This window comes from Diadema setosum, chromosome 17 (assembly GCF_964275005.1).
Source record: "Diadema setosum chromosome 17, eeDiaSeto1, whole genome shotgun sequence".
NCBI classification, from domain to species: domain Eukaryota; kingdom Metazoa; phylum Echinodermata; class Echinoidea; order Diadematoida; family Diadematidae; genus Diadema; species Diadema setosum.
The window spans coordinates 18,035,680-18,179,858 of NC_092701.1; the positions used below are offsets into that span (position 1 = coordinate 18,035,680).

Sequence of the window (144,179 nt, forward strand, 5' to 3'; positions counted from 1 at the left end):
ATCTGTTGATCATAGATCAACTGAAGGGTTACTGGCATGACATAATTATTCTAAAAAAAAAAAAAAAAAAAACCCATTACGATGAAATGTCCATTTGTACAGAGTAGATTGCATGCATTCGATCTCTCAAACACGGAAGTAAAGCAGGGACCGCTTCATGATATCTGCACCAGACAAGTGTAATGTATTCTGAAACTGAGGGAAGGGAAGAGGAGTCTTTCAAATTACAAGTGGTTCTTTGGTTCTCGTATAACGTCTCTGCCAGCAAAGTCAATATGAACCGTTTCCTTTGTTTTGTTAGCAAAGGAAAGAACAACAATCCACTACATGATATTATAATTTTACGGAAATCTTGGATGTATGTGATCTGTAATATCTGATCATGACTTGATGTACAAATGCAAAGAGAAAGTTCGCCTGATTTATTTCTCATGGACGCCACGAATGAACAGCGATACAACTGGCGATAAAGCAAGCAAATTACAGAAAGAAATTACATTTCAATTTGAAAACAGCATAAATATTGCACTTAATTGCTCCGGCTGCTGTTCCTCTGCATGTCAAACAGAAACAAAACATCTCTCGACTTTGCGGGAGCATAGAAGACTCAGTCAGATAAAGTGTAATACAAAAAAAAAAAAAAATCTGAGTACATTAATTAATTGCTGACAGAGTCATTTTAAGAATTTTGTTCAAGAATTGCATGGGAAATTAGATGTAACATTCATTTAGACAGCATATCAAGTGGGGAATCAATGCATGTATTAAAAGGATGATACAGTTTCGGTTTAGACGAGGCTGATCGTTTCCAACTTTGTGTGTGTATGTGTGTGTCTGCATGTGTTCGTAAGATAATGACAAGCCTCTCATGAAATATGAAAGAACATGTAATTCTTAGAGGAATTCTCAGTTTATTTGATGAAAATTGGTCTTCAAATGGCTGAGATATCAAAAAAGCGATCCTAATTGATTTAAAATGTAACAGGCCACAATTTTTATTAGAATCTCTTTGTTTTACATTGTTTTGGATATCTCAGTCATTTCTATAAACCGATTTTCATCAAATAAACTTTTAATTCCTCTTGTATGCTGTTAACTTTTCATGGAGTGGTTTATAAATATCTTGCAAAACGTTAAAAGCTGAATCTTCACCTCAACCAGTACTGTACAGTCCCTTTAAAGGAAACCAAAGCCCATTTACAAAAATGTGGATTAATTGCAAAAAGCAATATTAGTAGAACACATCAGTGAAAGCTTGAGGTAAATCGGACAATCAATAACAAACTTATACATTTTTAAAGTTTCGATGCCGTCATCGCTGGATAAGTAGACTAGTACACTTCATGACGTCATTATAGACAACTTTGTAAAAAAAAAGTATACACTATGGAGAATTCCACAAAATTTCCTTCTTTTTTTTTCTCGAAAAGTACTCATTCCATCGACTTGTTATTAACAGTATATCAAGGGTAATATTGTTCTCTGTGCTTTCTGAAAGAGGTATATTAAGTGCTCTTTCTTTATGCTAGAAAAGTGAATATATGTCAATTTTTCTTTATGTGTATTTTCTTTATCTTGCTGTCCATATTGATGTAAAAACGTGGAGCAGTCTCCTTATCCAGCCATGACGACACCGTATGCACAAATCATACTTTTGCACAGCCTGAATCTCTGATGATCAACTATTGTCATGTTGACAGGGTAACAAGAAATCGTATACGTCGTGTTGAATTTTGAAACCAGGATGTATTGATGACGCATCAGTTTAGTCGTTGTTATACAAGCACACAGGAAACATGGGTTCGTGTGTCAAACTGACATACTTTACAATACCGTGTTACATGATTACCATTGTATCATGACGCAACTACATAAAATAGTTCCACTCAAATGCACATAGAAAGCCCCCAAAGTGAATTCATATGAAAAGGACCGTAGTAAGACGTACTTATATCATCTTGATAATATATCACGTCATGAATAATTTCCGTTGGGTAATTGTTTTGAACTATCAAATAAGTACTACCAATACCAACTGCAAACGCGGAGCAATCTTATGCAGGAATAGTGTGCATTGGTCTAATGGTCTGTAGACACACTGGAAGAAAAACGGACATCGGGAGGTCGAGCTTGCCAGAACTTTCGCATCCTATACCATCGCATAAATTTTTGTTCTGATTGTATCCATCGAATCGGCATTTTTCAGGTTGAAAGTGAGCTTTCGCTCTGTCTTTGATAGTGCATATATCGGTGATAAATTTAGAAATTCAACGAAAGCGAAATTTTAACTATAGCCATTTCGCGAACTGTGTTTACTAGCTTTTAGTTTGAAATGTTTCGGAATAGGCATTATATAACAAAATGTATTTCTTCTAATGTGGTACTACAAGAAAGCAATGGCAATGTTAATACCGTAGTTCAAGCTGTTATCAAAACTGTTGAATAAATGTATTTTCTACTCTTCACCTACAGGTTTCACAGACGTTCTGAGAATGATGGCTGATAGACGAAGATTAATTGTCCTACTTGGAATATTGTCCATCGCCATTCGTTGTGTTGGTATGATATGAACATCAAAACGGCCTAAATTTTTATGATTCTATATGTACATAATGAATTTCACAGCAAAGATCTATGTGGAGTTATGATTCTACTGCCAATCCAAGTGTTCCGGTGTGTTTGACAAACACTTCTCTTCTTCGGGACCTTTTTTTTTTCGGTGGGGAAGTTTGTGTGTCACTATAAAGACCGAAACCAAGGTAAAAAGAAGACATTGTTTCTAAAAATCAAACACAAAAAGTTCATTTAAATGATGATGACTGTGCTTGTGTCATATGTCTGGAGAATGGTTCGGTGTTTTGTTTTTTTTTTTTTTTTTTTTTTTTTTAATGAGGACAATTACAACTATAGTCACTGCAGAAGCTAGGAGCTGGCGGAATGAAAAAAATGAATGAAAGTAATAAGGTGATTGATTTGTTTTTTTATGTCACCAACCCGAATTATTTTCTTCACTTTCTTCTATCATTGTGTTATTTAGGTGGAACCAGCGTGACTCTCGAAGTACCGAGCCCTCTGACACCAAACCAGGAAGTTACAGCTATCTGTACAGCCGATAAAGTCTTTGGCTCAGAACACGTGATCTGGTACTTAAATGGCGTAAAGATTAAAGATGGGGTGCAAACAAACAGTACTGTGGATAGTTTGATCAACTTTGGATATAGAGGGTCTGAAAGAAAATTTGGATATAGTTTCCGGATATCAAAAAATTTGAGATTACATTGCTTTTGAAAAGAGTATGTTGAATTCATAAGATTATTTACCGTAGTTTTGAACATTTTCATGATATTCATGAAAAACTGATTGGATTTCGGCACCATTTTCTGCCAACCATCGCGCCTTCCTCTCCCTGGAACGTTGCCCAGAATGTCGCATGGTCCTCCAAAACCGTGACGTCAGATGTCAATTGGGATTCCCTTTTCAAGGTCTTTCAAGCTAGATGGAATAAAGACTGAATGTGTTCTCGTTCACAAGTCCTGTTGGAGAAGATAAACAAAATATATGTTTACGCGAGAACAACAAATCAATGACATGAATCAACCTGAATCAATGCTGATTTCTTCATGATGTTTGTTAAAATTCCATCTTTCTTTATTTCTTGCATTAGCTAAAATACGGCTATTCTGCGACCACTAAGTTCAAGTAGGAATTTACGCCCCTTTTCAGCTCACTGTCAATAATTATATGCACTAATATATCTGCCTGATTTTCACATACTAAATCAATCTTCTAGTGTCCACTGTATAAGGTGTTCCTTTAAATTTTTGTTTTCAATTCCCTTGTTGTTTTGTATTAATCATTGTGGAACTGTCCTTATCTGCATTTTCCTCTCATTCTGCCAACGACCTTCAATGAAAAATAAAGAAAACCCCTCCCCTCTAAATATAAACAGCCATACGCTTGGACACTCACACACATACAAACAGAAGAAGCAGTGAAATATTTAATCCAAGTTCTCTTAATTTGCCGATGAAAGACAAAATAATGATCCAATTATCCTGTGCTTATTCATGAAAACCACTTTTTACATTGACTTCCTATGTATTTTGACAAATATTAAAATGCAGTTGGTTTGTTAGATAACAATGCGATGCAAAGATCCCGTGATACAAAATGTAGCAAGCAGAATAAGCTCGTATTACCGGTCACATCGTTATACAACAACAAGAACTATTGATTTGTAGTTTACAACAATATGAGCGACATTTTAGCCAGAGAGATACAAATTTAACTTTCCCTACTAGGGGCGGATCTGGCTTTTTGCTAATGGGGTGGGGGAGGGGGAAATTAAGTTTGGGTTAAAAAAAATAAAAAAAAAAAGGTCCTCACATTCTTTGGTGCCGCTTTTCGGCTGACAAGCAGAAAAAAAAGTAAAACAAAAATAAAAACAAAAACAAAATTCTTCATATTAATGTTGCTGCCACTTCTCCGCTTACACTCTAACAAGCAAAAAACAAAAACCAAAAACCAAACAAAGACAAGGAGACGCTCGGAGGGCGGGGGGGGGGGGGGGGCACACACAAAAAAAGAAAATCAAAACATTAAGGAGCCCAAAACATTAAGGAGCCCTAACCTCCTCTGATCCGCCACTGCATAATTAACAGAGAGATTTTAATTCTCTTTCGCTACATTACACTATGCAAAACAAAAAGACACATAGTGTAAAATTTTCAACATTTCATTTTTAATATACAAATATGTACTCCGAAAAAAGGCTGAATTTACATGGGGAAAACCATAGCTTAGATGTCATTGTGGTAACTTATCAGTTACAGCAACAACAATTGATAAAGGCCCACCTGCCTACTGTTGGTGATTTACCAAAAATGTATAAAAGGGAAAGAGAATGTTACGTATTTATGTATATGACTAGAAACTGGAAAATAACATTGCTTGGAAGAATTAGAATTCACTTTTGTTTACCATCAGGATTGCTAGTTTGCTAAATGCTATGTGCATGACTTGCGGTTATGTGCATGGTTTAAGGTAATTAATAATAGCCATTTCAAAAGTAGTCACAATCTACTTGTTGCTTGTATTATAAGAGTTGTAAATGAAGGGTAAAAAAAACCGAGGGAATTCAAGCTTTTAAAATTCTGCAGATGCAGCCAAACAAACTGTATTCAAGAAATGAAAACTTCTTCCTTTGGTTCACTCCACAGATAATATCTGGGATACCCGAATCAAAGGAGATGACTCATAAACATGGAATATCCGCTCCTCATTCGAATCAAAACACCGAATCATCGATACATGATTTTGTGTGCCGGAAGTGAACTTTCACACAGATACATCACCACATTCTTTCAAATCGAATTTACGGTACCGCGATAGAGCAATGCCGTAAGATAAATAAATGAGATCTTTCTGGGATATCCCTGAGAAGATAATGTCTGAATATTGAAACAATGGTTCACGTCGTTTGACCAGAATGTACGAAAATACCAAGCACGTTCCGTCGATTTGATGTAAGGCTCTGAAGGCAGACGTTCTCCACTCCCTCATCGGACTCTCTAGGATATTATAGAGAGGACGATGTCAATTTGAAAATAGGAGTAAAGTCACCAAAGTTCGTGGAACAAATTCTGTTCACAACTAACCTTACATAAATCAGAATGCTTACCTGACATGGAAACCATAAAGTACTTAAAATGCAATCATTTCCGGTACACTAAGGACTGATTTTTCTTCCTCCCATTTTATGTGGTGTCTATGTGTCCATTACTGCACTGCTTAGTTCCCAGCAAAATACGCTTGTTTCATACAGTCAGAGGATGTTTTTACCAACTCGAGATGTGTCCTCATTATTCAATCTTATCTTCTCAACTCGGGCTTCATTCATTCGGAAGCTTGTTGCTTCATTAAGTGTTCAATATATCGAATAAGAGCATTGCCACTAGTTGGTATACGACATCTTAAACACATTCAAAATAACTCTCTCTTCATTAATTCGATAATTTGTGACAGAGAAACAAAATGAAACGGAAGTGAACTTTTACCTCACGCTGGTGGAAGGTGATACAATGTGTCTCCCATTTATGCAACGAATGCGCAAATCCTCCCACAGTGTGAAGAGAGTACGGTACGTTGTGTAAGATGATTATTGTACAATTTAAGTTTTGATATCACAGGTGATTGTTGTGAAATCTTCAGATTTGACACGACATGCGACCAAGGTTTCATCGAGAGTTAGAAGACTGAACAGCTTTGAAGTACATCGGTCTACCTACCTACCTAGGGTGAAACGAAATAATTTTTGTTCATGTCATAATCGCCTCCCGATCATCATCTCATATTCAACATAGGTTCATGAACCAGTACGGTCAATGTCATCGAGACAGGATGTCTGTGTAAGCAATGCACTGGACTTAATCACTTGTTAGAGCTCATAGGTTTTCGTCATTCTCTTACGTTACCGGATGCTGTCCTCACTGTACATGCGCAAATATCGGGTGTGTTTTCGTTAAATATAGTTAAAAATGTAGACATGAGCTGCTAAGTAAGTTCATGAGAATTATTGAAAGTGTCCCTACCAAGAATTTTTAATATGAAAACCCTTTGTGCGGAGCTGAAAAGAACGAAATTTTCGTATTTTTGTCTCTTTTACTCCGCTAAAGCCTCATGCAATGCATCTGGGATAATAATTCAGTAATATTAGGCAGGTTCTCTAACTATCCTTTATGATACCTTGTTAAGTTCGTATAAAGAAACAAAAAAGAATACTATTTTATTTTCTAAAGTGGCATAAGATGATATCGACGTGTTTGAGTTAAATACAAGAGAAGAAAATCCTTTACAAGAAGCATGTCAGTCGAGGACAAACTCACCACACATCCTACACGCAGACAAAGGAAGATAATGCTGTCCTATCAGCGTACTCTCTAATGGTACCTATAATAGCGATACCGGGAAATCTTTTCATCCTAGACTTTTATGTTTGGAAAAAGTGTGACAGAAAGTTAATGACACCTATTTTGTAATCATCACCTTTATAACCCGGTATAGAGTGATGTGACTTATGTTAGAAAGTAAATGTCTTCAAAATAAGGAGGTTTTTTTCCTGCCCTTATGACCCCATAGGCTCACGTGTTAGTCATGTCTCAATTCAAAATCACATCCCTGCTGTTTATGTTGTACTGACAACCATGGCTGGGTATTATGGACCATTTTTCTAATGAAGGCAATATTGCCGATGAATTTCAATCATAATCAGTGTGATCTTGTTAAACGAATTTGACAGACATGTAAAAACGTTAATGTCAAAGTGATGATCTTTTTATCAATCTTGATGGTGATAAGTTGAAGAATGACACACATCATTACATTTCAGAGGCATTTTCTCGACGGCATTAACCTCTGGAGTCTCACGAATTGTGAAATTGTTGACCTGTGAGTTTCATGTTCATCAAATCTCTTATTTCGTTTGTTTTTTCTCTATGAACGACGGAAACGAAAATATTTCATTTTTGTGTTTTTATGTACAATTGTCGCTAATTCTATAGAGATAAGGTGCAAAGCAAAAGCGAGGTTATGATAAGGCACATTATTCTCTGGAAAATAAAGTTAAAGGTTTACGGATAATTTTTGGATCATGTTGTCATAATACTTTGGGCGAAAAGGGATAAAAGAACAAAACATGACAAACACTGTATTCGCAGATGGCCACAGTCTCTCAGCGGCAAGGTTAGTATTTACTATCCTTACGCTTTCCGAGGAAGTCACTGCTCAAGGCCGTGCGATGGTAGAAATGGTGAGTACAGCGAAAATATGGATTCATTCCAAAGGACGCGAACTAACACAAAATGAATGAGTAGATCGTTGACTCTACGTGTTTTGTTGTCTGTGGAAGTTGCGATCACGTGTCAACATGTCTATTGATACAGCTATTCCACCTACAGTCATGCTGCAAAATTGGGGGTAAGTAACAGAAATAAGAAAGGACGACCGATTTTTAAAGTATATTCAACGTTCAAGTCCCACTTAAAAGATCGAATCAGACTTTTCCAAATCGGTACGGCCATTCGCAATGCCATCATTGTATATACACAAGAAATGGTATAGTATTATGCACTTATATTTGCAAGTCTATCAACCTATAGGCAACTATTAAGCCTGAACTATCGATATGTTGTTGTTGTTTTTTTATTCATGAAAGAAATAATGAAATCTTAAATCAAAGTTGAATTAAGCTTGCTTATTTTAGCACAGCAAGTGCTTCAGCCTCAGGTTGCTTTTCATTGGGCCCGTGAACCTTTTCATCGATCTACTTTGATACTTTCTGAAGCCTGATGGCCACATTTTGACAGCAAGTTTGTATCGCATCACATTTCATATAACCGATTGTTTGAAACCGTGAACCTCTTTCCATGTAGAAATATCAATACCAAATCAACCAAGTCACATTGCAATGTGTTTAATGTGTGATCAACCATGATGGTATAATCTTGAAGAAAGTAAACCCATTGCTTTTACTCTAACCTAGTTTATTTAACAAATATCTATCGAATGGTAACCGGTGTTTATTGTTAATTACACTTTGATGTGATTGGCAACATTTCACTAGTCTTGTTAATACGAATAATGAGCAAGAAGTTTCATAATTTCTTGTTCAATATAACGTATGATTCAGAATTATTGATTAGCAAATTTGTTGACTTTTTTGAACAGTGGAAGCAGATCTCAATGCACTAAATTTAACAAACGGTGCAACACTGGATGCGTCTTGAATATTCATTTGTCTGTCCCAGCAGCTCATTGTTTGTGATACCTAACTTTCATTTGCACTAGAATCTCAAATTTCTACTCAGCTTTCAATACCTATTCAGAAATAGCCAACATCATTCATTGTCTTTTCGTGCTTTAGTGACACTTGTCGGAGGGTCTGACGAGCATGAAGGCCGAGTGGAGATACTGTGTGACGGGGTCTGGGGCACGGTGTGTGACTACGGTTGGGATATGAAAGAAGCTCATGCTGTATGTAGACAGCTTGGGTACCCATCGGCCGTCTCGGTCCGTCCAGACGCCCATTTTGGACAAGGATCAGGTCCCATTTGGTTAGACCAAGGAATTGACTGCCCTACATCAGATAAAAATTCCCTGTTAGAGTGCTATCGAGGGCCATGGGGATGCTATTCATCAAGCTACAGCAGGAGGAGTTGTGGGCACATCAATGATGTTGGCGTAGTATGTGCTGGAAAACGTGAGTTTACTTTCATCTATTACAAAGACTTTCCTGTTTTTTGGGGGGGTTTTTTGTTTTGTGTGTTTTTGAATCCATAGTCCTCGTTTTTCATCTTTTGAATCTTTTTGTACATAATCTCATCAACTGCCATCATCCCAATGATTATTACGATACTGCAACTGTAATGCTTATTGTTTGATCATTTGTTTTCAACTGACGAACTATGACTGATCGATGACATGTCCATGCTTCATTTGTTGAAACTTAAAATGTACCTAGTTTTGATACGAGTTATCATTAATTCTGACAAACAGATCAGCATAGATATTCTGTCATGATTGTTTTCAACCTTATACAGTATAGTTCGGATAATCATGAACTCAATCTTGAATGGTGTTAGGTGGAGACAACACATTGTTTCCATGAAATAATAATAATAACTGGAACATCCGATAATCTACATCACTTTAATTCACTAACATGCAAAATACTATGCACTGTTTACATTACCTGCATTTATAACTGTGCTTTATTTGGTGGTTTTCTTCTTTATGAAAGAGTAAAGAAGGGGATCCACGTCAAGTCTCAAACAATGCCTAATTGAGGTATTCATACCATTTTTTGTCTATCGTGACACATTAGGTGTAATGATTACCCATTAACCTTATTGGAGCACTGATTGCAAAAGAGTATCATAATTATAGATATGAAACTTGAAGAGATGCAAGAAATAATAATTGGCACCACCTCTCCCCCCCCCCCCCACCGTTCCTCAACAATATTTTCAATTTGGTCTCAATGTCAACTGCGTCAACTATGATACTTGTAGTTGCCTATCTCCTCCTCCTGATTTTGATTGTGATGTACACCTTTTACTGATAATACTGATGGACCAAAATTGGTGTTATGAGTAGGTTATTTTATTGCACAGGAAATGAGAGCGCTGCGGCCGCAATATTTGCCAACGCAGACTTGAACGAAGGCCTTAGTTACGGCGTTGATCGCTTCACTTATTACGACATGACGAGTGAGCTGACATTTACCCCAACGACAGCAAACAACGGTGATATACTTCAATGTCAAGTGTACGGTGTTGTGCGCTCTGCCACTCTCGAGGTTACAGGTGACTTAATCAAATTTGATTATAGTATTGATAAACACATTTTGATAAACGTTTCAGTATCAGTATGTGATACACATTAGCTCTCTTCATGCTTGTTTGTGGAATGACTCTAAAGTATGGGATCATAAAAAGATTGGTCAATTGCGTCGTTTCAGGTTTTCCATAGAGCACTTTCCTTGTAGAATACTGTGATATCATCATTCTTATTGTTATCATGATGATGATGACGATGACGGTTATTATTATTATTATTATTATTATCATCATCATCATCATCATCATCTTTTTTATCATTAGGTACGTCTTAACAGGACCCATTTCATATCTTTAAAGCCCTATACACACTGTTTACTTTCTAATACCTTTTGAAAAGATGATGCTACTACTTTGAAAGTTCCTATTAGTAATGAATTGTATAAACATATGTATTTGTACAATGTGCAAAATTTCAGCTTAATCAGATTATTCCTTTATTGTGGTTGCTATGAAGCTTTACATCCTGCTGGTTTTATTGTTGTCCCATCCATTGCACAGATGGCAGCTTGGTGGGATTAAGTAGGGCCTACTTGACAAGACCCTAAACTGCAATTCCTCATTTCTCAATTAATATTTTAATACTTTAAATACTTAATACTGTGTACGTTCTTTCTATCACTTAGATAGGTTTGGAAAGTACATGTGTTTTAAGGTATACTTGATTTTTATGCTTGGAGTCTGCTGTTTCAGAATCTGCCCTTAACTAAAAATTCATTGTATGTATGTATGTATGTATGTATGTATTTATCTATCTATTTTTTTTAATTTTATTTATTTATTTATTTATTTATTTTTGCCGGTTGAGGTTTTGTAATGCAGGGTCATAATATAACCATGCAGTGGTAATGTATAGTACGCGGAAGGAAATTGTCTGTTTTGTCTGCTTCTTCTGTTACTCTGCTTTGATCGTGAGGATCTAGAAAACACACTCAAGCTGAAATAAACCCTAGCAGAATTAAGAGGGGTAAAGGTTCAGGTGTGAGTTTCTTCAATTTGCCTCCCTCTCCCTTGTTTCCGACATGTTTGTTAATTTACAGATCAGCAGTTGCGATCTTAACAAATTTAATTTGTAGAGGGAGACTATTTGAAAAAAAAAAACACACACACACCTGAACCTTCACCCCACTTAATGATATCTCTCTTTCATTTAAGAATATCATAGTCATATGTAGACAAAATGAGTGTCAAAACATTTGTTTTCATTAGACTTTGTCGCCTAAAATTTACGCATAGGCCTACATAACTATTGTCCATGTCATTTGCGAAATAGAATGTGAAGCAAACATTTGCATGGGTTAGGGTCTAAATACTCAATACAGAACACTATAAATTATTGATTCATTGTGTTAGAAATGTGCATTTCTAGAGCTGTATTTTATCTTCACAGATTTCCATATATGTTTTGCATTTTAAGGTTTGATTTGTGCCTTTATTATCTATGATTAAACTTATTGAAACGGCTAATCTGTTAAGTTTTAAAAGGACAATGTGCATTTACACTTAAAATGATTTAACAGGTGATGTGCCCCGGTCCGTCACTCCATGTATCACTCCAAGTCCCGGTACCCCTCCAGGAGAAAACATCTTATCCATCGATGCTGTAGAGATCAAAGGCGAGGATAATCTGGTTAATCTGGTCATCTCCTGTCACGTGAACTTCACTGATCAGCCGTCCCCGTACCTCCACACCTACACTATCGGAACTGAAAATACAACTCTATCGTCATCAAGCTCCGGCTCAGCCATCCTCTCACCACGCCCCAACGCCTGCATCGAACTCACGTGCTCCGCGACGAACGGGATTGGAACGACCTCAGCCACGCGCACACACTGTCCTCAAGGTAACTATAGTCATTACACTGTGCTGACTAAAGTTAGTGATCCATGTCAACGGTGCAGTATCCCTTGGGGATCTTTTATTACATACAGTGTACCTTGTCATGTATGTTCTCATCAGTAATGTTCTCCAAGAACTTGGGGTTATGGTTAGGGTTGTGATATAGGGTTTTAGGTTTAGTTTGATGTGAAGATGCAGATATTTCATGGAGAAATTGTCGAGAAAGCAAATGTCGTGGAGCCTCTTGCCCTTCATTCAGTCAGAAGAGCGTGGTGTGTAGGTCGGATTGTTTTGTTTTCTTTTGTGTTCATAACGAGATACCACCTTGGTTTAATCATTTAAATTTTACGAAGAGCGAACTGACTTCACACACATCAATATTCGTATAAGACCAGAGCAATAATTGCAGGAGCAAATGTTGTGCCACCAGGGCAAAGAAACCACGCTGGAGCACCCTGTACCACTTTTCATTGGTGCTTTATTAATAGGGGATCCCATCATGCCCATAGCTGGTCCTCGTCAGGGGGCTCTCCAGAAATCGTCAACCACGTACGTCCTTCTCGTCGTCATTTTCATCCTCTCCGTCATCACTTACGTCACCGTCCTCATGAAGAGAAAGAACGTCTTCTGATTGAGGTGAGTATGTTCACATGGTGTTTTATTTACATTACCCGTACTTTGACAGGGTAACCAGGAAGGATGTTGCATGCATGACAATTACTATTTCTAACCTTTTTACACCAATGAGGCGGTTACTCTATCATACTACCTCGGTTAACGCGGCACTTGATGATAAACTCTGATACTCCCGCGTAGCCTTACTTGATGTCATTACCTAGATAGTGCAATGACAATGACGAGAGTAGTAGACGACGGGTTGAGTTTAATAAAAGCGTCTAAAAACATAAAGAATTCGCTGCATAAAAATATACAATGTATCAACATTCCTCGAAAGAATCATACTTTTTGGCTCGAGATGTTATGCTCATCGAGGCTTGGTTAATACATTGAAACATTGATGATCATTTTGTCCCTTCTTGTGTTGCTACCGGCACATTTATTTTTTCGTCATTGACTTGTTTTCTAGTTGCATTATTAGCTGGGATAGATACATAGATACATTATCATGACTGTGTTCTATTATTCTTATTCATTACATGTTTCTCAATCGCGATGTATATATTTTATGAGTTCCTTGTGCTTCACTATGCCACTTGTCCTTCTGCTTTTCTGGAGAACACGTAGGTCTACCATACCTTTCCTAGCTTGTTTGTGTTTTCCGTTGACACAATATCCTGTTTTCATTTCTTGGCAACCAATACAAGAATCCTTTTATGACATTTTCCTGCAGGTATGCAACACTGCGAAGGTCAACATCAGAAAAGGCGTTCGATGTATGGCAACATAATTTCTTCCGATGGCAAAACCGTAATTTGTTTTGAACATTTTTATGAAATCAGTCATAGTAAATTTTCGAAATTAATTCGAAAAAGTCTTCTTTTTTTTTTTGACATGCAACGATTTTTACATGATCTGAATAGATTCAAAATGAGTTAAAAATCTCAAATACCGCACGCGATTGCAAAGAAGAATGTGAACATCATTATGGACAGTAAAAGAAAATAACTTAATCGTGATTAATATTTTCTATGTAATTATCCGTACAAAATTCCTTTCAGTGACATGATTATTTATACTCGCACCGTGTATATTATAGTTTGCACCATGCACTAATTAATCCACTATGGTTCACACACACGCAGACACACACACGCTGCACATTACAACTTATCGACGCACACGCTCATTGTCAAAGGTCACAGGGCAAGATCAAATTCTACAATTTCACTTTTTCCCCCTATCTGTGCAATGTCTGAAATAAGTGTCATGTGTTACGCAGATAAAGACACTCTCGGGAAAGTTTTGGGACCACGGATCAGTAAAAGGTCAAGTGAAAATGCTAAAATTTGACCTTTTCTCTATATCTCACAAATGGCTCAAGGTAGCTTCATGAAACGTTGCCTGACAATGATTCTATAAAGAAGTTCTGTGTCATTAGGTCAAAGGTCATATTAAGATGCTCGATTTACACTGTTTTCTCCAGGCCTTGGAAATAACTCAATGTATCAACATGGTTAAAGGCATAATTTACCATTTGCAGATGAAACAAAAACCCAGCATTAGTACTTTAAAATAGTTCCGAAATGTGAGTCAGGGATAGAAACAACCACTGTAAAAATCTGCATCCCTATAATCGATGTTAAGCATTGTTAAATACACAAAATGTGAACAATAGTTATAATAAGAATGTTTCCAGACTAAACCGTCTACAGTTATGGTTTATTGAGAGAAATACTGATATCTCCTTATATTTTGGGCTTTATTGCGAAAATGTTATATGGTAGGGTGTTTTGTGATACACCAGACCTACACATATGCATCAAATGTGATATCTTGAAAACTTTTTAAATCACTGCTCCCAAAGGTAAACAGGACCTTTAACTTGGTGTACAATGATTCTATAGGAAGTGGTATGGCCATAATGTGAAAAGTCAAGCGAAAGTGCTAAAAGTTCACTATTTGTTCGATGCTTTGGATATGGCTAGAAGTATTTGACAAATTTGTGTACATAAATCCAGATAGTGACTATTTGTCGATCATGTAAAACTGATGTCCCACACTGGCAAAATGTAGGTCTATAGTAAATACTGCACACCTGCTGGGATTGAGCCAGATGATAATGCGAGTTAGCGGAGACAATATATAGCAATCTCCATAGTCGGCATTAGACTTTGTAGTATAACCACCGGAACCATTTTAATTCATTTTGCTTTTTATGCCTAGGTATGTCATGGAGTGTCGCCGGAGGTATTATGTTTTCGTCCTTTGAGCCAGATGATAATGCGAGTTAGCGGAGACAATAATTATATAGCAATCTCCATAGTCGGCATTAGACTTTTGTAGTATAACCACCGGAACCATTTTAATTCATTTTGCTTTTTATGCCTAGGTATGTCATGGAGTGTCGCCGGAGGCATTATGTTTTCTATCCAAATGAAACTTTGCAAATGTATCACATATTATGTATGGACAATTGTGCCTATCAACTTTTGGGCGCAGACGCTCAAGGTCAAAGTTCAAATGTCAGGGTCAATTAAAAAAAAAACCCACCAGTTTCCAAATATATGTGCAATGCTTGAAGGTGTTTTCACGAAACCATGCTTTTACATGTATTACCACCTAAAGATTCTCTAGGGAAAGTTTTGGACCATGGGTTCAAAGGTCAAAGGTACATAAACATGGTGAGATTTCATTTTTTTCCACATCTTGGAAATGGGTTCTTAAGTTTTCTTCATGAAATATTAGTATATGATGCATGTATTGCCTGACATTGATTCTCTTGACATACATTGTAATATATCTTAGGGTCATGGGGTAAAAGATCATGCAACGGTCAAAGGTCAGATGAAAAACAGAAAATCTGCTGTTTAATGCTGAAATTACACTATTTTCTCTCTACCTGGAAAATTGTTCAGTGGCGTAAGGAAACTCGGTGTATACATGCTTATTGCACACTGATTCTGTTGAGCACATTTTTGACAATGGGGCCAACTTATAAGTTTTAAATGACGATGTTGAAATTTCACTATTTTCCCATATTTTCAAAATTGCTCAAAGTATTGTCATGGAATTGGATATAACCATTTAGTGATTATGTGAAGAAAGATGTGGGCCATGAGGTCAAAGGTCAAGGTTTATAGGTCAAGTGAAAATGCTAAAATTCACGCTACTCACATTTGGTGTTTTGCACTCAACTTTTTTTTTTTACGTGTCACTTCAATTTCTTTACCAATGACGGAGGCATACAGTCGCCTTTGCGACATTCCAGTTTTCTTTTTGCTTTTGTTGTTGTTGTTTTTCTATATTGTATGTGTTCTTATTCCCTTGATATTTCTATCATAAAAAGATATCACGTTTGTTCAGTCAATGTGATATATTTTGCATTACGTTAATTCAAGCAGAACCTGCCGGCGTTGTATGAACACAATACATGATGGTCATGTCAAGAAATAAACAAATATTGTCTCCAAAGAGAAAAGGAAATGAATGTGGTGTCCTGATACAGCGTTCACGTTCATAACTGTCCCACAAACCCCAATGGAAAATTAACGATGAGTGTTGAAAGAAAAACATAGTTGAAACATTATACAGAGCGAAGAGCTTTTAAATATGTTTCAAGGTAGGCCTACATATCAATTTATGATACTAATGTTACATTAACAAACACCACGTATATCTCGCTGTGTGTGGGTGTGTAAATATTAGTAGTTATCAAAAGAATCCACCAAGTACAAGCAACACAGTAGTGTATATGCAAAAAGATATACAATAATAATCACCAAATCATAATTCAGAGAATTTCAAAATATCATAAGGGCCACTTGTTTAGTCATTGTGAACGATCCTCTCGGTCACATTATAGGAAACCCCATTTTGATATTATTTAAACAGAAAATCAGAGAATTAGATCAGTGAATATTGGGAAAATATCAGACATACTAAAATAAAAACAAAATGTAAACTTTTAGAGAGAGAGAGAGAGCGAGAGAGAAAATGGTAACACCGTGTGATGTAGATGTTATACAGCTCTCCATTCGGTCCGTACACAAAAATTCACCAATCTTCATCTTTCTCCCGAGGGAAAAATCTTTAGACCTGTTCAGGGCAAATACTAGTAATAAGAGATTTACGTGTCCTTCTCTGCGTCCACGTAAAGTCTGCATTTGCTCAAAATATTTGAGAAATATGGAAATTAGTGGACATTTTTAGGACAAAACAAATGGACATCTCGTTGACACCTAGATTACACAGCGTTTCCACTTTGTTTGATATATACCCCCAAACCTTATCAATTATTTTCCAAAATTTTCACTGATTTTCTTCTCTGACCTTTTCTGTTCTAAAATGCAAATGATAGCGCCTTCAAGGGATTTTTATTTACGGTCTAATATGGGAAATCATCAAATTTTGTATATTCTTGTACAGATGAATCGAGCTCAGTATGAAATTGATAATTATAGTCGTGATTAGTCTAATAAAAGCTTTGTCTCCTTTCAACATTTTACCCAATGAACATCGTAACATTCATGGACATCTCTGCAATCACTACGGACTTAGTCACAAATTAGGGCCTACATGTAGGCCTACCATTAGATCTGAATACACGGGTACAGGTTTCATTTTCAGGATTGAGAAACAAAACTCAATCCATTTACATTACATTGAGACCTAATATCCATCTGTCCATGTGAAATGATATGCCTGTGCGAAAGAGGGACACGTGTAATAGTGTATGCTGTTATGTATGATGTAGGCCCTATGTATGTGCGAATAGCTGTACATAGGCCCTACCTATGTTGTAAACTACATGTATGTGTCTCCTTTTTCTGTCTGTATTTTGTGTCTCTCAGTATCAATTATCTATTTGGTGATGTTCTTTATTCCGAGGGTTCGTTAATTCGCAGGTTAGTTATTCCGAAACGCATAAATTCTGTATAGCCTAGATGCCCATTGACCCGAAATGAAATACATGTAGGAATCGTTAATGTGAACATTTTGGGACGTTATTCCGTAGGTTCGTCAATCCGAAAATGAAACAACGTTTGTTCTTTTCAAAATGGAAAAGATTCGTCATTCCGAAGGTTCTTATATCCTAAATAACCCAAATAAGATTTGTTAATCCAAAAATGGGGTGGGAGGAAGGTGCGTAGAGACGAACCCTCGGAATTACCAACCATAAGAGTATGTCATTTGCGGACTGACGAACCTTCGGAAAAACGAACATTCCTTTTTTTTCCACATTAACGATACTTCGAAATAACAAAGTTTTTTTTTTTTTTTCCATTTCCGGATTATTGTTAATGAACCATATTTCACTTTCAGAATAACGAACCTTCGGAATAACGAACCTTTTTTTTTTTCGGATTAGCGACCCTTCAGAATAACGAACTTTCTTTCATTTCAGATTAACGATTCTCCGGAATGGGAACCGTTTTTTATTTTTTGATTAACGAACGTTCGGAATGACAAGGTTTTTTCATCCCTTTTGTTTCATAACATTACCCGAGCTTCATTTCATTTTCGGATTAATAAACCTTCGGAATAACGCACCTTCATTCCACGAGTGCTACATATTCGTCTATGTGAGTGATTGTGTCGAATATCAGTTATCATAATTGATTGGCTAAACGTTCGGAACCTACTACTTGAGTAAGGTATTTCCAATATGAAAAATAAACAGAACTGAATGATGAGTGACGAAAAAGGCATCATTTCGCTCTTGATTAAAACAAACCCAATACATGTAATAAGGAAATGACACCAACAGCATTGGACCTTCTGAACCACTTTACCTCAGTACGACCTACTCCCCCTGATTACTTAAAGATATACCGGGATATACTCTGGTGAAACAACTTGTTCAGCATGTTAGAAAATGATGAAAAAAGAAAGATAAAAAAGAAAGAAAAAGCTCATGATAAATTCATGAATTTGTTTCTTTTCCACAAACCTATGCTGTTAAGGACACACACACACACACACACACACACATAAATGATTGATAGTGAGATTGAAAAGGCAATGTAATGGAGCAGCCATTTTAACTGCACATTCATGAACATACTGGCTTCCAGGGGTCCAGATGTTTAAAATAGGGATACAGACTAAATCTACCACACCGATCGTTTCTCACCATTACAATAAAATGACAAAAATTAAACATAAAATGTTGAAATTAATTTATGCATCGTCAGAGACGCAGTGTATGCACGGCTGCTGAAGACAGTCATAATTATCAACCTTTTGATCACCGTGTTTTCATCAGTTTTCATGAAATCTCCAAGAGAAGAACAAATGTTAAGTTCCTTGAGATGAATTGTCACCTCAATTCTACACTTGGCCCCTCCACTGAAGGCACTCGGCTCAGGTGAGCTAAAAAACTGTAGTGTCGACCCTACTTAATATTTGTAGGTCGTTCCTACGAAAGTAAATGGAGCTTTAGATTTTAGACGCGCGGACGTTCAAAGGGAAAAAAATGTTCTGAGCGTGCGCAGAAGCGTGCGTCAACTTGACCCGCGCTTCTGCGCACGCTCAGAACATGTTTTTTTTTTCCCTTTGAACGTCCGCGCGTCTAAAATCTAAAGCTCCCTAATAACAATACCTGAACGGACACTAAACACAAGAAAAAAAAAAAAGACAGTTTGCACAGTCAAACGAATGATATAGCAGATGTCATGAATTTGTATGTTTTTCACCCTCAGTTTATTTGTATTTCCCTCCTAAAGAAATATACTTTGTCCCGGAGTTGTTCAATTTCCACCCTTATATTATCATGTGTGTGTGTGTGTGTGCGTGTGTGTGTGTGTGTGTGTGTGTGTGTGTGTACGTGTGTGCGTGTGTGAGTGTCATTACATCTCGTATGCATGGATACCTGGATTATCAAAACCTGGATTATCGTATGCATGGATACATAGATTATCAACAACAACAACAACAAAAAAACAAACAAACAAACGAACAAAAAAATAAAAAAACCTGAATAGACACTAAACACATGAAAGCAAAAATACTACTTTGCACAATCATCAAGACTAGGTGAAACAAATAATAATAAAAACAGATGCACTGAATTCTTTTTTCCTCAGTGTATTATTCCAAATTCTTGGATAGACAAATATGTACACAAATACTTTCAGAACATATGATGTGACACATACAAAAACATTGACATTTTCTCAACTTCATCAAGTGTAAATCACAGGAAATACCACAAACGACATTCAAGTTTGAATGTACATATATGTTGATATAACTTTGAGTTGAAATAATTTTCTCTTGTCACCATTCCAATTCTACATTGACGGATTGAATTTATATAAGAGCAAAAGATAGAGTTACACAGGATTATTCTAATTTTTTATGCTGTGCAACAAAAGTAATGAATTTGGCTTCTTATAATTGTATAAAAACAAGACATTTACAGGTGCCCCAGTGTAAATAGTTCTGCAAAAAAACAAACAAGCAAGCAAACAAAACAAAACAAAACACTTTGTGCTAACATCTACATAAAACTGACAGCTGACTAATAAAAAAAGATATTCACGTTTTATATAAGAATTTACAAAATAGCAATAAGAAAAGGAGTTACTAAAAGGGACAAATTTGTAATGTATAATGTAAATCAAAAGTGCACAGGCACTAAATGCACGTCACAATATTAAGTACTGTTCGGAAGGGTCATTAAACATCATCTTAATGGGAATTTAAGGATATCTATATTATAAACCAACCCATCAGAGCACGCACATAAATATTTCATAGTCGTACCCTCGGCAGGCTGCTGGTCACCAAAAACAAAGCATATTTTCAGCTTTCATGTAATTCCCTCCGTATGTATAAAAATGCATTGCCCCTAAACAGTGACATTCTTTGAAAATTAACGTGATAATTTTTTCACAAGATGAAACATGTCAAAAAAGTGATCAAACTGTGAACCAAGTTTTAGGACATATAGATGATACCACAAATGTTTCAACCAAAATTTTGCCAACTATTCAATACCCAGGGACTTCCCAATTTTGATGAATTCTTTTTGTTTTGCTTTTTTTTTTCCTTTTTATGTAAAAAATGGGCATTAGGGTGATGTGCAGCAGTCACTTTTCTGGATAGCAATAGTATCAGGCACTACACTACACTACACTCTGATGTTACTATTACATATCGATATGCATATAATATTTCAACTTGAATACAATTTACGTTCAAGACTCATGTTTAAAAAAATGGTGAAAATTGCCGTTTTTGAAGAGGCATTTCGTAACTACCTATACAAACACTCCTCTCACTGCAACAGTGATTTCTGTTTCCTCTACTACAATCTAAAAACTTAAAGGATGAAAATCACCCTCTTCCTGACGATAAGCATGCCTACAACATTTTTGCGAATAATATCACTGATATCATTGCTTGATATAAGTATGTGTGGTTGACACGTATGCGCATTATACATCCCTTGAATGGGAGGAAGACATATGACAGAGCTCTAATGTTGTAGTCCCATTGTCTTTGCCATAAAATAGAGTTGTTCTATAGTGAGGTCATGCCTTTTACACAATAGTGTTCTACGAAATGGAAGGGGAAAACAAAAGAAAAACATGCTGAAAGATCACAATTCTGTGACAGGCACAAAGTTTGGAACATGAATGTGTATACACACAGATTACAGGTAAGTCTCATAGTTTATCTCACGCAGCAAAGTTCATGTTACAGACAACAGATTTCTGTAGTACTCCCACAGCAAGTTTTCTTCTGATGTTTGGTGTTGTCTTTTCAGGAAAAAATGTCTATCCTGTGACCTATACCAGCAAACTGGCAATTCTGACAGCGAAAGTTGTCTTTGAAAAGTTATGATTGAAATCATGCAGAAAAACTACATATGCAGCAGTAAATGGTTTACTCTAGCTTTTCACTGAGTGACTCCAGAGCAAATAAGATTTGCTTCAGTGTCTGTTGAACAGAACTCTTTCAAAAACAGTACACACAAGGATTAATGAATGACCAACATAATTTGTAAAAAATAAGAACTTAAAGAAGCAAAGGTAATACCAATTACAAAAAGAGAATGTGACAAGTGAAATAACATACGTAGAAAGATAATGATAAAAAAACGCACCTGCTCTATTTCTATTATGTACAAACAAGAAATTCTGAAATCAAAAGCCATTAACATCTCTATAGCAATCTGTGAGACTGAGAACTTACTAAGTTGCTCAATACATTGTACCTCTCAGTAGCTGCAGTCACACATGCAAAACTTCGTGACATTTCTTAAAATGTTGACAGTGTGGATGCAACTTCCTGAGAGCTTCTCATGAAACTTCCCACTAAAATTAGAGAAATTTCCTGAACCCCAGCAAATCTTCTCAAAGTTTGTGCAGTCTGGTCACACGCTACTGAAGTCTGTCATGTGACAAGTCCATTACTGTGCCTATAAAGCAAGCGTTCATTGGTATGTACATGTATGCATTGTTACATTGCAATTATTAGCTGTCAGACAGTGCACGCTTTCTTCTATGTTGTGCATGCACACCAGAGCCCCAAACTTCGAGAAGTTTGGTTGCCAGTGTGATCGGATGAGCAAAGTTTATGAAGAGTTCTCGAAGTTAAATTTCGAAAAAATCTGCCAGTGTGACCGCAGCTAGTGATTCAGTTATACTCAACAGCAATCTAACCACAGAATGGCTAGGAAATACACACATTCTCTTTGACAGTTTCAATAATAAAAGTAAATTGTTTCTAGGGCTAACTATTCAAGATGCAACCAAGTGCAAGAAATATTGACACAACTTATTTTCATTTTCTTGTTCACCACGCTTCAGGGAAGAATTTCAGTGTTTTACAAATATAAATACACATGACTTTGTATAATACTTTTATCAACATTACACTAATTGCACAGTAGATACAGTGTTCCACCAATTAAAAAAACAAAAACAAAACATGTGATGCAGATTCATTAGCTCTTTCTCTGAAGGTGGTGGTTCTTTTAAACAGAGAGACCACTTTGTATTTACCCAAGGATTTTTTTAGAGCACCTGGGAGGAACCAACTACCAGTAGCATGGTATTACTTCCTTCACTCTACTCCCCACAAGATCTTACTATCTCAAGTGAATTTGCTCAAAAGCAATCTTGAAATCTTCACGGGCATGATCAATACAGCCAAGAGGAGAAAATCTGAATAATACATACAAACATACATTTTTGGCAAATTCCATCTAAAATTTGACATAGCTACTGCCAAAGCCTACATGTTGGGATTACAGGGAGGGCTCTACAATCTTGAATCACATTCCTGAGTTCACTGATCCAAGATTTGACGAAATTGATCTTGCTGTGGCTAATATAAAGACAATAATGAGTCTCCTGTCATTTCTTACCACTTACTGTAAAACACGATATATTTGCGGCATGAAATTTTGCAAATTGGAGCCAACAGCCTTTCGTGCAGCATGAAATTTTCGTGAATTGCCACTGGCATCCAATGCATATTGTACAGGCAAAAACTTTTGGGTGAATTTCAATTTCGTGAATGTTGGCACTCGCGAAATGTGCGAAATTAAAATGCACGCGAACATTCCTCATTTTACAGTAGCACACATTTACAAGTAGGACAGCAGCAGTAACTCTGAAGTCTGTAATGTACCTTAGTGTCATTGCCAGGCAGCAGACGGACATTTGGTGCAAAAGCATACATATGCCTGAAAAATCATGCATACTCACCAGGATGTGACGAACATGGCAATATTAACGTAAGTGGGCCACCTTGTTACACTGTGTAATGATGACTTAAAAACTGCGACAAATACCTTGTTATATAAGGTTACTTTTCGATTATAAAAGAATAAAGAAAGGGTTGAGATCTGAGAAATCACCATATTACATGAACATGTATAAGAGTGGTTTGCTTTATCCAAACTCTCTGTTATGAGGTTCCACTGTATTACCATTTAATTTAATTGACTATTTGAGGTGGGTTATCTGCAATACCGGTATATTGCTGGCAACTTTTCCACCGAGCAGTATCACAGCTACAAAATGTTGAAGCTTTTTACAAATTTCTGTTCCTTTTTCTTTTCCACAAACTCTCAACAAAACACAATGAAAGCTGCACTCTTGCACTTCCTAAAGTGAAACCTCTCACATCACAAGTGATGGTGTCTGCCACTTGAGGCACATTGACGTTCTGATGCACAGATCTACGCGAGCCAAAAAATCATGACTGCAACTTATAAATACTGCATCAATTTAAGACAGTGCTTCGAAATAAATCTACATTGTTCTACGAGTGGGATTGCAGTGATATAAGTTACATGGCTATGAATCTCTGCACGGCACTACTACAGCAGAACGTGATTCATTACAGGCGAATTGCGACATTAAGAAAGCGCGAGTCCCACACAGCGCTCGGCTCTGCAGCCACTAACAATCAAGAAAATGAGGTCAAGATCTGTAACCACCCTTAAATGCAACCAATTCCATCACTTCCAATTGTTTTTACATGTACACATGTATCAGCACATTTGCACTATACCGTGTCAATACCTACCGCGTGTACATGTACATAATGTATGTGCATTGTAACACAATAACCTTCCAGCAAATCATTTAAATGCTTAAAACACAAGACCAGTTTTCTGCCCAAAAGTACGTGTAAGATTATGTTTATCATGCGTTCATTTACCAAGCTGACCGAGTGTACTGTAAGGCACTTTCAACACCTGTAAATGAGCATATGATTGACTACACTGTATCTACAACTTCTGTAATTATCATTATCATATGTTCCATAAAAGCTATATATCTCTGATTTCTTGAAATGTTCAACATTCAATGGGAATTCACTTGAGACATTTTTGTGTGACAGAAATAATCTCATCCATACAGGGTACAATGGTTTCTGTGGAGCAGGCTAGAGCATCAAAGTCCCATCTGGGACAAATGTTCTGAGAAAATTAAGCCACAGCTAGGTATGTATAAGCTTTGAAACCAATATAAAGAAACATGTATCTTAACCCTAACTAGGCGCGGGGGGGGGGGGGGAGGGCCTCCGAGGCCCCCCCCTCGACGTTCCGCGCAATGTATCGCTAACGCGAAAAGCTATCGCCGCGACGTTTCATGACTTTTTTCTTTCGAGTCTCCCGAATCTTTTGACATCAACTTCGCGATGCCCGGGCGCGCGGTTCTGAAGTTGCGCATAAATATGTACGTGCATGTCAGACCAAAAATTGCTCAAAAACGTGAATTCCTGTACAATTTCAATGCAAACTGTGCTTACAGGCAAATTTCATAAAAGCATGATTATTTTGGGGTTTTATTGATTAAAATCAATTATTAATATATTTTCTTGTTCGGAACAATGTCGCAGACAATTTTCATCGAAAAAACAATGAAAAACATACAGTCGAAAAAACAAAGAAATACATAAGAAATTCAAAAAACAATAAAATACTTCAGAAATTTTTTTTCTGATGGCACAATTTTTTTCTCTTATATTTGCTCAGGACACTAGAAAGAATACTTACTCAAAAAATGTGCCCATTTTGAGCTTTATTTAGTGATTTATACCAAATTGTCTGATTTCATGCATCATCACGCATAAATTAGCATAAATGATCATTTTCTTTTAATATTTAACTTCATGGTACTTTAGATTACATCATAGCCAATGTGTGTGCCAATTTTCGTCGCGATCGCGCGGTCGACGGCCGAGATCTCCCCCCCGGCTCTATGATCTACCTTAATAGCCCGGCCTAGTTAGGGTTAAATACATTCAGTGTCAGAAACCACACATCTGCGGTTTGGAGCTGTTTCTTTTTACTAGAATTCTTAATAGTAATTGTGGGTTCTTCATGAAGTAGACAAAAATTCATGTATACATTATTGTATACTTGTTTCAGTTGCAAAATTCTGAATAGCCTCTTAACTGACAAATCTACAAATGATTCTTAACTTGGTAGCACAATTCAGAAGATTAAAGTTCCTGCTTTCCATCTCAAATTGGCATAAATTCTGAATTTGGCAACACATTTTAGAAATTAAAATTCTTCTTTCTCTCTCAAATTGGCAAATTTCTGTTTGTTTATTTTTGAGGTTGCCCAGACGGAGTGAATTTACCAGTTCCATCTACCCTTTCTCCATTATAGGATCTGAAGCAAAATTCACCAGTGCCAGTTTAAATCTGACAGGATGATTAATTCTGAGGTACAATTTCCCCCAGACTTGATAGGTTAATAATTTTTCCTCGAACGAAGGTACCTCCTTGTCTCTTGCAGACATTCCCAAACTCCCAAAATGTCTTCAAATCAAATGCTTTGCAATCACTCAACCGTCCACATTGCTCACAAGCACTGTACATCACTTCAGAAACAGTTCTGCATATTTGCAGCTCTCATGACATTGCCAACCTGGGCATTTGGTACAAAAATGTTTTTGTTTTTTCTTGCACCAAATTGCTGCAAAGAATCACTTTCAAATCTGCAATTTATCCACACAGTAAAGTATCTTGATAAAATCTGTGTTAAATATTTTCTATGTCAATCTGTGTATAGAATTTCTGTATAGCTGTACGTAAGCAGCTTCTTAAACTCTCAATAAGTTCTAGTGTGGAATATTGTTTTAACTAATTTCTCATTTCAAAATCTCATACGGACTCTTGTCTCACAAACAAGATGCCACCTTCTGATCAGTGCCTACCAAACCAACCCGACAGACAAAACTCACAAAAAACACCAGTTTTCTCAAAACAACAGACACACTGCTGGAACGGCTGATGACAGCTGGCTGCATCCTTCAGAAGTCAAACATACACTCAAGATTGCACTTGTGACTGATATCATCTGGTAAGGGACTCTGCAAAGACCAAAAAAAAAAAAAAGACAATCTAAAACTGTAAATACTCAATACTTCAAAGGGGCTGGCACAAAATCAGCAAATTGCGTGAATTCATCAACTGGCAATGACTTGCTTCCAGTGAAGTTAGCACTTATTGGCACTATTATGAAATATGAGTGCATACCTGAAAATTGTTATTTCATAAAGAAGACACGTATTTCTTGGGTAACTGTACAACTTTGCCGATGTACATATTAGATCAAAAGTTTCTTCAGTCCTGCATTTGCTCATGCACTTGTCAGTTTATGTGGAAAAACCACTGAAACAAAAAAAACAAAAAAAATATGACTGCACACAAAGATGTAGCAGTACACATGATGATGATAATGTTGATTCTGATACAATAACAGTTATGGGGGTAACAATATTTTGCTATTGCTACTCCTGCTAGCAATGAATAGATAACAACAAAAAGCATGATGAAAGAAAAAGAGAAGAAGAAGAGGAGAATGAAAATATCACGCAGCAATAATTTTCTAGCCATTAAAGACCCGGTAGCATGGGGATACCGTGCAATGGGAAGGTTGGCCTGACTCCAGGTTATTCAGGAATCCCTTAATGAATAGTGTACAGCTTTATCACTGATCTCTATGGGAGTATGCACAGAGCCGAAGACTCTTGACTAGAATTGAATATTACCAATGAGTGTACACTTTAATGCACATGGAATATATTCTTATTGTGCATGTTATATATCGGATATTGCTCAACCTATTGATTTGTGTAATGATATTTTCTCACTCATTTTTATCATACGTGTAAATGCTTTATTTCGTAACCGTCTGAATGTTTGAATTTGTCTGCATATATCGTCGGTTGAGAATGATAAGGGCGTTAAGTTGCCACTAAACCCATAGTGTTCAAGACCACTTAACGCCCTTCTCATTCTCAACAGACGATATTATTTGTAATGTCATATGCAATTAAGCCCCTGGGCTACGAAATAGGAATAAATAAACCTTTCTATAAACCTTTCTATGCTATTGGGGAAGTCTATTCTGGTAGGTCTGTGCTTTTTGTGGTTCTTGAAGATGCCATTTTGAGCAGAAAATGACTATCAATTCAATTGGGCCACCCACCTTTCCCCACACTACCAGGGCTTTAACAGCAAATGTCTACATGGCTTCCTCTGTACACTCTCAGGGAGGATAAGATCACATAAGGAGCGGTCACACTATGCGAAACTACTCAGTTTCATGACCTGGTATTTTGCGTTGCAAAGTTTGGGCAGTGTGACCGCAAACTTCTCAAGAAGTTACATGCACCAGAGACTCTTCCTGCAAAACTTCCTTTAAGCACTTAAGAAATGTCTCACTTCTTGCAAAACTATGCATAGTTTTGAGCATTGTGACCATGCGCAGCTGAAACTACAAGAAGCTTGTGGGGCCACATAGATCCACTTATGTTGTTTATGCACATTATGCTGTTGGGCATTTGCTTTTGTTCCTGTGAGAGACCAAAAGTATGGATAGTTTCCTATTACTGAAACTATGCATAGTTTGTCTGTATTGTGACCGTGTGCTCAAACTTCTGGAATTTATCCCAAAGCAAACTATGTGCAGCTGCGCATAGTGTGACCAAAGCTATTAAAAGTCAAGTGTAGGTAATAGGCTCTGTCCTTTTTTTTTTTTTTTTTTTTTTTTTTATTAAATGTAATAGGCTCTGTCCTAATAGACTCACCCTAAAAGGCCTCAAGGTGGACTAGCCGTTACATTCCTGGGATGATAGCCCAGCTGATGTTCACTCTCACTGCTGACAAAGTTGTTTGTCGATGCTGACGTCTCCCCCGCGGCCATGCTGGGGTCATCCGGCCGACCTGACCTGCCGAAGGTGGAGTTGTCCCTGACCACAGGGGGAGGGGCACCGTGGTCTTTCACGTGTACCACCCTGGTGTCGATGACCTCACAGTCGATCTGCATCATGGAGATGTGGTCCTTTGGGGTGTTCCATATAGACTCTGGGATTTAGACAAAGAGGAGAGCAGCTATTACACTATTTACAACACCATGGCTCTATCAACGAGCTAGTGATACTGCAAAAGATGATGGAAGCACCCTGATCAAGCACACAGATCGGAAAATCAGAATGAATTGCATCTGCTAAACAAGGCATATGTGAGAAAAGATTTCCTGTCAATGCATTCTCCACACATGTTACCTGTCACTCTGTTATCAGAATTCAACATATCAAACCTGTTGTCAAACCTGTTGTCATTCAGGGATAACTTGGTAGTAGTGTCGCTGCCTGGAAAGCAGTTGATGATAGGTTCAATTCCAGCCGGTTCCTTTTTCCGACATTTTTGGTAAAAATATACATGTAGGTCTGCCATTGCAATCCAACAAATACTTTAATAATCAGGGAGACAACTAATAAAAATCTGTCAGAACTAACTTCGCCCACAGCACTGTACCTTGCACAGATGGCTGAAGCAAAGTTTTATATCATTGAAAATTCACTTGAATAGATATCTGCTGGCTGGGAATTGCTGTATAGCACATGAGAGTACCACTAGAGACTGCTGGGACACTCACCATTCCCAGATACAGTTGGCATGACGAGGGACATCTTTGGTCTATGGGTGTTGTTGTGAGCCGTAGCTGGAAGGAGCAGGTGATCCTATAAAGACAAAAGGAGTCAAGATTCCAATCTCACATGTTGCCATAAACATATATGCTTACTGGCCTCGGACAACCAGACTTTGCCAGTGGGCAAGTAAAGTATGCATTCCCCTGCCTGAGAGGCAACAACGACCCTGATCATCACTTATGAGGCTAAATGAATATCTAAATGCGTACCATACATTTTCTTATGATTTTTTTTACCTATTTTCTTAAGATTAGCTGGATATGCCTGTAAATATCTTCCAAACCAAGATCGCGTCAATGACATCATCTGTCAATCACTAGTGAAGAACCAAATTGACTATGATTTCTAATGAAAGACATTGAAGAGCACCTTTCCCTAAAATTGAGCATAACTTGTATGTTACCATGTTACTAATACAATTAAAGGTACTGTTTACTATTTGGAGCAGTGATTTAAAAAGTGTTTTAAAGACATCACATTTGATGCATATGTAAAGGTCAGTTGCATCACAAAACATCCTACCATATAGAAATCTCACAATAAAGGATGAAATGTAAGTAGATATCACTATTTTTCTCATTAAACCATAACTGCAGACAGTTTAGTCAAGAAACATTTTTATTGCCACTATTGTTTACATTTTGTACATTCAACAATACATTCAACAATCCCTAACTCACATTAAAAAACTATTTCGAAGCACTACATCTGGGTTTTTGTTTCATCTGCAAATGGTAAATAATGCCTTTAACCCTATTGCCCACCCCCCTCTACGTTTCACGTGATTATTCCTCAACGCGTGATGCTCTCGCTGTGACATTTTATGACTTTATTCTTTCAAGTATCGCGCAACTTTTGAGACCAAATTTGTCACTCCCGGGCATACCATTCTGAAGCCATGCCCCTTTGAAAAAAATTTGTTGACCCCAAAATTGCTCAAAAACATGATTTGGTGTACAAATCCAAATAAATTGTGTTTTTGCAATTAATTAATATAAAAATAAATATTTTTACTTTCAATGGCTGATAATGATTTATCTCAGCCTGATTATGCTTTAAAATGATTCTGCGACAGATTTTGATGAAAAAAAAAACAACGAAAACATAAAGTAAAAAACAAAAAAATACATAAGAAATTCAATCAACAATAAAATACATAAGAAATAATAATGAAGCTGAATTTTTGCTTCAATATTATTGTTGAGGATATTGAAAAGAATATGTTCACCAAAAATCAGGAGTCTCTGCCTTAGTGCAAATTTTCGCGAGGATCGCGGGATACATGACCGAGATCTGAAGGGGGGCCAAAAAGGCCCCCCCTGGTGGTTTCAAGTCCCTCAAAAAACCCGGTGGGATTAGGGTTAAGAAAAGACATTGCATGCATTTGCATGGCATAGGTCCTCTCAGGAAACAAATAAAAATGCCGCCTCCTAGACCTTCCGGGGAATCAGGCATAAAAATAAGGGCGGAATAGTAGTAGTCACCTTCCGGAAGGAAACAACATAGAATGTGTCCTCCCTCCTGTTGAGAGCGTCGAGTAGGTTGTCGTACGACTGCTGGAACAGGTGGTCGTAGAGTTGCAGCGCCCTCTCGTCCGACTCCACCTGCAGGGCGGGGCCCGAGCGGAAGCGTCTGTGATGTGGCGACTGGTGGCGCTTCTTCTTGATCTGAAGGATGGGAAAGAAGAAAAGATTTCACATTGTTTACCAACTGCTTGCCTATACACAGAGGATAAATCAACAACATTTATTGATGTCCAAATAATAACAAACATTGCTGAATCAGTGTCAGGTTAGTGAAATGATTTCAAACTGTTACAAATTGATGTCAGCATCATATGAATATCAGGAGCATTATATGTAATAAGTACAAGCAAATGATGACAGTGTTTCTGCATGGCTGTAATGATCATTCACTTTTAAATCATATTAGAAGACAACACTTTAAATCAATAATCTGATTGTAAGCATCATTCACGCTTACATCATATTGGGGGATGGAACTTAAATTCAGTGTTACATGCTATATCCGGTGACTACCATTAAGTGACACTGAAGAAACCATGAAGTTAAAAGTACACAAAGAGTGAAAACAAGGTAACAACTCACCTTTTTTTGCCGCTGATTTTCTGTTGACTTGGTCTGTTCTACAGCCTGCCTCTTTGCCCAAAACTGCAGAACATCTGTTAACCTGTACATGATTCAGAAAACACATTACAAACTTCTACCATAACAAATCCTTTCAGCTTGAATACTGTTGAACTTCCAAGAACATGCATATACATGAAAAACCCCTCCCCCCCCCCCAAAAAAAAAAAAAAAGAGAAAAGAAAAGAAAACACCTCATCTTATCCAACAAAATACAGTAATTCTTGTGACATTTTGAAAACCACAATTAGGAGGGGTCTTTGGTAGCATACACAGCATTATCACTCTTTACTTCAAGTCCTGGGCCCTGCTGCATTCAAGTCGAGATCAAACATAAGGTGGAAATCAAACATGAGTCTCTGAATACTCAATTCTGATTGGCTGACACCTGACTTATGTTTGATTGCATCAGCTTTTTATGCAACAGGCCCTTAAACCGTAACTTCAGACGTAAACTGCTTACCTTAACAGCAATGCGACATTGTACAAGCTCTACAAACTGATACATTCAAGGCAGTATCATTCACAACAAATAGCCACATCAACATCAATCAAACATGACACACTGCAAGTCAATATTGCTCTATCAACTCTCCTGCATTCTTGCCAATGCACAGGTGCAGCTTTACAATCATTTGCACCCTGTCTGTACCCACGCAGTAGTATGCCTATGCATTACAGGAACATTGCTCAGTGAATATTGACATGATTTTCCAATATTCAAATAAGTCTGGAAAGTTATCATTTGATTTGTATTTTTTCGATTTAAAGACATAGTTGGCAAGAAAGAAACAATGTACCTGATAGTTTCACTGACATTCATCTGGTGCGGGCATGAGAGGTTGTTTTGTGCCAGCAGATACTGTAGGTCTTTCTTGCTTGCCACTGAGAGACCATCCCCCAGTGACGCGGACTGGTTGATGATGGTCCGCAAGATGTGCACCTCCTCTGCCACGTCAAGCGGAGGCGTCTTGCCTGCGTGCGATTGACTGTATGCAGAGGCGTTCTGGACGGCGCTCTGCGAAAACTCCAGGAGTGCACGCCCAGAGTGGTGGATTGTGTCATAGGCTGAGTTGACACTATCAGTCTGACCAAAGAGGCTGTAAAACAATTACATCATGCATAACTTTCTGGTTCACTAGGAATATTTCACTCCCAACATTTGGACTTTACAACTCTTCGTCATCTTCCCCTACTATAAAAGCAGTTATTTTCTTCAGAGTTTAATTTTTGCAAATTTCGCAAATCACTGTTTGGCCATGAATTTAACAACACGCAAAAATATCGCTTACAGACAGGCATGTGTGCACTTGCAATAAGCCTTGGTGTTAAATCGCAAAAACAACATCCTGCGAATATGTCTATGACCTATTCACTGATGACAATATCTGTGTGCGAAAATAACGGCTTTTATGGTATTCAACAAGTCTTTCGGCTCCAATGCATTACATCAGACCACTAAATATGGAAGAATTCTGTGCAAAAATGTTGACTTTCAGCTCAAATGCAATGTAAACCAACATTGGAGCCAACAATAGACAGATGGGAAGGGAGGAAGACTGGATACTAAACGGAATCCTTTGAGGTGGGGTGTAGAATGTTACCACATGAAATGTTGGCACAAATTAACTTGAGCAATATTGGGGATTATCACAATTTCCCTAAACAGAAAGAAGTCAAAGATATGACAAATAGAATAGAATGGTATATTACTTTATCTCGACGGCCAAATTGATCAGAATTCTGCTAGCATCTTGATGGAAATTAATGAAGATTTTATAATAGAAATGCTTAAGTTCATTCAACATGAAATTGATTTCACACACTCTTACAGTCAATCTGCATCATGCGGCATTTTATCAACAACATTACCTGCATTCTCCCATTAATTTGAATTTTGTATGCTTTTTCGAGAAAAAATGCCTTCTGCTCAGGAGAGTGAATTTAACCCGTTGGGGACGAGTCCAGGGTATACATGTACTCGGGCAATTATTTGTGGGAAATGCATGTTGTAGCAAAATCAGCCCATCCTCAATGGGTTAAAAGTCAATTCCAGGAAGTAGATAAATCTGCTCACCTGACTGGGGCAAGATTGAATCCTATGATGAAGACAATGGCTAGGAGGCAGGAGGCCGTCTTGGCGGGAGAGGAAAATACTGAAGACTGCATCTTTTTCAACATTGTATTCTGTGAAAGAACAATTTCATGCAGAGCAATGGATGTGAGAAATGCACATCAACGCATCTTGCTTGAGTGATGGAGAAAGTTAGAGACATTTATGGCAGCTCGCAAGCATAGTTAGCAAAATTTGAATATTACATTAGGGTTCTTCTGAACAAACTGTGATTCAGCTCCCTCATAGATCAGTTAATTTTAATGTGAGCCATGGTTTCCTAAAGTAACTTACAACACAAGAAGCCAATCATTAGTGAAACACACAAACACACACGAGGTCATCACTGTTTTTAAGAAACAAATTAATGACATGCTGACTGTGGAAGTGAGTCAAAGAAATATGTTTCTAAGAATGCTAAACATATATATGAAAAAAAAAAAATGCTGTCTTATATGACAATCACTGTCAAGTATTCAAGTTTCACTCAACTTGAGTCATTCTTTCTTTTTTTTTTCTTTTTTCTTGGGGGGGGGGGGGGGGGGGGAAGGGAGGGGTTGGAAATCACAATAATTCTAAATATCTGTAAAGAATATCAACTCCCTGGTGGGAAATCACAAATGTTGCTTCTTCAAACTACATGTACAATTCCCCCGCTGTGGTTCTTGATTGCAAATTATACCACCAACAAAATTGCGATCAGCAGTTGCGATCTTAACAAATTTAATTTGTAGAGGGAGACAAATTGAAGAAACTCACACCTGAACCTTCACCCCTCTAAATAATATCTTTTTTTCACCCACGAAATTCTTCCACAAATCTCCATTCACAGAATGTTATGCTCGCACTACCAATAAAAGGGAAGACAGTAAATTCTATTCTAAGCACTAGCACAAGAAGGATGAAGACAAATTTACACAACACAAACTGACCTCCTTGACTAACGATTCCACTCGATTCCTCAGGTTGGTGTTCTCTGATTTTAATCTTTCTATTTCCTTCTCCATATCGATTGCTTTGTACTCGAGCTCTTGAAGGTACTGCAAGAAAAAATCAAATTAGTTAACAGCAAATATTCAGGATAAATCAAAGGCAACACAGAAATAGCACATACTTGAAGCACTCAATTTTGGTTGAAAATCTATTTAAATGCAATAAATATCTGGTTTTACTGAAAAATAAACCAGTACATCCCATCTGCACAATTCTATCATTTCATCATCAGTTATTGCACTGCCAGGTTAAAAAATAAATAAATAAAAACCAACAAAACAACACAACATGTTGGAATATTGTGACCGCAGAAGTTGATCAAAACTCTTGATACTATTCAAAATCAAAGTTTAATACAGCACTTAAGTGCAACTTTGCCATGCTTACATGTACAAGAGCATCTGAAGCATCTTTCTGTCAATTTTGCAAAACTATGACCACATGGGGCATCACATATCATATCAATAAAGAATACAATGTACCTAAGAAATTACATCACTGATGATGAAAATTCCCCCATCTCACAGTATTGCCTTGGCAAGGAAACACATGTGACCCGCTACAACAAAAGGATCCGAGAGTCGGGGAAGAACAATTTTCTGAAAATGGCATGACATTATTCCCATACTCTTCTACTTTAATTTCATACATAGCACAACTCATAAAAGTACTCGGTTGCGGAGATATCAATGATTTTATCAGCGCATGTCAAGTGGTTGAGGAAATCAGAGTTTCGAGAAAAACGCCTCCAAAGTTGTCCTTCCTACGCTCTCATGGTCAAGGGGAGGCGAGACAGTTTTCACCGCTTGACAATAGAAGGCACGCTCCTAGCAACCTCCGCCATGTTCATTCAAGCTTAGCGCCAGCGGTCCATGCACGACCAATCAGTAATTAGGATGCCACACACTGACCAATAAGATCATTCCCTCATTGCTAGGAGCAGAGTCTAGCTGCGGAGCTAAATCCAAATCTTCGGACACGTTTCTCTTACATTGAAAGTCGGAAAATCATGACCCAGAAAAACGCTGATTTCTTGCCTTTCCTTTGATCATTTAGCTTCAAAATTTCGGCAGATGATGAACAAAACATTAGACTACAAAATTATGCAAAAAACATAAATCTGATTGTTTTGACCAATTTTGATGATGTGACTTCAAACTCGATTTTCTCGGCTCGGCCATCAGCGACTTTAGGATCCTTTTGTTGTAGCGGGTCACATATGTCAGAAGTTATAAAATATGTTTCCTTGCCAAGGCAATACTGTGTGTATAACCATATTCTATGCCCCTCTTGAAAAATATGTCCTGCTCATCTGCACAGCAGGTTGACATGGAACTGGAATAAAATGAAAATGGATGAAGTACACCGTAGCTCACTCCAAATGCTTTTGTGACAGATGGACATATCACATGCCCAACCAAATGCTGATTACTGTATATCCCTTTTCAAACTTTGTTACGTAGGGTGGTAAACAACTCACCTCTTTTTTCTTTTTTCTGGAAAGACATGCTGACTCCCTGTTTTTTATCATTCTTTGTTGTCTCTTCCATGCTTTAACCTAAAGATAGACAGGGGGAGAGAGAGAAAAAAAAAATGTAGCAAAACACAGTATCTGCCAATGACATTACTTGTTCAATGCATGAGAGCTATCAAGGTCTATGCCATTAGCTATCATTAGGGAGGTTTAGATTTGTGACGCGGATGTTAAGGCAATGATTGCATTGACCATTCTCCTCTCTCCCTGCGTCTTGTTGCAAAGTAGCTTTAGATTTTGTGAAGATGCAGCCAATAGAAAGTAAATGGTGCCCCCATAATTTGTTTGTCATCATTGCATTAAGTAGCTCTCTGCGTCATGAATTTGAGCGGATGCTAAAATGGCCCAGAACAGTCATGAAAACTCATACGATGTGAGATCCACTTTGATACGTGCGCATGCACAAGACAGGTTTTTTTTTTTTTCCTCTCAACGTCGGCGTCGCAAATCTAAAGCTCCATATCACTATCACCAACAAGAGCATAATGATCACTGAATGCCCAAGAATGAAAAGTAAGAGTTGCAAAACAAAAACTAATTGTAATTAATTGAGTGTAAGGGACCATTTCAGAAGTGTCTGTCGAAGTTTCTTGTGGAATATATATGGCCATACACTTAATGCATGCATGCAATACAGCAATGGTACAGTTGCCACTGGATAAATCACTTTCCAGAGTACACTCAAAGGGTGTATCCATATTGGTTTGTATACATGTTTGTTATATACACTTTTCTTAATCAGCAGCATCCATCTTCATCTTGATATAACTATTTCCACCATCATCGTACGTTGTACAACACACAGCATAAAAACCATCATTACAATAATCATGCTGATCATCATGGTTTAAATCATTACCAGCTCCATCTACTGCACTACATTCATCAGCATGCATCTCCATCACAAACACTGCATTATTCACAACAAAACCATCATTATAATCATTCTCTTTCACAATGAAACTAATTTCCCTCATTATTAACTATAACTATACTCGCTATCCTTTACAAAAAAAAAAAAAAATAAATATCATACAGCACTTGGGTCATAACTGGCATGTACATGTATGCATACAATTTCTGATCTTGATTGTTTCAATTCTAATTACTATCTGAGCATCTTACATCCACATCTGGTGGGCAGGGCTGCGTGACAACTGCCACCGGCTGGGGCGGGGAGGGAATGTTGGTCTGAAGAGGCAGTGGGATAACCTTGGCCTGCTTTGCCGGTGGAGGGCTGCAGGAGCCGTTCACTGGTGAGAACACTGATGGTGAGTTCTGTTTTACCACAATGGCTGGTCCTACTGTAGCTGCATATTACAAATTAAATGAGGAAAGAGTGCATTTAAAGGGAATGTATTGATCAATAAACAGTCTGCACAATAGTGTGGTAGTCCCTTATGGGTGACAGTAGATGAAGGGAAACATGGAATACAATACATTCAAGTGAACGGAAAAGCCATTCCTTCAAATTAAACAGCATTGTCACAACTGTAACAATGTTGTAATACAGCATACACTTATCATGTACGTACATGTTTAAACCGTATCCGGGCAATTACCCCCAGAGGGCAATTACCCCCCGGCCAATTTCTGGTTGGTGGTAAGGTAAGAGTAAAGATTAGGGTTAGGGTTAGGTTTAGGGTTAGGAGTTTAGTTTAGTGTTAGGGTTAGGGTCAGGATCAGGATTAGGATAAGGGCCAGGGGAAGGGTGCGAGGTAATTGCCCAGGGGGTAATTGCCCTAGACCCGTTTAAACTGTATTTAAAGTTCAAAATCAGAAAGAGATTTCCTGATCAAAAATGAAAACTAATAAAAACAAAAACAAATATTGTCATACCTGTAGCGACAGACAGTGTAAAATTACTTGACACACTGTCCATGTAACTCTCAGCTTTTTAAAAATCATTATTCAATGACACTGATTAACTAAACTGGTTAAAAATGCATTACCTTTAGAGCGTGAGAGCATTAATACTTTATACACCTTCACATGTAGTACATTCACAGTGCTTGAAACATGGCTGCAATACTTTTTATGCTCATTCTTCAATTCTTTAAATAAATTGGTTTTAATTATTTGGTGGGGGCATATTCTCAGCCTTCATAAGTAATGTGAGGATGTGTCTGCCTCTTAGAAGAGCTTACGCTTACATCGTCTGTAGGCCCATTCTAATTCATTTCGGTGCCCCAACATTACTCTGTCATGAGTGATCGGTAAGAATTTGTTCAGGTAGTTTTTATCAGTAAATTGTACCTTTATACCTGGTGGTTTGATGTATCTTCATATTTCATATGAAATAGAATAAAGTAAATTGAAACATAATACTCATCCTAAGCACATTACAGTGCACTCCATTTATAATCAAGTCCTTAGGACCAGCGGCTTCCTTTCATTATAGCAAAATTTTGTTATAGCCAAACAGTAAAGTGTATAAAGATATAATGTATGACAATTTTGGGACCTGAATTTTTACTTCGTTGTAACAAGAATTCCGTTATAACTGAGTTTATAATAACTGGAGTGCACTGTATAAGAATTTGTAGACATGCAGTACGATACAAAAGTTGAATTCATTATTAAAGAAATTGGGGATGAAAACCTCACAGAAAGTAACGGATGGCAGGAAACTTTCATAGTGTAATGCCTTCAATGGTTTTGCATCACTAAATCAGAAGAATATTAACAACTACACTCCAGTAGGAAAGGTATCCAGAAAGGACAGAAAAAAAAAATGAATTTCAAAAGAAACTTGACATCAACAATGTTTAAAAGCACTATTGATAAATGTTTAGTATTCAAACATTTGCTCACGTAACTATTTCTCTCAGGGTAAAAAAAAAATATTCACAACTATAGATATGAGGTTAGTAAAATATACGCAAGACCAGGTTACATGAAATACTTTAATAATTTTATCACTGGTTTCATACAGCACAAATTGATAAACATTTCCACATCTCACAATATTCTCTGCTTACAGTGAGTTGTACCTGGTATGTGCTTGACAGTGACCGTTGTTGGCGTGGGTGACTGAATGGACATTGCGGTGGTGGCAGGCTCCACCTTGGGCGCAATGGGGCACCTTGGCTTGGGCCTGGGTGCGATGGCCACGCCCTTCTTGGTCCCGTTGATAACCCCGCTGGCAAGGGACTTGGTGGTCAGCCCATTGGGTAGTGTCCCATTGGCAATGGTGATGACTTTTTGCTGGCCCACCCCGAGGGGAACAGAGGATTCCATGGGGGAATCCCGGGGTGGGGTGAGTGGAGGTGACTCAAGCTTGATGTGCACATGATTCTGGCTACCATTCTGGAGGACCTACATGTACATTTTAACAGTAAACACCATATAAAAAGGCAATAGACTGCCTGTACTTGAAACTTTCTTTAAAAAGCTACAGAGCAGGCAAACAGAAATATTCACACAATTGTATTTTCATGATATCTAACATTATATATCAGTGGCAGCATGCATGCCGTGGCCCAGTTTAGTCAAGGCCTATTCAAGTATTAAACATGCCTCATCATATACCAGCACTGCCATATTGCTCTACTGTACCTCTACAAGCACTCCTTTATGCAGGACTTCCTACTACAAACTGTACCATGGTTTACAAATGATATCAAAACCTAATCGAAACTTAATTGGGGCATTCTTTTCATTTGTGAAGTGGCACATGTACCAAGCAAGAGGAAAAATAGCCAATGTATAGTACGGGGTCATGTAAGTGGGATGCAAAAGATTACTTCCACGTTTAACAGCAAAATATTTCAGAGAGTTCCTTTTTTTCTCTCTCTCCTTTTTGTGTCATGTATACAAATCTGGATTCATTCACACAGCTGCTTGGAAATGCAAAAATGCTGAGAAAAACTGCAATCAAAATCCTTCTCACACTTTCAATACAATACAAATACAGTGTCTGAAGTGGTTTGCCTGTTCCCCCCCCCCCCAAAAAAAAAAACAAAACAAAAAAACAAAACAAACCCCCCCCCCCAAAAAAAAAAAATAAAACTTGAATTTTCTAAAACGTGGTGCCACTGTGAGGATCCATTTATAGACATAATGATTTACAGGTTACTTGAATTTCTTAAAAAGAACATTACAAATGGAAACCAAAGAGCTTAACTATAATGATAAAAATGACAATGATAATGCTGCTGATGATGATGATAATAATGATAATAACAATAATAATAATAATAAAAATAATAATGATAATAATAGTAATCATCATCATCATCATCATCATCATCTCATCATCACCATCATAATCATAATCATAAAAATAACAACAATAATAATAATCAATAATAATGCCAGTAATAATGGTTGCACTGAATGTTCAATTCTTACAAAAAGAATAAGAAAATGGAAAATAGCAAAACAAGGAACAATGCACAACAAACAAACAAAAGGATATTTTTTAACTCAGTTAGACTATGTATGAGAAGCAACCAATGAACAGTAAAAATCATAATGGAAAGATACTGCACCAAATAAAAAGAAACTGGTCTCTGAGAGGAATTGATGGGTTCCCTTACCACAGAAGTCTGGCTGGATTCACTGGAGGTTTCTGATGAGTCTGAAGAAGGAGGCGGTGAGAGGGGCTCATTCTTGATCTGAAATCCACCGTTCACTGAAGGAGAAGATAAGATATTGCATCATGATCAAACCTGATGATCTACAGTGTATTTACTCATTTTCATTGGTATGCAGTCTTTGCTTTGCAAGTATAAACTTGAAGTACAACTGTCCATCTAGTTGTATTTCATACAGTGTAATCACAATAATTGTGATGTACATTGTAGCAGTTACTTTTAGTGGATACACTGTACCACATTTCTAATGCAACCAAAAAAGAAAAAGAAAAAGAATGGAATTTATTACATTTAAGAAGAATGTGATAACAGCAAATGTTTCCAGTGCAGAAAAGATGTTCTTTAAAAGGGATTGTACAGTTTTGGTTGAGACCTAATTTCAGGTTTCTAACATTTTTAGGTGAGATAATGAGAAACCTCTTATGAAATATGAAAGAGCATGTAATTCTATGAGGAATTCAACGTTTATTTGATAAAAAGTTTCGAAATGGCTGAGATATCCAAAAAGAGCGATTCTAATAAAGTGTGGGACCCACACTTTATTACGATCGCTTTGTTTTACTTTGTTTTTGGATGTTTCTGTCATTCCAAACCCGATTTTCACCAAATAAACTTTGAATTCCACTTAAAATGGTATTCTCTATACTATATCATAAGTGTTTTCTTGGTATCTGGCAAAAAGTTAAAAGCCCAATTCTCATCTCCACCAATACTGTACTATCCCTTTAATACAAGTATAAAATAAAGAAATAAAAGGGAAAGAACTGCATAACATGTTAGCAAAATCACATACAATGTACAGTACAACATTGCAATCATAGCATCTCACAATTTCATCCCAAGATTCTGAAATCTATTCCCTTCATAGCATTACCAACACTAACTTTCCCCATGATACTGCTTTGAGATATTCTTCAGGATTTTCTCCAGTTATCATGGTCATATGATCAAATGTTTGTGGAAGAACAGATGGATAATATGAAAACATAATCCCCTTTGCAGTAACCATGCAGTACAGGGTAGAAGCACATTTGATTAGTGGAATTGTCAAAGAGGGGTAAACCAGTAACTACATTTCAGTGACCAGCAGATGTAATCTCACGTTCAAATGCATACCACTGGTGGGACAACATTTTAAATACATGTACACACCTGCATTTACAGTATGTATATTGAAGTACTTTGTATTGTAGTGTACATGCATCCATGTTTACACTGCTCTGTAGTACAAATGCTGTATGTTTACATTGTAGTACACATGCCTGCTGTACATACAACTTGTATTCTCACATGGCTGACAATAATATGTCAGGTGTGCCTTGTCGAAAAGTAAACAGTCCCAGATTTTGAAGGTACATATTGAGTAACTTTACACTTTAGTGTGTACAGATGCTTGATACACGTACATTGTAAGTTCATGTATTACACTTTGTACATGTATGTACGTGTGTGTAAAAATACACAGGGCTGCCAACCTTTGCAATTCAAAACACACTGAATGCTCAGGAAACCCTCAACAATAATTAGCAATAAATAATATACATGTACATGTACATTGTACTAGTAAGATAAAAATACTAGTCATGATTATAGAGTAATCTAACATTATGAAACAAATAATAATTGAAGAAGCATCATCAAAAGACAATACACATGTATTATATGCAGCATATCGTCGCTGGGGTGACAAGACCTTGTATCTGCAATTTTGGTGAAAATGACTTTTTTGGATTAATACATGTAGTCAAATAATGGGTTCAGTGATATCCTGTCCAAATCCCAACTGTCTAACTCCAAAAATGAAGCCACCACAGCATGTCAAAGGAAAGGCTATTCCATTTGTTATAGTGCTTTGGCCACCATGTTTTTTGGCTCTCCTGAACATTTGACATAGATACATCGTACGAGGTCTTGTCGCCCCAGTGACGATATGCATTATCAAAAATATCAAATGGTGATAAAAAAAAAAAAAAATGATTATTGCATAAGGTATGAAAGCTGAGCAATAAAATTTTAGGAAAATCCTAACTGAATTTCTGTTCAACATACAATACTGAAAGTTAATCTAATTTTTGATGAAGAGAAAACACACTTGATACTAATTACTATGAAGACATAATAATATTCTTTGAAATATCTGCTGAGAACCAATGTGTTCTACGATTTGAGTATTGAAATAAAAACAATCGATGTTGATGAAATAAAAAACGATATCAAACAGACAGTTCTGTTATCAGAATCCATCAAAAAGCTGAGGAGAAAGTGCTATTCTATCAAGTTGTTCTTTCAAGTACACATTCAATTGTACAAGGTGCATGCAGAGGCATTAACGGTTGTATACTTGTATGCGCGTAGAACACAATGACACACCACGGTTTCAAAACACTGAGTAAGGACAAATAGTCCTTAGTGTGCTTGAATCTTGCTGCAACCTTGCACGATGTTACATAAATTTACATCTTCGGTATACACACTCATGAGCAATGACAAACAGTTTGTTTGTTTGTTTGTTTTTTTTTTTTCAAAATAATGATTACACAATTCTACGTGCATAGCAGGGAAAAAAAAAACTCAAACAGTTTATACTTTGAATGTCAATTAAGTGGCAAGGTAGGATTACAATTTATGCACGTTCTAATCTGTCATGACAGACTGGAGAAAAGACACACAGACAGAAAGACCAAAAACAGACAGACAAAGCAGTAGTAATGGTAGTAGCATGGTGTATTATAGTAAGATACACCGTAGCTTTCAGAGCACACACAGTATCTGTGTGTAGCACACGTTGCCTGAAGTGAACACACACTGGTTATGACCCTCTCTTTGTAATTGAATCCATTATTCATAAATAGCCTCGCCGCAAACGCTCTCAAAGAGCCAGTCGATCCCCACAACGGCATGTTCAAACATCACCATGGCAACCAGAGAGGAAGAGAGAGTGAGAAAGGGTGAGAAAAACGACAAAGGCCTGTATATTACCATTGGAAGGAATCACTTTTAGGCTCTGAGCCCCATATTCAAACAAAGCACATTCTCACACATCAGCATTATTCACCAGGATTATGAAATAGCAATTCAAATCATCTTGCAATGGTAACCACTTTACTAATATCTCAAGTCTAAACCATTTTGACATCTACAATTTATATACCTTGCAGACATACTTGTGATGGTTTGAGATCATCAAAATATTTAATACTAGGTGTAGACAATAATGAAATATGGATTCTACTGCTGAAGAATGGAGTTTACCAGTAATGTGACAAATTTGGGATTAACCCATATGTCTAGGTGCACAATTTTATCTTCTTCTTTTTTTTTTTCATCAATATGTGTGGGCATTCATTTTGAGATATCTCCATAAAATATTTCCTTGGTTCACTTTGCCACATGGCTATTAAAGTGTGTCATACAGTGTGTAGCAGCTTTGGTGTCACAGCTACAGCTTTTGTAGAGTATTCAACTGTATGCAGTTGACTTGGAATCTTCCCTGTTCTCAAATCCCATACTGCCACTGTGAGTATGACTCTTGTGTAGATTAATAGATGGATTATGAATAATGATTTGATATTTTGATCCGAAGAATTGACCTGTCACTTTCTTTATATGAATGATATATTTCCAGATATAAATTTCTACTTGTATTGACCTCTTGCAATTACAGTATACTACTAATACTAAAAGGAAATCACATTTCCACAGGATTTTCAAGATATATTGTAGTAGCAGAGGTCACGGCCAGAAAATTAATATCACGGCCAGAAAATTAATATTTTAGCCAACGATCAGTCAATCTGGCTTCTGACTAGGAAGGCTTCACCCCAAATCCCATTGACATGTCTACTGTATGTTTTGTGATGCTAGCCTGGGCCAAGTGACTCCAGCACACTTCCAAGGCAGAGAAAATATATAAAACACTGCAGACGCCATGTCTGCATTGTCCGATGTACCATGAACATCACATTCAACAGTATTCAGCAGCTCATATTCAATATTGGTACAATATTGTATGAGCTATCGAGATCCAATCCAATTTCTTCCACAAGGGCTGTATGTTTCAAATGTTTTACATACATTCGTGTTAGTACTGCACAAGCCTTGTGTATTGTATGAGCTCAAAATAGTAGAGCATTATTTTGAGAATTTTCTGATTTTATGTCATGCTCCTGCTCATGGTGAACTCGTGCCAGAGGAAATCACTACTGCACAGTATACTGTAAAAAGAGGAATATTCGCAAGCATTTTAATTCCGCAAATTTCGTGAGCACAAAGATTCGTGAAATTCAAATGCACACAAAATTTCTTGTCTACACTAAATGCTTTGAACGCCAGTGGCAATGCATGAAAATTTCATGCCACGAAAAAGGCCGTCGGCTCCAATTCACGAAAATTTTGTGACGCGAATATGTAATATATCATGTTTTGCAGAAGTCTGCATACACCATTGCACCTACCAGTCCTGACAAAGTGGGGACAAATGAGAGGAATATCTTTAAAAATAGGGTCATTCCTAGATTTCCAATACATTACTACACCCAGATTTTCACTAAAATAGGGACTCATGATAAAGTCACTAACTTGTTTTCTCTTTTCCTGGGGTGAAAATAGGGACTGTCCCTATCAAATAGGGTCAGCTGGTAAGTATTGTGAGTCTGTTCTGGCTGTAATGACTGTTTCCCCTTTGTCTCATTATCACGTGATATTGCTATGTGTGTCTGCCAATCAATAATTGCCATTGACAGACCACTTTTTGTCAATCAATAATTCATTCATAAAAGGCATTTTATTGAACATCTAATCATCAAACAGAAAATGACAAAAAAAAAAAAATCAAAACAAACTAGAAATGTCGTCACAGCGACTGGTTATACCCCCGCCAAACAACATTTCATAAGTTTTGGTCAAAACAACATTTGATAAGCTTTGGTCAAAAAACTGAGAAGTAATTAAATCCGCAAGATCTTTCATTGATCTTCTGCCATTAATATTCCGTTACCATGGCAACGTACTTTCGGGTACTGTCAAAAAATGCGTCTTGCACATCTACAACCAAAGGCACACATCTGTACCAAGTTTCATGGAAATTGGGCAAAAACTGAGGAAGTAGTTTGCAACACAAAATTTTCCATCATTTTGGCTCATAATATGTGAGCTATTACCATGGCAACATACTTTTTGTCACTGTCAAGAAATGTGTCATGCTGACCTATATCCTAAGACAAACATTCAATATGAATTCCATGAGAATTGGAAGAACACTGATGAAGCAGTTTTGCCAAGAAGCATTTTGCCCTATATTTTACCAATAACATGCCGTTACCATGGCAACGCACTTTTTGCCACTGCAGAAATATGTGTCTTGCACATTAACATATTCAGATGAACATCTGTACCTAATTTCATAAAAATTGATCAAAAACTGTGGGAGGAGTTCGCGACGCAAGATTTGTACCCATTTTTGCCCATAATATGCCGTTACCATGGCAACATACTTTTGGGTACTGTCAAAAAATACGTCTTGCACATCTACAACCCAAGGCACACATCTGTGCCAAGTTTTATGGGAATCGGTTGAAAACTGAGGAAGTAGTTCGCGACGCAAGATTTGTACCCATTTTTGCCCATAATATGCCGTTACCATGGCAACGTACTTTTGGGTACTGTCAAAAAATACGTCTTGCACATCTACAACCCAAGGCACACATCTGTGCCAAGTTTTATGGGAATCGGTTGAAAACTGAGGAAGTAGTTCGCGACGCAAGATTTGTACCCATTTTTGCCCATAATATGCCGTTACCATGGCAACGTACTTTTGGGTACTGTCAAAAAATACGTCTTGCACATCTACAACCCAAGGCACACATCTGTGCCAAGTTTTATGGGAATCGGTTGAAAACTGAGGAAGTAGTTCGCGACGCAAGATTTGTACCCATTTTTGCCCATAATATGCCGTTACCATGGCAACGTACTTTTGGGTACTGTCAAAAAATACGTCTTGCACATCTACAACCCAAGGCACACATCTGTGCCAAGTTTTATGGGAATCGGTTGAAAACTGAGGAAGTAGTTCGCGACGCAAGATTTGCAACGGACCGACCGCCCGACCGACCGCCCGACCGACCGCCCGACCGCCCGACCGACCGTCCGCTGATTCCTATATACCCCCTTCAAACTTCGTTTGGCGGGGGTATAAAAACTAGAATAACGTCTGATAATATCACTACAGCAGCACACTCATTAGCTCTATACACGTGATGTTTGCACTGTGAGTGGCCCAAACCATGGTACATCATGTACACGGATGGGCTTACATACTTGTTTTGAAATGTAATGATAGGATTACTAATAGTACAAATTATGTATCATTTTCCAGCCATAGTGCCATAATTCAACTTTGAAGATGACAATCAGTAAGTAGTAAAAACTGACAATATATAATCTACTTCAAATGGGTTTAACATGTATATATTTTCATCACTTCTTGCTTTGAATGGATTGAGTTCAAATGTAGATGAAACTGAAAAAAAAAAAGAAATTGAAAAAAAAAAAATGTTATGCTAAGCAAACCAAATTTGATGTGAGAATGTGAGTCACTAGGAATTACTTTCTTTGGAAAGAGAGAAAAAATATGATACAAGTGTACTTGGTTAAATATCCACACAAGGAATATTATGATTCATGGATTGCAGGGTACAACAGAATATCAACTTGTGATCTGTAATGTGAATACACACATGTACAATATAGGCAATATGACTACAAAACAAAGACAGAAGAGGAATCATTTGCTGGAAATGGAACACAGCCAGCTGATACATTGTGGATCAAAAATATATCATTGGATACCTGTTTTCTCAAGGCAATTTTGTTTAGCTTTCGTTCACCTCTAAAGGGTTCTATTATTTTCTTTCTTTTCCACTGAAAGAGCATTTGTAGTATCAAGTGGATTCAAGAGCATTTCACAGATGATTTGTGCTGGTAAATCACTTGATATTTCTGTCATGTTCACAAATATGGTCAAACCATGCATCGCCTGACTGGTGTGCTACGTATGTATACTTGTATGACTTTCCAAAGATGCAGCCATTTAATGCTGTAGAGTATCTCATGACCAGAATAGTCTCGGCTCCAGCCCCAGCTCGTTCTACACCCACACCCCACACACTGCAAACCAATGAATGGCTATGCGCTACGTCCCTTTATAACCCAAATGGTCAGAAGAGTGGGATGCTTACGGTCTCTTGTGAGCTGCTCCTCCTCTCCCAGCCCAAGCCACGCCTTGGCAAGGTCACCATTGAGGTCAACTGATGCAAGGTCACTGGAGGTCAGGTCACTTGTGTCATCACTGCTAAGTATTTCATGAGATGGGGAGAGGACAGTCTAGGAGGAAAACAAAAATAATAAAGAAATTAACTGATCAGATATCAAAGGGTTGCTGCCTTTTCTGTGACAAAACATTAGTCTTGAAAATAGTCCTGCCATGATATGGTATCCTCAACAATGTCTGTCCAAATTTAAACTGGATTCTGTTTTCAATATTCATACATTCTTCATACCTTTTTTAATTTTTTTTTTCTGTCATACTAATCTCACTAAATACACTGCATCAGTGTCTCAGTATGTCACAACTATGAAATTAAATAGGCCTGCCTGGATGTTTCAATCTCACTTTGTTCATCTACATTGGTGCTTTTATATTTTGACAAGAATCGTGATCTAAACATGCAATGAATTATCAATAAATTGGCCATCAATATACCGTAATATGTATTTGAACCCAGACATGTAAGACTACAAGATTGTACATATACACTTGTAATGTTCAGTCACTCTGGCTGCTAATATTGAGGAGGTTTTGCATAATTTAATTATTAAAACATCCAGATACCGCTGGGAATAAAATCTACTACAATTTGTACAGCATGTACATGTAAACATGAAATACTCTGCTTGTACAATTATGACTTTCATGCTCAACCAAATACTGCAAAAATAACTTGAATCTGGAGCTAATGAATTTTCTGCAAAAACAAAAACAAAAACAAAAAACTAAACTATCATTCATGAATTTACATACAGTATATGACGCAAGCAAAGTGTACTACAATTGGTCTGCACGTATAAAATCAATTGTGTGAAAATTTGTACTTTATTTAAAGTAATTTACATATATTTCCTTGTATTTCAAAATAAATGTTCATATGAAATCAAGAAGCAAATCACAACACAAGAAATTTGATTGTGTGAATATTCAGGACAGAGCTCACTTACTTCTATACTAGATTGCAAGTCCTCATCATCAACGAAGTCATAGAGGTTGCTGCCACCATAGAACCCCCTTTCAGGATCTCCTGGAGAAACACATCATACAACATTGAACTAATTTTTTTTCTCTCCCTCTTTTTTTTTTTTTTACTAACATGATAAAGTATCAAGTCAGAACTATTTGATGAAGTGAAGTACAAATACTGTATTTAGTACAATTCATACAAATGTACATTGTCATTCATCCTGTCTATGTTGACTGTACAGAGCTAGTAATCTTCTTCAGGATAGTATCCTCCTGCAGTGAAAGCCTACTGACAAAGAGACATACACACTGTAATCCATGATACACTACTGTACCTACAACAGTGCTCGACACTAACGGTGGCCCAGTGGCCCAGGGCCACCAAATTTCAAAAAAGGGCAAACTTGGTGGCCCGCCACCAAAATTTTTTGAAAAATACATGTATGTCAATGAAATTCGTAACTTTTTGCGCCGGAAATTAGCAGTCAAATTTGTTTAAAGGATGGATGAAAAGGACTGAATGAGTGCCTGAGAGTGAGTGTTGCGAGTTTGTTGAGGTTTATTTATGAGCAGATATGTCCAACTTCCAATTCTTACTATGATAAAACTTAAATATTTGACTCATTAAAAAAAAGGACTTTTAATGTTTTTTATTGTTTTTTTCAGGCCACTAAATTTTTCTCTTGGGCCACCAAAACTTTGAAATTGAGGATTTTGAGGGCCACCAAACAAAATAGTTACGTGTAGTGTGGAGCCCTGCCTACAATGTACCGGTAGTTTAATTACCACACATTTTTATGCAGTGAACAGCTACAGCTGCATCACACTGATCCAGTCTGATGAGCAGTTGTGATTTATTACTTATTAAAGCAAAAAGCAGTGCAAAAATCTGGGCAATATACTGTAAAAAGGGGAATGTTCGCTTGCATTTTAATTTTGCGAATTTCTCGAGTGCCAAAATTTGCGAAATTAAAATGCACGCTGAAGTTCTTGCCTACACAATATGCATTGGATGCCACTGGTAATTCGCGAAAATTTTATGCTGCAAGAAAGCCCGTCAGCTCTACAAATTGTAATTCACGTAATTTTCATGCCGCGAACCTCTCATGTTTTACAGTACATCAGATATAAGACATTTCTGTCATTATTCTGTGTTTTATTACTTTCATAAATGCATGCTACATACATGCACATACATGTGCATTCATTACTCTAAAATAGTAAACATCATGCTTTGAAACATTCAGCTTTGAATGAAAATATGACATGCAAGTTTCACATGCCATTTTGGAAATCTGCGAGCCCACTACCTTATTTGCAATATATCCAGCTGATGGAAACTTTTGTGCCTTGTGTTGTGGTCTGATAGCATTCGTGCTTCAAATATTATGTTACTGTGCAACCAGCTATTCACCTCCACTGGGATTTGGATGAAATTGAAAAATTTGCGAGTCCTTTATCATCCCTGGGGCATACATTTGTATTCATGAATAGAAATCCTAATGCTAATCAGGCTGATTGTTTTCTTCCGACACATCACTGCCTGGCACGGTCTTGGGTACCTTCATCAGCTCACAGCCATCACGCTGTGTCGCACAATGAGTGTCATGTAGTATTGGCTGTCGTTCCAATACCTCACTGAATTATGTGTGTATAATGTGTATGTGTATACAGTATGTATGTTCAATGCAGTACAAGATGTCTTGTCAATAGCTGTCATAATGAGATGCCTGGAAGCAAAAGCAGTTTGCATCCTTCCCAATGTGATAGACACAGAAATAAGCATATAATTCATCATCTATGAAACAAAAGATGCTGTGCTGTATTGTACGTATGGAATGCCTACTTCATTTCCCCCTCCTTTATGAAGCTCAGCAGGGACAAAACAATTGATTTCATATAATGTACACATAAAGGAGGTACTGTATACGCCAAATATTTCGCGAGGTTTTTATTTTCGCGAATTTTGCGAGTCAGGTGCTATTCGCGAAATTAAAGACACGCGAAAGTATTGACTCTAAGCCCAATGTACATATCTCTGTTCAGTACAGGACTCCACGATCGTGAATCTAACCACTCGCGAAATCGTCAGGAATTCCTGAATCGCGAAAATTTAGACTCGCGAAATATGTGGCGTACAAATGTATACAGTATTTCAAGATTTTGAATTCCTTTCTCAACTATATCTGATCACTTTTATTTCACTTTTTTTTGAAGGAAGAAATAAATCCTAATTCTTGTCTAAATGTGTTCTTCCTGAAATCAATATATAAAATATAGCACTTCAACATTCATGATTGTTTAAATAATTTCATGGATCTCAATCATCCTAACAGTTCCATCACACATTCTTTAAATTTGTATAGCTGCCTAAATGTACATGTACATGTAAAAAAAGAATAATGCTACACCTTTGTATGAGAGTATTCGTGGAAGCTGTAGACAGTAGTATACAGGTGTAAAAGACAAATTAAGATTAAGATGTAGGCTTGCAATACAAATACTAAAGATTACTACAGACTAATTAATAAGCTTTTTCAAAGGGCAATAGAAAAAGATACGAGTGTACTGTATTTGAAATCAACATTCGCTTCTTCATTGGTCTAAAAATAAATCATGTGTGATGTCAAAATTTCTTTTCACACTTTGTATGCATTTGCATCAAATGATGTACATCAAGCAAGGTCTAACTTTTAAACAGATGTTTCACAGGTTTAAACAAGGAAAAGTAGAAATTACGCGGTGCGTAAAATATGTCCCCGCCGGAAGTAGCATTTAGTAGCAAAATGTACAATATCGGTAAAAAATCAAGGTCAAAGGTCAAAGAAGTCAAAGGTCAATAATTCTGTGTAGAAGTTTTGAAGCCCTCACCTAGTACCATCACATAAAGCAAACGGAATCGAAATCGGGTTTTGATAGAAATGGCGAAGGAGTAGCATTTTGTAGCCAATTTACAATACAGGTCAAAAATCAAGGTCAAAGGTCAAAGAAGTCAAAGGCCAAAATGCTGTGTACAAGTTTTGAAGCCCTCACCTAGTGCCATCACATAAAGAAAACGGAATCGAAATCGGGTTAGAAATGGCAAAGGAGGAGCATTTTGTAGCCAATGTACAATATAGGTCAAAAATCGAGGTCAAAGGTCAAAGAAGTCCAGGGTCAAATTTCTGTGTAGAAGTTTTGAAGCCCTCACCTACAGACTGTAGTGCCATCACATAAAGCAAAGGGAAAAGAAATTGGGTTAGAAATGGCAAAGGAGTAGCATTTTGTAGCAAAATGTACAAGGCAGGTCAAAAATCAAGGTCAAAGGTCAAAATTCTGTGTAGAAGTTTTGAAGCCCTCACCTAGTAACATCACATAAAGCACACGGAATCGAAATCGGGTTAGAAATGGCGAAGGAGTAGCATTTTGTAGCAAAATGTACAATATAGGTCAAAAATCAAGGTCAAAGGTCAAAGAAGTCAAAGGTCAAAATTCTGTGTAGAAGTTTTGAAGCCCTCACCTAGTGCCAACACATAAAGCAAACGGAATCGAAATCGGGTTAGAAATGGCGAAGGAGTAGCATTTTGTAGCCAATGTACAATATAGGTCAAAAATCAAGGTCAAAGGTCAAAGAAGTCAAAGGTCAAAATTCTGTGTAGAAGATTTTGAAGCCCTCACCTAGTGCCATCACATAAAGCAAACAGAATCGAAATCGGGTTAGAAATGGCGAAGGAGTAGCATTTTGAAGCAAAATGTACAATATAGGTCAAAGGTCAAGGTCAAAGGTCACAACTGAAATTCTGTGTAGAAGTTTCAAAGCTCCCATGTAGTGCTATCATATAAAGCAAACAGAATCAAAATTGGCTCATAAATGACAGAGAAGTAGCAAATTGAACATTTTGATCACACACGGACGCACAGACAGACAGACAGACGGACGGACGGACAGACAGACGGACGGACACACGGACACACACACGTACGGAGCACGTTTCATAGTCCCCTGCTCGAACTCGTTCGGCGGGGACAAAAATCAATTCAGAAGTGAACCATGTACTAGCATGTGTACAAACTTTGGTTATCATTTGGTATTAACACGTAGCACAATCAGATGTATTATGTACAAAGGGCAGAGCACTTTGAATTGTTATATCTGCAATTTACTATTCTTGCTCACAAAGGAACATTAAGCTTGTATTTTACACAGCTGAGAGTGAAGAAGATGGTCCTTTGTAATCTTATCTGTAAAAATGTGTATAAGTTAATTTGATGAGAATCACATTATTCATTCTCTTGTGTCATTTGGAATGTCATTAAAATTTCCTACTCTGGCAAAAGTATAGAATTTAAAAAGCAAGAAAAAGCACACTAACAGAATTTTATACCAAAGCTAAAATTTCATACTGCAAAGCAAGAAATATTTGCAGGATGAAATGTTTACGTATTGGAGCTGACAGCTTTTTCGTGGCATGGAATTTTTCCGAAATGGCATCGAATGCATTGTACAGCTGTAGTGTACATGTAGGCAAGAACTTTCGCATGCATTTTAATTTTGAGAATCCTGGCTCTCGCATGCACTTTTAATTTCAAAAGTCTTGGCTCTTGCCAAATTCCCCAAATTAAAGTGTGCAGTACGTGAAGGTATCTGGTTTTGCAGTATGGATATCAGCATCTTTGATTCCACAAACACTACTACGGCCAAATACTGAGTTCGTTGTTCAACCTGCACCTGGTGTGGCATTTAATATAATTCATGTGATTGGATGTTTTCAGTTCAAGTTTGAAAGATTAATGGATTCAATAAAAAATGACATGATATTGATAGATTGATAGGCAAGGGTAAATTTAAGAAAGTAAACAAATTTTATGAATGGACTCTGAACTGTTTAAGGCAAATCATTCAAAATATATATCATTGTTGGGCTTACGTTTTGTTTTGATAGACTCTGAACAGGGATGGAACTACTGTACAACATCACGTTCATTCATACATGTACCCAAGCTAATCATGAATGATGGCTAATCATAAAGGACAAGAGCCTACCCCTCAAACTCCGACGAGTGTTCACACGACACCTACAGTAATTTACTGTAAAGTTAAACTTTCCAGCAAGAGTCCCAGTCGCCATAGAACAAGAAGTTAACACATACACATATGCAATTAATGGCGCCAGCAATAAATCTGATAATGTTCAATGATTCATGTGTATAAGTGCACACTAGTGCGCTGCACACACATTGGAGGTTGACCCGGAGGCTGAGGGGGAATAGAGTTCACAGAGAGATTGTACGCTAACTTTCATGTTTGTTGATGATTGCATCCACACGACTTGAAACAACAAGTGGAGACCACCCCTCCCCCTCCCTAAAGCTTAAGGATAAATCATAAATAAGAATTCTTGTACCTAGCTCTAATCATCAACTGATCTAAAAGATTGCTATTAAACTTTCTAGTGCATTATAATATGTCGAGCTAAACTACAAGCTAATCATCACAGTACAAAACTCAAGATAATCGTGTAAAGAAAAAAGCAGTCTCAGCATTGGTATGAAGTGCAGTATTGAAGTCTTATCAATATTACAGGCAGCACAATGAAATTTGATGGTACAGCACTCTGAAAGTGCAGACCTCCTCCCAGTAGCTACTGTACTTTCCAGTGAGGATCTTACTCTTTCATACACATGTACAGATTTGTGATTTCCGTATGCATGCTGAAAAATCGCTCGATTGCCCAACATAAAGCCTTTGTTACATTATGTATGTCACAAACTCTTACACTGTAGCTGCGTGGCGTGCCTCGCCCAAGCAGAAACTAGAGCATGCACTTTTGTGTGCGTATGAAAACCTAAAAAATGCGCAGCTTGAACTCCCAAGTTCATTGACCCTATCTGCCAAAGTATAAAAAATCCTTCATAAAATCCATAAAAATTTCCAGACCACTATCAAAATTTAATCATCTGTTACCTGTGTCATTCTCAACCCTTCCTACAAGTTTTATCCAAATCCATGCACAACTTTTTGAGTTATATTGCATATTTTGCACAAGGACAAACAGACTTGTAAACCAACCAACAGTAATGAAAACATATTAAACCTCCTCCCTTTGTGGAGGTAATAAATATAAAATACAACCACTGGTATGCTAAAATGCCCCTTCACATTGTGTGCATCACCAAATTCAGCAATAATATTGCCAGATCTCAAAGTCCCTATTTAACCCTGTGACTTGACTGTTGATACAATGTGTACTCTTGTAGAAACCAAGCATTAGCCTTCAATGTGAAGATACTCCTGAAACTTGCAGAATTTGCAGTACATACATATCTGACAATGACCAAAGCAACTGAATGGTAAAGCTCAGGATAACTTCTGTTACATTGTATATAGTTACTGAATTTTGACTGAATTTTTTTTACCCCCACCAAGGGAGGAGGTTACAATGTATGACAATGTTTAATCGCCCTCGGTTTGTTTGTCGGCTGGTTTGTCCATATGTGCAAAATAACTCAAAAAGTTGTGAACGGATTTGGATGAAACTTGGGGAAAGGTTGAGAATGACACAAAGGAATAGATGATTACAATACATTTTGGTAGTGGTCTTGAAATTTTTTTGATATCATGAAGAATTTTCAATATTTTGGCAGGTAGGGTCAATAAACTTGTTTGTTTGTTCATTTCCATCCGATAAGATGGCTGGATAGCCCATATTCAGAAACACTAAGCTGGTCTTCCATGGGGTCCGGTTGGATGTGAGGTGGGACCACTTCACCGGGTTAAACACCCTGCTCTTTGTGATGAATGAATGAAGCGGGATCTTTTACGTGCTTGAGCTGTGACTCTCTCATACATGGGACCTCCATTTTATGTCCTATCCGAGGGAACTTGGAAGTTCAAGCTCCACATTTCTTGAGGTTTTTGAGGTTCAGTGTTGAGACAACTTTAAAGACGAGTAGAAGTACAATACTTATGTACAGTTTATGCTTTATCTGCATAATGATAATAATAATATTGGATGGCATTAATTCATGGAATACCAGGGAATATTGCACTCGTTCGAAAGGGCCTTATTCCCTGGTATCCCATTCATAGCCATCCAATATAATAGAAATATTGCAAACAAGATTTCATGCGCACTATAGTGCTCCAAACATTCGTGCACTCAGCAAGCGCTGGCGCAGCAAATGCATGATTCTCCGAATAGGTTTATAGTACATGTGGACAATGTGTGATTACATTTTCACAAAATTGGCAAAATATCAAAATTATACATGTTTGTCACAAATGAGTTGAATGTTCACCTTCCTTGACCTAGGTTTAATTGGATGAATAGGAGAGCATGTATTTGGGGATTTAAGGACTTTAACTTGACTTTGACCCATTCATAAGTTTATTGAAATATTGAGTAATTTTCAAGGTATGGAGAAAAAGTGCAATTTCTGTATTGAAAACTACATTGTTACCATTTTCATCTGGCCTTTGACCCTAAAATTCATAGGATAATCACTGTCAGGCAGAACATGCATAAATATGTAGTAAGTTTCAAGATAACTTGAGCCACTTCTGAGTTTTGGAGGAAAAAGTTAGTTCAGCACTTTCGATTGATCTTTGACCTTTGAGGCAAACAAAAAAGAAAAGAAAAAGAAAGTTTCCAGCGAATCTCTATTAGGTTACACATGCATACACCAAGTGCAAAAAAAAAAAATAAAAAAAATCCTGCTGGCATTGCATAAATATGAGGGAAATAGTAAAATTTTTAAGTGTTGCCCTTAACCTTTGACCCCTGACCTTTGACCCTATGAACCCTAAACTCTCTAGATAATCACTGCCAGTCAGTACATATACAAGTACTATGTTCCATGAAGATACCTTGAACAATTTCCAAGGTACGGAGAAAAAAGTGAAGTTTTAATATCTTAACTTGACCTTTTGACCTTTTTCCTTCGACCTCATGACCCCAAACTTTCACCAGAGAATTTTAAGTGGGTAATACATGTATACATGTATTTTTCAAGAAAATATCTTCAGGCATTGCATAGATATGGTGGAAATAGTGAAATTTTATGTATTTGACCTTGACCTTTTGATCTTTGACCTTGAGCATGTGCACCCAAAAGTTGATAGGCATAACTTCACCCCCTAATACACATACATGCCAAGTTTCATTAGGATACCTCAAAAGGTTTTTTAGTTACGCTGTCCACAAAATTCATTACGGACGGACGGACAACCCGAAAACATAATGCCTCCATAATGCCATAAAAAACTGTGTATTATTGAACGAACAGTAACAATGGTAGCTTATAGGGAATTAATACATTGACCTAGATGCATTTCGTTCAATATGCTCTTATAATGAATGGTAAAAATTGAGCAAAAAACAATACATGTTTTCAATGCGCCACTAATACTATATTCCTTAATTCATTAAGTGGTCAATTGATCTAAAAATATGCAACTTTTTACCATGTCCTCTTGCGTGTTTTGTTAACAGACCTATCAAAATGAGACCAAAGTTTTTAAATATACTAAAAATTCTTCCTTGATCCTTGATGCAGGAATTCCTTGTTGCAGCTCTTATGCGGAGCCATACTGGGGATGATGAACTTTGGCTGTGTGTCATAAAGCAGGTGTCAATTAGTGCACGTACAACAGTCTCATGTATTGTAAATTATTTTTCAATCGTACAGTATGGCCAGCAAAAATGTTAAAAGACATAAAATTACAACCAATCACATACAGGACACTACGGTTTGCACTGCCACCATTTATGAGAAATGACATCATGTCTCACTCGGTACACTGCACGCAACATGCCACATATCCCTATTGTAGCAGACGACGACAAACTAGTATCAGTTAATTGGCTTGCTATCGATTTCAACTATGAAAGGTTTTTCCTCATTGGTGCAGTTGTCCTTCCACAATGCTTTTAAAAAAAATGACATCGTTGCTTTCTTCCATTCAAAAGCTTTATGTTGATACCAAGTACTCCTCCATGTTTTTTGTTTGTTTGTTTGTTTTCTTAAAATAATTTAAATTTTCCTTTTCGTCCTTCCTTAAATCCATGGAATTTTCTGACAGTGTGCCCCAGGAATATGTCAACGAAATTAGTTTTGGTTGTACATGCATATTTTGTTTGTTCTCTTGTCATATTTTTATGAGTTCAGGGGCCCGTTGCATAAAAGTTACAATTATGGTAACTTTGCCATCCAGTGGTAACTACCATGGCAACAATACTCAACAGCCAATCAAAATCAAGAATTCCATGGAAGTTACCATTGGATGGCAAAGTTACCATAATTGTAACTTTTATGCAACGGGCCCCTGGAGTGATTTATCTGTGTTTTGATCCTACTTTTACCATGTGCCAGTGTGTGCAATGTATGTGAGAGGATGTCTGAAGTGCATTAATCAATATATTTTAGAAAGTTAGAGTTCTGTGGCAAACAACCTATCCGATATTTCAGCGGTGCACAGCGAGGCTGTTCGGGTACAAACGGGTCACAAATCACGGGAGTGAGATTACAGTGACCATGTGCACTGTGTTGTCAGGAAGACGAGTGAGACACACGGCCAATGAAGTGCCTTTTAATGCTCAGCCAATCAGCAATGAGGTAAGACCAGCACGCGCATGGCGGAGAGGAGAGAGCTCAAGAGAGGAAGATATTTTTTTAGCTCTCTTTGCTGCGATTGCACTGCTGTAGTCAAGATGTCGATATTTTCTGAGCAATCGGGAGTGAGTGGTGGAGCAGCGGGCATTCTCAGTAGGCTCTGCGGAGACATGAATGATGCATGCTTGGGCAAGGCTTGGGATCTGCACTTGCACTGTGTTGAATGAGAAGAAAAGGTGTTGATCAATTTTGTTACTTTTACAAGGGATTTTTTCCTGAAGCCATACGTAGTCGTAAGTAGTCACCACACAACACATCCGTGAAGGCAAGATACAGAACAAATAGACTGGCCTAAGTTTCAGTCAAATATTTTACTGGCTGAATGTACGAGTCTTTTATTATCATTTTTTTTTATTCATTTATTTTTTTTACGTTATCGCTCTCCTCCGAAGCAGAAGGGGATCTGTGAAGCCAGACTGTACGGTAATGCCAGACTGTGAACATACTGTATCAACTGTATCCCCGACGACCAGTGGCCTGTTGCATAAAACTTACCATTGAATTTCAATGGTAACTACCGTCAAAATTAGGCGTCACAGCCAATCAGCATCAAGGATTATAAAATTTACCGCTAATTTGAAGACTTATCGCTAATGTTAGAAAGGAGCGGTAGGTCCAGCGGTAAGGGTTTTATATGCAACAGGGCCCAGTTGACAGACCGATGGCTCTTTCGGTCAAAGTAGGCACTATCCTTTTGAGTTTGAAGAACTTTGAAGAACATTGAGAGTTACAAGTGTAACGTTATTTTACAATAATTGAATAACACTAAAACTTTAGTTAAATTAGATTTAACGTTAGATCTAACGGTTAGGCCTAGATCTACAAGAGTGTAAAGCAATAAACATGCATTGTCTATTCAACACTCAACAGTGCCGAATCCGGTCAAAACGTCCCCGGGTCAAAACGTCCCCGCCGTGTTCCAACCAAAACGTCCCTGGGTCAAGTACCAGAACGTCCCCGCTTTTTTCCGCGCGCGCTCTGTGGGTCAAAACGTCAGTCCGATCCCCGCTCTGCCTCCTCTTGCACGCCAGGCCCAGGCCAACGGGCAGAGGGTCTCGTCTTGCAGCGGCGATTCTATATGGCGCATAATCCAGCGGACTCAAAAATGCATGAAGAAAATACACTCTGGCGCATATGGGCGCTAGTGTACTTTCACACCTGTTTGTCGAATGACCTCCAAACATGCACAAACTCACCCTAGTTATCCAGTAACCTAAATACTTGCATCTGAGTGAGATTCGAGTCCAGTAGAAATGGAATTTTCACCGTTTTTTTTTTTGTCACTTATCTACTTATGGGAATAATCTTGATCGCAACTACTCGCTCGGCGATCACTGCGTTGCATCGAAATCGCGTTGCATAGGAGCAGACAGCGCGCACGGCAGCACAGCTAGCTAGCAGCGAGCCACCTAAACATGCTAAATGCTGCTCTAAATAACAAAATTTCTTCACATTTGATTTACCGTTATGAATTGATAAGTGATAGTCTACTTAGATTTTATAAAAATTTATGACATAGAACATTTTGACCCGAAGACGTTTTGGTGCCAGCTGGGCCCGGGGACGTTTTGGTCGTACCCGAGGACGCTTTGGCTCGGGGACGTTTTGACGTGGGGACGTTATGACCGGTAAGAAACAGTGCAGTAACCTGTAGTGTTTTAGACCTATAACTCGTTAGAGTCTCCTAAGTCTGAATTAGTGCACAATTTCCTTGAATTACATACTCTGTCATATTCTAATGTCTAACGTTAGAGTAGATATTTCGGCATTTCTACCAACATTATTGTAGCAACACCACACACGACACAAGGAAGGAGTGTGACTGTGAGAGAACACGTTGTTCCGAGTTGAAGACATTACTACATAGATCTACGTAGTAGTACGTAGGCCTACATAGTGTACATTACGCGGATAGAGTCTAAAATATTCACTGGTACTTACCCCAATCTTCTGATGATAACAAGTTGTCTGCAAAAAATGAATTATCTGCTTCGGAAATAAAATTCAGTGCCATCGCAATCGTATCAAATTGTCTGATAAACTGCTAGCATGATTTCTAACGTTTACGTTCAGCGCTCAACCAGCACGGCGACAGCCGATCTCTGAGGCCTACCTAGTCGACGTGGGTAAATGTGTATGAGAAAATAGTACGAGTAAACGGAAACTCAGCGTTCAATAAGAGTAACGTGTTGTCACACCTCCTACTATGGTACTCATAGTAGGGAGAAACATGTACCAACGCTGGACTTATGAGGGCAGCAAGCACAGACACACTTGAACCACTTAGCTTTGTCTTCATGGTCTTTTAGGGCCAATACAAAAGCAAAAGGGGAGTCTGCTGCTGTCACCGCAACATCGGAGTTAAAAGACTTGACAGGATACAATTTCATTCGGTAGGCTGATAAATTGAATCCTGAAAAATTTCTTGCCTGAATGTGGAACCGTTCCCAGTATCTCTTGTACGACTCTTCCAGACCAAGACCATTGAAGACAGCAGTGCCCTAGCCCTTTTAACTAGATAGAGTGGTAGGGCCTACCGTACGCGTACATGTATAGTCCGACGTGTGATGAATGGCGTTAGCGCCGTATGTGTCGATAAATTTGCTAGATAAGATAGATCTAGACACCCAGTCTAAGTTTACATTTATTGTAGGAGCTAGTAGAACCTAGTAGTAATACGGTCGTAGTAGAGTCTACCTTGAACCTTGACCTTGAACCTTTAAATAGTAATCCCTTTCAGCAGCTCCTTGGAACTATCCTGGTCACTGATGGTATGGTAGATAGAAGTGTCGTGCGTCAGTGATCAGGTGATGGTGAGAGGTCACATGCCCATAGCATGCCACAAGTCACAACTAAGTTTAGTATTTTTAAATGAGATGTTGATTTTACTATATTTAATATCAGATTTGCTGATCTAGGACTGTGAATTAGATGCAGTTGGCAAAGAGGTACCTCACCCAATTCTCCATAGGAACAGTGGTTGAGAGTGCCCCCACAGCGATGTACGTGTATGATATTCTTCCGTCTGTCTACGGAGGAGAGCTGTACAATGTACGGTAAATCTCAAAAAATGATGAAAAACCCCTCTGGACAGACTTATTTGTCTGTCTACACCTTAGGCATGGCCGTACACTCAATGTTATGGCAATCGTGCACTTTACATTACTTAGGGCCTTTTGAGATGTTTATGGGTTCAAGATTTTACCTTGATTGAGCCGTGCATTCAAATTCAAGTAAAGCAAGCCACCTCAACACCCTCCAAAATTTGGTTACAGGTCGTTATTCCGAAGGTTCGTTATTCCGAAGGCTCTTCAGTCCGAAGGTTCGTTTTTCCGAATTTCATTTTCGGATTAACAAATCTTCGGAATAACGAACCTTCGGAATAACGAACCTTCGGAATAACGAACCTTCGGAATAACGCCACAACTGTTCGGATTAACAAACCCTTTTTCATTTTCGGATTAATGAACCTAGGTATAGGGAATTTGTGTGTTTCGGATTGATGAACCTTCAGAATAACGAACCTTCGGAATATCGAACCTTCGGAATAATGAACAGTACCCCAAAATTTGACTGCCTGCTACATGTAAAACCTTGTGACCAGCCCAAGCCAAACGCAACAAAGCCTGTTTGGGCTGTGATGTAAGGACTTGGTGTCTTGTATGTTCACTACGTTGTTGCTTTGCCCATGAAATTCAAAGGTACAATTTGGTTTATTTTAAATTTGTATATGTGTACTACAGATCTACATGTAGTTTAATTGTTGACAACTTACAAATTTGTAGTGAGCAACTTAGTAGCATTTATTAACACACACAGCTAGAGGGGACTGCCATGGGCCATTTATTAACACACACAGCTAGAGGGGACTACCATGGGCCATGACTACACATGTGCATCTGCACAAATATAGAAGCTAGACATAATTATATAGGTGCAATTCACAGTAATTAGCATCAATAATCATATAGATTGTAGATGAGCAAACAAGATACACTTACACCCATTTTGATAAACTACACGTACTAGAGTTGTAGATGCGTGCTGGACAGTATACTGTATAGTGAAAACTATCTACAGTGTAGCATCTACTGCACCTTGCTTGGACCAATCACTGAATCAGAATGGAGGATTCATCGAATTTGATACTGTATACAATGTATAAGAAGCAAGAGTTAAGAGTAAGCTGTCCAAAAGTTAACCGCCTGCCAGAATCTGACTGCATATTAGTAATTGTACATCACAAGCCAGCAAATTGTATGGTCACAACACACACAAATCTCATCATTTCACACACTGGCATTGTCATTCACCACGGAGGAAACTCCAAAATTCGGTAAAAAATCACAAATTTTGTTATAAAAAATGTGAAATCTGTGCGATATTTCCAAAGTGCACAGGGCTTGTGCCCACTCGTAAGATTCGTGATGGCCAAAAAAGCACAAAAAGAATCAAGAAATCGCAAACTCTGGTGTGATGGTATCGGCATAAATGCAAAAGAAAAACAAACCCTTTGTGTGTCCGATGAAATGACTAAGTGTACAAAGATTGAATGCAAGTGCCGCCTTGCCATGGTTCAACCACCAATGGTCACCACAACATTCCTGATGAACAACCTTGCTGAAACAAGGTATGCTGCATGCATTTTCAGTGGCCCTAAAGTAGGCACTGACATTTAATGCGCATGAAAGATCCCACTTCATTCATTCATCTCGAAGAGCAGGATGCTCAACCTGGTGAAATGGTCAATCCACGGTATACTAACAACTAGATCCCTTGTGACAGACCAGCTAACGAAGCTGAATATGGGCTATCCAGCCATCTTGTTTAGATGGAAATGAAAACAAACAAATACGCCTTTTTTTGTGTGGAAAATCGAAAATATGTTTACCTGTTGACAAAGTATGGAACACATTTCTGTTAAGCCTTTAAGCCTTATCATCAACAGTATTTTTATGCTTACTTTGAACAGCCACGACCCAGGAGCTCAGCATGCCTAAAGCCAAGGCCAAGACTGGCAGCAAGCGGCAGAAAGTTATCAGGCAGGAGATGTCGGCTCCCACATCAGAAGGCTCTTCCCAGCGTGGTGCAGGGAAGCTGGAAGCGCCCGACCGTATCAGCCAACTTTCTCTGGAGCTCCTGGAAAGAATTTTTGACTACTTGCCTCTGAGGACAATCATCTCACTGGAGAGACTGAACCGGCACTTCCAGCTGGCTGTCCAGTCCTACCTCAAGGTCCTGAAGCGGTTTGACATGACGGAGAACGAATGGCATGGCCACATCCCCAGCAATTTCACCCTCTCCTCCTTCGTCAAGATCCTCAAGCAGTGTCCACAGATTGAGGTAATCCATGGATTGCACCTTCATCCTGACCGCACAGACCAGCTGGTTCGGGGCATCTTGCGGGAGCTGAAAAGATGCCGCAACCTCCGCCAGGTGGAGGTGTCGGACCTGGACCTGGCAGAAGCCTTGATGGATCAAATGCCCGAGTTGGACTTGGGATGCTTTGCCAACCGCGGGGACTTCTGTGAGCCGGAAGCCCGCCCGTACTTCCTCCTATCCCCGGGTTACTCTATCCGGCAGCTGCACCTCACTGGAGTGACTCTTCCCGAGCTGCCTGAGAGTCCTGTCCTGGAAGAAGTCACCCTGGATTGGGTGGAGTTGACTAGCTCACAGCCATTTCAGAGTTTTACTTGCCCCGCCTTGCGGACATTTGTGATGAGGAACTGCTTTGGGCCACTCAATGCGTTGAAGTATGTTGCCCTGATTGACAATTTAGCAAGATGCGTAAATCTTGAGAGGTTGGAGTTGATACGTGTGCCATTCCTTGGTGGCCTGATACAACACAAAGTTGAGGAGACAGCACAGGTAAATCTCTGAATCTATGACTTAATTTCATGGAAGCAGTACAGACATCTGCTAACTCCATGTTGACATTTTAGTATATGGCATGTATGATATTGTATATTTGTCCATTTTAATAATAAAATGGCCTGAATATAACTAATGATATCCTTGAAGTTTATATGATTTTATGTGATTTTTCCCCCAATTACTCAAAATTAGAAAAGGTAGTCATGGTCATATTTAGTTTTGGTAATTTTGTGGTATTTATGTGTCTGTATGTTTCCAACTGCTAAACAGTACAAAGAGAAAAGGCTAATGCAATTAGATGCATGATTCTTTGCATGATTCTATGTCAAGTTTTATGAAGAAATTCAGTTAAAAGAAAGTTTTTATGCATAAAAATCATTGCCGAATAGTTGTGATTTAGTAACTAGAAACAAACACTCATTCTAGCGAACAAACAAACAGACAAACAAACCTGACAACCAAACGAGAGCAATATTTGTAAAGAAGTAAGGCCAATCCTGGTACTGTGTAAAAGAAAGGTAAAGTAAGACTGACTATTAAGAATATTCGTACAAGACAGTTCCGTTTGCTGTTAATCTAATATTATTGAATGGAACCTGTTCTGTTCAGGAGCACACACAGGGTTTCCAAAGCCTGAAGACCATCATCATCAGCGGCTGCAAGAACTGCACAGAGCAGGACCTGGGCTACCTCCTTCTGGCTGCCTCAAAGTCCCTGGAGAGACTCAGCCTCCAACCCTGCCTCACCAAGGACAGCCTCTTCTTGGCATTGAGGGCAGTCGAGGTCAAATTCTTCCAACTGAAGCAACTCCACCTTGGATTTGTGGATCCTTGGTCCACCTCAGGTGAGGTCAACAATCTTTTAATAATATGCATAATAATATGCATATATTACCATAATTAATGCAATGAAAATTTCAATTTCTTCTTTCATAATTTTGGAGATTACGCCACAGGTAATGTATATATGCCAGTCTTCATGCCAATTGCGCGATGGGGTGGTGGATGGGGTGTTCCCCCGGCCACAGAACAGTCAAAAAAGCCTGACCTGGTTGGGGTTAAAGAAACCATGGCTTTGGGAAACCAATGCTATGACATGGTGTGTTTTGCAATGTTACATTACAGAAATAATTGATTCGATGTCCACCTTGTCTTGTTATCTAAGGACAAAACAGAACATGAAAACACAAAGGGTACTATTAGTGCTCTTAGGAGTTATAATTGGTGTATACGTTTAAATTTCCTAGCAATAATCTTTGTAGACTCCATGAACATGGTACTATACACCGTAAATAGCAATCAGGTATAAAAGAAAAATCATTGTCTGTTTTGATTTCAAGCAAGTGTGGTACTTTTTCATAGAACACTTTCATCTTGTTAATATACTCGTGAGTAACAAGTATGGTAATGCATGTCATTGCATACTGCTTACCATTATAGAGCACTTCATACCAACTGGACAGGCACATTTGTTATCTGTTTCCTATAAGTCATATGATGAACTGTAATTTTCACAGGCAACACTACCATTATTAAGTGTTGTTAATTTTACTGCCTTAAGTAATAGCGCCAGCAACATTAAACTCTCAGGGTGTCTGTCCATTGTCAAGTTACATCTTGCGGAAGCAGTAGTAGTATTACTTGTAGCATTACAAAAGACTCGACATCACGTGTCTGTGCAGTGCCCACAAAATCCCTGGCCACTGCTTGCAGCAGCTACTGTACAGTTGTGTTTTCTATCTGTATTGGTGCAGGAAAGTTTAGCCCTTCTGACCTGGCAAGCAGAGGACTAGCAGAGATCTCAGAAAACCCTGCCCTCCTGACAGACATGGGGATGAAAGCCATGGGCCAAGTATTTCCAAATCTGGCCGCGATGACCGTCTATAACTGCCCACATCTCCGGTATCCAAGGGTGTGGCTTGATGTTGGTAAGCAATCACACATCCTACATACTGTATGTTCTGGACATAATGGAGTAGAGAAACAAGAACACACTAAACAAGAATACACCTTTCATCTCTTTCGTGATATACAGGCAATGTCTTGTAGTCCAGGGAATCATTTTCCTTCTAGAAATTGAATAGCAATTTTTGCCAATGGACAATCATTTTCAACAAAATGGTATAGAAGTCTATGTGATGAAACTGCTATGCAAATTACATTTTGTATAGCAGTCAGACCAAAATGCATAGCAAATTGCTATGCGATACCAGGAAAATTATTCCCTGTAGTCCATGACTATTTCTGTACATATATTTTGCGATTACTGAACATCAATTGCACTCTCTGTACTGAGTTTCTACCCATCAGTCAAAGGTGTGCACTTTATACAATGGAATTTGTAGACATCTACATAATTGTATAACATTTATGCACCCGTCTTATTTGCTCAGAGCCGGTAGACACCTGTTGGTCGCAGTTAGCATCCCTGCATCTTCACCATTGCCATGGGATCCAGCTTCATGATCGTCAGTCACTCACCATCTTCATCGAGTGGCTTCCATCGTTGGAGGATATTCACCTGGAGCGTATGTTCCCGAAGCCACCCAAAGGCTGCTCCAGGGTTGGACTTAGTGCAGGAACTGGCATTGGAGTCTCGGCAGCACTTGTGGCGATGCAGAACCCTGGTGGTCAGCATGTCCAGCCCCAGAATCAGGCTGAGGTCCAGGTTGCTGGGGTACCTGCCATCAACCAAGACCCTCCAAGGCAAGAGCTGCGAAACAGGGCCCAGCTAAGGCAAGGGCAAGATCCTCCTGTCCGCATGCCATTGGGGAATGATCCTCGTGGCCAACCCTTGCAGATGCGCAGACCCCAAAGGCATCCCCAGCCCCCTGTAGTCCAGCAGGTTGTGCAGGAGATGTTGCACGTTCAGCAGGATGAAGGACTTCCAGATGCTGGAGCTGAACCACAACAGGTGCAGCCACCAGGTCCTGTAGGTGAAGCATTGGAGGACAATCATGATGCTGGTGGTGGTGAAAATCCTGTGTCATCAGCTAAATCCAAGCAAGAAAGCACTGTGTCTGACAACGATGTAGATGGAGCACCAACTGCAGCATCAACATCATCGTCAACCGCGGCGGAACGGGAAGCAGCATCTTCACTTCATAGTGACCCTGATGGGACAGGTGCTAACAAAGACATAAAAGCTCAAAGAATGTCTGAAGGAGAGAGAAATGATGTCCCTGGCAGTCAGTCACACTGTGATGTTGGTTGTGCTTCTGAAACAGAGGACAAGATGGATACAGACACAGATCTTTCAGCACCAGATGATATAAGAACAGGTGATGAAGATGATTTTGAAACCGAACATTCAAATTCAGCCTGGTTGGAAACCAAGGAAGAAGCAGAAGACCTCAGGGGTAATAATGCTCAGGATTCCGCACAAAGCACAAGTGGTGTAAGTTTCTCCAATGGCAAGAGACAGAATTATGGTGCCACGCCCAAGCGCAATGTAAAAGATGCATCAACATCCGCCATGGCTACCAGGCCAACTTGTCCCATCCACGGAACAGTGATGCAGGATATCAGGGAAGGAGAGGAGGAGGAGGAGGAGGAGGATGACGGCAATGGTGCAGAAGCCATGGATGATGACAGCATATCGGCACCACCAGAGGAACCTGAACAGTCATCACCACCAGACCCTAATTGTCAAAATGTTGGCGTGCAAGGGAAGCGACCTGTGCCAGAGCCCCGCCCCCAAATGTGTGACCGCGCCACCAGCACCAGCGACCCAGTGATGGAGGCAGATCCCGTCCTAGTATTCTACTGCCACTCCCAAACCCTGAGGAGTGCCACATTCAATGATTGTGGGATCTCACACATCCAGTTTGCTGGCTGCCCTAACCTCAAGTCCATTCAAGGTGAGTGGGTGTGGCTGAAATATTTACATTACTGCTCCATGGAAATCTGCTAGAAGTGTGTGGATCTTGCAGGGATGAGTGAAATGTGTTATGTTGGTGATGGTACATGATAGAAACACCTCAAGAAGAATTTATCCATGAGCATAAATTTAATTCAGGGCATTTCATTATTGCAAACTAGGATTGTGGTCATCTGGATGTAGGATGGAACTGAACATCTGTACATTTAGGTTCAAGAGTGAATCCACAGTCAATTTCAATTTGATATGAACTCATCATCATATTCATGCAAAGAAATTGACATGGTAAATAGCAATCTTCGAATTGCTTTCTCCAAAATTCATTGTATGAGCTTTATTATTGAGTATCAGAGCTTGCTTGACCCTTAAATAAAACTCACTACTGGGAAATTTCTACATTTTAGCTTGTATACAAATTCATGGAAAAAGTTTCCAAGAGAACACACTCATATCAGCATTGACATTCAACTTGCAGGATGCAGATTAAAGACTGATCTTCCCAAAAGGTGCAAAAATAATGAATAACATTGCTTCCAATCCAAATGTAATGTTTTGACTGATATCAAATTACTAAATTATTTTTGTTTTCAAGTTTTTGTTTTTGTTTTGTTCCATTGTAAAAATGGTCACATGTATCAATGAGTTGAACACTTTTGGGATTCAAAAGAACAATTGCAGGACCAATGCAGTTTAGCAGGGGTTACTAAGGGGGAATAGCCCCCTCACCCTAGCCGCACTACACTGGTACACTACCAAGACGGATGCAGCACTTCAGTAAGTTCAGTAAGTTCAGTAAGCATTGATATTTTATTGCCTCAATTTTTCCTCTCTCATTTCTTTATTTTGAAGGTCACAATCTCCCGATCTTCAAGCAACTTCAGCTGTCTCAGGCCAACAATGTGACGCGGATGCAGTTCGAGCAATGTGCCAAGATGCACGAGGCATTCCTTCTGGGCGAGATGCTCTCATGTCCGCCGGCTAACCGCTACTTGAGGCTCCGCCCAATGTGTGATGTAAGTGTGACCAATGAAATGCATTAATCAGTCATTGTTTTGTCTGTGTTTAGCCTATAATCTATGCGGAGGATGCAGCAATTGTCTTTGCTTTTACGCTAAATGTTTGAAGTGGCAAGACTTTTGTCTTTGCTAAGCAATACAGTGTACGTCTGATGCCGCAAGACTATGAACAGTGGTTGCGTGCAAAGTATCTACCCTCTGTATCCACTCATCTTCCTTTAGTTGTTGTTTTCTTATTAATGACTATGATTGACTATGATTCTTGGTCGATATTAAGAAAACAATGACTAAAGCAAGACGAATGGATATAGACGGTGGATGCTTTGACTGTTCATGGTCTCACAGCATCAGACGTGTCGCTTAGCAAAGACAATAGTCTTGCCACATCAGACATTTAGCATATTAAAAAGAGCAAAGACAGTTGCTGCATCCTCCACCTAGATTATAGGCTAGTCTGTGTTCTGATCCACAATAGGAGTCTTAAGTCCTAGAGAGAGTGTAATTCATGTGATTTTCTACTGGAAAGGTACATTTTATATGGAACTCTGGATGACACTATGTAAGATCACCAGATGTTTTGAGTTTATCTCTCTCTTACTGACTCCAAGGGCATTAGAATTCACTTATCAACATTGTTTCTTTTCTTCTTTTTTTTTGGAGAATCCATATTGTATGCAAGGCTTATTATGTATATTTGGTCTATTCATATTTATGACCAGGTTTTTGTACATAGTGTAACATATTGCTACTTTGAAAGGCAAATACTGCCTGCTCATTGCATGTAGCTTTTTTTTTTTTTTTTAATGTAATGAGACAACTCTGAACTGTAAATGTCATAATGAAAGTGTGATTAATCATAATCATAGGGTTTGAAATACATCTAAGTTACAAAAATCACCTCAAATACCTTTTTATCCCTAGGGTAGTTACATTTTGTGATTTTCTCATTTTCACTAGTCACCATCAGTCTATCCCATTCCAACCCCAGACCTCCCCCTTCTCTTTCTCCCTGCCCCTCTCTGTAGTGGTCAGTAGCCTCTTGTCCTCCCAGATAATGTTTAATATTTCACTGTCCCCGTCACAATTTACTTTCAGATGACAGCTGACGAACTAGAGAGGGAGCTCTGTGGCAGCCTTGCCTACCTGAACAGCCATGTCTTGTTTGTCGTTGACAAGGTCACTCCCCCACAGACCCACCATGGTACAGTGCTACAGGACTGGATGCACAGTCTAAGCGAACTCAATAGGTCAGTGAACTTTTTTTCAGAGTCAATGCTAACAGAAATACTTCATTGATAGATTAAGTTTCCACAGTGCAGTACTGTATGTTAACATGTATTGGACCAATTTCTTTTGGCCTGCCAGCTCCCAATGACTCTTCCACTTATCATCACGTTATCACACACGTCATACATCATACATATGTGAAATAAAAGGAATGAAATGGAGGATGAATGAAGTCTAATTGATGCATAATGAATTTGTATTTATCTTTATGAATAGAATGCAGACAGATATCATGGGAGGCTCCAAGTGAATTGAAGGTGGAATCCATCATTGTTGTTGTCATTTCTAATATGTGTACCAGAAAAATATCAGCAAGTAGAAGCCAGTTATGCCAGTAATGCTAAGTAAGTGCCTTTGATTATGGCTCCTACATCTTATTTTGACCCTGTTGTCTATTTGTGCAACCTACATTTTACTTGTTGAGAACACTTGATGAATGCAAGTTTGAAATCAGTACCATGTGCTCATTTTCCATGATGAATGTCATATCACCACTGTTATCTTCTTCATCTTCTTTTTCCTCCTCTCTATCATCATCATTATCATCATCATCATCATCATCATCATTATCATCACCATCATCAATCTCCATCAATATGATATAATCCTTTACTTGATCTCAACAGGAATCTGCTGGATGACAAAGTCTTGGACGAAGCATGGAGACCGGAGAATGAAGAACTGGATGAAGAGCAGGAAAAGAGAATGCCCACTGTACAAAGAATTCATGGTGAGATACTTGTACAGAAGCCTGGGATTTTAGATATTTTCCTTTCTATTATTACTATGAAGAGACAAGTTTACACCTTCCTTTCTTTTTCTGATTTTTGTGCTTTTGTGGCAGTCATTGTGTCGTTGGCCTATAATTTGTTGTTGTGTTTTTATATACACAACATTTAGTATCGATCCAATCACTTCTGATTTTGTGTTTTTAATCACAGATTTATGTAAACTTGAGAGTCGTCTATTAGGTCAAAAGAATGAATATATCTTGTTATCATGCACACAAACTAGGAAAACTGGGGTTTGTGTTATCCACATCAGACTGGTTAATACATACAAACATTGTGGGCACCCTATTGATGTAAAATCAAATAAAAAGCAAGTAAGATAATAATGCATGCAAGTGTGAACACTGAATCATAAATCATTCTTTTTTTTTTCCATTTCACACCTTGCTGTTAAATTTATCTATGACATTTAAATGTCGTATAGTTGACCTCTTCATTGTGAAGCATTTGGATTTTGCAGTAAGCTCAAAAATGTTGTAAATTCCAGAAGACGATTTTACTCTTTAGGTTTATATGTACATTAGATGACTGCTGTATGATAGATAAATTTGGTCCATTGATGAAAATGTGATCAGTTACTTTTGTGGTTTGCAATTGTATATTTTACATTTGCCACGTTGTATGGCTGGCTTCTCACTCTCTAATATACAATTAACATTTGTTTCTTGTAATAATTAGGTGACAAGTTCGAAATGGTGACAAACATCCCTTGGATGAAGACACTTGTTGCTGATGGATTATTTCACTTAGGCAAATCACCTCCCACAGGTAAGACATTGTTAACCATTGCTTCACATGTAAGCCTTTCTGATTCACAATTATGTACACAAAGCATGTAATGTACAAGTACACGTATCTCACTAAATGCATTCTGGATACTCCATGATTTTGGATGTGTGCGTCCAATGATACAATGATGGTAGCCGTGTAAGGTACACGTACATGCCACCCTCTATCTCCCTTTGTAGAAATCATATTGCATCTGCACCATCCAATGAAATGAGCAAAAGGCTGACAAATTTGACACCTAAGCAACCTTATCCAATTTAAAGGACAAGTCCACCTTCATATATACAATGTATGTGGATTGAGTGAATGCAGCAATATTAGTAGAACAAATCATTGAATGTTAGGGGAAAATCAGACTATCTGTTCAAAAGGTCTGAATCTTCCGCCGGCCCTGGATGTTGCTAAGAGCAGGCACAGCTGGCAGTATAAGCTTTCTCCATACATCATTGCATGCCCAAGATCAGATTACAAACCTAAGTGGTGATTAAGGCCTAGGTTTCATTGATGAAACTTCTTCTGTAATTATTTGGTTACCATAATCATTGTTTTGTATGGTGTATTTTTTTTTTTTTTTGTGTGTGTGTGTGTGTGCATGTGTGCTGTACAAATCAGATAAAATAAAGGGAAAACAAATCAGGTACACACAAATAATTATGTTTCATCAAAAATCATCTGTCTGCAAAAAAAAAAAGAATTGTTGTGAGATGTGCTGTCCAATGTAACAATAACCATGCCTTAACTTTTATCGATTGAATCCTTCATGCATTTTTTTTTCAATTCTTGCTCGCCACATCTCTAGGAACCCATGTACAAGGGGTAACCACTCTTAAGGACCATCTAAGGAGACCAATCACCATGGCAACAGAGAGGAAAGTCTGCATCTTCCCAGTCATCCTGTGTGTCTACATCCAGACATCAGACCAAGATGGCACCACCGTGCCTGCCGAGTTCATGTCATATTAACTCCATGCCGGTGGATTGTTGCTAGAACAGGATAAATTTTTTTAGTGGAGAACAAGAAGACACCACTCAAAGGACTTTGCTCAGTGCAAGCAAACATTTGTGGTTCTTAACTGGCATACAGCAGCAGAGTTCAAATATCAGTGACTGTTCACAGAGACCCTTTCTTCACAGACCTGTCAATTTGTACATGTATGTGCCATGATTTTAAGCATATATCATTTCTTTTGTCCATTTTTTTTTTCTGTTTTTGAGATGGAGAGGTGTTTTTTGGGGGGGTTTTTGGGGAGGTTTTTTTTTGGTCCAAAATTTGATGTGACAAACCTGATACCCAAAAATAGCTTATGCCTTCAGATAATATGTTCTTTGTTGAGCATCAGTACATTTTTTACAGAAGTTGGCAACTTGCTGGGTTTGGCAGCCCCGCCTTCACCACTACAGGCCACAACTTCGGAAAGCCCAGAATGTTGATCTCAGATCTATACTTGAGAGTCAGGCAATCAGTCCTTGACATACTAGGTTTGTGTATACCTATTGTACATGTACCCCAGATTCGGATGGCACGTTCATGTTCACTAGCATACAGAGAAATCATTGTGCTTATTTCGTATGGATACCCAGCTGAAATAACATTCTCTGCACCCATATGGTCTTGGCAGATTGCATTGTATTGTATGAACCACTTATTCCACTCTTTAATGTCCACTTCTGTACAGGGAAATTTTGTTATAATAAGCTTTCTTGCCACAAGGTGCTGCTTTTTAACCGGGGGAATGTGGCGGTCCCGAGTTTCCATTTCCGTATTTACACTGTAGTTGGACTGTTTCTTAACTTACAAGTTGACAATGAGTTACCAGTTCCTTGTTATAACAGGGTAAAATCGCCAGTCATAACAGGGTTTCCCTGTGATACCTCAGCATCAGCTTGATATGTTTGATTGGTACAGAAGTCTTTTGCTTGGACTCAGTTAACTGCTCGTCATATCTGGTCTCAAAACAAATAAGGCACCAAAGGTTCAAGGACAAGTTCACCTTAGTATACATGTAGATTGAGGGAATGCAGCAATAGTAGTAGAACACATCAGTGAAAGTTTCAGGATAATTGGACAATCTATTCAAAGTTATGTTTTGAAGTTTCAGTGTCACCATCGCTTGATGAGAAGACTACAACAGCTTGTGATGTCACATGCATAGAATGATATAGTGAGAATATACACATATTTTCACTTTTTTCGCATAATAAAAGAGTAATGCCCTTTTCAGAAGGCAGGGGGAATAATGTTAGCCTTGACATACATCAGTAATAAGTTGAGGGAATATGTATTCTTTTCCAAAATGAAATTTCTTGGAATGTATATCAAGATGAGCTTGTCCTTGTAGCACCTTGGCACAGACTGAAGACACTCTAGGCACATAGAAAAGAGATCACAGAACATGCTGATTTTCAGCAAATGTTCTTGCATATTAAATTGCTAGACGAGACCGAAGGACACAATGTAGGGTCAAATAAAAAATGCTGTTACATTGAATTGAAACTCAATATGCCCATGGATTCATTCTCTTTGTTGCAGTGTACTTTGAAGAACAAAAGACACAATACAACTTAATCCATTTTGTATGAATGATAACTGCAATTTTAATGCTGGCAGTTTTGTGGGGTTTTTTTGTTTGTTTTTTAAGAAAAGAAGAAGAAGCAGGTTCCGTATACAAAATATAATAGGTGGATATTGATAGAAAGCGCATGCAAAAACACGTCTCTAGTACGCATGAATATTAGTAAATTAACATGTTTACAAAAAACGAAAGAATGGGTGAATTGAGTCATTATACAAACATAAGACGTAATGAAATTACCACAAAAAATACCACAATAAGTTTTCAAATGACATACTGTAGCACCAAGAAATCCAAGAGTTGCATAGATGTGTGTGGAGAGTTCCACATCAGTACACGTATTGACATCTAAACCTCAAATACATAAGCTACATTCTAGTATATCTGACAGCATGTGTTCTTGTCATATTCAGTTCTGACATGATGATGGGTGTGAAATCTCACATTTTTGTGCTTATTTGTTCAGTTTTGCAACAAGCCTGGTTAATGTTATGTTGTTAAAGCAAAAGTTAAAAAAAAAACCTCAAAACGGCTTGCAGGATATTAACTCATCACCATTGCTACTCTAAATTGCTGCTACGCCATGTTTCTTATGAATAAATACAGAGAAATCTTGTCATAACAAAAACCTAAAATCCATGAGTTATCTTTTTACATCAGGTTTCTCATTACATCAGTGTTCAAAAACAAAGAAAGAGTTGAGACTTGCAATATCCCCTCATTATATTTAAGGGTTTTGTAACCTCTTTATAAGGAGGTTCCATAGTAGTGTGAACCTGCAAAACTTTGACCATGCTTCAGTTGAAGTAGGCAGGAGTTTCTGAAAGGCTACACATTCAAGTTATCACCTTCCTCTCTTTGAAGTCACGGCATTAATTGAAAGATTGTAGCATCTGTCAGTGGTAACCAAACAGATGTGCAATGCTAGACAAATTAGTGGCAAGTGTGCTACTTTGTCACTTGCCCCACAGTAAGTCAGAATGTGGGTTTTGTGTTGTCCTGCAAAAAACACTGTCCAGGAGCCTCGACTCTAAACTTGTCCTCCCTGATTCTGTAGAGAATGATGATGATGATGTTGATGTTTACGTTTGTTGATGTTCATGTTCATGTCGATGTCAATGTTGATGTTGATGATGGTAATGATGATGATGACACAGATAATACCTTTTTTTCAAGTGAATATTGTGAGGGAGGCTTATTGCTGAAGTTTCCTGGTTCAGAACAGAATGATCAACAAACAAGTAATAGCTCTGTTGAGGTGATAAAACAATGAATTGTTCCTGGGGTGACAAGACCTTGTTTCTCAAATTTTGGTGAAAATAATTTCTAGGAATTAATTTTCAGATAGTCGAGTGATGTCCTATCTAAACCTATATCTGTCTGACCCCCAAAATGAAGCCTTCACAGCATGTCAAAGGAGAGAATCCCATTTGTTACAGTGCTCTTTACCTCAACATTTGACCTTTTGAGATGCGACCGAAAGGGTGAAATGTTATTACTTGTACTGTTTAGTCATTGTGGAGTATGGTGTACAGAAATGTGGCAGTCCAACTTTGTGCATCAAATCCCTCCTGTTCTCTTTACCATCCAACGGTTGTATATATGGCTACACCTTGGGAGTTCATCTGTATGTGTACAAATTCGTACACTGAATAAAAGCCAAAAAATCATTTTATACTTGTATGTACAACAAATTCTTTCATATGCTGAATAAAAGTAATAAATAAATTCATGTATGTACTGTTATATGGAGTGAAAGGAGCTTCATTTCATACCATGTGAACAATTCATGACGACCTTCTCACTGTGAAAACAATGCACTTCTTTTTACAAGAGAAGTTCTTCAGATCCAAAGCAATATCAATGGACTTGCATTTAAAATGGCCTGGTTGTGATTAAATCATGTGTGATGATTTGTGGAATCTTCAAACATACAAAAATAAAACAAGAATCCATTTGGGTAACATATTGGAGAGGCAATTTGATTGTCCAACAAAGCCTTCTCGTACGATTCATTACACACCATGGAAGAATGCTTCACACACTTCGCTACTCTTCTGTGTTAGCATCTGAACCAACAATAGTAGTTTTATAGTGATTGCATAATGGTTGCTTGCTCATTGTTGCTGTGGTTGGTAATGCCCACATGTTAAAAGACATCTGCATAATTACATCATATGCAAATGAGCCAACCATTTGGAGAGACCTTCCACAACCTCCACTCTTCAAGCACTAGTGTATCTAGCACAACAATGAAAAATTGATCAGAATATGATGACAGGTAAGAAAGATATGACACTTTGAGATTTTGCTAATTTTTCGGGAAGCAGTTCTTGTACAGTCAATATGAATATGCAAATAGTGAAGTGATGATGTCATCCCCTCACAACTTGCCATAGTTTGTACACTGTACATTCAATATCTAAATTTCCAGTTTTTCATTCAAATGTGAATTATGCCTCAGTCTTAAGTCCAGATAAATCTAAATGATCATTATTTTGATGTTATTTGACCAGGAATAACATCAGGCTTTACACTTTGAATACAGAAATGCATTTCGTATTTTCTTTTCTTTCTTCTTTTTGTACACAACCAATGGGAAATGTTTTGCAGAAATTAGCAAAACTACAATTTCATAACTTCTTTAATTTTCATCAGATTTTGATCAAAGTTTCACTGTTGTACTTACAAAATTTTACTCCTTCTTAACAGACTGGGGAACATTTTACCTTAAGTTTTGCCTCATGGCATGACAAAATTATTTTTCATATGCAGTCAAATAATAGCTCCAGTATTTAAAGGGATGGTACAGTATTTGTGGAGATAAAAATTGGGCTTTTAACTTTTTGCAAGATACCAAGAAAACACTTATGATATAGTACAGCGCATACCATTTTGAAAAAAATTCAAAGTTTATTTGATGAAAATCGGGTTTGGAATGACTGGAACATCCAAAAACAAAGTAAAACAAAGCGATCGTAATAAAGTGTGGGTCCCACACTTTATCAGAATCGCTCTTTTTTTTTTTGATATCTCAGCCATTTCAAAACCAATTAACATCAAATAAACATCGAATTCCTCATAGAATTACATGCTCTTTCATATTTCATAAGAGGTTTCTCATTATCTCACAAAAAAATGTTAGAAACCTGAAATCAGGTCTCAACCAAAACTATACGATAGAATACAATACCGTGCAATACCATACTGTTTTTACCATGCACACATTGCAGTATTTGCAAATATATACCTGGTAGACCAACACATCCATAGTTTAGAGCATTTGGATGTTAAGAACCATGTGAATTGAGGAACAGCTCATGCTCCCAACTAAACTGTAATAACATGGTTTCCTGGTACATACTGTGTACAGTATACAAATGACACACAGGTCTGAGTGCATCAGTCGGAATTGTGTGCATAAGGTAACTATGGAATGCTTAACCCATGAGGCGAAGCCGAGTGGGTTTAGGCTAAATTCCATAGTTACCACATGCACACTATATTCCAACTGACGCATGAAAAGACATGTGCGTCATCTGTTTTATAGAATGGGTAATTTTCTTGCCAAAACCCCATTTTTCTATTGTGTTACGCGATGACAAATTTGCTGGATGCATTTCCTTTTGGCTTGCCATAAACGAGAGCCAAAAAAACTATGCATCAGTTTTTACTGGACGCATGGTTAACCGTGCATCAGTAAAAACTGATGTATGGTTGTTTTAGCCAATAGGCATCTCGTACTGAGTGCGCGAACGCTTGCTTAATGCTCGAATCTTTGTTACAAGTGCGCGTACTCTTGCGACAAGTGCGCGATAACATGTTTACCACTGTGACTCAGCGTGCGGCCAGTATAAATAAACACATAGCTCTCGACCAATGAGATGGCAGGATTCTCGCTACCCATTCTATAATACATTTTATAACATGTCATGGTAAAATAATTTGCAAGAAGCTTTGGTAACAGTAAAAACACAGGGACATCATATCAATAGTGCAATGAATAATGGTGTATATTTTCTATACCAAATGGAAACTACACATACAGTTCAAATATTGAGTTCTCTAAACACATCAACTTGTTGTATTTACCTGTGACAGTTTTGACGATGAGTTGTCATCTTTCGCAAATGATGGCTAATCTGTGACTGATGTCTTGGTGCAAAACAGCCATTGGATGTGTTTAGAGAACTCAATATTTGTATCTATCAGTCATCCTTAGGAACTTATTTTGCAATCAATACGCACACCGTGTACAGTTGCCGCATACAATATTTCTCAATACAGTCAAAAGAATTCAGTACAGAATTGACATTATGTATATTGTATCCACTGAAAGTTTACCAGTGATTCATTTGAATGTAATCTTGATATATGTTTGTTTGGTCTTGAATAAAATGAAATTGAAATTGAAATTGAAGTTGAATTGTTACAAGAAGATCTTTCCAGAAGATCGTGTGGTGACAAGCATTTCAACCTGTTCAGCAACAAGACCAAAAATGAGATTGCACATACATGTATTACCTTTTTCTGTGTGAAATGCATCAGAATTAGTTCAGTCACCTCTCAAGATTGTTATAACATTTCATGTGATAAAAATATCCTGGAACTTGACATCAAGCATTTAGGTAAGCATCACCTATGTATCAAAGCTTTTTCTGGCACAGTCTTTTGATGGTATGCAAAGCAACAGGCTGACAAAAATATGGTACAACAACTCAGTGCAACCAACTGTAAGCACATGATTCAACATGCATCTGAAAACAAAACAGATGGGATATATACAAGTAGTACCATACATATTGTGTAGAAGATATCAAATTAGTAACTATCCATTCAAAATAGTGCATAAGCATGCATGGGAATGAAAATCTTTGGTGTTAATAATCAACATTACATTCTTTGGGAACAAAAATCTTCTGCCCAGGATCCATACCACTATTATCATTCTCAATTGCCACTAGGCTCATTGCAAGCTACACTAATGAATACCCTCTATGACTGAAGTCTTTGCTGGCAGTATGAGCATATTTCTTTGATTCACCTTTGCAGCTGCTTGGTGACAAGATTGCATGCCTAGAATGAGTAATATTGCATAACTTGGAAGAGATAGCTTAAACTGTTGAGGACGAGTCCGGTGTATACATGTACTCAGGCAAGTGTCTATGGGAAATGCTTGTTGCAGCAAAATCAGCCCGTCCTCAATGGGTTAAGATAGAAACCTATTTATATACAAGACCTAACCTGAAAAGTGAAGCACCAGCAACAAGTGATAATATTCATAATATGTATGCTACATTAGATAATTTCAGCCCTTCATTCTCAGAGGGTGACCATCCCATAGTAAACTTGTACAAAAGCTAGGCAACATAATATTCATTTCATAATTAACATCACATCTGCTATCCTCCTCCCCCTCTCAATCTCCATTACAAATGATCTGATACAAAAAATATTAATTGTAATACAAGGTCTGTAAGTAGCAGAAAAGAAAAATATATAATGTTAATTCACAAATTACACATGGAAGAATACAAATTCAATCTCTACTATACTTAAAACAGACACGCACTGAATTTTTCTTGTGAAAACAACTTGTTGTAATTTCGCACACATTTAACTCGGGTAATTGTTACTGTGAGCATAGATGTACATAAGAAAGTGCACTCACAGGAATCCAAACATACAATGCATACCAGTAATTCTTACATTCAGTTTTTTTGTTTTTGTTGATTTTTCAAGGTATTGAAGCACACTCTGGACACAGAAATATGATGAACTGTGGGCAAAATAATCAGCGACATCTATCAAAAAATAAGACATGATCAATTTCATGCAAACACAATGTCAAAAATAAATATTTTGCACAGCTCTGATAAGCTGACAGCCAAGCTTTCTTTGGCTCTCTGTATCCCTACTTGCACTTGCTCAGGACTTTTTATGCATCAGAGTGCTTTCTTGCTCACTTTCTAAAGGGATATGGTCTTGACTTTGCTGGCAGGCTTGCGGTTGACTGCAGGTCTGTCCACAAACTTCAGAGGCCCATCCCCAGACCGCGAGGACTTGTCGCTGGATCCAGAGCTGGTGCTCTGCAGTCGGCTGCGTACAGTGTTGAGCAGATTGGTGGAGATGGTGTGAGCGGCCTCGCAGTCACCATCCTTATCGGTCGCAGCACAGCACGACCAATGCCACCGTCCTGGATGACCAGCATGGCTGTGGCCGCATCCCTTGAAGCCCCCTGCAAATGTGACAAAGAATTATGACTAGTCCATGTGAATTGTTGTCACAGATACATGGATATCACTCCTGGTAATGTCAACAAAACACAACTTTTTAAACAGTGATACAAGAGCAAAGTTTCAGCAACAACAGCAGCAGCTCTTCAACTCCTCTGATTTCAGCACAGGAAGCAATGATTACTAGACTTTCACCTTCTTGAGAGCCAGGTTTGCACACTCGTGTACAATACTTATCAAGAGAATTTTTGAATTACTTGACTTTAAAAGACAAACGATCAAATATGTTATGACTGCAGAGAGGTATTCTTTCCACAACGTTGATATTTAGCTATTGTAATATTTGCAATGTACTCTAAACATTGAATTTATTGCAACTGATGAATTTGAATAATTGAATTTATGTTGTGTGAATTGGTTATCATGCAGGCATCTTTATAATACTCCCTTTGACATGAGGCATATAAGCTTTGCCTTATGTACCACGATAGATTTTCTTTCCATTTTGAAGTTAAAATGAGACATTATTGCAAGTACAGGACTTCACAGTTGATGGTATCAGCTATTGGTACAAGTAGTACTCTATAAAATGGACCATGCAGATTAAATTTAGAGCTATGATATGACTTTCTTGTTACTCAGACACTGGGGCTCCTTTTGTCTAATCCCAAACAACTTTAGTACGATTTTTTTTTTTCAATACATAGCCACAGAGCATCCTGATAGAACATTGGCACGAATCATACTGTATCTTGACAGCTGTACATTTGTGGAGAGTTGACATTCACGGATTTATCAAGGACAGTCCTAGGATTAAGTATATTCTTTAGAGTTTCAATTTTTTTTTTTTTTTTTTTTTTTTTTTTTTTTTTTTTTTTTTGCTGCCAAACTCTCAAGAGAAAAAGGAGGGGTTTAAGATAGAGAGATGCAACTACACATTTTTTCAAAACACAAATTTGGTCTCCATTAAAAAACAAATAACAAAAAAATGAAGAATTGCAGTGCCCTGTAAAGCATAGTGCAGTTTGTTTTACAGGAATGCAAAAATATGAACACATTACAAGGTCTTTCCACAATCAATATGAAAATTCAAGGACTTTTTGAGGCTAACATCAATAATATGACCTTTCCAAGGGTTGTAAACACCTTAATCACAGTTGCAACATCAGTCCATCTATTAAACAAACTAAAAGCTTCAGAAACAAAATTTAAACAGTGGAATGGCTGGGTTTTAAAGAATTCTGTCTTCCAAACACAATGTCATCGTACATACCGGGCATTATACCACCACAGGCACAAGTTGCCTCTTTGCTGCCCTCGCTTGAGCAGAATGAACAGCAGTGCCAGACTCCAGTGTGGTCCTGCCGTCCCGCCTTCACCATAATGCCGAAGGGGCTTCCCTGTGGTAACCATCAAAACAGCACACTCTGACTTTAGCCACATTTGCAAACATAATCAATACCACACTGTCCATAATAAATGGGGATGATAAAGATAGAATAGAAAGTAGAATATAAAGTAAATGGAACATACTCTCTCTACCATTTTACAATAAGATTCTGACTTCTCTGGAAGAGACAAATTCATAAACATGCTTGTATATAATACTGGAGGACTGTCACGTCTGAAAATAGTACATGTCATATATTCCCACAAGCTGGGTCATGTGCATATCTCTTCATGCAAAGAATAATGTACACAAAACATCGGTTCAATTTGTTCTTGTTAAAAAGAAAAGGCAGTGGCAGTCAGTTGGAGGACAAAATTGTGCAATCCACCATCACTATTTGTATTAAAGTTAGTCAACATTTACTATTGTGATCTGAAAGAAAAGAAAAGACTGTCAACACGCTTTGCATCATTAAACTTCAGGCATTTGTAAACAAGTCAGTCTCACTTCAAGAAACTTCAATAAACTACCATTAAGGACAGAGAGGGACAAATATAAAATGTAATTTCTCATGACAGGGAGAAGAGGGTGGGGATCACATACATAACTAACTATTCTAAATATAAGTTGACTACAAAGGTAACAATGAAATCCAATAAAGAAGTGACATGACTAGCATCAATTTTTCTCATTCAAACAAATCTATGTGTAAAAAAGGAAAAAAAAAAAAGATAATAATGACAGGTCAGATATATCAACTACTGAAGACCTTTAAAATCTTATTTTTGTTATGGTTTTCTTTCAACTGTAGGTGAAATAAAAGTGTAAAGACTGGTACAGTGTTCACACACTGGTGATTTCCAGGATTCATACACTCACATTTGGATTTGTATCACATACACTCTACTTTGGGAGGTGTCTAAACTGTAGTATTACAATAAAGTACAAACTACACTGCATATTTTTCACTTGCAGAAAAGGAAGTCACTGAAAGATACAGGGTAAACTCACACTGGTACATTGCAACATGCACTATGTCAGATGTTTGTTAAGAGGTTTATATTGATGGCAAAAAAACTCAATATTCCATCATGAACAAGTAGTATTTTATCAAGTTTTAAAAGACTTGAGGAAATGGCAAAACATTTCACAGTTTAGTCTTCGCACTTTGGTAATAAGAGGTTCATACTGGTCAACAAGAAAAAAAAAAATGGCCACACACTCCAATTCTGTTAACAATTCAACAAAAAATCCCCCTGTGAAGAAAGATGTTTTGGAAATAACCCAGAGAATGAAAGCATCATACCATTGTTTTGTAGCATCTCAAGACAAATGATAGAGAAGACCATTTGAAAACCAGGGAATTAAATCACGTAGCATCCAATGAGTTCCATGTCATTAAAAATTTGGCGAATCAGCTGAAAGGTCTACTGAGTAGTATTCCTCAAATGTTAAACAAATGTAGCTGAGCGTTATCATTTTCACTGTTTTTTAGTACACATTGTACTTTTCATCAAGGCCTGCTTACTAAAAGCTTTGATTTCACATGTCATATTTCTTCAGCCAGCAATTGATAATGATGAAGACAAATGACACTCTGTACCGGTATATAAAGATGAAAAGAAACTGAACAGTGAAATGGAAAAGTATCCCCAAAAAGAAAATGTTATGACTATAAATGGGATTTATCAAGAGTAAAACTTCCATCACATTCAAGGATTTAAAACAATACCTTCATAGGAATTCAAAGAAAATGTCAAGTTGGTCTTTCTTTGCAAAACAGTTTTGTATAGGTGATATTGAAAAGATGCCACATCCCCTTGTCCTAAATATGTTAGGTGATAGGAAGCGATGTCATGTGATTTCATTTTCAAATGACGTTCACATTCTTGATGTAATTATCCAACATCACTGATGAGCTGCTTTTATTCCAATGGCACTCTTCAAAACATCTTTCCATTTTGGAGGTAGAGTACAGAGAGAAAAGAGAAGACAAATTAAAACACATGCCCTAATGTGACTCCCGTTGGCGAAGATGTGCAAAAAGTGTGCACCGAGATGTTTGGGTGTGTAGGTCACCTGGTACGTCCCATCCCTGTTGTCAAACACCTTACAGTTGAAGGGCCTGGGAGGAGCAACAAAATCAATCAGAACACATGCAAAACAGCAAAGAAAAATGGTGCAAAATGTGCTGAAAACAAATCAGAACAGCAACACACACAAAAAAAGGATAGCAACAAAATAAAAGCTGTCAAAGACATTTGTGTCAATTTCTTGACCTATATCTGATATGGACTGGAAAGAGAGGACTGATATGAAGTCTTTCTCACAAAAAGGGGAAAAAAAAAGTTGAATTTGGGTGTTTTTTTTTTTTTTAACCATCACCTATTCAAAAGAATGTTGACTGCCAGATGTCTTCTAACTTGCTTCCAATTTTACACAATTCCCTTGCCAAAGATGTAATATTTTTAGTGTAATAGCAGCATGTAGCATAAAGTGCATTTACAATGTAAAATGTGTTCTAAACTGTAAACACCATTAGGACCCCGTTTACAGTGCGAGGCTCGGCCGTGGCCGAGCCGCGGCCGAGCCCAGCCCCGCTTTAGTGCAAACGCGCAAAAGGCCAAATGCGAGGCCAAAATTGGCCTCACATTTGGCCTCGCTATGAGCTGGAGGTGGTCTCGGCCGTGGCTCGGCCGCGGCCGAGCCCAGCCTCTTCTTGGTGTAAACGCAAACTGGGCCAAATGTGCGGCCAATTTTAGTCTGGCTTCCAGACCCTCTGCCCGTACTATTTCGCTATTCACGATATTAACCCCCTCAACGCGGAAAACTAGTATAGTTTAAAGTGGTTTTGTCCTGCAAAGGATCTTTCCTTCGGCAAAGGCCTTCGCCCGAACGGCGACTTCGTCACCACGGAATCCAGTTGGCAAAGGGTCTGAAAACCAGGCTATACCAAATTGCGTTTGTTTACAAGCAGAGCGCCACTACGACAAAATATTGAAAGGTTTGAATTAAAAGCGCAGCCGAGCCCAGCAGTGTAAACGGACAAAATTGCGAGGCTCGGCCGCGCAATTGAGGCCGAGCCCAGCCCCGCACTGTAAACGGGGTCTAGGTGTGGAGATCTGCACTGGCTAACAATAATCTTCTAAGTATTACAATTTTATAACAAGAACATGAAAAACTAACTTATTTCAACATCACTGATATATATCATCAAAATAATCTAAGCATGCCTAATGTGCGCAATACATTGTCTGTCTTGTCGTAGTTGTGTAATGGTATAAAATGTTGCTATTTCAATACACTCATAGGGAGAGAAAATGGCAGGATAATACTTTGTCAACACTTGAAAATGACCCATTTGGAACCAAAGTAAAATCTCTGAGAATAACACAGCAATACACACAACACAAAGACATGCCAAACACATCTATAGACAAAACTCACATCAAGCTGAATACTGTACATTGTGCTTGCATTCTGGCACTGATTGTATGATCCCATCATGTATAATATTTACAGTACTTTGGATAATACTTGATAAGAAAGGATCATACAATATAGGTTTAATACAGTACACAGTACATTTCACATGTTTTTTATGGCAAATTGTGCAAGTTGTCTGAAACAAGTCTGTATTTGCAAAATTCACCACTGGCAATAAATATTGTCTCTCATTTAACACAAACATCACTGTATGTCATATACAATTGTATGTTATGATGGGAAATCACTAATTTTTCTCCTCAAGATGAATATTGTAATTCTTAGAATATTCCATCACTTTGGCTGTCATTCGCATATAAAACCACTTACAAGATTGTTTTACACGTCTCAAATTACAAAATTTTACACTTTTAAGCTACATGTATAAATGGTCTAGATTCAGGATACACACATATTCACAGTGCCTTTCTCCAAAATGGACATCTTGACTTGAACTTAACTCAAAAATCCCCTGAAATGTTCAGGCAATTTAATACTAAGAAATGAAAACCAAAGCCTCGGTTTATTGTTAAAAGAATGGGAAAGCCATAAGCACATCAAATATCTAGTAAACATTTCAAACATACACATCATATGGTTTTTGTGTGTAGAATCCCCCCCCCCCCCCACACCACCACCACCTTTAGAGACCCTTTTAAACGATTCCTAGACAGTACACTGTAGGCATTGGTAGGATGAGGTCTAGTCTGCACCTGTACATGAGCATCAGCCAGAAGCAACAAAGCAACAATTCTACAACATCTTAAAACCAAGTACAGCCATTTCTCTAAATTTCACAATTAATGTAGCCAAAATTATCAAAAGAATAACAAAACAAAATGGCAACTTCTGCTGGCAAAAAGAAATGAAAGATATGTACAACACAACTGTACGTATGTGCAAGCAACTGAAAGGTAAGCTCTATGCAACTATAAATGGAGAACACGAATAATTGCTAGAAATGAAGGGGCAAAGCATTACAAAAGACTTTTTTACTTTCCTAAATGGGGTATTTGGGCAAGTATTCAATTCAGGAGATGACAAGGGGGGGGGGGGGAATAACTCACTTGTTTATGGTGAGGTGACTCATTAAGAAGAACAATCCTGAACAACAATAAAAGGAAGGAAACAATAGCTTCAGCTAGAAGTAAAAGAGAGATAAGTCTGACCTTGTCCTGCCCTCCTTGGTAGCCAGTTCAGCAGTGATCTCGTCAGCTCCATTCCGGTATGTCTGCTCCATGGAATCTTGGAGGACCACAGTGATGCCTGTCTCTTGGCCTAAGTAGGATCGGCGAATACCTGGAGACATAGGGGTGGGTAACATACAACATAATGAAACATTTAAAATACAAATTACATCTTGTGAGGCAGAGCTCTCATATCAATAGCTCTCTCCAGGAAGTGGGTCTGACTCATGATAGCTAAATTTATTTGTACAGCTGCCTGACCGCAGCCTGTGTTACATTTCCGGTCATGCACAGTCACAAGGTCAATAGGCAGAACACTCAAATCTGCATTGTTTACTCATGTCTTCCTGGGCTTAGGAACAAATATGAGCAAGAAAATTACAGTTTTTTTCTCTCATCAAAACTACACTGTTAAGAGTTTCATTTAGATACTTTGTGCCACTCTTACACAACATGCTAATGCTATGTATGACTATCAATTAATAGACTTAATGCCAGTTGAGGGAACAAGCTATTTTTTGCAGAATGTAGAAGGGATATCTCAAACTGACTCTAATACCGATGTCACATGTCTCCTATATCTGTGTTCATAATGTCAATCTCATTAACAGTGACATTTTTAAATGGCTTCACTCACCATCACCTTTGGCATAGCTCTTCCCTGGATCAGCCATCTTCGTGTCGACAATGCCAGGGACTTCCATCCCATTGACAACTTTAGCCATCACCCTGGGCTTGAACTGCAAGGTTGCCTCACCCTTGGGGGTGCTCTGGTAAGATATGCGGTTCAACTGGCAGAGTCTCTGAGAAATGAATGGTTTGATGGACATCAGCTCCTTATTGTTGCTGTCAGCGAGAGCTCTCGAAGCCAGCTGACTGCAGTGCTCCATGTCGTTGAGAATCTGCTGCAGCTGGATGCGTTGCGACTGCAGCGACTTGACGCGGCTGTCGCACACTTGACTGACCTGCATAAGCAGCGTCTGACGATGCGTCTGCATGGATTGGATCAGGGTGTCGTAGTAGTGGTCAATCTCACACTTGACCTGCTCTCCCCGTTCCTTGATCATGCACTCCAGGTGAGCCGAGGCCGCCCGGCCAGCCATGATGGCTTGTATGTGCGGCTGCAGTCGGGACACCAGGTTTGTGATAACTCTGGCATGGTGTTTGGCAACATCCTCCGTGTATTCCACCAGATGCTCACGATGCCCAATGAGGCAGCATTCACGACAGACTGGCTGGTCGCACGTCTCACAGTACATTTTTAGCTCCTCTTGTGGGTGCTTTGGGCAGGAAACTGGGCAGTGCAAGTTTGTTGCACCTTGACGTTGAGCTTCGTGAAGACTCACAACATCATGGCTAGCAGTTTTCCGTTGTCTCTTGTGGGCCTGAGCACAAAACCCACAGACATTCACCATGCACTCCGCACAGCGAGATATGGCCTTTGAGTTGTCCATACACAAGTCACAGATAAGATTGTTGGTGTTGGGATTCAGTGAATCGAGAACCAACATCCTCTGAGCCATATAATCGATCGGGAAGACTTGCACCCCTCCTTTCGGAATCTCCACTTCTGTGCCGCATGTCGGGCACAAGATGGCTGATGCTTTGTTGCCTAGGTTACTCAGCATGCTGCTTAGGGAGCTTGAGTCGCTGCTGCCATCGTCTTTATAAAACATTACATGAGTCTCGAGATTCTGCAAGCATTCTAAACATAAGGTGTGTAGGCATGGCAGCAGACGAGGGTCTTTGAAGCGCCCTCTACAAACGCCACATGTGACTTTAGCATCCATTGCCTCCTGTTTAGCATAAGGCCCTTCTTCAGTCATCGAGTCTGACATGTTTGAAATTCATGCAGAGACACTTAACTAATCTTCCTTGCAGATGAAAACTTGGAGTTGTATTAGAAGCTTGTGTCTATGGATATGAAGCAAACGAAAACAAATATGAACTGATCGAGGCTCAAGATAGTCAACTAGATTAAGACAGTCCAAGATAAATGATATATAGGTTTAATGAAACAAGATACTACATTTATGAACCTGTACAGTAAAAACAGAATACTGGTACCGTACCGGGTAATCAACTACGTGTACAATGCATACATACAAATTACAATGTCAATTTTAATTGCGTTGTGAAAGATGGTATTCATTTAACAGCATGTCTATAACAGTCAGTGCAGAGTATGCACCAGTTGTGTTCATCAAATGAGAAAAACAAAAAAAGTAGGCAGTTTCGGAACTGTCCTGATGACAATGCTACTATACCGTTCATAGGCCTAACGTTACTGGTACATTGTCATTTGATTATTACTAACATTAGTATTTTTCAGTATAACCATTTTCATTTACAAAGCACATTTACAGCAACTGACAGCAAGAGGTTATTCTACTATTCAAATGCTCTCAAACAATTAACGTTAGAGAATTGAAGAAGGGTAACAATACAGTTTGACCTCGATTATCCAGCCATGTCGGGACCGGCGCTCATCCGGATATGGGAGACACAATGTTAATGTATATAGCTGCCGTCCAAGCTGCCGTCCCAGTGCACTGGCAGCTAGGCAGGTAGTGTACCCCGCAACGGTGGTGTAATCTATGCTAGCCTGCGCAAAATTGTAGTCCCTTCTTCACAAAAATAAAGTAGGCCTATATCTTTATGTGAAAATCATACATGTTTTACCTCATTAGATATTGAGAAACATATCATGCACATCTTATGAAATTAGTGACATAGATCCATGAAAGTCACTGTTTTTTCTCAATTTTCGGATGAAAAAAAAAGTCCTTCACTGCGTAAACGCGTCCGGATAATAGATCTAGAGATTTCCGGATATTAAAAAGGAGGCCGGATAATCAAGGTCGAACTGTAATACTAATAGTTACATTTCAGCTTCACTCAAATCGAGACATCAACCGTCTGTGCAAGGCTAGTGCTAGCAGACTCTACGTGTATGTCAAATTGAAATTTCATGGGAAGTGCCATTTACAAGGAGTATACAGTGCATGCAGTGGCGAGTGCCGAAAGAGACCGCAAGAATAGATGTGAAAATCAGCAAGCGCATCCACAGCCCTATTGTTGTGACAGACGCCTCGCCTCAGTCTGCTGCTGGCATGCAAGGGCAGGCAGGCAGAGCTGCGTTGTGAATGTCTCTACAGGCGCTACGCTAGACCGACGGGAGAGAACAGCGCGCTCGGCCGGCGAGCGAGGCCTCCAGTCCCGTTGCAGTAAATTGAAGTTGTTGTTATGGTCTAAAAACTGATTCATCTGACGGGTTACAACTCACAAATGGAAAACGTAACTTATTCCGTCTTTTCCCAAGATGACATACGACGATATGCAAATACATAAACCTCTTCTCAGACTTACCAAACATGGTCAAATGTCTCGGGGGTTTACAACGAACCGCTGCTCGGTACATCGACACTGCCACTCATCTTTGGTAAACAGACTTACGGTCGCGATGTGGTGCCACGTACGGTACGTACTTGTACGTACGCCTGCTTGAAGAGGTTGCCGAGACAGTGCCGCACCTCTCACTGAACAGGTGTAAGGGGTGCCTCATGAGGCGCCTTTTGTGGCAGCTCCAACACCGTTTGTAATATAGAGTGTAACATAAAGGAGGCTTTTCACCTCCCTGGGAAGATCATTTTCGAACAAGGTTTTGGGTGACACACGAATACAAACAAATCTAAATTCAACGAAGTTTCAATGATCAGTAAAGTTCGATCAGGATTCGTAAGAAAAAGTACCACATTTTTAGATTTAGAGGTGCATGCATGCCACGCAGCTTTTATTTTGATTGGATTTGATAATGGTTAATTGTATTAAACAAAAATGCAAAGAAGTAGCCCGAAGGCTAAATTATCATACATTTACGGTGTAAAACATCATACATTTATTGTATGAGCATTAGAACAACAATGATTACATTAACATAACAAATATTATATACATCATGAAATAAAAAACGCGAATATATAGAAGCAAAGATATCCTAACTAGATCGAACATAATTGAAATTAGAGGTCTTTGTGGTTTGATTCTTTGTTTGTTTGTTTGTTTCTTCCTTTCTTTTATAATCCTTTCTTTCCTTTTTGTGGTCGGTTTGGGGACTATATAAGTGTTTTGCGGGGTCTATTCTTTTTTTTGGGGGGGGGTGTTACCTCTGTTTTGGAGGTTAAACTGTAAGTTTGGTTGTTTGATGTCATCACCTTTGACTAATTTGCATGAGTGCATGGTTTTAAAGGGTGTGTACAGTTCTTGTCGAGGTGAAGATTTAGCTTTGAACGTTTTGTGAGATATTCAGAAACCACTATAATATGAGATGTCAAAAAGCATGCAGTTCTAAGGGGTATCAAAAGTTTATTCGATGAAAATCGGTTTTGAAATGGTTGAGATATCCAAAAAAAAAAAGGTGAAACAAAGAGATAATAATAAAGTTGGGGCATGTCGCCTTTTATTATTAGCACTTATTTGGATATCTCAGCCATTTGAAAAACAATTTTCATCAAATAAACGTTGAATGCTTCTTAAAATTACATGCTCTTTCATATTTCATAAGAGGCTTTTCATTATTTCACTTAAGAATGTTCAAAACATGAATCCCTACCTCAACCAGTACTGTACAGTCCCTTTAAACGAGCGAATTTTCGGGGATCCGAAAAATATACCCCTTTCCCGAAAAATCGGGACGGCGCATGCGGTGCGTATGGATGACCACCTGAGTGGGGTGGGGGGGGGGGGGGACGGGTATTACCGTGTTTCGTGCAAGTGATTTCCATACAATGCCAGGGTGTGAATTACTATATCTATCTATCTATCTATCTATCTATCTATCTATCTATCTATCTATCTATCTATCTATCGATCTATCTATCTATTGCGATATAGCAGACCCTACTAGGTGTTACAAAAAAACATTTCCCACTTTTGATCCCTAATAGTTCAAAAACTATATCTCAGATAACACTGACATTCATAATGAACAATAGCTGAATAGCGTACAATTTTGTTGGAGGCAGTTTTAAAATGACAGCATGATTCGGTTTCATTAACTCAAACATTAATTTTTCAGTTAGGTTTCAGATTTTGCTCTATTTTCAAGCCTCTTTTTTCTATTTTCAAGGTTCATTGTAAGTACACACTCACATACACATCATTGGATAAAGTTCAGGTTTTGTACAGAGGGTTAGAATTTGACCAAACTCTGGAACCTAACTTTGAAATCAATCATTGATTTTATGAAATTACTGATAAAGGTTTTCATATTCAAATCACCTCCAACTAAATTGTGGTTGTGTTCAGCAATAACTAATATCAATGACAGTTTTATCTGATAGTTTTCGAGCTATTAAGCATCAAAAGTGGGAAATGTTTTTTGTAACACCTATTATAATAATCCTCATTGTGGACATCAATATAAAGAAATTATAAAGGGAATTCCACAACATGTCATTTTCATGAAAACCACATTCCATCAATTTGATACTGACATAATGTTAAGGGTATAGTAATTATTCCCCCTGCTTTCAAGCGGTTATAGTCAAGTGCTCTTTCATTATGCTACAAAAGTGAGTTAAAGCATGTTAAATTTTCTTTACATTTTCTTATTGTTGTCCACACACTTTATGTCATAAACATAAGTAGTCTCCTCATCCAGCGGTTCCAACACCAAAACTTTAAGAATTCATAACTTTTGCATCGTACTAATGTTGCTGCTTTCACTCAATCCACATTTTTCTTTGGGTTTGGGTTTCATTTATAATTGAGATCCTATCAAAAAACTTTGCGACATAATGGTCTCACTAATTGTATGGTAATCAGAGATTTATACATTTCATCCCTCCGACTGCATGCATGGGCGCGTTATATTAATGTTCTAGCGGTATAGCCGCTTTTATCATCACTGAATCTGATAAGAGCAAGCTAGCTTGTTGCTCTGCCTTCTCTGCAGTGCACCCTCTTCTTTCCCTCCGCTTTTCTCTCCCCTCCCTCTACGCCTATCACCCTCTCCCCGTCAGTCGTGTCGATTTCCCATGCAGATATGCTGTGTTGTACGTAACAAACAGCGCGGGAGAAATGATTTATTCATAATAACTGAGATTATCTCTGATGTTACTTTCTTTAGATTTTGGCATTTTCGTATGGGTCCTCATTCAAAGAGCAAAGCAGTCTTTGTAAGCCTCGGGTGCATACGGTATGGTATATAAAATGCACTAATCATTTCTACAACATATTTTTTTCTTTAGTTTGTTTAGCTAAATGTAAAAAGTAATATTATTGTTTGGCCGTTGTAATCTACTCAGCCATGATGTTGCCGGCAACATCTTTCTATTGGTAAATGTAAAAAGATATATTATTGTCTGGCTGTTGTAGTCTACTCAGCCATGATGTTGCCTGCACATCGATCTTTCTATTGCTAAATGTAAAAAGATATATTATTGTCTCACTGTTGTAGTCTACTCAGCCATGATGTTGCCGGCAACATCTTTCTATTGGTAAATGTAAAAAGGTATATTATTGTCTGGCTGTTGTAGTCTATGACTCAGTCATGATGTTGCCTGTACCTATTGCTAAATGTAAAAAGGTATATGTATTATTGTCTGGCTGTTGTAACTCAGCCATGATGTTGCCTGTACATCTTTCTATTGCTAAATGTAAAAAGGTATTATTATTGTCTGGCTGTTGTAGTCTACTCAGCCATGATGTTGCCTGCACAATTGTTTGCATCTTTCTATTGCTAAATGTTAAAAGGTATATTATTGTCTGGCTGTTGTAGACTACTCAGCTATGATGTTGCCTGCACATCTTTCTATTGCTAAATGTAAAAAGATAATATATTATTATGTCTGGCTGTTGTAGTCTACTCAGCCAGGATGTTGCCTGCACATCTTTCTATTGCTAAATATAAAAAGATATATCATTGTTTGGCTGTTGTAGTCTACTCAGCCATGATGTTGCCTGCACAATTGTTTGCATCTTTCTATTGCTAAATGTTAAAAGGTATATTATTGTCTGGCTGTTGTAGACTACTCAGCTATGATGTTGCCTGCACATCTTTCTATTGCTAAATGTAAAAAGATAATATATTATTATGTCTGGCTGTTGTAGTCTACTCAGCCAGGATGTTGCCTGCACATCTTTCTATTGCTAAATATAAAAAGATATATCATTGTTTGGCTGTTGTAGTCTACTCAGCCATGATGTTGCCTGCACATACATGTTTGCAAAACTACTGTTTGTTTGGTTTATTTTTTAATCAACAACGAAATATAATCGGCTCGATATATGCATGGCGTCGATTGCTGTTCTGCAACAAACGAAATTTTGCCGAAGAGTACAGAATTAATAAATGTCTATTTCCTGCGATTGGAGGAAGGTTATGTTGGAGATAATTTTCTGTAAAATTTTTTGCTATGGCCTGCGAAGATGAAAACGAATGAAAGATGAAGAGGGGAATTCTGTAATTGTTGATCCTGACCTTACTACGAGCACCACCCTTGTCTATTTGACTTCCCCGACCTGCAGCTCACCCCACCTCCACCCACCTCACCCCTCACAAAAAAGTAGGACCTATACCAGACAGCTCCCCAGTGTTGAATAATTGTTGTCAAAACGCAATTCTACACCATGTATCCCTATTATGTTCACGTTGTTGGCGTTAAGAATAGAGTAAAGACAAGTAAAAGGAATTGTAAGGGTTTCACCAAAGAAGGAAGGAAAAGAAGGAAAAAATTCATTGCGGAATAAGTAGTTTCACAACTCTTTCATAACACAGCCGCATACAACCATATTCAGATATTTAAAGCTACATTTTCATTTTGGCCGTGATATACACAAGAGAATGTTAGTCCTATATCTACCATTGTATAATAATCAGGATAAAAATATAGTAATAAATATTTCTCTCTTTTTTTGTAGGAAACCTGCAGAGGTTAAAATGTTGCTAACGATATTACACTAAAACACGATATTTGTGTTTTATCATATTATTATTATACATACTAAAAAATCGATATATGATAGTAGTGTACAAACAAGCAGTTTGATGTGATAGCACCACCGATCTCCTTCAATTTGCATAAATGAGGTTGTGACAAATTGATCATAGGTTCAATGAAAAAAAAAAATCTAACTTTGAAGTGACGCAGCTCTCTTATTTAGGTCCTCCATCTTCTCCTTTGCTTTCGTCTTTCGACTTTCCTCTTCATTCGAGACATTTTGAGCATTTAAAAACTCATCTACAGCATGCGAGCTATTACACAGCTATAATAGCAAAGACCAACAGTGACATATTAATTCAGAGATGGGTATTATACCAATTGTTTGTTTCTCTTGGATACGAAGTGAGTCATATAGGCCCTATATTATACTGGGCAGTCATTTTCTCTCTCTTTATCTTTAGTATACAATTTCAATCAGCGAAGAAACCGTGTGATCTAAATCGGGTGTCTTGTAGAAGCAAGCTAAGTCGTATGGCTGAGACGAACACACATATTAAAAACAATTATTCACGTATAGTCTCTCTTACGAGAATTTTACACTAAATGTCAGTTATAGCAGAAATTATAGGAGATATAGCAACCGGCTATCTATTGCTCAAAGTCGACCCCCCCCCCCTGTTTTGTTTCGTTTGCTTTTGTATATAGTAAATAGATATTTGATTTTTATTTTTCTTGAAAAGGAATCAGTCACATTGAATGGCATTGCGTGAGCATGATGCAGAGGGTAAGAACCTGAAAGTATTTCGTTGGTATCCAACTATTACTGTGGGGAAATTTATTTGAGATAATATATTTTTGTATTCTTATAAGTAATTTATTTCAAACGCTATAACTTCAGAGGTTCTCGGGCAGACACATTCCAAAGGTTACATGTTCCCACAATCTACACCCACAACGAGAGTCGCGTTAACGATGAAACAATAAATGGTATTGACTCTGAACGTATGTAATCATCTTGCAGAGTTATACATCAGTTGTACATGACTCATACCGTTGATCTGATTACTTAATATAAACCGTTACAGTATGAGCTATTAATGTTCTTAAAAAACATTAGAAATATATGTTTATTTATCTTCGTTTTCTATAGAAGCGCAAGTAATAATATCAAATCTGTTACAGGGGCGTTGAAAGTGGTGGGGACACATAAGCACACACAAACACATACACACACGCACATATTTTTTGCTCTTTAATGACAGAAAATCGGGAAAAATGATTAAGAATACAACAATTTTAGACCAGAGATTCTTCACTGGAAGTGGGGTGGGGGAACCATTGACCCTTGACTCAATCATTAGCACTGTATACCCTTGAGTCCCGCTGCCCTCCTCCACGCCTGCATGTCGGTGCCTCTCCCCCCCCCCCCAACATTCTGTTATAAACAATTGTTTTCTGTGCCCCCTGCAGCAGTTACATAGTAAGTGCAAGTCTAATAGTATTCCGTATTTGAAGAGTTCCTTTCCAAAAGGTTTCAATACAGGAGTTACGTTTCCATTTCACTTTCACTTTCATGCAATGACTTTACGTCCAATAATACAAGGCGATAGGCCTATAGCCTATCCCATTAGGGTTACGAAAATGTGCCTTAAAAATATACGTATCGACACTGATTTTGAGGACTTATAGCCACAGGGATTTCATGGATTTGCACCTTTTGGAACAAAGAAGAAATAGCACTGTGATCAGATGTGAAACAAGGCAACAAGGAGTGTTTTGGTGACTATTTTGTGGATTTGTGTATTTTTCTGGATGATTTGCTATTTCTACCCAATCTCTTAGTTGTTTTCTACATCTCTCTCCAAAGAATGAAATAGTCACAGCCAAGAGTTACCGGTATATACCCGACATTCATGGGCATCATCTATCCGGAAAGTTCTACACAGGCTGCAAGAAAGCTAGTCAGCCTGGTATACATGAGGTCAACCGTCAAGCATACACACTGGCTTCTGATTGGATCATACTTGATATTTGGCACCCTTTGGAACAAAATGAGAACTTGATTTAGCAACAGTTTTAGAACAAAACTATGATTGCCCGATTTCTCCGATTTTCTCTCAGGAATTCATAATTGAACAGTTTACCGTTAGGACTTACTGAAAATATCCATATACCTGCACTTTCTGTCCATTTAAAGTCCAATAAATGAATTCTATGGAAAATTGCATACATCCAGTGGCGGATCCAGGAATTCCGTAAAGGGGAGGCGCCTCTAGGCCTACACAAATAAAGGGGGATGCACATGAGCCTCCGTTTTTCTTTTTATTTTTTTATATTTTAACAATATCGTTAAGATATAAAGAGGCGCGCTCCCGGTGCGCCCCCTCTGGATCCGCCACTGACATCACCTTGGGAACTCTATATTTGACTAAATTGTCGTTGTGTAGTTATTTCTCTGTTCATCAATGGTTGTGCAAACAATGCCGATGCAGTTTTCAAAATTTCATATAATTATACATTGTATAGGGCCTACGTTTAGGCCTATTTATTTTTCCCCGTCTGAGAAGATGGCTGGATAGCCCATAGTCAATTACAGTTGCACTATAGCTGGTGTTCTATGTACTTTAAAGGTATTAGCCCACATTTGTAAACCTGCAGCAATTGGTCTCATAGTTAGCATGGAGTTTGGGTATGATTGCAGTAACACCTGTGCAAAATTTCGTTCGAATTAGTCCATTACTTTCATAAAAATAAATGAAAATGCACCGTAATCCGTATGCATGCGTATAACGCTCGCTAGCTCCGGTCCACGTACGTGTGTGATGTACAATGTACGTAGCTATAGCCCGCGCTCGTAATTCGATTTTGGGTCGGGTTGACCCGGTTTGAAAATTGATTTTAAAACGATGATTTTCTCTCTTTTATCGAATGGTATAGACAAAGAGCTACAGGTGAGGTATGTTACTGTTATAACTTGTACTTGAAGTCATATTGGACCTGTTTTATGCAGTTTTAGATTTTCGTGGGTTTGCAAATGTGGGCTAGTACCTTTAAAGTACCAGTACATGTGAAGAGTTTGATCGCATACGGGTCATTTATATATATATATATATATATATATATATATATATATATATATATATATATATATATACATGTATATATATATATATATATATAGTGTGATGATGCTGATATTCCTACCGCACGCCTCTGTCATCTTAAGTGAAATTATAGTTGAGACAATGTAGATAACAGAAGATGTCGCATGAAACCGGCAGTGTTGTGAAGCTTTCGACAGCTTTTGAAGCTGAGGAAGACAACGGTCGAAAGCTTCACAACACTGCCGGTTTCATGCGACATCTTCTGTTATCTACATTGTCTCAACTATATGTATATATATATATATATATATATATATATATATATATATATATATTTTTTTTTTTTTTTTTTTTTTTTTTTTTTTTTTTTTTTTTTTTAGTAGGGGCCTACATTGTCCATCATTTATACATGTTATAGTAGTAGACAATCCATATAAGGGCATTTCCACGGTAACTCACGTTACATTTTGAACTCAAAATTAGGTCGTTGAGATCAATATCCTTAAAACCTACTTAGTGATATGAGTTACTATTATGTGAATGAGTATCATGCACCTCCATTCTACCTCACAGCAACATTACATCCACAGACTCTTATGAGAACTATGAGAAAAAACACTACAAATGTCGGTAACTCACGTTACATAATGTGGACATGCAAAAATTTGGCATGTCTTATATTCAAAAGTTTCCTCAAACAAGAAACAGAGAGACTTTAAAGTCTATTGTGTCAAAGTCATGGACTAACAACATACATCACCGAGTATGGTAAAAATTCAAATTGTCTGACATTCTCCAGGTATCGTCATGTGAATCGGTAACTCGCGTTACGGTAACTCACGTTACAGTTTGTCCACATGATCACAAGACGATTTTTTTGGTCTTAATAATCCAAAGAAAACTTACCAAGACAACTTTTTTTTTTCACAAACAAACTCCATGAATAAAGAATCTAAATTGATTTGAACATTGATCTGACAGTAATTAATCCCATTTTATCCATGAGATTACCAAAAGGCAGGAAACTTTACATTTAGAATACCAACTTGAAGATAAATTTCATTTTTAATTGAGTCGTTTTCCAAGCTTTCATTTGTACTGGATGAGAAAAAAATTGTATTCAACAAAATGATATGAAACAGAGTATATTTCATTAAATTACACTCTTTTCCAGTTAACAAATGCATCAGAAATTGAGGATTTAATTGAGAATTTGATTTTATCATTTTTTTTTATTTTACTAGATTTAAATGGATTTCAGGCTATTTATATATAAAACAAGTCATCCATAAACTATTCCATTTAATACACTGAGTCACGAGACTAGAGACCTGTACATGTAGTCTGTGGAGAGTTTAAAGGTTCAGAAATGAATATTTCAATAAATCTTTTAACTTTTAAACAATGCAATTTATATTCCAATTATTTGATAATTGTTTGAATTACTCAATAATCAATTGTTTGTATGCTTGATTTGTTTACAAATTCTTATACTAAACTGGTACAGAAATTAGAATTGAATTACAGAAACTGGAGATAAATTTCCGTTATCTGCTACCAGTATTGATCAGTTTGATAAAACATGTTCATAAATGTTTAAGCCTTAAAAAACAATGGCTTTGGTCTATGAAATGTCAAGTAGCCATTATTTAAATTGTACATACATGTAAAAAGTATACCAGTATTTTCTAGAGTAATCAAGCAGACTGAAGCAGTAAATCCCAATTAAAAACATGAATAGTAAATATTTTGTGATCAGGAGGCTAACTATTAATATCACAAAATGTTGATAGTTTGCTTTAAGGTACATGACTGTCCAGCTCTTAAAGAAAATGTCATAATGAGGTTCACATTCAACAAGTTTTTGGTAATAGATCAGCATGTAAGTAAATTACAGTAAACATGGAAAAGTTTCATTGTAGGATTTTGCAACAAAATAGCTAAAACCTCAGAGTAGAATAGTATAAAACACATAAGCGTGTCAAATTAACAATGTTCAGTTCTCAAAAATCTCAGAAAAAACAGCAGGAAGCGAGCTCCAGTCTTAAAATTCTGTTCATATATGTAAATGTTTCAGCCTCATAAACAATGGCTTTGGTCTATGCAGGTAGGTATAAACTATGAAATGTCAAATAGTAATCACTTGAATTACAAAAACAAGAACTTTTCAAGAGTAATCATGCAGTGATTATCCCAATCAGGAGGCTATTAATAGTTATCACAAAATTTTGATAATTTGCTGGAACAAGGTCCATGCAGCTTTAGAAGAAATGTCTTTTAACAACTTTCGTAACAGATCAGTATACATGCACTGTAATATTAAATAGTAAATATGGAACAGTTTCTTTCAGAAGTTAACATGTGATGAACATGTGAAATTAATACATTGTACATGTAGACCAGTTGGTTTGGTGATAGAGAGAGACTACTGGAAATAGAATCTTAATACAAGAGTTCAGTAATCATGTACTCATTGGTTACTTACAATCACAACCTTCATATCATTTCTTGGTATTAAAGAAAAATCATGTCGGTAACTCACGTTACATTGTGGTAACTCACGTTACATGGTAACTCGCGTTACAATTTTAAGACCTCTGTTATGAGAATTTGAAGCAAAGACTATTAAAGTCTCATCATATTTCTTGGATGTGTGCTGCATAGTTATTTAATAATCTAAAATACCATGTCTCAGTTGGGCATATAGTAAAATTGCTAGGTTAAAAAGTTCATGTTTCGGTAACTCACGTTACAGCAGCGACAGCAGCTTCTCGAGCTATGTATAAGAGCACGCTGGTGTCCGAAGTAATATCTTATATCGAGGTCTCCACTTTATTTACTGCTAGATTAATATATTTTTGATTTGTAAAACCAAACAAAGTTTGATTTGAGCCTCAAATATAAATAATAATCACAAAGAGCAACAAAAATGCATTTTTTAGGGATTTTTAGGTCAAAAAATGCTTTCTGGTTTCAAGAGGTATAAAAATGCACAAAAGGGAACTTTCCTTAAAGGTAAAGTTGGTTTCACACACTTCAAACTATGGCTAACAAAGTAAGATTATCAGTTGTCCTGAAATATGCGGGTAAATTTGGTGATCATGTCGCACAACTCGGGGAAATGCCCATAAACTTTTTTTTTAAGTTTTTTTCAGCGATACCTCAATAATTTTTACACGATCGTATATAAGGAATATTTTTGAGGTTTTGACATACGAAGTTAGAACATCAGACTTTTAAAATCATTTTCACTGTTTTAAGCAGCGCTAATTTAGGATCGCATGTTCGAGTTGAATAACTCGTTTAATTGTGATAAATTATATACCATCTCCTAGATGTTCCGTGATAAACACGAGTTTGTACGAATCCTTTTTATGAATTAAGCGCCACCATACTATCGACATTCTTGGATTGCGATGGCGGAATGTCTGGCATTTGAGCTGCGTGAAACGGTAAAATCTGGGGTAACACGTAGCGTTATGATTTGAGTTCATCCTTGCTTAACTCATAAAAGAAATAGATTGCATAATAAGTGATTATTATTCTGTTTGCGCCGTGTTAAAACTGCGCTACGTGACTTAACTGTCCGAACATAAATGCCTAACTACGATGTAAACAATTTTATTACACAGTCCCATACGCGGACATCTGTGTGAGTTCAAGGATCACACGTTACTCGCGCGTGATTATGCAACTGACATTTGTACAATTTTCGCGTGACTAATGGTTAACGCTAGAGCCATTGCTAGACCTAACTAGACACTAGTTTGTTAACAATGTCTACTTCCTGACTTTGAGTTTGATAACTGCTCTCTATATTGAAAACAAGCCTGTGTCTTCAGTTCAGCACCAGGTTGTTCCACCATTACGCATTGATTAAGCCCTACAAGTGGTACTTTTTACTTTTTTCTGATATTGTTTCTGTTACGGTTCAACAACTCCCTTCAATCACTTGTCATTTAATCAAAATGGAATTCATATTATATAGGTCTAGACTATCCAAGATACTCTTTGAGGATTGATTACAACTTTGCAGAAGTATCAGTGGAGGCAAAATAGGTTCATAATAGATCTAGAAAACCCAGTCAGTGAGACATAAGTCTTTTAATACTAGATATGCATTGCATGATCTGGGCACTTTTATTTTGTTTTATTTAATTTTATCTGTTACAGAATACCATGATGCATGAGGACAAGACAATGCATACATCCTGCTGAGTGGAAAACCAGAGTAAAGCCCACATCACAGTTTTCTCTGAGGGGAAGACAAAACAGGAAGTCATCATGTCAGAGTGAGTACAGTAGCCATCAAACTAAGATTTTCATAGCCAGAAGCCAGATATCCAATATGAGCATATAGATCACACACTTTGTACGTTTAAAATGTCAATGATTTCTCAAATGTGCCATCCATCGGCAACTTTGGAATATTGTAACACACAAAGTCAGTCTTATGTCAGAAAATATTGAAGAAAGAACAATCACATGTATACTAGATATACATCATCCATGCTAGTCAGATAAAAGTCACATCTCATAAATGTACAAGCCAAAATTTGTTTTCCTAGGTATGTTGAACACCGAATGCATTTGTCTGTTACTTGTTGACAGAACGTTTAGAGAAAAAATTCGCCAGAGACGGCGTGACATGCGGGAGAACACGATGGACTCCACTCTCCTTGCAGAGGCGGCCTCTTCCCCACAGAGGAGCAGGCAGGAGGTTGAGGTAAATATCCACTCATCAAACATTGAATTTCAGCAATAATCATTTGAAATTCTTCATGACTTGTAGGGTTGCAAAATGAAGTAGCTTGCCAGAGTAGGTTGTGATGTGTCATTCTAGTGATAAAGTAAATTTCAAATTCAGAATCACTCTTCACAAATATTTATATCTGGACAGATCAATGAGATATCATCGGAGAAATGTGCATGCAGTTTCTGTGATTGAATTACTGTTGAATGCTATTCTGTTTACATTCTTTTGTTATTGAGAATATTGAGAATGGTATCTACGGTGGTATACTAGTATTCATCTGCATGTATCATGACTTTAAAATAATTTTTCCAATGAGTCATTGCTTACTCTTCTTAACAAGATTTTTGTTATATTTTATTTGCAGAATTTATCAGCAGCAGATGGTGGAGTGGATGAGGACATGCCTGCTGATGTGAGTTGCTCTGGAATATCTTGAATCTAAAGTTTAACTAGACTTAAAAGCCTATCTGCTTGATAGAGTGTTACTGCAGAGTACTGAGTAAATGAGCAAACTAGTGCTTGAAGAGAACAGATAGTCATGCAAGGAAAGGTGGGACAGCTGTGCAGTCACTTTTGGATTCTATAATCTAAAGTAAGGATACAGGATTAGGATGGGCATATGGAGTGGGTTCTTAGACTTGAATTTTTGCCACCATTGCAGTGTAGTTCACCTAGTGTCACATATTAACTGTTCCCTTTAGCTCTTCACCTTACACATTACATACAGAAATTGTATATCCTCGAATGGTATTTGCCATAGAAGTCATTAGGAAATGTTTACAATTTTTCTGTTTCAGGAAATTATAAATTTCAATAATCATCTGAGTCACAGTGATCATGGTCATTTCTGCTGCAAACTTGAAGACTGAGAAAATTCAATTGAATTTAATAGTTCCTACAAACACACATTCTTCCACAGCTTGAAAGGCTGATGGGGGTGTGGCAATGTGGACCAAACAGTATGCCACCTTGGCCTGTTCCAAATCTCAAAGAGGACAATTAGATTTTCTTGTAGTGGCCCAAGTGGGCAAGTCAGAATTTAAAAGTGTCCCTCTTAATCCGTCTCCCTGACTCCCTCTCTCTCTCTTCCTCTGTCTGTAGGTATCTATCTATCAATCAAGCTATCTATCTATCTATCTATCTATCTATCTATCTATCTATCTATCTATCTATCTATCTATCTATCTAATTGCTGTATTTATCTATCCATGTATGTATGTATGTTTTTATGTATGTATGTATCTATCCATCTTTATGCATATATATATATCTAATTGCCATATCTGTATGTATCTACCTATCTATCTATCTATCTATCTATCTATCTATCTATCTATCTATCTACCTACCTATCTATCTATCTATCTATCTATCTATCTATCTATCTATCTATCTATCTATCTATCTATCTGTGAACCTACCTATCTATTTATCTAATTACCATATTTATCTATCTCCCACAGCCCCTTGAGGAGCTCCAGCATGCAGAGAGTCTGATGGAGAAACTCACCCAGGACAGAGAGTCCAAGAAAAAAGAGGTGAGGGCACCCTCATCCATTGCTAACATATCTAGTCAGGCTTACAGATGCAGCCTTCCCATTATCCACACAAAATCCAGTCCAAATATAAATTAATCTGATAAAGAAAAAGTAAAATTTTACGAGTTTAACGGTAGAAAATTTTACTGAAATCGGATGAAAAATAAGAAAGTTATGAAATTGTGAAAGTTTTGATAATTTCTCAAAAACAGATCTTGTACAGTGGGTATGAATATGCAAATGAGTGAGCTAACCATGTCATACCCTCACAATTTTCCATTGATCGTGTGCAAAAAAAAAAAAAAATGAAATTCAATGTTTCAGCCATTGAAGTCTGAAACATGACGTTATTCCTGGTTGAATAACTTCAGGATAGTGATCAGTTAGATATATGAGGATTTGAGCCTCGGGCATAATTGTGTTTGAATGAAAAACTGGAAATTTCACAATTTTATGTACAAACTATATGGTACTGTAAGTTGTGAGGGAATGACATGCTCACTTTGCCATTTCATTTGTATATTCATATTAACTGTTCAAGATCTGTTTCCCCCAAAAAGAGCGAAACTTCGCAATGTCATAACTTCTTTATTTTTCATCTGATTTCGATCAAACTTATACCGTTGAACTCGTCATATTTTACTCTTTCTTATTAGACTAACTTATATTTGGACTGGATTTCCCCCTTAACCTATGGATGGCTATTGTATTATTGTGAGGATGAAATGAAGAAAAAAGTTACAGACCTCCTGGTCTTCTATATGACCAACAAATATCAAATTTGGTTATCTATTTTATTCTTCTTCTTTTTTTTGAGGGAGTGGGATGAAATATGTATTTGCTTTTATACAATGTTTGAATATATTTTACTGTTTGTACTATAATTTTTCAATGTTTGTGTGTGTTGGGCCCCAAGAAAAATAGAATCACTGTGATAATGAATCTTAAATGGGCAATCCATTCATTTTCTAATCTTTCTTTGATTCAAGTATGATTACCTCCGCCAAGGGGGGAGGTTATGTTTTCGTTACCGTTGGTTTGTTTGTTAGTTATTTAGTTCGTTCGTTTGTCCGTGTGCAAAATAACTCAAAAAGTAGTCAACGGATTGGGATGAAACTTGCAGGAAAGGTTGAGAATGACACAAGTAACAAACGATTAACTTTTGGTAGTGATCCGAGAATTTTTTTTGAATTTATGAAGGATATTTGATATTTTGGCAGGTAGGGTCAATGAACTTGGGAGTTCAGGCTGCGCGTATTTGAGGATTGCATGCGCGCACTAAAATGCGTGCTCTAGTTTCTGCTAGGGCGAGGCGCGCTGTGCAGTTGAGGGTTTATGACGTAACAAAGGCTTCTATATTGGGAAATCGGGTGGCTTTCAGCACACAATGCAGTACATATGGGTGGAAATCACTGGTCTCTGTGGAAGAACAAGATCAGTGCGGGTGGAAATGGGCTGCATGCTTGGCGGAGGTCTGCGCTCTCAGAGTGCTTCTCTAGTTTATTTATTGTTCCGTGCATTTTCAATGTGTGTGAATAAATAAATAAACAAACAAATTAGCCTTCATTTTTATTTTCTGCAGATTTGCAGTTTCTTTTACAGGTGAACTTCTAGCTCTCTATCATTTTAGATTTACTTAAGATGCAAATGACTTCCACATTCAGTGTACTCAGTAATTGTTATGACAGTGTTAACCCGTTGAGGATGAGTCCCGAGTATACTCAGGCAGGTGTCTATGGGAAATGCGTGTTGTAGCAAAATCAAACCGTCCTCAACGGGTTAATGGGGAAGCTATTCCACACATTCATGTGAATTCATTGCATGCAGAATGTTAAGTGATTGGTGGAAGTGGGAAGGAAATTTCACAATCTGTTCAAAATGTTTACATTTTGTCTAATTTCATGCACACTGTCTTTCAAGAGTGGATTTTGATAACTGTCCTACTTGTAGAAGGAGTGTGAAGAAAATTAAAGGGAATGTCGCAAATCTTCATGTTTATAATGAAGAGTACACATTCCCTCGACAGGTCACGGAGATGTGTGAAGTCAAATATTAAGTGGGCACACTTTTTCTGTATTAAAAAGAAGAAAACAAGTTATGTGAAATTCCTTTCACAATTTTTGAAACAACTACAATAATGCCATTGTGACATCGCAAACTCTGATAGGTCTAGAGAGCAAGTTTGACTTTCACCCTTCTGTTGTACTTTGTCAATGGCGTAGCTATTTGCATCCTTGGAACCAGCTGAGGAGGCAGAGTCTCAGGAGCCACCAAAGGCCCGACCCAGAAAAATTCCTCCTAGGAACAAGGCTGAGATTCCCACCATTCCTGAAACGGGCTTTGAGGAACCGGAGGAAGAGGACAAGCCAAAACCCAAAAAGAGAGCGGGCAAGGGGAAGAAAGGCAAGAGCTCCTACCATATTTGCTGAACCAGAGGAATGATATAATGTCGTTACTGTATTCAAGTTGTAAAATATGAAAGCATATATAGTTGCTTTCTTCTACATAACAAAAACAAGAACAAAAAACCACTAACACTAACAATCACTGACACTAACACAAATACCAATACTAACACAAACACTAACACGTACACTTACACTGACACTAACATAAACTCTGGCACTAACACAAACACTGACACAAAACATTAACACTAATGCTAGCACAAAAATACAAAAAGAGTACAAAACCTTACATGAAATATGAGACATTACTGTCCCTGGTCTTGGGGTTGTTTGTGACCATTCCATGCATACATCTTGCTCAATCTTATCATTTACATTGTATGGACATACTTTTGTGTATGTTTATGGATACCAGAGAATATGGAGCATCATCGATACTTTGTCTAGAGTATTATTGAGTATTTTAAGGAACCGATGTGTTTGTATCCATTCCATTTCAGAGCAACTAAACATGGCAGCAGCGGTTGAGGCAGCAAAGGCCGGAGTGCCCTCAGACCAGGCTGCCACTAGCCTTAATGCCACCATCAGAGAGAGGATTCGTAGGAAAATAACGGAGGCTAAGGTAAAGAAATGTATTAAATACCCAAACATTAAACACATTAATGGATCATAGATGAGTCAGAGTAATGAAGTAAGAGTAGTGGAGTTTTGAGTAAGAGAATCTTGCACTTGAGAGCAGGCAAAGGATACTGCCCTTGCCAGTAAAAATGGTGCGCATGACTGTATAATTTTTGTGAACATTCTAAATAATCAAGATATGAAATGTAAATTATGACAAATAACAAGATATTGTCTTCTGTCTTTCTAATAATCAAATGATAGAGGTATTGGCCGTCACTGACAATTCTTCACCATCAATTTGTTGTATGCACAAACTCTTTGTTTTGTTTACAATAGAAGAAGGAATCCATGAAACTTCCTAGGAATGATAATGTGCTGTGCATTGATACAGAATATGTACACTCATGTTTACCTTCTCTCCCTGAATGTTGAATGCAGGAGAAAGCTGAGGAAAGTATGAAGGATGAAGTGGCGCGGGATCCAGACAAGGACTTGCCTGCCAGGAGGTTGAGAGGGTTAAGGGCCAGGGATATGGCCACAAGATTTGACGAACCCTCACTGGTACAGCTGATTAGTCTATTAACTCACTGTATACTGCTACTTCTACTTCTGCTTTGAAGTCCTGGTGCAATGAGAATGAAAGCACAAGAAGGAAAAGTAGAGGAAAAGATATCAGTGTGTGTTTACATGTTTATAAGGTTCTGTTAGTAGTTGGGAATTTTTTATGTGCTTATTTCAGATCTGTAGGCCTATTGCTCTGCACTATTAAGGTTTTATACTTTCTTTTTTTAATAAATATATATTTTTTATCTTCAGTTCTGCAGTAATATTCTCCCTAGGTTGAAGCTATGTGGAGATTTTATTCAATAGTGCATCATTTATCTTTTAGAAGCGGCATACAGATTCACTGAAGTAATTCCAGTAGAATACGAATAATTGAAACAACGATGAGAAAATTTCTGTTCCCCTTATTTCTGACCATTTTAGGTAGTCTGTGAAAGCTCATGGATCACCTTCTGTTTCTGTATGAATTCTTTCTATATTTCTGTACGAAAAACATGTGAATTGATTATCTCTAAAAGCTCAAGCTCTTAGCTCTGGAAAATGTGCATCACTGATGTCTCATGAGCTCAGGATGCCATGACTTTTTTTCCCCTTTGTGATCGCTCAACCGTAACATCATTATGATGTCATTTTCTGAAATCACATGATCATCTCTGTCTACTATTTGTAAACATCATTTAAATTTTTTTTTTTTTGATTAGGTTAAATGTTAGAGTCGGTTGTAAGTCTGGTGTAGATGTGTTCTGATCCTTTTAGAGTTAGTTGTAGAAAAAAAAAACAGTAGGTGTAGACATCAGTGACCGTAGAAGGAGTAGTTTGCTTAAAATAGTTTTATAGAGATGATTTTCTTTTCCTCTCCTTTCAGCTGACAAAGGAGGAACTGGAGGAGGACAAGATGCTGAATGAATCCATCGTTGCCAAGTCAAAGTGGAGGGCAGCCTTCAAGCAAGTCAAAGCCAAGGTAGGGAAGTGACATTAATAGAATCCAGGTCTTTGATGTGGTATCTGCCGTCTGCTATTAAGAATCTCTTTCCATTTCAGTGGAAATGTTTATGAAACCGAGGCTATAAATTCATCAGAACATTTAGCAGTGACAGTAGGCTACAAAGATGGTGGAGAAATGCCACAGATAGATGATACGCAAAACCCCAAGGAGTAGGGAAAGAATATGAATAGCTGCTGCTGATGATGGTAAGGTTGATGATGATGACAGTTGTGTTGATATTGTGTATTTTTGCTGTCTTCGTAGTATATGTAAATGACTTTGGTTTGCTACCATGCCTATGGATAATAGCAAAGATCAGTTAGGATTATTGGTATATTTTATATGTAATGTATGCTGCATGTGTTCATCATGGCTTGTGATACTCAAAACTTATCCAGGGTTTCCATGTGCAACATGACATGTCAATACATTCCACTGAAACAACTCAACTAGAGCATCAGAGCCAGAATGGCTGTTGTCTTTGAATGGATTTTGGTGGTAGCTGGTAATTCTTCAAGTGTTACTCCTGTCAGGGTGTGTGGCCTGGGATGATACTAACACTGACTGAGGAGAAGGATATCAAGATATTGGCAGTCATATCACACAACACAAGGGGGGTGGGAAACACCTTCCTTTACTCCAACGACATCTCGCTAATGAAGGGTTCTCTGATGAAGCATGCCCAGAAAGCTTCCTTGTCAAGAGCAAGCAAAGCACAGTAGGTTCAGTAGATTCATAATAAATGCAAGTACTCTGTAAGTCATGTAGACTCTGATCACAATTTTTGCTCTGTCATTTGTGACCATCTCAGCCACAACTTTACTGCATGTGTTATAGAAGCATATTTATGTCTTCCATTCCCCATTGACAGCAAGCAGCTCTCCCCACCGAAGAGGAGGCATTCGACTTCTTCACTCGGAGCTACGACCCGGAACCCGAGCCTGCGGAGATCGCCTCCGAACCCCCCTCGGAGGACCAGCCGGGACCGAGTACTGGCAGGGATGCAGGCAAGCTGAAACCAGTCAAAGAGGATGAGGAGGAGGCGGAGGAGAGCAAGCCGCTACTCTCAGAAGTCTTCATCGACAAGGAGGCCTGGAAGTTGCAGCCGTCGCAGCTTATGCCTGCGGAGTACGTACCCCTTGGCCTCAGGGAAGAGAAGGAAAAAGGATTCTTCTTTGTGCCTAGCATCAAAACAGGTAATGCTCTCACTAAAGCCAGCATGGCACCTCTTGTATCATAGTCCTGTATAGACACTCTTTACAGAAACTAAAGTATTCCTGGCATTACTCAATTTTTATTCAGCATGATGCTTGAAAAATAACATTGAAAGTTTTACACATGTTACAGCTGACAGACAAAATACTGTAAGCATAATTCCTCATCAAACTGGCAGAATATTGCGTTGTCTGAAAGTAGTTTTCCATCGTCATATGCATTGAATTGAATTGATGGAATTGATTTGTTTTTGTATGACCACTGAGGAAGCGTTGAAAACTACTCATAAACATGCGATCATGGGACCAACAGCCTTATAGCCCCCCTTGGAAGGACTCGGCAGTGAGGATAGAGTGTCTTGCCTAAAGGCACAACCGCTGCAGCCAGGGGACTTGAATCAGAAACGTTGTGATGATTGATAGTCTTTGGCTTTATCCACTGAAACGCAACAGCACTGAATTCTATACTGGCTGCCTGATCCCTAACAAGAGATTCTGAGTTCAAATCCTGCCTACTGCATACATCCCAGCACACTTCACCCAATATTGTCCTGCAACCAGGTACATGTATATAGAATGGGTAGTCAATAATGATGGGATAATGAGAAGGTATTAATGACAGGGTCCTTTGGAAAAAAAAACAACAAAAAAACAAAGCAGAACAAAACAATTGCTTACACTATAAGGACACTTTTGCTGATGTTTAAGACCATATCATTGTTACCATCATATGAATGGTGATTTGCATGAATACTTTTTTTTTCTTTACTGTGTCATTGTCACTCTCAGTACCTGCAGAGCAGAAGGTGCCTGAGAACACTCAGCCAAGGTACCTTGAGGACGAGGGTTTCTATGTTGGTGTCAGGCCTGACGTATCTCAGAGGAACCAGAATATCATGGAGCACCGCCTCCTCCAAAGACCAGACAAGGTCTGTCTTCCTGCATCATTTCTGAATGCCCTGAAATGGTTAAAATGTTTAGGATTTTGTGTCTCATTTATGATGTATGAGATGAAATTGATCTGTGCATCAATTCAATTTTTGAGAAAGTGATCCACTTAAAGGAAAAAAAAAATGGTTTTGATTTGGAAAGGCTTGCACAACAGAACTCTCCCAGTCTGATTATCACAGTTAAAAACTTCTAATTTTGCCTGACACAATGTGTTACTCTTTGATTGTCTTGGTTACTATTCTTTGATTTGAAAAGAAGTCAAGCTACAGACTACATCTTAGTTTATGCCTTTAGATCTCTCACCCTGAATTTCTGTTCATTGTAAATTTTGTCGCATTTGAAAGTACAATTGTGTGATTGTATGACTATTGATGTTTTCACACACAGGGTAAAGGCTGGTTTGGGGAGGATGGACGTATTTTAGCCCTTCCAGACCCAGTGAAGCAAACACCAACCAGACCAAGGATTATCCCTAATGAGGAAAGAGAGCCAGAACTGCAGACCATCTTTCGAAAGGTAAGATCTGCAGATTTGATGTGGGGGGGGGGGGGGGGGGGGAGGGGGAGCACCGTGGTACCTTGAGTGAGACTTTGTGTCCCCTAAAGTGAGGCTCTGTGGTACCTTGACTTAAGCTGTGTGGTACCTTGAATGAAGCTTTGTTGTACTTTTAAGTTAATGAGGTTCTGTAGTACCTTAAACGAGGTTTTGAACTGTGAAGTGGAGATTGTGAGGACAAATCAAAGGGCATACGTGCAGGGACAAGATGTTTAGCTCATGTTCCTTATTTCCCAGGCCTATCAATCAATGCCTGTCAGTGTCGGGTTTATGACAGAGGAAGAGCTCTCTGAGAGAATGGTGCTGGCATTGAAGAGGATACTCCATGTGAATCAAACTGTATCTTATTCATTGCTATTATTAAATAGCTGCTGCTGCACAAATGTTACATTTTCTTGTTCCTCCTACTTCACCAACTCGGCTCCTTGTTCAAAGACTTCTCCCTCCATCTATATATGGTATGATAATTTGTTATCTCTGTGTTTTGATTTGCATTTTGTGCTTTTAATTTACAAGAGATAGTATTAAGCTTATTATACATGTTTTTAAACAAGTACAGGGGGCATTGATCAAAGCAACAAATGCCAAGTTAATCATTATACATTAATTGAAAGCACAGCTTTCCAAAGCATTTGTTTTACGTTGTTATCCCTCAGGCCATGACATCAGATATCCACCAGGGTTTCAGCCTCGACCTGGACGCGGCGGAGAGCGTGCACCAGATCGACATCGACATCAACACCTTGGTCTTCACCCACCACCCTTTCTTCAGCAAGGAGCACGTCCTGGCCTCCAGACTCCGGCAGCAGTATGACCAGTACCTGAGGCGCAAGCAGCGGGACATGGCCCAGTACCTGACAGACAAGGTGAGGGAGTGCTGGATCACTGCCTCAGATCCTCTCTTTAACTCTTCATACCAAGCTTTGTCTGCCTATTGGCTCGTCCTCTATGTATAGGCCTATTCATACAGCCACCATTAGTCGGGATGACGTGGGTCGTGATTTGAATCACAACACAAGAGCTAGTTTTTTATGTGTGTGGATGATGAGTGATGAGTGATCTAAAACATTTGGAGAAAACCTGTACGAGATTTGTTGCACTAGGTTTATATGCTGATTCCAATGAATTTTGCTTTGCATTTTAAACAGCAAAGTCCTTGCACAATTACGAAAATGTGCTCAATATTAATACTCATGCATTTTACTAACATAGATATGAGTTCTTGTAAAGAATCATAACAAGTTTATTAGTTAAGGGGTTTGTTATGGGTTGTTTTGTTCTGTTTCAGATTATTTTCTGCAGTAGTGAAATAATCTTGTTAACAATATCATTATTCATTGAATGTTGCTCATTACAACAACAGTTATTCACTGAAATTTTTGCTATCAAATGAATATCATAGTTCAATCTATACTTCTCATTATAGCAACAATTATTCACTGGAAGTTTGATATCAAATGAATATCACAGTACAGTCCATACTTCTCATTATAGCAACTAACATTTTTTATACAACACCTATTTAGAATGTATCCGATTGGTCCATTGCCCATCACGTGACATTTAGTGAAAAGTTCCATTGCACGCTCTGGCTGTCAGCAGTGCAATTTAGTTTGACCAAAATGTTCCATTGCACGCGCTTTGATGTCACAATAAACAAACATGTGCCGCGCGCGCACTCAACAATTACAAGGGCGCTTACAAGCGCGTACTTTTGTCACTCATTTTTGTAAACAACTTCGTTTTGCATACGTCACGTGCACATGTACATACACGGTGACTGTGACTGTGACAGTGTGAGGCTACTCATTCGTCTTTCACGGAAAATGGTTGCCATTTCTGTGCTAAATTCAAGAGTCTGTGAGTACCCAATCTGTTGACGTTTGAGGTGTTGTATAAAACAAATAGTGTATGGTCTTTACTCGTGCAATGGAACCAGAGCTTGCACTCGGTGAAAGATGAGGTGCACTATTCAACTCGGCTTCGCTTCGTTGAATAGAGCGCCTATGACTTTCACCTCGTGCGAAATCTTTTTCCATTGCACTTGTGACCATTAACTATTTGCATACTGTCATAAGATCTGTTAAGTGGATTTATTGCTTTTCCCATTATGAACTGCTTCCTAGCAGTTTCTTATGTGATATAGTCGCACAGGTGTCCCAGTTGTATGCAAGGAACAAATGATTCTTTCTTTCCTCTGGCCAGCTCCAAGCCCTGAAGTCTGCAGTGACTAGCCTACAGGAGCAGATTATGAATGCGTACAATATTGGCATGGATCAAACCATTACTGAGGAGACGTCTCGGCAGGTCCAAGACTACAAGACAGAGATCAGGTGAGAGATAACAGATCTCTTTCTCTATTTCTCTCCTGTCTGTTTTTCAGTCTCTTTGCTTTTGTCTCTCTCTTATGGTTCTAGGATAATTACCCCCTGGACAAATACCCAGACCCTTCCCCTGACCCTTACCCGAAAAGCAATCCTGACCCTAATCCTAGCCCTAACCAAAGTTCTAACCCTAAACCTAACCTAAAAGGGTGTGTACAGTTCTGGTCGAGGTGAGGATTTAGCTTTTAACATTTTGCGAGATATTCAGGAACCACTCTATGAGATGTCAAAGAGACTGCGATTCTAAGGGGTATCAAAAGTTTATTTGATGAAATTCGGTTTTGAAATGGCTGAGATATCCAAAAACAAGGTGAAACAAAGAGATCTTAATAAAGTTGTGGCCTGTAGTCTTTTATTATTATCATTTTTTTTGGATATCTCAGCCATTTGAAAACCAATTTTCATCAAATAAACGTTGAATCCTTCTTAAAATTACATCCTCTTTCATATTTCATAAGAGGTTTCTCAGTATCTCACTTAGGAATGTTCAAAACATGAATCCCCACCTAAACCAGTACTGTACAGTCCCTTTAATCTTTACTGTTACCCTATCACTAACTGGTATTTAGCTGAGGAGTAATTGCCCTGGGGAGGTAAGTGACTTTATATGCTCTATATCTATATCATTCTCTCACTTGCTCACTATATGTTCTGTCTCCTTCCCCAATCTTCACTTGCCCCTGTGTAAATGCTTTCATTTGGTATTACAGTTTCCATAACCCTTTTATCCCCAGCTCATTTGTACACCCTTTCATTTGGCTGGACAGTTTCTATAACCCTTTTATTCCCACCTTAGTGTAGACCCTTTCATTTGGTGGAACAGTTTCTATAACCCTTTTATTCCCAGCTCTGTGTAGACCCTTTCATTTGGCTGGAGAGTTTCTATATCATTTTTATTCTCGCTATCGCCAATGACGTAAAAATTACCCGGATGTGGCTTTTTCATCAAGATTTAGTGCACTTCGTAGCAAGGGCACTTCCGGTGCGGGGCATAATTTGCACAGCGCTAGCATGCGCGTACGTGTACCTTACCTATAGTGCCGCGCCGACCACGGATACTAGTACAGTACATGTACAATGTACAATAGGCGGCTGTACCGCCGAGCCAGCGAGTGGCCAGGCCTGTCATACTCGTACACTGTAGTCCCCGCATGCATTGCCCTAGACCGGAAAAGTTTCTAAAACCCTTTTATTCCCAGCTCAGTGTAGACTCTTTCATTTGGCTGAACAGTTTCTATACCATTTTATTCTCAGCTCAGTGTAAACCCTTTCATTTGACTGGATAGTTTCTATAACCCTTTTATTCCCAGCTCAGTGTAGACCCTTTTATTTGGCTGAACAGTTTCTATACCATTTTATTCTCAGCTCAGTGTAGACCCTTTCATTTGGTTGGACAGTTTCTATAACCCTTTTATTCCCAGCACAGTGTAGACCCTTTCATTTCGCAGGTCAGTTTCTACAACCCTTTTATTCTCAGCTCAGTGTAGACCCTTTCATTTGGCTGGACAGTTCTATAACCCTTTTATTCCCAGCTCAGTGTAGACCCTTTCATTTCGCTTGACAGTTTCTATAACCCTTTTATTCCCAGTTCAGTGTAGACCCTTTTATTTGGCTGTCTTCCTCCTATCTTTTTCCTCTCTTGATATGTCTTCTTATTCTCCTCACCATACAATAGTATGCCCCATGCTTTAAACTTTCCCAATTTTTCTCTAGATGCACCTTTGTCTTCCTCTTACATTTTTGCTGGCTGTTATCGATATTCCATTTCTCACATTTTCTTCTCTTGCACTTTCCCTTGATCTCTTTTCTCTGTGGTATTAGCTGTGCGCCCTCTTTCTTAATTTGTCTGTGTCCCTCCTCATCCAAGACCTATCTCTTTCACACAGCTATGCCATCACAACTCGTCTATCTACTGTGTACAGCACTTTATGCAACATGACTTGAACTAATGATGGTTTTAGTGAATTTTTGTTCAGGCTGGAGTATACATTTTTCGATTTTTCTGCCCTAGTGAATTTCCCTTGTCTTGTTTTAGCTTGGTCACTTAGGTGTCCCTGTGTCATTTTCCCCCGAACATTTAGGTTGCCTGTTATATTAATTTGTTTAGTGTAGACCGTCTTCTTGTGTATGCTTTTTGCAAAGGGTTAGGGGAGCTCATTTGTCAAGCAGCATATTACACAGCAAAGCCAGGCTACGCTTGGAGTGCCCAGTGTATCTAAGACCTGGGACTTCTAGAAAGTTTAAAGATGATGCAACACTACTGATGCTCTTGGTAGTTTCCTTGACTATATCCAATTTACACATGGGTCATCTGTCAGGCCCTAATCGCCTGAGGTGTCCCTGAAACATCCTACTCCACTACATTTAAGGCAGTTAAAAGCATTATTTACCATTTGCAGCTTTAGTGCTTAAATATATTTCTAAAATGTGAGTTAGGGATAGAAACAACCAATGTAAAAATATAAATCAGTATAATCCATGTTAAGTATTGTTAAATATTCAAAATGTGAACAAAAATAAAAAAAAAAAGTTTCTTGAATAAACCATGTACAGATAATGACTTTTTGACAAAAATAGTGATATCTTCTTATGTTTTAGGCTGTATTGCAAATTTTTTATATGGCATGATTGTTTGTGATACATCTGACCTACACATATACATTGAATGTGATAACTTGAACATTTTTGAAATCACTACTCCCAATTGGTAAACAGGTACCTTAAGTCTGACCCCAGGCATGGTGATACACTAGACTACCAGGGAGATGCTTCTAGATCTTGTAGTGACTTAAGCTTTCAGATGGAATGAGTATAGACCTGGTGTGCCCTCTCTCAAACTCTATTCACTGCATCATTGGAATCTTATGACTTTCTCCTGGTTACTTTGCTGGAATAATAAATCCTGCATATATCTTGCAAGACATAGTTTGCTTCTCAATTCATATGTATCACAACCAACCATTTTCCTCACCAATACAACGGACTCCCATTATGATGAAGTCCTCAGGACCGGTAGTTTTCTTTCGTTATGTCGACATTTCGTTATGAACCAAACAAATAACCAATAGAATTACACAGAGCGAATAATGTTGCGACCTGGATTTTTACTTCGTTGTAACTGGAATTTCATTTAATATTATACATATTTTCAAAGGCAAACCCGTCGACTGAGGGACTACGAATTGCAGCATGATCGACAGCTGCTGAGAGGAATGCTGAAGACGTGGAGAGAGATCAAGAAACTTCGAGAGACTGACAACTGTATCAACACACCGGTCAAACTGACCATCAGGAAGTGAGTATACATTGCCTTATACTCTGCCATGTCTCAAAGCAGGAGGAAGTGGATATTAGAGTAATCTCATTTTCATCAATTGACAAATTCTCTTCATCAATCAAATGTTATTTCTAATGCATCACTCACTGTTATGAGAAACATACCGCCTATTGCTTTAGGCTTGCGTTGATGTACAGATTCTCAAGAAGCATTTTGGGAAGTTGAGGGGCTGATGCAATAGTAACCCTGTTGACAGCTACAGATGTAGTATCTCACTTACATTTTAAACCTGTTAGCTCAGACCCAACATCCCAGGAGGTTTAAAGAAAGAAAGTTGCTAGTTCCACTAAAGAAAGGCCTATAATGTAGTTTATTTATTTTTTTTTTATGTGAAGAAGACTATTGCCACCATCAAGATGGATTAGAATTACTTCTGAGCCATATGGAGGACTGGATTTTGCTCTGTGATGGCACTGCCAAAAACCATCAAAGTGCTGTCTGAATAAAAACATCAGGTACATTAGGTCCCAGGGAGCAGTTTGAATCCTTTGAAGGTCACTCCGGCCTCTTCTGAAGGAATAATTTTGCTGTGTTGTTGTACTCAAGCAACGCTATTGAAAGAACTAACTGAACGAGAATTTGGAGTATATTGGATCCTTGGGAGTGTTGGAAAGCCTTCCAATATCTTGGAATTGAGAAATTGTTTTTATGCCTCCACCACGAAGTGTTGCTGGAGGTGTTATGTTTTCAGGTTGTCCGTCCGTCCTTCCATCCGCCTTTGTCCGTCCTTCCATCTGTCCTTCCGTCCATCCTTCTGTCCATCTGTAATCAATTTTTGGACAGCGTAACTTGGAAACCACTTTAGATATCCCAATGAAGGCTTGCACATGTATGTATAAGTGGACAAAGTTGTGCCTATCAACTTTTTGGTGCACATGCTGAAGGTCAAGTTCTTAAATTTCACTTTTTCTCCCATATCTTTTCATTGCCTGAAGGTTTTTTGTTTTTTGCTTTGTTTTGTTTTTGTTTTTTGTTTTGTTTTGTTTTTGTTTTTTGTTTTGTTTTGTTTTTGTTTTTTTTTAAACTTAGTGAATACCTGTAATACCAGAAACTGTCATCTCACATTGTCAAGACGTGCGGTAGATATATTGGGAGAACCATGCGATATGGAGGAGGCATACCAGTCACCACTATGACATTTGTAGTCTTTTTTTTTGGGGGGGGGGGGGAGGAGGATGCTGGGAGGAAGGAAAAGGGGTAAAGAGGCTTCCCTTGATGATGAATGTACGATTGTCCCGATGCAGAGAGGAAACCAATGCAGCTGAGGATGAGGCAGTGATAGCCAGGGAGCTGAAGGAGGAACTAGCAGAGGAGAGAGAGAACTACGAGGAGGAGTACAGCAGACAGGTGGAGCAGTACAGAGCGGCTCTCCAGAACTGGAAGGAAGAGAAGAAGCTAAACAAGGTTAGACCAACATAAATTCACAGGCATTTCTTCGCATTAGATTCTGAACATGATTCCTTCTCTGTGAAGAGAAATAGTAAAAATCAGTTAGTACTACAAACAAGTTCAGCATGGATATCATTGTCATTGGTTTGTGTGTGTGTTTTTGTTTTTGTTTTTTTCTGGGGAGGGGGTAGTGGGATTGAGAAGGACTATACTGTAAAGGCTGTTATTTTCGCATATAGATATTTTGGCGGAATGAAGAGGTCAAGGACATGTTGTTTTTGCAATTTTGACACCTCGGCTATCATAAGTGCGCTATTGCCTGTCTGTCATGAGATATTTTTGCATTTGGTTAAATTCGCAGTCCAAGAGTGATTCATGAAATGGGCAAAAGTTAAACCCTCGCAAAAGAAAAAAAAAACAAAAAAAACTCCAAAAAACAAAACCAGTTTATACAGAATTCCGATGAAGAGGGACCAGTACATACTATCTCATGTACAGGCACACCATTGGGAAGCTTGATTTTTTTTTCATGTACCGTGTATGAGATCATTCATGACTTGACAGGATTATCAGCAATACAGTTACTAATAATTGTCCCACTGTTTAAAAATTTCCCCAAAGCAGGGTGTTGGGATATGTCACAGCGCGATGAGAATATGATATAAAACAATGTTGATCCATTGGTTCCTATAACTCTTGTGTCGTATTGTGTAGGTATTGTCATAATACACGCTTTTAGATTCTGCAAACCACAATGGGCAAGTGCAAAGAAATTTTAACATGGGGTAAGCTTGCCACAAATTGTGGCAGGTAGGTTTTCAAACCTTCCTACAACCAGTTCAGAAGATGGGCAGTGTTAAGGCAGCACTATCCATCATAGTACATTTTATCTACCTAGCGTCTATGATGGGTCTTTTTCTTTTTATCACAAAAAAGGTACATATCTTTTAGTAGAGTTTAGAATGCTAGGATTGGTAATCTTCTTGCATGCAAGATTCTGTAACCTCTGCTGTCCTAGTACATCCCATCATATTAAAGATGTGGCCCAAAGATGGTTACCACAATCCACTGTTTGCCTGACAGGCCAAGTTGAAGAAGAAAAAGAGGAAGAAGTCTGAGAGCGGTTCGAGGGAGAACCTGACCGATGCGGGTCAGGATGGGGAGAATGAGGAGGAAGACTTGATGGAGGAGACGCCGAAGCCAACCAAGCCGGTCCACGGCTTCCAGGAGGATGAGGTCACTCAGCAGATCAGTGAGAAGCTGAAGAAGATTAGACGCAAACCAGGTCTGGACCCCATCGTCTCTTTGTTTGTTTATTAGTTTTCTTTGTGGCATGATGATGTGATATTCCATGAATAAAAAGGTGCATCAATGCTGTCCCATCTCCTGTAAAGTGGAAAGTTTCACGGTGTGGAAATTTGTACGCATTTCACGTACCCAGAAGCTACACGTACAAAGTGTAGCACGAAATTAAAAGCACATAAATATTTTTGCATGTCATATATTCCAGTAGTTACAAAGTCCTGTGTCCGCAGGATTAAAAATATTTGAAATTCATCTTACCCGGCGGAACACTAAAAATTGCTTACATGAAAATGTCCACTTTTACAGTATGTGGACTGAAGTGAACTGATTGAAAAGCTGAATTTTTGCTGTGCGTTAATCTACTTAGTTTGATTGACAAGGCTATTGTAATAATTATATATATATTTTTATAATGAAAAAAGATGTGTCTGTTTATACAGGGTTCAAAAAGCTAGGGTTTATTATCACGCTTGCAAATTTGTGTCTGTGTGATCATGTGGATGTAATTCCAATGTTTATGGAGTAGTATAGTATTTTGATAGACTGATATCAACATATGTCTCCTTCAAGAATCTGTTACAAGTGATGGCAGAGATGATGGTATAAAGCTGTGAAAAAATTTGAGAACACAGTCATATGCTGTTTTTCCGCTTAATGTACATGAAAGTTTTATTACTAGAGAAGTAACCAAGCCAACAGACATGTGTACAAAACATGCAGTCCATGAAATCGCAAAATGGCCATCATGCTGTGATTGATTCTTTGCTGTTTTTCAGGAGAGCCAGAACTACATGTAGAGATGAGTAACTCAGCCGTCATCACCCCAACCAAGGACTGCTCGCGGCCGGAGCAGGCACGGCGCAACGATTTGCAACGCTATCGCTGCTTCGTCAAAGTTCTCATTAATGAGAAGGAGGTTTCCAGGACAACCACAAAGTAAATTATTTCATACAGTGGACTTGCACCGTACATGTGAAAATGAGCTCTTACACAAAACAATTATGTGTTTGTCATGTTTCTAAATCATTGTTTGATTCACTGTCCACAGGACTATCTTGTCTTAAGTGATAACAAACAGATATTTTCACTTTATATACAAAAATATTTTCATTTGCGAAATCTCAATCAGCCCATATTTGCTGAAATTGGCCCAGCACCTCCCCCCCCCCCAGAAAATAATGATAATAATAATGATAATGATGATAATAATGATGATGATGATGGTGATGATACTACTACTACTACTACTACTACTACTACTACTACTACTACTACTACTACTACTACTACTACTACTACTACTACTACTACTACTACTACTACTACTACTACTAATAATAATAATAATATTAATATCACTACCAAAATTTGATTATGTGTTCCTTGTGTCATAATCAACTTTTCCTGCAAGTTTCATTCAAATCTGTGCACAACTTTTTGAGTTATTTCGCAAACAGACAAACAAACCAACACCGATGAAAAGATAACCTCCTTCCTTGATGGAGGTAATAAGTAATTGCATGAAAGTTTCCCCTGTAACAGTATCAGCAAACAGTGCTCCTTGTACTCTTAGTTCTAGAACTTCTTCTTTGAGCTTTATCCATCATGGTCCCCGCCATTTCCTCTCACTATTCCCAGGTCATTGTCATCTGATTTCACCGTTCACTTTGGGAGCATCTTCAACGTCCAGATTGTGACCTGGCCAGAAAGCATCAAAATTCAGGTATGAGAACTTGATAGAGAGCTTCTGATGAATGGCTCACTCACAGAAATTTAGTATCCATCATCACAGAAAAATCTAGAGGCACTTAAAATAGAGCATGCGAAGCTATGCCGAGGCCATAGGGTCAGTAATGCTGTAGGTTCATCCTGGAAATAAACAACAACCTGGATTTGGATCAAATTCATGATCACCACCAGATAATTATCCCCTGTTCCTTTTATCTCAATTTTCCTGTCAACAACAGAAAAAGAATCAAAATCAATTTAAAACTTTTTGATTAATATTGCTAACAGTTAAACAAAGAAACGAGCACACATACGCACAGAGGCGAAAATGAAACTTTTTTGGCATACAAATGTTAGGTAACAACAAAGCGTATCTGGGCAATTACCCCCAGAAGGCAATTACCCCACTGGCTAAGTACTGGTTAGTGGTAAGGTTAGAGTAAAGATTAGGGTTAGGAGTTTGGGTCAGGGTTAGGATTAGGTTCAGGATTAGGATTAGGATTAGGGCCAGGGGAAAGGTCCGGGGTAATTGTCCAGGGGATAATTGCTGTATACCCCAACAAAGAAGTGGTAATGGTATGTTGTAAGCAACAAGTTGCCTTTTACACAATTTGAAATTGAAGGAGGGAGGAGGATAGGAGATAGGGACAGTTGTAAGGGAGAATGGGATTTGTATGGAAGAATGGTGTCATAGTGTTCATGTGATAAAGTCTAGTAGTACAGTGTACTTTCAGAAAAGAGCTGCATGTAAATGGCAGTGTTTAGGATTTCTGGCATAGATGGATATGACCACATCTGGATGCTGATCATGTTACTTTGCTTCTAACATCTTCTTCCAGCTGTTTGAGGCCGGTGTCCTGAACAACACCCACATGGCCAACATCTACCTGAATGCCCCGGACACCCAGATGACCACAGACAAGGTCAGCGTAGAGCAGTACGAGTTCAGCAGTGACCTGAAGGTGACCTTTGACCACAGCGCTGTAGGCAGCGGTGAGTTTAGTAACCTCAAACTGTTTGGTGCAAGCTGTTCATGTGCCTGACAACTTGGTACATGTCTTAGAAAATTATTCGAAAAAAAGGTGAAAAAAAAAGAAGAATAAATGTGTATTAAATTCTCATGGGAGGTACATTTTTGCTATTCTTATATCATTCATGCAAAACCTGTCTGTTTTGTTTACACATTTCCTCTTGATTTGGTCATTCCCCATGAAATCTGGGGTGAGGAGATAAGAGAAAGCATTTTGTAAATATGCATACAATACTCTTTCAGGAAAATTAATGTGTTCTAGGCATCATCATATTTAAGATAGTGTGCATGCCACTAGTTGCAGGACTCTTGACTAGCAAAGAACCAGATTTAGGAAGACATGAGGCCCTTGGATAATCACAATTGAACTCTGCTTAAATGCTAGAATGCAACTAGCTGTCTGTTTGAATGAAAGAAAACTTTGCCCTCGAAACTTTACTTTGCTGGTAGAGTGCGCAAAATGTCTGGTTCAATATTCTGAGTTGGCTATAAACTAAAAAAAAATCATTTTAATCTTTACACTGCAGGTAATGCTGTCGTAATTGGCGAGGGAGATGATATGCAGACTTTCAACCTGTTGACTTCAGGCCGTCTCTATGCTAGTGTGGCCTGGGGCCTGTCTGAAGACGGGGCACCCCTCATCCCACCAGCCCTTCCCACTGGCAACAATGCTCTCAGGTAAGTATAATAGCCTCTGTGTTCTCAGACATTGTGTTGTGACTTTCTGAGCCACTGATGTTTAGCATCAAATTAGTCCCTCCCCAAAGTCGACTATTAATGAAGTCAAAGAATCCACTCAAGTCGTACATGGAGGTGATATTAACACATACTGCATCAGTATCTCATATTCCTTATTGTTTATCAAGTGATCCATGTCTTACAAGCGCTGCTATTCAGTAGATCACTCTTTTCCATTGCAGCTGTATCTGCTTCTTCGTTATCCTTGCAAAGTATGACTGTTTCTTTCATTGAGGATTATGTCATTTGTTCTAAATTTTTAATTATGCTTTATAAATTGTACTTTTTACAAATCATTGAAGCAGTGTAATTGGACTAATATTTGCTTTTTATTATGTAGTACCTTTTGTTGGATTAAAAAAAAAAAACACAGTTGAATTTTTCAGCTGAATGAAAGTGTTAAGAGGAGGATTAGAGCAGAATTTGGGGATTCTCTTTCTGAACTACATATATACCTGTACAATGCCTCACAGAGAAGTAAAATAGTGTTATAAGCTGTGAAAAAAAAAATGATATGGGAAATTTACACTGTGTATCACAGTGATTTATAAATATCTTGGCCAATGATACATCCAGGAAGTGTTTGATTGTTTTTTAGCAGAGGGTTAAGGTTCAACCCATTTCACAGTGATTGTGTGCATGGACGTTTATGTTCTATTCACTCTATTCCTTTCAACCTAGATGTATTAAAAATGGTATCTTGTTGAAAACTAGATATTATTAGAGTCAGCATGTGAGCCAACAAGTGGCAGCTGCACTAGAATGTTCCCCAGGGAGTGGACTAGATGCACTTTGAATGGGAATATTACTCCAGTTATTGGGGTAAAGAAACTGGTGTAAGCACTTCTATCATCTTTGCGTGGAGAAAATGTACTCTTGTAAACTGCCCTGACACCTTGTGATTAGAAGAGACTGTTTCATCTATATGCCATGCATTGTCCTATCACCATCTCTTCATCACTCATCATCATCATTACCACACTATTATCCTCTTCCTCCTCCTTGTTATCATCACATCATCATCACTACCACCATCCTCCTCTTCCTCCTCCTTCTCCTCCCCCTCATAACCGTCATCATCATCATCATCACCACCACCATGATCATCATATCTTTACCATCATCATCATCATCATCATCATCATCATCATCATCATCATCATTATCATCATCACTATCATCTTCCTCTTTCTCCTCTTCCTCATAATCATAATCACCACCATCCTCCTCCTCTTCCTCGTGATCATAATCATGATATCACCACCACCAAATCATCCAGCTCCATGAAACAGGTGGATGCCCTGGCAGCCATCGGGGCCACGGGGATCATTGACGACAAGAAGCTAGTGAAGTGGCTACTTGAAGCGAGACTAGACCCCAATGATCCTGCCAACTCCTTCCTCATACAAATGATAAAGGTGTGATCTACTGCTCCTGTTCACCTTTTTCCCCATGTATTGGTCATGTGTAGCATATTTTGAAGAAATGAACTGTGAGTTTGCAGAAGGACAGTAATTTTTGCATATCTATGATTACATATTTTAAGCCATTCTAGAGGGCCTTTGGGTTGTAATAACATTGATAAGTGTTTTTCTGTCAGTGCTCTGTTTTAGTTTTGTTTTTTCCTTTGCAATGTGTAAAGTACTTGCCACTCCCAGTCCCATTTGCTCAATATTTCACATTTCTTTTGCATATGTTGTGTCATGACCATAAATTACATCAAATTTCAGTAGTGTTTACCTGTTCAAGACCTCCCATGATGCTTTAATAGAAAAAAGAAAACTCACAAAATGGAAATAAATGTCCTATTCTCTCCCTCATTATATTTCACCTATGGATACTGGCTTGTAGAGTTCTGCATAAATCAGGTACAAGTGTAATGTGAAATACTGGCAACAAATGTGGACTGAGAAGATCTAATTTATTTTCACTGATTTGATAAACATTATAGTGGACAGCGATGTGAACAGCCATACTATCATCATGTTGCTTCATTTGTCAGCATTGTAAAGAGTGAATTTGTCTGAATGTCTTTTATCGTAATTGTAACAAAAGCAATCTAGTTTTGAATTACAGCAGCCAAATCTTATTGCCCAAAACAGCAAGTCCTGCTGAATTCATTCTTTTGTTTCATTCGCCATTGTCATAGTTATAAAGGGGATATGCATGCATGCCTCTTGAATTGCTGTATTGTGGAGATGAAACAGCAATAACTGAATCCCACTGTTAGGTGTTTTCACTGTGAGAGGTCTGTTCTGACCCCTTTCTTGTCCCCCCCCCCCCCCCCCCAAGAGTGACAAAGGGGAGGAGAGCATCAAGGAGTACTTCCGGCTGGAGCAGCTCCAGAAGGAGTTTGACTTTGTGGCTGACGAGGAGCTGGAGACCAACCGCCGGTTCCGCCTCCTACAGCTGAGGGAGAAGGAGGTGGACGAGTTCCGCAACTACAAGATGGTTCCTGCCGTCGAGAAGGAGATCCCAGAGACATTCTTCCAGGTCACTCGCTTTTTCTCTTACTTGCATTCTGGTTTTGTTCTAATTTGTGTGTGTGTGTTTCATGTTAAAGGACATGTCCACCTTTATAAACGTGTGGATTTTAAATAGTGAATGCAGCAATATTAATAGAAGACATCAGTGAGAGTTTGAGGGAAATGGGACAATCCATTCAAAAGTTATGAATTTGTGAAGTTTCTGATCAGTCACTGCTGGATGAGAAGGCTACTACAGCTTGTGTTGTCCTACACTGTATGTTTACAACGATAAAAAGAAAACAAAGAAAATTCATCATATTTTCACTTTTCTTGCATAATAAAAAAATCGCTTGACTTGCCTCTTTCAGAAGTCAGGGGGGATTCATATTTTCCTTAACATACGTCAGTGACAAGTCGAGGAAACGTGCACTTTTTTCAAAAAGTAAAATTTTGTGAAATTCTTTTTATATTTATGCCTCCGCAACGAAGTGGCCGGAGGCATTATGTTTTCGGGTCGTCCGTCCGTCCGTCCGTACGTCCGTCTGTCCCGTTTTGTTTTTGTCGATATCTCAAGAACCGTGTGGTGGTTTTACATCAAACTTGGTATGAGGGTATATCCTTGGGGGATAATACTTTGTGTGGATTTTAGGGTCACAGGGTCAAAGGTCAAAGATCACAGCTTATTTCGTGAAAAAAATTAGAAATTTCATGTTTTTCTCCATATCTCGCAAATGATTCAAGGTATCTTCATGGAACTTAGTACATATGCTTGTACCGATGGGCAGTGATTATCTAGGGAAGTTGGGGTCATGGGTCAAAGGTCAGGGGGTCAAAAGTCAAGGTCAACTCCTCAAAATATCACTACTTTCCTTAAAATGCAATATGCCTGAAGGTTTTTGTTTTTGCTTTAACTTGATGTATGCATGTATTACCCTATATATATTCTGTGGGAAGTTTCTTGCCAAAAGGTCAAAGGTCAAAAGGTCAAAGGTCAAGTGAAAGTGCTGAATTGCACTTTTTCCTCCATATCTCAAAAGTAACTCAAGGTATCATCATGAAACTTACATATTTATGCATGTTCAACCTAACAGTGATTCTCTTTGGAACTGTGAGGTCAAAGGTCAAAGGCCAGTTTAGATAATGCTATTTTCCCATTTGATACTGAAATTATACTTTTTCTCAATACCTTGAAAATTACTCAATGCATAAACTTATAAAAGGGTCAAAAGTCAAGTAAAAATCATCAGTTCCCCAAATACCTGCACTCTGACATTTTAATCATTCATCCAATTGAACCTAGTTCTAGGAAAGTGAACATTCAGCACATTTGTGGCAAACCTGTCATTTTAATATTTTGCCAATTGTGTGAAACTGTCATCACACATTGTCAAGACATTGTACTATAGACCTATTAGGAGAACCATGCATTATGGCGGAGGCATATCAGTCGCCGTAGCGATATATCTAGTTTCCTTATATCGTTGTACGCATGTGACATCATACACTGTAGTAGCCTTCTCATCCAGCAGTGACTGTGCAGATACTTTAAGAATTATTAACTTTTGAACGGATTGCCCGATTTTCCCCAAACTTTCACTGATGTGTTCTACTATCATTGCTGCATTCACTCAATCCACATGTCTATGAAGGTGAACCTGTCCTTTAATGTGTTGTCACCTTTTCTGGTCTCTTGTTTCTTCTGACACTTTCATTTCAGTCTCACCTCTTTGTGTCATCCTGCTCATTTATGCTTGTTTGTTTTTTTTTTTTGTCCACTTTATGTTCAAGCTCTTGCCATATACCCTAAAGCTTTGAATCCCCTTTGTTTTGTTCCAACCGTTTCATGTCCTGATGTGTTTAAGGCAGCAGTACCCAGTTTGTGTTGGTTAATTACAGCACATGTACATGTAGCTTCTAATAACTGGCATACTGCCTTGTCAAGTCTCTTAATGCACTATAAGGTGATTAGCTGATGTCTCTCTGCTTGGCAAGAATAGCGAGTTTAGGATCTGCGACATGAATTCTGAGACTACGATAATTAAACAAAAAATGGTGGTCTGCACGTACGTGAGACAGCCGTTTTCATTCTCCAACCTGGAAGGCTGCGTCATCTTCGAATAGCATTTGCATCGCAATTCTAAAGCTTACCATTATCATCCCAAGATGTGCTCACTGGAAGTCTGTATGAAGTGAGTGCATCTTTGATGAATGCATTCTTGAAGAGGCATGTCAGGCAGGAAAAGATTTTTTTTTTTTCATTATGCACGTACCTCTGACCAATATGATGAGGTGTTATACATGTACAATTGTTGCCTTCAGTTGGGCATATGGTCCCTTATGAACGGAATATCCCTCTATGAAATCTAAGGCTGAGTTCTCATCCCCTGATATCAAAATGTTTTTACCAAGTAATTTTTCAGTGAAGGTCTGTAACAAACATCTGATTCTATCCTGCGAAATTTGATGCAGGCTTACGAGAAGAAGCTGAAAGAAGAGGACCAAGGTATTGTTGGAGAGGACATGGACAAGAGGAGGATTGAGGTGGCCAAATTCCTGGCACAGGTGAGAAAATGATGCAAGATGAAGCAACAATCAAAGTCATGTATTGTCTGAAAGTTTGCATGGTGATGTTAATGAGGAAGAGAGGTTTGCAGGAACTATATGGCACAAGTTCACAAAGTGGTTTCAATTTACAATGTGGTCTCTGCAAATTTCTTGTGCGTAAATATGATTGACAGATTGTGTATGCCAACAGACACTCAGTAACGTTGATACGGGCATGTCAAAGTTACACCTATTTCTCACTTATTTTAGTTCATGGTCTTAATTTAAACTAACTTTGTGAATTCAGGCCTATGTGCATTCAGTCCTTACATACACATGATATCACAGCAAACCTCTTTCTCACAATCATTGTCATTGTTAATGCATCAGTTGATTTGGGTACAAGCAGGCACTGGCGGGTCTACAAATGATGGGTTTGGTTCTAGCTGAAGCCAGGGATTAAAGGGACTGTACAGTACTGGTTGAGGTGGGGATTCATGTTTTGAACATTCCTAAGTGAGATAATGAGAAACCACTTATGAAATGTGAAAGAGCATGTAATTTTAAGAAGGATTCAACGTTTATTTGATGAAAATTGGTTTTCAAATGGCTGAGATATCCAAAAAAGTGATAATAATAAAAGGCGACAGGCCACACCTTTTATTAGGATCTCTTTGTTTCACATTGTTTTTGGATATCTCAGCCATTTCAAAACCGATTTTCATCAAATAAACTTTCAATACCCCTTAGAATTGTATGCTCTTTATTTACATTCCATAGAGTGGTTTATGAATATCTCGCAAAACGTTAAAAGCTAAATCCTCATCTCAACCAGAACTGTACACACCCTTTAAAGTGAGATATAAATTAACTGTGATTAGTCTGGTTTGTTGTGGTTGGTGACTCAAGGTGGTCAGGAGGGACCACTCTCTTCAGGGCTCCATTTCATAAAAAGTTGCTCTGATGCCAACTCTTGCTGTAATGGCAAGGGTCATAAAAATGACAATAGTGCCACTTCCTGATTGACTGATGCTGCAAAAAGTTGCTTTTCCAGACACTGAGATGTTACATTTTGTTTATAGATAAATCTGAACTCACAAGTGTTTCTGTCCCACTCAGCACTTTCTCTTGTAACTTAGGTTGGCAAAGTGGCTCAGTCAGGAACTAATCTGCCTTGCAATCGAGTGGCTTGAATGTAAGTCCCAGTGGGTCTGGCTTTTATAGCAATATTGTGTGTCTTTGAGCCTTCCACACTCGTAGAGGCAAAATTCTCTCGCCTCAAATAGGACACAAGAAAGAAGTCTTGTGCATGAGACCGTCACAACACATAGACACACAAGATCCCACTTAACTTTGTCACTATTGGAGCAGGGTGGAAACCTTGATGAAGTGGTCTGCCCCCCCCCCCCCCCCCACACACACTCGCACCAGAAAATGGGCAAATGATGCCAACCCCTCGTGATTCATCCCAGACAGCTGGCAACAGTCACTAATCAAATTCCACTCAGCATATTGTGCCATTTGAAAAGGATGGGCATAAGGACTTCAATTAATTTGTAAATTTCACCTGATCATGTGGAAACAGGGACATTAGAAAAAAAGTCCAATAGACTAAACTTTAAATGTCATGGAAAAGCATGAACATATTAGATACAAAGTCAAGTCTTTCATTATCATGGTGACCTTTTTAGATGCAGTGCCACTAGCATTCTATGATGATCATCCAGATAGGATTAGAGATTAAAAAGTAGTAGAGACTATTAAAGCATTGCTTCATGAGTTTTGATATATCTCTTTCGTCATCGTCATAGGTACGGAAGAGAGTGATCCAGAGGTACCGGGCAGCCCAGCATCGCTACACTCTCCAGGATGTCGTGAATGAAAGCTTGGTGCCTGATGTCAGGTGAGACAAAGAAATATGAAAAGTGCATGATGTCAGGGGAATCAACACTTAACTGATTTACATTTTGTAGCCCCAGAAACCACATTACTGTGTTTTGGTGCTGTTTTTGTTGTCGTTAATGTTGTAAACTTATGTGTCAGGATTTGCTTTGCATATCCTTTCTTTAATCAGATTGTGGAAATATTTAAGGGAAATAAAGTGATATTTTCGTATTTCAGTATTCAGAATTCACTGTAATTCATAAGTTTGAATAACAAAAAATTCTCAAACCTCTTGTACAGTAGTTTATGTACAAAGTGTAATTGTTTCAATTGTAGACTTTTAACAAGCCTCTTAATTGCTAATTTTGTAAGCAATTCTTTAATTGACAGTGAAGTTACAAAGTTTCAAATTCCTTTTTCTCTTAGTTTTGTAATTTTTTTTATCTGATTTTGTGCAGATTCATTGAATTGAAGCATTTCATTCTGTTGAACAGAATAGAATCAATCACAAAGGCTATGACCAGGAGTAAAGATTAGATAGTACTGCGTGCACAATGTGATCAATAGTGCTAGCTTAGTGACACCTACTTGATGCTGTAGGGTTTGGTGTCCCTGTAAAATATTTAATCTTTCCCCCCATTCTTTTCCTTGTTGTTAGTCTTCTTGGAGCCACATTGGTCAAACTGACCGAGCCGCGCCGCCCCCTCAAGCCCCAACGCAAAGAGCGTAAGACGGTCACAGCGCAGAACCTGACTGGTCAGTCCATCAACCTCCTCATTAACATCGAGAGGGCATTTGAGGTTCCCACAAGGGTGACAGACTCAAAGTAAGTCAGCTCACTCTCTCTGTTCTCACCTTGGACTGTCCTCTGGTAATCAAGAAAGTGACATGACAGCAAGTAGCCCAGTGTAGAGCATTACTAATTCTGATCAAAAAGAGATCTGTCATTTCTATTCCTAGGGAGAACCGTAAATCATTGTGCACATGGCAGATTGTCGTTTACACGCTTCCCTGTACATGGCAGATTGTTGCTAGGCTGTGGGAGTGCGCATAGGGTTAACAACATTCTACCATGTGCGCGACAAAATGTATCATAAAAAATTCAAAGAATAAAAAAAAAAGAAATTAGTTTAACCCTAACTAGGCCAGGCTATTTAGGTACACGTAGTGTAGATCATAGAGCCGGGGGGGGGGGGGCTCCCAGGCCCCCCCTCCAGATCTCGGCCGTCCACCGCGCAATCGCGGCGAAAATTGGCACACACATTGCCTATGATGTAATGTACGGTACCACGAAGTTCGATTATTAAAAAAATTATCATTTATGCTAAATTATGCTAATTTATGCATAATGATGCATGAAATCAGACAATTTGGTATAGATCACTAAATAGAGCTCAAAATGGGCACATTTTTTGTGTAAATATTCTTTTTACTGTCCTGAGCAAATATAAGAGAAAAAAATTGCGGCATCAGAAAAAATTTCTGTAGTATTTTATTGTTTTTTTAATTTCTTATGTATTTCTATGTTTTTTCGACTTTGTGTTTTTCATTGATTTTTCGATGAAACTTGTCTGCGACATTGTTCCGAACAAGAAAATATGCTATTAATTGATTTTAATCAATAAAACCCCCAAATAATCATGCTTTTATGAAATTTGCCTGTAAGCATAGTTTGCATTGATATTGTACACAAATTCACATTTTTGAGCAATTTTTGGTCTGACATACACGTACATATTTATGCGCAACTTCGGAACCGCGTGCCCGGGCATCGCAAATTTGGTGTCAAAAGATGCGGGAGACTAAAAAGAAAAAAGTCATGAAACGTTGCGGCGATAGCTTTTCACGTTAGCGATTCATCGCGCGGAACGTCGAGGGGGGGCCTCGGATCGAGGCCCTCCCCCCCCCCCCCCCCCCCCCCCCGGCCTAGTTAGGGTTAAAAGAGATTGTATGAAAAGATTCTTTTGTAATCAACAATTCACTCTCTCGTAACATTTTATGCTAGGTACAATGTTCCTTTGAAATGGTTTCTGTTTGTGATTTAGACTAGAGTGTCGCCCCTTATCATCCTGAACTTCATCCAAGGTCACATGATGTCCTTCGATGGTTCTCCTTCACCTTCTGTACCCCTATCCTTTCCTTTCATTTATATCTTCATTCAGCATACCCGTGTGATCTATATTCATGGTGTAGCCATGGAAACAAATTATTAAATTATTTAGAAATTACTTCGCTCATAGACTGTAATATGAACCCTTTGATGTGATTAACTGCTTATCTAATACAGGATATAATCAGAGAAATCTCTTTTTGTGTTTACTGTTCTCTCCAGGTCTACCAGTCGGGAGCAGCAGTCTGCAGAGGTTAGTCACAGAGAATGGCTTCTGATATCAAGACATTTGCTTTATCTGTATGTTGCTACTATGGCATTTGTGTGTGTGGGTATTGTGCGCAAGCCAATCAAATACCTTTTGAATGACAAGACCAGCTACTTCATGGACATTCTAAATGTCCCATTCTGTTTACATGAACAATTTATTCATCTGTTCTCACTCTATTGGCTGATGGTCCATTGAGATGAAAATAGAAACACAGATATTTATCTTGCTGTTGTTGTCTCAATAAGATTGTCATAAAGGGTTTGTCAAGGGCTTATACGGTAGTACCTGTTCTGAAAGGAACAAATATCACAGAATGACCCCAAATAATCAAGTGGATCTATGTGCTGTCTGTGTTAATTTGCATTATTGATGTTCTAAAAGCCATACTTTGACGACTCGAAATATAAATGACATCAATACCACAACCATGAAATTGCACCCTCCCCCCCCCCTCCCCTCATACTTGCAGCTTGCTTTCATGGCTGTTCCCATTTGATGTCGATCATGAATGCTGCTTTTGTCACTAAGTGCCTATGATATGGAACAAGGTCCTGTTCTCATGCTTTTACTTGCTATGTCTGTGCCTTCCAGGTGCGTCCCTTTGTGGAAGTCGTATTTCAGCAGACTACGAAGCAGACGTGTGTCGCAGAGGGCGCTAATCCAAACTGGAATGAGGAACTCGCTCTTCCATTTAAGTAAGTCTGACATAACTCTTTGGAAACCTTATGTCATGATAGATACACTGTCAGTGAAGTGGAATTCAGTGGTGCAATGACATAGACTATGGAGTCATAATGATTGTTATGAAAGATATGATATGAAAAGTTGTCTAAACATTTCTGCGATGTCACTGAAATTAAGTTATTGATTTAAAGATCAGTAATCCACATCCACAAGAAAATAAGACCCATTGTGCAGGTACACTTTACACTGATCTACAATGGAAATAACCATGTGGTGCACAGTTTGCGTTTAACATTTTCACCTACTACCACTCTGTTGAATTGATAGCAGACTGTATCAGTTATTCAGACAATATCCTCCCTGATTGACCAGTCCTACAGAGCCTTTCTGCAGCTTCTCATTTTCTGTCAAGTTTATTACTTTTATTCTTGTCTGATATATAATTGTAAAGCTTCTTTTTGTGTATGCCCTAGCCATGGAGTATTTTTATCTCTCACTGTTTTCAAAACTCTTTCATTCACCTTCTTGTGGTACACTATCCGTTATCTTCGTGGGATGCTTAGTGATCTCATGTTCTCCCACACCCCCCTTCCTGCCCCCCCTCCACATTGGTGTTTCACATTTTAAGACATGCAATGTGTATGAGAGTTCTTCACTGAAATCTCTCTCATCACCTCAGAGCACCAAACAATGACTACTCGTCCAGCAACCTGCAGACGGTGCGCGACCAGATCTACATGAACCTCTTTGACGAGGTGGTGATCGACATGCTACAGGATGACCGTGACCGCGGCACCAATGTCCACCAGAGGCTGGAGAAACGCTGGTTGGGCAGCCTCAGCATCCCTTTCTCCACTATCTACTTCCAGGGCAAGGTCAGTAGAGGTCAAGGTGCTTAAAGGGAAAGTTGAGTTTGTGTGTTAAAGTGAGTAATCATCTTCTGCTAACCTTACAATGTGTACCAAAGTCCGTCTTATGTGGATTATGGTAACATGACAGCTTGTAATGATTATTAGCACAGATATAAATAATTTACATTTTGAACGGCAAGTGCGAGTACGTGGTACTCTGAAATTTACCTTGTTATCTATTCAAATTATTCTATGGCTGTAGGATGGACAGAATACTTCATCAGAAGAAGAAATGGAACCTAGGTGGCACTGTGACTATATGACCAGTTCTGGCAAGAGACATGCCATAATTCTAGGCTTTGATGAGTCTCTACTTTGCTTGAGAGTCCCTGTGACTTCAAAAAGTGGTAATAACCGTTCTATGTGGAAATCATAATTTTTAAAATTTTAATGCATTGGGGCCTCCTCGAACATAAACTATATCTGCTCGCTGTAACGTTCATTGGCTAAGATTTTGTCGACTGAAAATTGTTCAACACATACCAGAAGTCTGAACTGGTTTATTGTCACATTTCAGGTGTCTGGTGCTATTCGCGTTGAAGCGCCCTCAACCCTCCTCGGCTACGAGCGCAGCAGAGAGAGCGCTGGTCGAGGCGCAGCCAATGCCACTTTCCTGTCGGTCTTCATTACTGTGGAGCCTCCTCTTGCAGCCCCCGAGTTCTTCAGAGAGAAAGTGAGTGTGGTTGTATCACATGATACTAGCATTGATTGCTTATCATGATTTGCAAATCATACCATAAAATAGAAAGGCGCTGACGGGGTTAGAAAATAGTGTATCTCAAATGTGTCAAATGTTCAGGAGAGAAAAATACCAAAACAAAACAAAACAAAACAAAACGTGGTAGCTGAAGCAACACTGAAATCAGATGAGATTGCCTTTCCATTGACATGCCATACCGGTAGTTGCTTCATTTTTTCTGGATAAGACAGCTAGGATTTAGACAGGACAACCCTAGACAAATTATCTGACAATTTAGTAGTAAAAAAAAATTGATTTTCACCAAAATTTGAGATATAAGATCATGTCACCCCAGCAACAAAAGACTCTTTTTGGAATGTAATTACACTCAGTTTTGCCCTCCTGGTACCAAATGAACTAAGTAAAGGTGTCTGTCTCCACTTTGATGGCACCTCCAGTTGCAATCCCTAACTTGGCAGAGTACACCTTGTGAACCTCTTTATGGGATGCAGAGACCATGGTTTTAATCCTGTGGTCTGTCCACTTCACTGTTCAGACTAGACTCATAAATCTACCAATCAGATGACGGCTCTGATGATGAAAATATATGGAAAAATGAAAGGTGATGCCTTCCAGTAGACTTGATGGTACATACAGTGTAACATGATATAAATGTTCAGTATTATTACCCATATTCTACCACGCCAGAGAAGTCATCATGTTCTTGACTCTTCTCTTTCGTACTCTGTCTGTCTGTCTGTCGCTTGCTTTCTGCTCAGTTTGAGACACTTGAAGATGATGCCCTGCTGAACCAGGCTGAGCTGCTTCAGCTCCAGGTCTCCAAGAAGTTCCCAAAGAGACAGATCACGTCCACCGTCATCGACATGAACGGCAACTCGGTCTTCATCACCCGCTACTTCAAGGCTCTAGCGCCCCCAGCTATTCTCCTCGAAGGAGACGGCCAGAGGAAAATATCGGTTAGTCTCCTCCTAGTATGCTTGAATAGTGCATTGCCAAGTATTTTAACCCGTGTATAAAACAAACAAACAAACCTGTTGCTTATGAAGAATCCCCGACTTCCTAACCAGTCACACTCGTGATATGCTGGAGAACTACGCATAAACATTTTGTTTTTCCTGAATCCAAATCTCGTATACATCAATGACTATCATTTTTTCAATATACTCCATATTTTGAATGATAGCTTGAAAAATGCTCATATTTCATATTTTATAAGGTGGCTTGTTATGAATTTAAGAGCTTTTAGTGGAGACTGCAGTAGCTTTGTAACAGCAGCATATCACACTCTGTTTAAACCATATTAGAGCAATGCAATTACCCCCCCCCCCCCCCCCGGCAATTACCCTCTGGGTAAATACTGGTTAGTGATAAGGTTAGAGTAAAGATTAGGGTTAGGATTGAGTTCAGGATTAGGGTTAGGGGAAGGGGAAGGGTCCGGGGTAATTGCTCTGGGGGTAACTGCCCTAGACTCGTTTAAACATCCTTGCAATGCAGATTTTTTTTTTTTTTTTTTTTTGATTTGTTTTGAGATCTTTTCAAAGTTCCTGACAATTGTCAGAACTTGATTTAGTGATATAATTTCTGCAATATAAAGGTTACTGTATCTTGAGTTAATTGCTAATGTTATTTTGCACATCAAATTATGATTGCAGAGAATAAAATGTGTGCTGTACACACACTGAGTAGAGTCAGTTGATTTAATGTGATTGATTCCATGTTTCTTTCTTTTTGTTTTCCTTTGCGGTTTTATTTTTACAGGAGAGAGTGGCCCGGTTTGTCTCCCTCGTTCCTTCCGTTTCGGACAGTGTCATGTTTCCAGGCGTGTGCAATATCTGGGCAACGTGTGATGTGAGTGCACTATATCTGACTGAGTTGAGATCACGGGAGATAATTTTATGTGGTAGTCTCTTCTTATCAACTCATCATTTTTCTGCCTAATGGGTAAAATAATATCAGCCTCACATGACTTCTGTCTGTTCAGATGTTTGAGCCATTGATGTACATGTTTGCGTTCTATTGTAACAAACAATATGCATTTATGATGAAATTGGCAGCTGCAATCTTCTAAAGGCAGCAGAATGCATGGAATCATTTTGATTAATCCTTGGTCAAATTTTAGAGTATTACTATTGAAATCTGTTGATTTTGAAATCTATTACACTTGACAGTTTCTAAATCCCGTACGACAATTGGGCATACGAGTGTTATGGTAAAAGGTACCAGAAAAGAAGAAATGTTATTTTAAGATTGTTCTAGCTCCTGTCCAGTCATGATAGACTGTCTTGATAAAGTAAAAACTGAATCATTGTCCTGATAAAGTTAAACAAAAACGAATCATTCATGTTAATGTCATCCACAGAATAACACTGAAAGTCTCAGTTAAGACATTTAGAGCATGACAGTTCTGTTTTCAATGGGAATATATATGATATGAGAATGATTTGTGTATATATCACACTCAGTTTACCTATCTGTGGTAGTGTGGGCTTTTATAATGATGCACTTTTCATGTTGCCATGGCAACCTTTTTCCCCCATGACAACAGCAATTCTTGCGGATGCTGCAGGGTGACGAGGAGGAGCATGCGGTCCTCCTCATCAACTACTTCCTGCACATGAACAAGAAGGCGTGGTTGATCCTGGGCCGGGCCATTCCCGAGGGCCCCACAGCCTACGTCCTGTCCGAGGAGAGTGAGGATCAGTTCTGGATCTGGAACCCATCCACGGGGGAGCACTACCAGACCTCCGACAGCTTCTGCCCCCTCAAGGCCATCGACTGCTTGGTCAACGAGGAAAACGTGAGCTCCTTTTCACTCTCTATGGGGAATTGACTACAAGGCATTAAGATAGCAAGGGTATGGACATTAAGATACAACTGAAGCGAGTGTATGACCGTACACTTCCAACCGTATTTCCTTAGAGTAATAATTCCCTCACACAGTGGCTGCAGTGTAAGATGGGCAAACCTCTGGCCTGCAGCAATGCCACTGCCCTAGACAAAAGGAAGGGTGATAGAGTAAAATAGGGATGCAAGGATGATATTATATCAAACTTGATAGGTAATGCTTAGACATCTTTGGTAAACTTCGGTATGAAGGGTTTGATTGAACAGACTAACAGTGTGCAGTGTAATAGAAATCTCTGAACACAGTAGCGCGAAATATTGAAAGTGAAGCATGTGAGTTCTTTGTGCAATGTTTGACCAGTTTGTATTAGGCTCTTTTGTTTTATTTTCATGCCTCCTGCGTGAAGTGTCGCCAGAGGCATTCTTTGTTTTCTAGAAACATGGAGTGAATCCTTTGATGCTAATTCTGAATGCTACAACGTATTCTGTTACCTGTAGCGTCTGAGACAGGGATATTCCTCACAGAGATTAGTTCATTGTAGGCTCTGTTTTTGTAGGCAATGAGTGCAGCAAGTTACATTACAGAGAAAAAGAAAATGTCAATAAGTTTAGATTAATACATTTAGGTACATGTGTATGTGGATGAAAGGAGGAGGTTGCAGAGAGAGTGAAACGATTTCAAGATGATTGAGGACTGTGCACATTATGCTCTCCATGTTGTCTCCCGCCCAACGTTGTAGATCTGGGCCAATATCCAGCTCCAGGAAGAGACGAGTCGTCTGTCCTTTGACCTCAGCCAGGCGGCCCACTGGAAACCTCTCTTTACTAAAGACTTCCCCAACCCTGGTCTCTCCAGCATACAGGTAAGGGTATCCAGGAAGCGATATTTTTTTTTTTTTCGCAGGATGGGAAAGGCATTTATTTGTCTTGGTGACTTGGATAGAGAATAACTATCAAGTCTTTGACTTTATTACTCTCTCTAGCCTTAAGCCTGACGGAATAAACTGTTACAAACTTAATATACTTTAGGAATTAAGAGCAAAAATGAAAACAAGATGTTGAGCAAGACCCCGAATGGGAGTCGAACCACGGACCTTCTGATTATCAGTCCAAGCCCTAACACACTGTGCCAAAGCGAGGCGATGCCGAGATCGGTGGTCATTGTGCTTAAGAAGTATGCGAACACAATTTGTCTTAGGTAGAGTCCCTATAGTCTTAGGTTTCAGACCTTTTTTGTCAGTAGACTGCCGTAGACTTTACACACACTAGTGACTTTCCCATCCTCCAAATAAAAATATAGCATCCAGGAAGGGTCATTGAATTTCATCAGGAACTGTTGTCGTTCAGTTCCACTAGAAACATCAAATGGGATGATATTTATGCAAGTGACAGGTTGGACTTCTATGGTTTTCAATATTCAAATCCCTAGATTAACTTTATACTGTAACAGTGGAAATTTTGTGCAAGTGATTTTTTTCGTGATTGGCGGGGTAAAATGAATTCTGTGTTTTTTAATTTTGTGGTTATGTCGCTGTGATTGAGGGAGCATTTCAAAAAGCTCACTGCTACCATGGTGGTTAAGGGCTTTGGTAATGCATAATTAAATGGTAAGCAGTAAAAATAGTTTGCATTATGACAGCAAATTCTATCATGCCAGAGGACTAGCTATATTGTAAAGAAAACTACAAATACGATTGTAGCATGGAATCCCAACATGTGTTATGGTGGATTTTCAGATACATGAAACCAATGATGCCGTCTCATGTCATGATTTTGTTTGTTTGTTTGCTTGCTTGGTTTACTTCAAGGTTATATGATGATATGCCATTTATTATTTACATGATATTATGAGGTTATTAAGTGATTTGATGTGAAGGATACATGCCATTTATTCCGTGTAATGATACAACATCCAAACCATACTTATTTCACACCTGTGGGACACTAGCTTGAATGAAGCAGGTGCAACAATAAATGTGCAGGCCCACACAGTAAGATTCACTTAAATCTGGTATTTTGTAATAAATATTAACTTCAATGCTAATACATCTTTTTCTTCCTCCTACAGCCAAGTTCGATAGATTATCCAGAAACCAACCGAGATAACGTCATCGACCTGCAGAACAAGTAAGCATTTGCCTTTCTTGCCTAATTTGGCTCTTCAACCTGTTGAGGACGGTTTGATTTTGCTACATGTACAACACGCATTTCCCATAGACACCTGCCTGAGTATACTCGGGACTCATCCTCTATGGGTTAAGCAATTCTTATATGTTACAATTTTCTCTTGAGTCGGACCTCTTCCTGCGATATTTACATTTCAAAATTTTGAAAAAAATACAACACTGTCAGGGAGAAAATAAAAAAAAAATAAATATGAAAATAAGTTCATGGATTATGTTAATCAAGTGTGACTTATACAGAGGTGAAAAGGTTCCTTAGATTACAAGCGCATTTACACTGTAGCTTTCATTAAAATTTTCCATGAACGGGAATGATTGTTTCATCTTATTAAACACCACGAGAATAAAGAAATTTCAGACGTACATCATTCCAGTATTTGCTTTGAGTTCATATTTATTAACAGCCTAAAATATTTTGGCTACTTTGAAATGATTGGTTCAGTTTACCATCCTTTTGAGTTGTAACGGTGCGTTGAAGGACCTATGGCCTTTAATTAATGACATGCAATTGATTAAATGTGATGTGTCTTCACAAAAGCCATATGTTGGGAAAATCATTTTTTGGTTTTTGACAGATATGAATTCATCTGATGCTAAGCTTTAAAACAAGATTTAATTGGCCTACATGTACTTCATTGCAAGGAAAATGTAGAGTAAAAGAAATAAAAAGTTAGAAAACTGCAAAGGTTGTACCACCATATGCATATTTACACACATTTTTCTTCCTTTTATAATCTCTGACTTTATATGAGTAACGTGGTGCTGCATCATATATAAGTGTTAACAGCATGAATGTAATGTACATTACTTACACAGAATTGAGAAGAAGCTTCGCAACTGCGTCATGGACTGGCGCCCCCGCCACATCACACGCTGGAATCGTCACGTGATCCACACCTTCCGCGAAATCTTGAAGAAGCTGGAGAACGCTCCTGACCTCCTCGCTAGCGACAACCCCACCTTGAAGAGCATCACAGACTCGTACAATGTGAGTGTGCAAAGGAAATGTCCAGGGTTAAAATTGCTAGTTCATGGTAGGGAGATGAATCGTATTGTGTGGTGGTTGGATTATTAGCATGCATGTACTGTACACAGGTGCAGTCTAGGTACATTGTAGAATGCCCAGGGCCATTAAACATTGATGTTGGGCTACCAAAATCCAAAAAGTTTATCTTTTGGGGGCCTGATGGGGCATCTAAGTTTAAAAATGGATTGTGATGTTTCCTTTTGTTTGGGGCCAATACATTTCTTTTACTAGCTACCAAAATGTCATATTTAGAGATTTTAGTGGCCCAAACAAGTTAGTGTTAAGCCCTGCTTCACATACTTTATTTGTTCAACTATGACAACATTTTAGTATCACAAAAGAATAACAGCAGTCTCGGGGACTTTGTTATAATGATAGTCACGGTACAAGGCAGGTTTCTAGTCTTTTGCTAGCTGCATGAAATGTATGTTTAAAAACAAACATACATATCAAATTTCAGGTGAATGAAATTGTTGACAAATTTACCTCTTTTATTCATTATTCCACAGATGTGTGGTTTTCCACTGCACATGTCCTACACTGAGATCAAGACGATTGTGGACAAGGTCCAGAGTACGGGCGTCCACAAGAATGAGTCCAACGATGTGGAGTTTGCCCTGGCTGTGCACATCCACCCTTACCCAAACCACGTCCTGTCTGTCTGGATCTACCTGGCGTCCGTCACCAAGCGGAGGTGATCTGTAGCCCGCCCTTGTGAGGGTGGTGGTCTACAGTACATCAACAGTGCCACCACAGACTGGCTTGTGGTGATCTACAATTGGGACACTTGATTTGCGTTGTTACATGACGGTCAGACTGGTGTCTGTTGCCAATTTAAGGAGTGATGCTGTTCACAGTGATTACAGCAATGGAGAAGCCTGCCATGAAAACATAGAGAAAACATATTCCTCTTTTATTGTAAGGAAAATACTGTAAAAGTGGATATTTTCGCGTGACTAATCTTTTGCGCTCAGCGTGGTAAGAAGAGTTTTGTGTGTTTTTAATCCTGCAGTATCAGGATCTCAACTACTGGAACATATGGCAGGCAAAAATATTCGCAGTCTTCTATTTTCGTGCTAGTTTCTGGTTGTGCGAAATGCGCGAAAATTTCCACTTTTACCGTATCAGAATATGAGAATATCTCATCACATCAGAGCTAGGTTCCCATGCAATCAACATCTGTAAGTCGGGAGAGAGGATGCTCACTATCTTGAAGACTGTATTGAAATATTGCATTCAAAGTGTGCATGAGAGCTTTTGCTGTATTTAATGTAAACCCCACGGAAGGTTTATGTTTGGTGCAATAGATGTGGGGACCTGGAGGTACTTAATAGTTGATCTATTTTATATTGTCCTACAGAACTATTCCTACTGTTCTGTGTCATAAGAATGCTAGTTTACTGGAACACGAGATGTCTGCATGTTGTATAGGATGCCATCTCATCAGATATTGTATTCAATTGATGCTTTCTATTGACATCATGCCGAATACTTTTCATTGCTACAAGTTCTTTAATCCCACTGCATGTTACCAATTTCACATCGTGCACTCCTTTTTGAGAAATCTCCCCTTTTGGTGCATTTACCTTCTAATTGTTTTCTCTCAAGTCTGTACTGCTGAGCTGATGAGAACACATGGAGATTATTTTGGACAGAAGATACAGGGCAAGGAGCTAGAAGCAACCCAAAGCAGGGTGGCCCACAGCTGGAACTAGAAATCTTAGCATTTTACACAGAAGATAGAAAAAAATCTTGATGGTATGCGTTTATGTATTGCCCCAAAATGTACGCCAAGAGTATGCAGTGTTGAAAGGTGTATGACCTACTTGAGGACTCTGGCAGCTGTAGGTCTCTAGATGTACTCAAGGGCCATCTAAGCCTCAATGTGGACCACTTGATGGCCACAGTGACTGAGCTGTAATCCAAAGACACACATCTTTCTTTACCAGTTTTCAGTACATTTGGACACTCTGCACTCGTTGGCAAATGTCTTATTTTCAGCACGTCATCAATTTTGGGATATCGGAACAAATTTTGCTGTGATGCTGTAAAATAATATAACCCTTTGTGGACAACCCTGCTGAATTACGAACATACTTTGTCAAGAGATTCTAGTCACCATTTCACAGTAAATCCTGCTGGCTTTGTTAAAAGTTATTCCACTTGGAGTTGAAATATGGCTAACTGCATATGTTGACCACAAAGGTATGAAGTGTTTAATGCAAACAAAAGTGAGATGCTAAAATATTGCCTCTGCAGCGGTGCGATAAATATTCAAAGCAAGTTTATATATTTTGACCTAGGTTGCATATACGTATTCAATGTGAAAGTCAAGCCATATCTTTGGGCCAAGTGGATTCAATGATTCACTGGAATATGATTATATGGAGATGACCATCAATCTAATGCTTCATTCTTGTCATGCTTATCAGTAATGATCAGGATCCAGCTGAAAAAGCACTTTGATGCTGCTATTTTATCTAAACTTGACATTTGACTTTCTCATAGTTGAAAAGTGGTACTTTATAAGAAAACTTAGCAAATACAAGTTGGAGTCACTTTTGTTCCCACAGCGGTGCATGGATATGCAGAGTTTGTACACAAATTGTTTTGATGTTCTGCGTACAGTCAGATTATGGTGTTCAGAGATTTGAATGGCACTCAAGAACAAGTCTAGGGCTATTTTGCATGAAGCAGGGACAGTACTATGTACATACAGTACCTTTGGAACAGATTCTCTTCTCATACATAAAACGTGTGTTAAAGGGGCATTCCAGACAATTTTCGTAATTTCACATCATGTAGTACATATATGTAAATCAATAGCTCCATG

The 144,179-nt window shown here is 38.3% G+C and overlaps 4 protein-coding genes across 4 annotated transcripts in view; 2 read left to right on the forward strand and 2 right to left on the reverse strand.

Annotated features, from left to right (window-relative positions):
• Positions 1-25,761: 25,761 nt before the first annotated feature.
• LOC140240487 (cyclic AMP-dependent transcription factor ATF-6 beta-like) lies at positions 25,762-50,116 on the reverse strand. The gene is made up of 15 exons (XM_072320261.1): positions 50,110-50,116; positions 48,990-49,069; positions 47,954-48,098; positions 40,662-40,756; positions 39,114-39,438; positions 37,246-37,430; positions 36,067-36,144; positions 34,526-34,633; positions 33,558-33,667; positions 32,281-32,580; positions 31,442-31,523; positions 30,818-31,000; positions 29,279-29,363; positions 28,428-28,704; positions 25,762-26,705 (listed from the first exon to the last, which is right to left on the reverse strand). The coding sequence occupies exons 1-14, from the start codon at positions 50,114-50,116 to the stop codon at positions 28,439-28,441; spliced, it is 2,049 nt and encodes a 682-aa protein (XP_072176362.1). The 3' UTR covers positions 25,762-26,705; positions 28,428-28,438.
• Positions 50,117-60,983: 10,867 nt separating this feature from the next.
• On the forward strand, positions 60,984-73,462 carry LOC140240373 (F-box only protein 38-like). The gene is made up of 10 exons (XM_072320142.1): positions 60,984-61,052; positions 63,632-64,527; positions 65,143-65,377; positions 66,287-66,460; positions 66,926-68,392; positions 69,262-69,425; positions 70,524-70,675; positions 71,342-71,445; positions 72,185-72,274; positions 73,095-73,462. Exons 2-10 carry the CDS (start codon positions 63,652-63,654, stop codon positions 73,256-73,258), a joined length of 3,426 nt encoding a protein of 1,141 aa, XP_072176243.1. The 5' UTR covers positions 60,984-61,052; positions 63,632-63,651; the 3' UTR covers positions 73,259-73,462.
• A 7,157-nt stretch (positions 73,463-80,619) lies between these two features.
• LOC140240887 (E3 ubiquitin-protein ligase TRIM45-like) lies at positions 80,620-90,650 on the reverse strand. Its single transcript, XM_072320666.1, has 6 exons — positions 90,537-90,650; positions 87,805-89,081; positions 87,150-87,279; positions 84,505-84,619; positions 82,378-82,504; positions 80,620-81,106 (listed from the first exon to the last, which is right to left on the reverse strand). The coding sequence occupies exons 2-6, from the start codon at positions 89,003-89,005 to the stop codon at positions 80,838-80,840; spliced, it is 1,842 nt and encodes a 613-aa protein (XP_072176767.1). The 5' UTR covers positions 89,006-89,081; positions 90,537-90,650; the 3' UTR covers positions 80,620-80,837.
• Positions 90,651-102,394: 11,744 nt separating this feature from the next.
• The window catches only part of LOC140240488 (coiled-coil and C2 domain-containing protein 2A-like), a 42,664-nt gene continuing 879 nt past the window's right edge, over positions 102,395-144,179 (forward strand). The window contains 35 exon segments of the mRNA XM_072320262.1: positions 102,395-102,509; positions 102,829-102,943; positions 103,338-103,385; positions 104,437-104,511; positions 106,734-106,914; positions 107,420-107,541; positions 107,979-108,101; positions 108,970-109,065; positions 109,961-110,285; positions 111,093-111,232; positions 111,642-111,770; positions 112,466-112,675; positions 114,015-114,142; positions 117,348-117,488; positions 118,775-118,934; positions 120,003-120,204; positions 121,001-121,160; positions 121,863-121,947; positions 122,792-122,945; positions 123,510-123,660; positions 125,000-125,138; positions 126,013-126,213; positions 128,658-128,750; positions 130,544-130,635; positions 131,275-131,479; positions 133,589-133,692; positions 134,361-134,556; positions 135,110-135,265; positions 136,051-136,248; positions 137,051-137,140; positions 137,838-138,089; positions 138,877-138,999; positions 140,205-140,263; positions 141,136-141,307; positions 141,856-144,179. The exon segment at positions 141,856-144,179 is cut by the window's right edge and continues 879 nt beyond it. Coding sequence (XP_072176363.1) covers positions 102,502-102,509; positions 102,829-102,943; positions 103,338-103,385; positions 104,437-104,511; positions 106,734-106,914; positions 107,420-107,541; positions 107,979-108,101; positions 108,970-109,065; positions 109,961-110,285; positions 111,093-111,232; positions 111,642-111,770; positions 112,466-112,675; positions 114,015-114,142; positions 117,348-117,488; positions 118,775-118,934; positions 120,003-120,204; positions 121,001-121,160; positions 121,863-121,947; positions 122,792-122,945; positions 123,510-123,660; positions 125,000-125,138; positions 126,013-126,213; positions 128,658-128,750; positions 130,544-130,635; positions 131,275-131,479; positions 133,589-133,692; positions 134,361-134,556; positions 135,110-135,265; positions 136,051-136,248; positions 137,051-137,140; positions 137,838-138,089; positions 138,877-138,999; positions 140,205-140,263; positions 141,136-141,307; positions 141,856-142,044 — 5,022 coding nt within the window. The 5' untranslated portion in view covers positions 102,395-102,501 and the 3' untranslated portion in view covers positions 142,045-144,179.

Coding starts and splice junctions, on each gene's coding strand:
- LOC140240487 (XM_072320261.1), bottom strand. Junction 31,001..31,441: donor AAAATCAGCGGCAAAAAAAG/GTGAGTTGTTAC, acceptor CCCATCCTTCAG/ATCAAGAAGAAGCGCCACCA. Junction 28,705..29,278: donor GCCAACTGTATCTGGGAATG/GTGAGTGTCCCA, acceptor TCTAAATCCCAG/AGTCTATATGGAACACCCCA.
- LOC140240373 (XM_072320142.1), top strand. CDS start 63,652: ATGCCTAAAGCCAAGGCCAAGACTGGCAGCAAGCGGCAGAAAGTTATC. Junction 68,393..69,261: donor TAACCTCAAGTCCATTCAAG/GTGAGTGGGTGT, acceptor TTTATTTTGAAG/GTCACAATCTCCCGATCTTC. Junction 70,676..71,341: donor AGTCTAAGCGAACTCAATAG/GTCAGTGAACTT, acceptor TGATCTCAACAG/GAATCTGCTGGATGACAAAG.
- LOC140240887 (XM_072320666.1), bottom strand. CDS start 89,005: ATGTCAGACTCGATGACTGAAGAAGGGCCTTATGCTAAACAGGAGGCA. Junction 82,505..84,504: donor CCAACGGGAGTCACATTAGG/GCATGTGTTTTA, acceptor TGGTTACCACAG/GGAAGCCCCTTCGGCATTAT. Junction 81,107..82,377: donor CTGTGGTGGTATAATGCCCG/GTATGTACGATG, acceptor TCACATTTGCAG/GGGGCTTCAAGGGATGCGGC.